This window comes from Pelophylax lessonae, assembly GCF_965119305.1.
Source record: "Pelophylax lessonae genome assembly, chromosome: 2".
Lineage (NCBI taxonomy): Eukaryota > Metazoa > Chordata > Amphibia > Anura > Ranidae > Pelophylax > Pelophylax lessonae.
The window spans coordinates 99,752,632-99,896,810 of record NC_138769.1 but is presented as its reverse complement, the minus strand read 5'-3'; the positions used below and the strand labels follow the sequence as shown (position 1 = coordinate 99,896,810).

Genomic DNA, 144,179 nt, shown 5'->3' with positions numbered 1-144,179 from the left:
ACCTCCTGACACCCTGCTACCCCCCCCTCACCTGACACCCTGCTACCCCCCCTCACCTGACACCCTGCTACCCCCCTCACCTGACACCCTGCTACCACCCCCACCTCACACACCCTGACACCCTGCTATCCCCCCCCTCATCTGACACCCTGCTACCCCCCTCACTGACACCCTGCTACCCCCCCTCACCTCACACCCTGCTACCCCCCCCACCTCACACCCCCTGCCACCCTGCTACCCCCCCTCACCTGACACCCTGCTACCCCCCTCACCTGTCACCCGCCTACATGTCTGAGCCGCCCGCCAACTGTCTTAACCACCTGCCGCCAGTCCGCCTGCCTGCGCCGGCCACCCACTGCAACTCAGAGGGAGATGTTGATGACCAGGAGCTGAGGTAAGCTTAACTGACAGAGTACTAAGAGAATGGGACTGGAGAGCAGGCTGGAAGTGAGGAGGGGAGGAGGTTGATATTGCCATGTCCACCGATGCAGGTGGGGGCTGGGGGGAGTAAGTGTCAGTGAAAGTTAACCCCCACCTTGCATTGTCCTCATGGCATTGACATTTTACCCACCTCCCCTTCTGCATTTGTGGTAATGCAAGTATTAATAACCCCCTCCCCTCACATTGGTGGTCATGGGGGGTTACATTTCAATGCCACATATCACCAATGTGGGGGAGGGGGTTAATAATGCTGACACCTGTGCTGGGAATTATTAGTGCGTTCACTGACCTCAGTTGGGGATTTTTAATTCATCCACTGATACCTGTGCTGGGGGTTATTATTGTGTCCACTGATACCTGTGTTGGGGGATAATATTGTGTCCACTGATAACTGTATTGGGGTTATTAATGCATCCACTAACATCAATGCTGGGAATTATAATATAGTCTAATGACAGTTTATGCATTCAGGAAGGGGGAGCAAATTGGAATCTCTGCCACTGAGATCCATATCTCCCCTGTCCAGGCTGGCAGATGGTGGATCCAGCATCCCAGTTAATGGCAACTGAGTGAAGGGTATCGGTAACAGCTGATGATCTGCCGCAGAGGATCCCCAGTGATGCATGTACAGGTCCCAGCCTCCCCTACCCCCCCCCCCCCCCCACACACACACACACACACACACACCTCCAAGCCCCACACCGACTGCAGGGGGCGCTTAACAGCTGGGAGTGTCTACATGAGACCCCCCCCCCCCCCAGTGGGGAGGGCTAGCACTGACACACATGGATAGTAGACCCCTGCCTGCATTGCAGTCTCTTGTCTTGGACTGATCCCTGTCTATATACTACCCTAGCCTGTCCATATACCTGTGGACCATGGCTGGCATGAGGAAGTGAGCCGGTGCCGCTACTATTTGTGTTCAGGCCCGGTCCAGAGGCACAGGTGCAAGCCCGAGGATCACGGCTGAAAAAATAGGTGGAGAGGCACCGTAAAAATATCCACCCCGCCACCTCCACCATATACATAGGCAGGGGCAAAGGGGGCGCAGTCAGGTGCGGGGGGGGGGGGGGGGGAGGCGGCAAAATGAGGTTTCGCCTAGGGTGTCAAAAATCCTTGCACCGGCCCTGTAAGGAGAGATCACCAGCGTGTTATCTGTCAATTTACCATGTCATAGAAAATACTTAAATAATGTGCTAAAATCACCTTTTCTGCTGTTAGTGAACTGAAAACTCAATTTTTGAAAAGAGAAAATAATGCAAAGGGAAAATAATGCATGTTAATGATGATAATGCAGCATTTTGCTTTTGTAACAGTTTTTAGGGGCCAGTTCACACCATAGAAACGCAGTCCAGATGCATTCCAGATGCTTTTCTGCATGCGTGTTTTTGACATGATTTTTTAAGCGTTCCAGTGCGTTTTTGGTGCATTTTTTTTAAGCATTCCAGTGCATTTTCCTCCCTCTTTTTCTCTTAACCTTAAAAAGATACATGTGTGTTCCAGTGCGTTTTAGGTGCCTTTTACAGCGTTCCAGTATAGTCCAGTGCAGGAAAAATGCAGCATGTTCTACTTTTTTCTTTTTCTGGAACTGGAATGCCCCTGAACTGCAAGCACTGGTGTGAACTATGCCATTGGAAATCATATAACCTACTTTCCATGCATTTTTCGACGCAGAAAAAAAACACACTGGACTGTATGTGGTGTGAACTGGCCCCTAAACTGTATTTACCGTGTGTGCGTGTATGTGTGTGTGTGTAGATATACATATATATATGTATGTGTGTGTGCGTGTGTGTGTGTATATATATATATATATATATATATATATATATTGTGTGTGTATATATATATATATATATATATATATATATATATAATAATGTTATGTATGTATAGCACTGCCCCCTAGAGGACTGCTGAGAATTGCACTTTCTGGATTCACCTGGGTTACCCATAGCAACAGTCTGTGGAAACTTGTCACTTTAGATACTTGGCTTAGACAATGAACAGTCCAGGGGATTTGGTTTTTGTGTTTTATCTATAACTGGGATGGGAGAAGGGATGAGTGGGATACTCCCAAGTATGAACCATGCACGAATCCGAGGACAACTGACTGTAGTGTGCTTGTCACTGAAGTGAATATAGAGAATATGATCCTGATTTAGTTTCTCTTCAGGATCCTAACTTGGCACCCCCTTTCTCACTTGCTGTGTGTGCTAGCTCCCATCCACTGACTGCCCTTCCTGGGCAGACCCCTGGCAAGCTTCCCGGTACTCACGGACACTGGTGTTCCCAAGGTTGCTCTGCCTTCAGCTCCACTTGTCAGCATCCACTGGACCTCCTGGCTCAGCACCACACGTTTGGCTCACTAGGCCGACTGCCTGTGACCACCTTCCATACAGACAGGAGAAGAGACAGCCATCATCCTCCTCCTGGGACCTGGCTACCCATTCAAAGACACCCTGCCACATGTGCCCATGGCTTTTATAACATATCCCAGGATGCACCACTGCTTGTGCCAACCCACTGGGTTAGTTACAAAGCCTGTGTGTCACTGGCTGGGTTTCCTCCACTGTCCAACAGGCTCCCCTATTGGATACAGATGAATCGCAAATGGATACATGCAACAGGCCTAACTACTGATCAGGCTTCCCTGATAAGCAGATGGAGATGCTAGCTTTTACCTTACCTAGCACCTACCTAGGAGGGTGCTACATCTATAAAGGTGTATGTGTGTGTATACAGTATCTCACAAAAGTGAGTACACCCCTCACATTTTTGTAAATATTTTATTATATCTTTTAATGTGACAACACTGAAGAAATTACACTTTGCTAGAATGTAAAGTAGTGAGTGTACAGCTTGTATAACAGTGTAAATTTGCTGTCCCCCTCAAAATAACTCCACATATATCCATTAATGTCTAAACCGCTGGTAACAAAAGTGAGTACACCCCTAATTGAAAATGTCCAAATTGGGCCCAATTAGCCATCTTCCCTCCCCGGTGTCATGTGACTCGTTAGTGTTACAAGGTCTCAGGTGTGAATGGGGAGCTGGTGTGTTAAATTTGGTGTTATCGCTCTCACTCTCTCATACTGGTCACTGGAAGTTCAACATGGCACCTCATGGCAAAAAACTCTCTGAGGATCTGAAAAAAAGTATTGTTGCTCTACATAAAGTTGGCTGAGGCTAAAAGAAGATTGCCAAGACCCTGAAACTGAGCTGCAGCACGGTGGCCAAGACCATACAGCACATAGCACATGCGCAGTATTTTTTGGTCGGAACGTCACTTCCGTTACACGATCTGATGGGCAGCGGTAATCTGATTCATGATCTAATTCCAGGCAGAGGGCCGATCCGGTCACGTGCTCACCACGTGTTTATGCCATGTGACCCCCCGCTTTACTTTCTGGGAGAGCGGGAGACTTCCAAAGGACTGGTTAGTGCAGTTATGTGAGTGGACAGAGGGGTTTGACAACTATCCGACCACTCAGGAGTGAATAAAAGTCTGATAAACACATTGGAATGATAGTCCCCGCCCCCGGTGTGATCAGCGGTGGGGCGAAACTATTCCATAACATCCAGATCCTCCCCTCCGCATTTCCCCAAGGGTTCAGGACCCTTGTGTATAATTTCTTTATTATGCTTTTTTTTTTAAATGTGACCCTATATGGGAAATGTAACAGCAGATGTAATGGACTTTTTTTAGTTGTGGGTGGAGTAACCTAAAATTATTATCAATCCGTTCCCTATTAGCAGGGATTTTACATTTTTGAATGAGACCCATAAACATTTTTAGTTTTGGGTGGAGGGAATCAAAACGACTCTTACACACAGGAATTCGGCACGTAGGTTGTTCCAACATCTTGGAGAACTAACCACAGATCTTCTGTGAATGTCGGCTGTCTCAAATCCGTCTGTCTCTTCATGTAATCCCAGGCAGACTCCATGATGAAAAAATAATGTTCTTTTGAAAGGAACATACATTTCACATTAATAATTCCCAAATTGGTGTGTGCTGTAAATTGCATCCAGCATTGTTCCTGTTTCTTCTCGCTAGAGGCTGCCATTTTGCTGAAGCCCAGATCATCTGAACAGCAGTAAGGCCGCTTTCACACGGGTGAACCGATCCGATCCGCCTGTCAGTTTTTCAGGCGGACCTGATCGAATGCTCCATGCGTCCCCACGGGGCAGTGGATGTCAGCAATGACATCTCCGCTGACACCCACTGCTCTCCGATCTGATCCTGTCTGTGAAATCCGGACGGATGGAAACCCTATTTTCCATCCGTCCGGAGGATGGGATCGGATGAGAACGGACAGGCGGTCCATTCTCATCCGATCTCCCCATAGAGGACAGCGAGGATGTGACAGCTCCCTCTCTGCACACAAAGTGGAGACGGAGCTGTCATCTGCTTGCTCAGCGGGATCGGCGGATCGATTCCCCTCTGAGCAGAACGGACCTCCGTGTGAAAGGACCCTAAGGCTGGGTTCACACATATGCGCATTGGATACAGGTTTCCCCGCATTAAATTCACATGACAGGCAAGTGTGACTGGCACTCAAAGGAGCCTGTTCACACGTGTCCGGGACAGCTGCGGTCCGGATTAAAAAAGGGTCCGGTCCAGGTACGAATTCAGGCATAAATTTGGACCTGTATCGCACCTGAACCGGTGAACAGACACGCACCGGACCCCAGGCATGAACCCACCGCCACACATATGTAAACCCGGCTTAAATCTTTAACCTATTAAAGCCGGCACCTCCCAGCCCTTTAAGTGGTTTATGACGTGGGGGAAGCAACAATCAGGAGCTTTAGGTTAGGCACCGGTAACTGTGTTGGGAGCATGCACTCATGCCACAGCTGTATGAACAGCAATTTACGCAAATATGTGGCCCCTCTTTGCCAAAGACCAGGCGGCAAGAGGCCACATATTTACACGCCTAAGGGTTAAATCTTTGGACAGCAGATCGGCCCCTACAAACTCAGCAGTGCCTAAAATTGGAGACCAACTGAGCATGTGCAGAGCAGGGTGAGACAGTATTACTTGATTGTAAACAGTATAGACACTTATTTTTAATGTATTACATAGCTAAACCTGCAAAAGGGGCCAGCCTGAAGAGATCTATTGGGATTTAACTTTCTGACTAAAGTTCCACTTTAATGCAGCAAATGAAAAATACATCATGGAAAAGATTTACAAACACTGGGGAGTGCAAAATCTGGTGCAGTTTTTCAGAGAAACCAATCAGCTTCCAGGTTTTAGACCCACTTCACACTGGTGGAGTCTGCCAGCAGATCCGTCCACTCAGCAGGGTATCTCTCAGCTGATCCCCGCTGAGCAGGTGGATGACCGGTGTAACAATCCTATAGGCTCACCTGAGTCAGAGGACTGCTGGCCGGAGGTAGGAGTGGAGCCCAGTGGCAAAGACCGCAGGCAGTTAGTAGGTGCTGGATACCAGATGGACACAGCGTAGTACTCTGATGAGGACACGGGTTCACCTGAGGTGCGGAAACTAAGTGCTAGCTGGTTTTCACTAGTGCCCCTGATGGTGGGGATAGACTGCGCTGCAAGCTAACACCAGGACGCGGTCCTCAGGATCACCCAGCCAGGCAGAGGGCTGGTTCGGTCCGAAGGCGGAGGAGCAGACAAGGGATAACCAGAGAGAAGTCAGACGAGCCAAAGGTCGGGGCGGGCAGCAGTAAGCGTGGTCAGACAATCCGGATCGGCAACAGAGGTAGCAGTTCAGTAGGTAGGGACAAAGCAGAAGAGTAGTCGGTAGTCAATTCCTGGTCAGCGTTGGATTTGTGGTAGTAGATAAGAGCAGCAGGTGAGGAGTAGCTTGATCAAGGTTCAGGAGCTCAATAATCAGCAATCTGGAGTGCAAGGGGCTGGACTTATATAGGGAAGTACCAGGTGTGGGGAATCAAGGGTGATGAGCAAGGCTTGGCAAGACTAAGGTTGAATTAATAGGCTTCAGGGAAAAATGTTCAGGGAAGAATGTCCAGAGAGGACGGTAGCCTAGTAAGCAGGGCTACCGCCTGGGATGTGGCTGGTCACAGGTTCGAATCCCGACAGTACTCCCCCCCTTCCGAGGTGACCTCTGGGCACCGCAGGGGCAGGCTTATTGGGGTGCCGTTGGTGGAACTCTTTTACCAGTCTGGGGGCGTGGACGTTTCCTTCTGGTTCCCAGGAGTTATCCTCGGGAGGGTAGCCCTCCCACCCAATTAGGTATTGTAGTCTTCCCCGGTGGATCCTGGAGTCGAGGATCTTTGCGACAGCGTATTCTTCTTCACCCTGTACCCTCACGGGTGGTGGAGGGGGTGAGTGGCGACCTGTGAAGGTGTTCTCCACGTATGGCTTGAGGAGGGAGCAATGGAAAACAGGGTGCACCCTAATGGAGTCTGGAAGATCGAGCCGGAACGTGACCTCGTTAATTTGCGCGGAGATCTGGAATGGACCCATGTATTTTTGGGCCAACTTTTTGGAGGGGACCTTCAATCTGAGGTTCCTGGTGGACAGCCACACCTTGTCTCCCACATGGAAGCCCGGGGTGGGTCTGCGGCATCTGTCTGCTCCCTGTTTAAAGCGCCTCTGGGCGAGCTGGAGGTTGTTTACAATGTTCTTTTGTGCCTCCTGTAGGGTTGTTAGGCGTTCGGCCACTGCTGGGAGGGTGGAGGCGACGGGTAGGTGGGGAATGAATACTGGGTGCAAGCCTGTGTTAGCAAAGAAGGGGCTGTGCTTGGTTGAGCTGTGCTCCGCATTGTTGTAGGCAAACTCGGCTGTGGAGAGATGGTCAAGCCAGTCATCCTGCAGGTGGGAGCTAAAACAGCGTAGGTACTGCTCTAGAGTCTGGTTAGTTCTCTCCGTCTGCCCGTTTGACTGAGGGTGGAAGGCGGAGGACAGGTTCACTTTAACCCCGAGCGCCAGGCAAAATTTCTTCCAGAACTTAGAGGCAAATTGTACACCTCGGTCGGAGACCACGTCGTCCGGGATCCCATGCAGCCTAAAGACCTCTCTGAAAATAAGATCGGCCGTCTGTTTGGCGGTGGGTAGGCCTTTGTAGGGGATGAAATGGGCCATCTTGGTGAGGCGGTCGACTACGACCAGGATGGTGTTCATCCCTTTTGAAGGAGGAAGGTCTACCACAAAGTCCATGGAGATCGAGCCCCAGGGGCGGGAGGGAATCGGGAGAGGTTGTAACAGACCCACGGGAGAGGAACGAGGAGTCTTATTGCGGGCACAGACTGTGCACGAGGAGATGTACCTCTTGATGTCCTCCTTGTATGTTGGCCACCAGAAGGAGCGGGAGAGAAGCTCCTGGGTCTTTCTTGTGCCTAGATGGCCGGCCAGCTTGGAGTCATGGTTGAGTCTGAGTACTTCGAGCCGTGCGATTTCTGGTACATATAACTGTAGGTCCTGATGAAACCAATGACCGTTCTTAAACGTAAGGCTGACATTCCTTGTGGGATGGGCAAGGAAGGGGTCATTTTCATATCCTTCTTTGATTGTGCCCAGGAGTTCTTTAGAGTAGGTGACCCCTACGACCCTTCTCTCGGGTAGGATGTTGTTTTGGCCCTTGTTACTCTGCGAGGGCTCGGAAAACATTCTGGAGAGGGCGTCAGCCTTACCATTCTTTGATCCGGGGCGATAGGTGATGAGAAAGTTAAAGCGGGAAAAGAATAGGCTCCATCTGGCCTGTCTGGCTGAGAGTCTCTTAGCGCTGCGGATGAACTCGAGGTTCTTGTGATCAGTTAGTACGATTATGGGGTTGGTGGCTCCCTCCAGCAGGTGTCTCCACTCAGAGAAGGCATCCTTGATCGCCAGTAGTTCCTTGTTCCCGATGTCATAATTCTTCTCGGAGGGGGACATCTGGCGGGAGAAATATGCGCACGGGTGTAGTAGCATCTTCTCCCCTGTCCGTTGTGACAGAACAGCCCCCACCGCGGAGTCAGATGCATCCACTTCGACTGTAAATGGCAGCTCGGGGTTTGGGTGGATTAGGATTGGAGCAGAAGTGAAGAGGAGTTTCAACTTGGTGAAGGCCTCCTGTGCCTCTGGCATCCAGGAGAAGGGGACTGATTTCTTGGTGAGTTGGGTAATTGGTGCTATGATCTTGGAGAAGTTCCGGATAAACTTCCGATAGAAGTTGGCGAAGCCAATGAATCTTTGTATCTCCTTCTCGTTTCTCGGAATGGGCCAGTTCATCACGGCTTGGACCTTCCCCGGGTCCATACTTAGGCCCTCTGGGGAGATGATGTATCCGAGGAACTGAGTGGTGGTTCGCTCAAACTCACATTTCTCTAGCTTGATATAGAGAGAGTTCTGTCGGAGTCTCTGCAGTACCCTGCGGACGTGTTCGCGGTGCTGCTCGAGGTCTTCGGAGAAGATCAAGATGTCGTCCAGGTAAACGACTACAAACAGATCGAGCATGTCCCTGAGGACGTCGTTAATGAAGTGCTGGAAGGTGGCGGGAGCATTGCAGAGTCCGAAAGGCATGACTAGGTACTCGAAGTGACCATAACGTGTCCGAAAGGCGGTCTTCCATTCATCCCCAGGGCGGATTCAGACGAGGTTGTAGGCCCCTCGAAGGTCAAGTTTGGTGAAAATCTTCGCTGCCCGGAGTCTCTCGAGGAGTTCTGAAATCAGTGGGAGTGGATACCGGTTCTTTACGGTAATGTCGTTAAGCTTCCTGTAGTCAATGCAGGGACGCAGGGAGGAGTCTTTTTTCTCTACAAAGAAAAAGGGGGCTCCCGCAGGGGAGGTAGAGGGCCGGATGAACCCCTTCCTTTGGTCCTCGTCCAGGTACTCTTTCAAGGCCTTGAGTTCTGGCTCCGAGAGGGGGTAGATACTGCCAAAGGGTATTTCAGCCCCGGGCAACAGTTCTATAGGGCAATCGTAGGGTCGGTGTGGTGGCAGCTTGTCTGCGTTTTTCTTGTCGCAGACATCCTGGAACTCGCGGTATTGAGGGGGTAACAGATCCTTGACAGATAGTTCAGAGATGGTGGTGTCTTCGGGTGGAAGGACGGGTTTGTGGGAGCAATTTAGTGAGCAGAACTCGGACGGGAACAGTATGCAGCGGGTTTCCCAGTCCACCGAGGGGTTGTGGGTGGCCAACCATGGGATGCCCAAGATCACTGGGAACTTCGGGGAGGCGATCAGCGAGAAGTGGATCTTCTCGTGGTGATCGGGTTCTATAAGGAGTTGTAGCTCGATGGTCTCGTGAGTCGCCGGCCCCGAGGAGAGTGGGGATCCGTCCACGGTTTCCAGGTCAACAGGGGCTGCCTTGATTGTCAGTGGAATGTTCTTTTCGCGGGCGAAGGTTAGGTCCATGAAGTTGCCTCCTGCCCCGGAGTCTAACATCGCAGAACAGGGGAGTTGTCGCCCCTCGATGTCGATGAGGATGGGGATGATGAAGTGGGATCCATGAGCCGCTGTTTTGTTATCTTCAGTGGCTGCTGGCGGGGTTGGAGTCTGTGATTGCTCCTTTAGCTCCGTGACGGCAATAGTTCTTCGAATCTTATTGGGACATTTGATGGCAAAATGACCCGGCTCTCCACAGTAGAGGCAGAGGTTTTCAGCCAGCCGTCTCTCCTTCTCAGCTGTGGATAGAGACCTCCGTAGTGCGTCGACCTGCATAGGTTCAGGTGCTGACTGGGGGTCGCGCTGGGCGGTAGAGGAGAAGGAGTAAGTGGGTCTGTGGTCCGAGGACCAGAATCTTTCCCTCTTCCTCTCGGAGAGTCTTTGATCTATCCGGATGCATACTTGAATAAAGTCATCCAGATCGTCCGGGGCTTCAACTCTGGCGAGTTCGTCTTTTATTGCTTCGGACAGGCCTCGCCGGAATTGGCTCCTCTGTGCTGCTGGGTTCCAGGTGGTGTCCGTGACCCAACGGCGAAATTCGGCGGTATATTCGGCGACGGAGCGTCTCCCTTGTCGCAGACTATGTAGTCGCGCCTCGGCCGTCGCACAGCGGTTGGAGTCATCAAAGACTAGGCTCATGGCGGTGATGAAGTTGGTTAGGTTGTCCAGGAGCTGATTGTTAGACTCCACGTATGGCGACGCCCATGCTAATGCTTCATCCGACAAGAGATTGATCATGAATAGCACCTTCTTTTTATCGGTGGTGAAGGGGGCCGGGTTCATCTGAAAATAGATGCGACATTGGTTCAGAAATCCCCGATACTGGCGTCTGTCACCGCCGAATTTTGATGGGAGTGGCATGCGGGTGTCTGCGGCCGCGCCGCGGACGTCTAGGAGTTGCCTCTGTAGTTCAATAATCTCCTGCTGTTGGCTTTTGACTACTTCTTGGAGCTGGGCAAATTTCTCCTGATACGTAGTACCAAATTCTTGAAGTTCAGTGACCTGTCTACACAGAGTGGTCATTGCGGACTCCATAGTGTTGGCTGATTATTCTGTAACAATCCTATAGGCTCACCTGAGTCAGAGGACTGCTGGCCGGAGGTAGGAGTGGAGCCCAGTGGCAAAGACCGCAGGCAGTTAGTAGGTGCTGGATACCAGATGGACACAGCGTAGTACTCTGATGAGGACACGGGTTCACCTGAGGTGCGGAAACTAAGTGCTAGCTGGTTTTCACTAGAGCCCCTGATGGTGGGGATAGACTGCGCTGCAAGCTAACACCAGGACGCGGTCCTCAGGATCACCCAGCCAGGCAGAGGGCTGGTTCGGTCCGAAGGCGGAGGAGCAGACAAGGGATAACCAGAGAGAAGTCAGACGAGCCAAAGGTCGGGGCGGGCAGCAGTAAGCGTGGTCAGACAATCCGGATCGGCAACAGAGGTAGCAGTTCAGTAGGTAGGGACAAAGCAGAAGAGTAGTCGGTAGTCAATTCCTGGTCAGCGTTGGATTTGTGGTAGTAGATAAGAGCAGCAGGTGAGGAGTAGCTTGATCAAGGTTCAGGAGCTCAATAATCAGCAATCTGGAGTGCAAGGGGCTGGACTTATATAGGGAAGTACCAGGTGTGGGGAATCAAGGGTGATGAGCAAGGCTTGGCAAGACTAAGGTTGAATTAATAGGCTTCAGGGAAAAATGTTCAGGGAAGAATGTCCAGAGAGGACGGTAGCCTAGTAAGCAGGGCTACCGCCTGGGATGTGGCTGGTCACAGGTTCGAATCCCGACAACCGGTTCGTGTCTGCTCAGCTGATGTGGAGCAGACTCGGACACAGCCTGCTATTCTCTATGGGACTGTGTCCATTTCCTTTCAATTGTCATCTGATCCACTGGACAGATGGGAAATGGATCCCTATCTGTCTGTATTTAGCGGACAGGCTCTGATTGGATGCCGGTGAATGTCAGCTCCATAGAGAGCAATAGATGGTCTGATTGGGTCTGCCTGAAAAACTAACAGGGAGACTCGATCGGTCTGTTAGTGTGAAAGTGGCCTAATTATCAAAGCTTAAAGTGATTGTAAAGTCTCATTTTTTTTTTTTTTTGCTAGTTAAAAATACCAAACTTAATATACTTACCTGCTCTGTGTAATGGTTATGCACAGAGTAGCCCAGATCCTCCTCTTCTCGGGTCCCTCTTCGGTGCCCCTGGTCCCTCCCTCCTTTTGAATGCAAACAGCTTGCTATGGGGGCATCTGAGCCGAGTCACAGCTCCACGTGTCCATTTAGACATGGAGCCATGGCCTGGCCCTGCCCCCTTTCTCTCCTCATTGGCTGGCTGACTGACTTTGACAGCAGTGGGAGCCAATGGCGCTGCACTGTTGTCTCAGCCAATGAGGAGGGAAGTCCCAGGCAGCTGAGACATTCCTGCAACATTGCTGGATTTAGAGAGACCTCGGGTAAGTATTAGGGGGGCTGAGGGGAGCTGCTGCACACAGAAGGCTTTTTATCTTAAGGCAATAAGATAAAAAACCTTCTGCCTTTACAATCACTTCAATTGAACAAGCTGAAGTTAGAAGCTGATTGGCTACCATACACAGCTGCACAAGTTTCTGAGTGCACCAGTTTTAGTAAATCTCCCCCATGCTTACTTCCCTTCAACATCGGAAGATGTCCAGCACTACTATCAGCACAGAACTGGCAGGCACCAGTGGGAGTCTTACCTTCCTCTGAGAATGTAAATGCCATCCAATAGAACCAGGTTTTCTTTGATTTTACATAGCCTCACTGAGATTGAGGGGGATGATGGTCTTTCCATTATAAAGGAATACAGGCTTTAGCCTCATTCAGGAGATGACGTAGCATGGACCTCTTATACACTATATTACCAAATGTATTGGGACACTTGTCTTTACACACACAGGAACTTTAGTGGCATTCCAGTCTTAAGGCCCGTACACACGTACCGATCGTCGGCGAACGATCGGCCGTCTTTTGTCCCCGGGCTGTCGGTGTCTGTTGAAAAGTGCAAAGACAGCACAAGAATTTTGTCCGCCGACTACAGCCGACTGCAGAAGTGATGTCATGTAATGGTTAACTTTCCCTGTGTTTTTTCTTTTCTGAGCATGCCCAGTCTTGCAAATCTGCGGTCTGTCGGCCGAATTCTGTACTGACTGGCGAACAATCGGCCGTTCTGGTGTCGGCATACAAAAATTTTAATGCTTGCATGACAGACTCTTGTCGGCAGAATGTGCGCTGACGGCTGTCGGAGGCATCATACTAACAAGCGTACAATCGGCAAATCGTTCGTCGGCCGACGCTTGTCTGCCGACGATCGGTACGTGTGTACGGGCCTTAAGTCTGTAGGGTTCAACATTGAGTTAGCCCACCCTTTACAGCTATAACAGCTTCAACTCTTCTGGGAAGACTGTCCACAAGGTTTAGGAGTGTGTCTATGGGAATGTTTGACCATTCTTCAAGAAGCCCATTTGTGAGGTCAAGTACTGATGAAATAACGAGAAGGCCTGGCTCGCAGTCTCCGCTCTAATTCATCCCAAAGGTGTTCTATCGGGTTGAGGTCAGGACTCTGTGCAGGTCAGTCAAGTTCCGCCCACTCCAAACACACTCATCCATGTCTTTATGGACCTTGCTTTGTGCTCTGGAAGAGATTGGAAATCTGGAAAGTAGTAGTTGTAGGTGTTCTGTACCACCTGTATAAAATCTTGCAATTTTCTTTTTGGGTGCTGTGTGCAGGTTAAAGACTTTGGAGCTAGATGCAGTATTTTTCAGGATTGTGGTGGGGAGAAGGGACATCCTATGGGGGTGTTAAAGATACAAGAGCAAATAATGGAGAGAGTGTGTCTAATGGGGCTATGATTGAAACAAAGCAAATATTCAGATTCTAACGTGTGTACAAAAATTAAAAAAGTGCTCTGGACTTCAAGTGGTTAAAGCGTAACTCCACTTTTGTTGAGAAAAAAACATTCCCCTCTGGATGATCTCTGTACTTTACAAGGATTTTACCAATCTTTGTTGTAGAATCCTACCTTTTGTTATTTTGAAGAAATCATTGTTTGTTTCTCTGTGCTGAGCAGTGGCGGCCGGTTCATAGGGCCGCCCCCCCCCCCCCAATCTGTGGCAAGAAAAAAAAAAAAAATTACCATTTTCAGCCCACTAGGGGCGCCGGACCTACTGCTGGCTATGGGGGGGGCTTGCACCCCACGTGCGCCAGGCAGAGGCGCCGATTGGCAGCCTTCTGGGGGTCATCGGGGCGCAGAGCAATGGGGTGCAGCCGCTGCCTCAGACTCAGTGCCTCTCTCTTCTCTCTCCTCCGGCGGTGGTGGGGGGGCACACCGTGGTCACGCTACATTGATGGGGGCATGCTGTGGTCACTCTACATTGAAGGGGGCATGCTGTGGTCACTCTACATTGAAGGGGCATGCTGTGGTCACTCTACATTGAAGGGGGCACGCTGTGGTCACTCTACATTGAAGGGGGCAGGCTGTGGTCACTCTACATTGATGGGGGCACGCTGTGGTCACTCTACATTGATGGGGGCATGCTGTGGTCACTCTACATTGATGGGGGCATGCTGTGGTCACTCTACATTGAAGGGGGCATGCTGTGGTCACTCTACATTGAAGGGGCATGCTGTGGTCACTCTACATTGAAGGGGGCACGCTGTGGTCACTCTACATTGAAGGGGGCATGCTGTGGTCACTCTACATTGAAGGGGGCACGCTGTGGTCACTCTACATTGAAGGGGGCAGGCTGTGGTCACTCTACATTGATGGGGGCACGCTGTGGTCACTCTACATTGATGGGGGCACGCTGTGGTCACTCTACATTGAAGGGGGCATGCTGTGGTCACTCTACATTGAAGGGGCATGCTGTGGTCACTCTACATTGAAGGGGGCATGCTGTGGTCACTCTACATTGAAGGGGGCACGCTGTGGTCACTCTACATTGATGGGGGAAAGCTGTGGTCAATCTACATTGAAGGGGGCATGCTGTGGTCACTCTACATTGAAGGGGCATGCTGTGGTCACTCTACATTGAAGGGGGCATGCTGTGGTCACTCTACATTGAAGGGGGCACGCTGTGGTCACTCTACATTGATGGGGGCAAGCTGTGGTCAATCTACATTGATGGGGGCATGCTGTGGTCACTCTACATTGAAGGGGGCAGGCTGTGGTCACTCTACATTGATGGGGGCACGCTGTGGTCACTCTACATTGAAGGGGGCATGCTGTGGTCACTCTACATTAAAGGGGGCACGCTGTGGTCACTCTACATTGAAGGGGGCATGCTGTGGTCACTCTACATTGGGGGCACGCTGTGGTCACTCTACATTGATGGGGGCACACTGTGGTCACTCTACATTAAAGGGGGCACGCTATGGTCACTCTACATTGATGGGGGTACGCTGTGGTCACTCTACATTGAAGGGGGCATGCTGTGGTCACTCTACATTGATAGGGGCACGCTGTGGTCACTCTACATTGATGGGGACACGCTGTGGGCACTCTACATTAAAGGGGGCACGCTGTGGTCACTCTATATTAAAGGGGGCATGCTGTGGTCACTCTACATTGATGGGAACACACTGTTGTCACTCTACATTGATGGGGGCATGCTGTGGTCACTCTACATTGATGGGGGCATGCTGTGGTCACTCTACATTGATGGGAGCACTGCTCACTGGTCACTCTGCATTGATGGGGGCACACTGTACCTTGATTACTGAAGGCCCCTTTCTCACTTGTGTGACCTCAAAGTGACGCTATTTTTTACTGCGTTTTTTGCCATGAAGCAATGCCTATTAAATGTTTCTGTTTGCGCCCCCCAAAAATTTTGAGCACCAGCCACCACTGGTGCTGAGTGGATCAAATGGGAGTGGTTTCATAATTATCTATCAGCTGTCACAGCTGCAGGGCTCTAATGAGGAAATCTGCTGGGCCTGCATTCCTTTAGATGTGTTCCTATTGGGAGCATCTCACCAAAAATGACATTTTTGTTGCAGGGGATGCCTGAAATCTGACTTGTATCTTAGGCAGACTTCTGGGAAAATCGGTGAGCCAATCACACAAGCAGGAAATTATGTTTCTGGGGTGTGGTCAGTACACATTCTGTGTACAGAACTCCTCCAGGTAGCCATATTGCATTGCAATTTCAGAAAATTACAGAGCTGCAGATTGAAAAAGAAAGATAATTTTTAATAACATTCAATTACAATAAGATTTGTGTCACAATTGTATACGCTGTATTGTTTTTTCTTTATTTGCTATTTTTTTTTCTCCCCCACAAAAGTGGAGTTACCCTTTAAGGTACCTGAAGTGGAACATTGGGTTTCTTACAATTGCACTACCTTTGTTCTGCAGAGACTTGCAGGATGCACACAACAATTCCCAGCATTACCTCAGGGGGAACCAAGATGCCACAGACAACAAAAGCATGTTTTTTCTTATAATAATATTAAAATAAACTTGCCCTGCCAGGAAATATACTGCCAGTCAGCAAATACCAGCCTTTGCATTATGTAGCTGATCTTTTCATGCTGCAACAGGAGTGTTCCAATATCTGGGCTTGGCTCCAATCTAAATAACATCATGTAATAAAATGGTGAGGCGGAAGTGTTATGAAATACCTTTTTCGGGAACATATGATTAACTCCAATTAGAACATATAGATTATTTCCAGGCAATAGATTAGATTATTTCCAGGCAATAGATAAGATTATTAGTAAACTGTTGATATATACCTGGAAACACCTGGCAACTGAATCTACCGAGCAACCTAATCGCCATTTAAACACTGAGGTGCTTTTCTAACACTTTGGCGGAAAACAGAGCAGCTGAAAAGCGTCTGAAAACATATTCCTATTAAAATCAATGAATGCTTTCACACTGGGGTGGTGCACTGGTGGGGTGGCAAAAAAAAAAAAATCCTGTAAGCCTCAAAATGTTTCTTGAAGCAGTTTTTGAGTCACGAGTCCTTAACCACTTGCCGACTGCCCACCGCAGTTTTACTGCGGCAGCGTGGCTCGGCTGCACAAAACAACGTAGGGGTACCTCGGTCGCAGGAGTGGTGCTGGGAGGCGAGCGCATGCTGCGCTCCCGCCCCCACTAGACAGCGGGATGCCGATCCACGGGACCAGCGGCCGTGATTGCTGCTGGGCGCCCTCGATCGCTTCCCGCTGATAGAGAAAGACGGTCAGCTGTTGTAAACACAGCTGACCATTCTTCTCTCTGAAATGATCACAGAGCGCCTGTGATCCTTCTATATAGGATCACAGGTCTTAATGGTCATTTCACAAGTTGCTTCTCCCACAGTTAGTAAACACGCCCTAGGCTCACACTTAACCCTTTGATCACCCCTAGGTTAACCCTTCCCTGCCAGTGTCATTATTACAGTAACAGTGCATATTTTTAGCACAGATTACTGTAGTAATGTCACTGGTCCCCCCAAAAATGTCAGGGGTTCGATCTGTCCGCCGCAATGTCGCAGTTCCGCTAAAAATCTCAGATCACCGCCATTACCAGTAAGAAAAAAATCTGGTCCAGAACTGGTTAAAAGAGCACCGCTAATGCCGCAAAAGCACTACAACATCGTTGCAAAAGCGCTCAGCATTTTACGTGTGAAAGGGCTCTTACTCTGTCTGGAGGATTTAAAAAAAGGCCCTTACCCCTTCCAAAAACACAGAGGCTCATAAATGCATTGATGTGTACGTATTATATAGGAACCCGTTAAAAAAAAAAAAAAAAAATTCTCCTGCATTTCTGCAAAAAGCATAAAAAAAAAAACACATTGGTGTGAATGGAGCCTTAATCAATGCTTTACTTAGAAGAAAATAAAAAAATATATAGCAGGAAACAGACCTATTGCATCTGCTTTTTTGTGGATATACTCTTGCCAACGGACACAATGCAATCCTTTACAGCTATGGCACTTTTCTTCATCCACCCTGTGCCATCATTGGAAAATGTTTGGAATTTATATAAATCATTCACTTCTGCAGCTCGCTATGTAACATTTGTGAGTACACATCATTTTGTAAAGAGTATCATTACCCCTACATCATACGAGTACATTTTGGACAATTGTGGGCTTCCAAACTTGTGGTTCCAACATGACTGTGCCTCAGTGCATAAATCCAGCTTCATAAAGATATGCTTTAATGGGTTTCTTCCCTCAGTCTCTTGTCAGGAGTATCCCTTACGGCCAGTACCTTCGCTTATGAAGGAACTGTGCCAGGAAAGCTGATTTTGAAACAGAGGCTAGGGCCCTCAGGGACAGGTTAAGATGTAGAGGATATAGCAAGAACGTCCTGCGTAAGGCCTATAACAAAGCTAAGTCAAAATCTAGGGATGAATTGATCTTTTAATTTCAACAACAAAAAATCCACGAATGACATGACAACCAAACTAGTTACCACCTACCATAGCCACCATGCTGCAATAAGGGCGATCATTTCACATAATTGGCATACAGAGGATAGAACTATTTCTAAATACCTACGTGATCGTCCGGAAATAGTATATAGGAAATCCAAGTCCTTGAAGGACTCTATGGTCCATAGCCATTATTATCAGACACAGAGTGGGAATGAACCTCATCGTCGAGGCACCTACTCCTGTGGTCGCTGTGATGTGTGCCCATGGATTTTGGAGGGACCTACTTGTAGACTCCCGAATGGGTCTATTCATAGGCCCAAGAGCTTCGCAGATTGTGGCACTGAAGGAGTTGTATATATAGCCTTCTGTATATGTGGTTCCTTCTATGTGGGGAAGACGAAGCGTCCTTTGTCTTCCGTCATTGGAGACCATCTTTACTACTTAGAGGTAGGACTAGTTTACACTCCAATTTGTAAACATGTGGGGGTTTACCATAATTTCGATCCTGATGTGATCAAATTTTATGTCCTCGAAGTAATTAAACCCAATGTCCGTGGTGGGAATCTTGATCAGAAGGTCCTCCAACAGGAGGCAAGGTGGATCTATAACCTATGGGCGACTTATCCACCAGGATTGAATTCCTCTATTTCTTATCAGCCCTTTCTTGTCTAACCAGCCCCTTTCCTGTCCCTTTTTCTTCCCTCCTTGCCAAAGAATATGTTATATTTACAGATATTGATAATTTACTTTATAAATTTGGGCATAAGGTTACCTGGTTCATATGTAGGTATGAACTTCACACCACTAGGGGATCAGTCCCCCGGGTCATCTAGAAAATGCAGCGTAGGTTATGTATATATTCAGGCTATATGATTATTATTGTTTCCTTGATGACAATAAGGTTGAACTGTTTTATGTACAGTTTTTATATTGTTATATATATTAAATGTTGTGACTTATTATTCTCAATGTTTGCTTACATAGTGATGGGATGGAGCACCGTGGAGTTCCGGTTGGGCTGTGCGTATGCCTCCTGTATGCCACGGTCGAGTGTTGGATAAATGGGAGCTCCCCGTTTTTCGGTGGGGATGTTCGGGCGCAAAGCCCGGAGAGTGGGAGGTGGCTTCGGCCCCGGACACTTCCGGACCGGCTTTTTGCCGGTTTAAGATGGCGGCACGCCGGGCGTGATGACGTCACGCTTGCCGCGCCTTGCCATCAATCAGCGACTGCACCGGAAGTGGTTGTTACCGCTTCCGGTGGAGTCCGGTATATATATAGGGGAAGAGGTGCACGGCCGTATCAGTGGCTGTTGGCCTCTGCTCCTGTAGCTGGTGGCAATTTTGGAGTCCTGACTCAGCGGTAACGGCAAGGTAGGATACATGATGGTGATATATTTTTGCTCCTATCGTTCTTTTTTCTTTATGGGTGGCCATGGCTTCTCTCAACCTGGGATTGCTTCATCGCTATGCCAGTTCCCCTCTCTGCTTTTGAATTAATGGGCTCTTTTGACTAATATCCATCTTGGACAGCAAATATATTTCTCTGCTTTTAATAGTTGGAAGGCATGATGTAGCAGCATGATTGTGGGACTGGGATGAGGTGACCCTCAGTATGAAGAGAAGCGTTTTTTAAGCCTTTGGGATTTGACTTAATATTGCCCCTTTGTTTATTTTCAGAACCCCACATTTATACCTGCACATATTTTATGTGTGTGGGGGGTATATATCGGGTCCCTTTTTGGCTCCATTTATGTTTAAACTGGTGGTGACCCTGGGAAAGTACCAGACTCGACATCTCACCCTTTTGGGACAGCCCTGGTCTCCTTCTTTTGGGCTATGAGCCCCTCTGCTCTGACCCCCCGTGGATATTCATGGCGCCATGAGCATGATCAGTGACCGGATCTCTTGGTTCTCCATCGCCATCATTCAACATTATCTATAATGTGGTGAGCATAATTCAACTTTTGGAAATCTCATACCCTAATATGAATAGTTATTTATAAGAGAGTTGGAAATGTTGTTGAATATGAAAATGAAAATGTATGCATTATTGTAACCTAATGACTTATCTTTTCTTTTGTAATAGTCTACCTGGTACAGAACGTGGTCTTTGAAAAAGCCCGCCTAAGGGCGAAACGCGTCAGTCCCGTCCCCCTTTGGTTGAGACTACCATGGATATGTTGTATATTCTATTTTGAGATTCTTTTCTCTTTTTAATCTTTTTTTAACTACTCAATAAAGTTATATGTATTTTGTTAATATGTGGTTGGTTATTTAATTCATGCTCACCTGTCAGGAGCCCTCCTCAACAAATCCATTTTCCTTTACCAAGAGGAGCCAGTGTCTTGCCACCCCTTGGTGTCCAGACCTGTGCCCTCTATTTTTATTCATTATTTAATTAGGATTGGAGGTCTCCTGATTGTATTGAATACATCCAATAAGGCATCCTCCCGTGTTTGCTATATTATGCTTTAATGGGTTTGACATGGAGGAACTCAATGGGCATGCACCAAGCCTTGACCTCAACCCTAATGAACACCTTTGGAAAGGATTGAAATGCCAACTACAAGACAGGTCTTCTCATCCAACTTCAGTATGTGACTTCACAAACTTCTTTGACTGAAAAAGCACATTCTCACAGACAAAATCTTGTGGAAAGCCTTCCTAAAAAAGTTTCTTAAGCCAGCTAGGGATAATTCGAATCTCAGATGGTTCAGCAGAGACTGTCCGAAATTCAAACCATGTATGGGCAGGCTGATTGTACCCAAGTTGATCTATCAATAAACGTAGTTATATAACCAGCCTGTTAGATTTTCCATGCAATTATTCCCTGTGGCTATAGCTGCTAGCAATAATCACTGTGTGTTCTCCTGGTGGCAGGGACGAGTCCCTGCTCTCCCCCTTCACCGGGAGTACACAATAACTCTGCTGGATGGATCCTTCATCAACACTGACTGTGTTGAAAGGGGAATCCAGCAATTTTGCAGGAATAAAAATCACACCATCTGTGGCCAGTTTTAGCTGCACTGAAAGGGGTTGTGCAACTCCATAAAGATGCCAATGGTTTTGAAATGGGATTTCCAACAAGCCCATGGTGGTATGATGGTCAGGTGTTCACAAATATTTAGTAATATAATGTACTGTAATGTAGTATATACAGTGCATCCGAAAAGTTTTCACAGCACTTCACTTTTTCAACATTTTGTTATGTTACAGCCTTATTCCAAAATGGAATAAATTCAATATTTTCCTCAAAATTGTACAAACAGTACTCTATAATAACATGAAAGAAGTTTGTTTGAAATTGTTGCAAATTTATTCAAAATAAAAACAAAAAAAATCACATGTACAAACTGTAAGCATTCACAGCTTTTTCTCAATACTTTGTTGAGGTACCTTTCCCACCAATTACAGCCTCAAGTCTTTTGGAGTGTGATGCTAAAAGCTTGGGTAGTTAGTTTCTCCCATTCTTATTTAGGACCTCTCAAGCTCCACCAGGTTAGATGGGGAGCGTCGGTGCACAGCCATTTTCAGATCTGTCCAGAAATGTTCAATCAGGTTCAGGTCTGGGCTCTGGCTGGGCCACTCAAGGACATTCACAGAGTTGTCCCGTAGCCACTCCTATGTTAGCTTAGGCTGTGTGCTTAGGGTCGTTGTCATGTTGGAAGATGAACCTTCACCCCAGTATGAGGTCCAGAGCACTCCGGAGCAGGTTTTTATCAAAGATGTCTTTGTACATTGCTGCATTCATCTTTCCATCGATCCTGACTAGTCTCCCAGTCTGAAAAACATCCCCACAGCATGATGCTGCCTCCACCATGCTTCACTGTAGGCATGGTATTGGCCAGGTAATGAGCGGTGGCTGGTTTCCTCCAGACATGACGCTTGCCATTCAGGTCAAAGAGTTCAATCTTTGTTTTATCAGACCAGAAAATTTTTGTTTCTCATGGTCTGGGAGTTCTTCAGGTGCCTTTTGGCAAACTCCAGATGGACTGTCATGTGCCTTTTACTGAGAAGTGGCTTCTGTCTGGGCACTCTGCCATACAGGCCTTATTGGTGAAGTGCTGCAGAGATGGTTGTTCTTCTGGAAGGTTCTCCTCTCTCCACAGAGAAATGCTGAAGCTCTGTCTGAGTGACCATAGGACTCTTGGTCACCTCCCTGACTAAGGCCCTTCTCCACGATTGCTCAGTTTGGCCGGGCGACCTGCACTAGGAAGAATCCTGGTGGTTCCAAACTTCTTCCGTTTAAGGATGATGGAGGCCACTGTGCTCATTGGGACCTTCAATGCTGCAGAAATTTTTCTGTACCCTTCCCCAGATCTGTGCCTCGAGACAATCCATCTAGGAGGTCTACAAACAATTCCTTGTACTTCATTGCTTGGCTTTATGCTCTGAGTGTGGGACCCTATATAGACAGGTGTGTGTCTTTCCAATCAATTGAATTTACCACAGGTGGTCTCAAATCAAGTTGTAGAAACATCTCAAGGCTGATCAGTGGAAACAGGATGCACCGGAGCTCAATTTTGAGTGTCATGGCAAAGGCTGTGAATACTCATGTACATGTGATTTTTTTGTTTTTTATTTTTAATTAACTTGCAAAGATTTCAAACAAACTTCTTTTACGTTGTCATTATGGGGTATTGTTTGTAGAATTATGAATAAAATTATGAAATTATGAATTTTTTTTAAATAAGGCTGTAACATAAGAAAATGTGGAAAAAGTGAAACACTGTGAATACTTTCCGGATGCACTGTAGCTAAAAATATTTATTTCACGCATAAGACAGTCATGTTTCTTTTGGAAAAAAAAATATATTTATTTATTTAAAAAAAAAATCATTGTTAATCGCACACACCATAGAAAGTCTTTAGAACAAATAAAAAAACCATAGAAAGTCTTTAGAACAAATAAAAAAAACAACATATTATATAACTGAGTCAATGTAATAATGGGCAATCAATCAGATTCTGCATTGTCTTAGAGATACAGAGCTGGAATCTGCTTGCTTTTGGCCATTAGGAAGAAAAGCTTTTCATTGCTGTGCAAAGGTAAAATGTACAGAACAAAATAGTGTAATTACTTGTATGCACATACATTTTAAAGATATTTTCATAATTTAACATTTGAAAAAAAAACTTAAGACAGGTAAAGTAAAAGTCAGAGCTGAACATACTTTTGGCCTTATTCAATAGAGTCCCTATTGCTAAAGTGAACCTGTGCTTTTATCATGCAGGGCAAGGCAACTGAATAGTTTTAATTCTCCTTATCCCCAAAAGCATTTACCTTAACTGTGCTACCTCACCACTCTGTTCAACCATGGGGTGCAAGTAAGAACAGCCTGCGCAAGCTGGCCATACACAACTCGGATTAGGGACGATTCCTTTGAATTGCCGTAAAATAGATCTGTGGATAGCCCTGTCAACACCACCCAAGTCAACAAAATTTAGTTGGAATACCAAAGGAGGCAAGAGGAAAAAAGTCAGCCAAACAGTGACTACAGCCAATCAACTTTAGTCATTGGTCGTGTTTTCTGACAGCTGGGGTGTCAGCTGTCAGAATACTATAGCTAGCAGCAGGAGATTTGTCCATCACATGGATGGTAAAGTCTAATAATTCCTCTTGTTCAGCCCAACAGAAAGCCTTAAATATGTGGCTAGCTTTACATAGGGCGTACTATCTCCCTCCATGTGACAACCTTGGAAAATCACCAAGAACTTCCACATAGGTTTTGGAAGTAGCAGGCAATTCCCATGCGTAAGACAGGCTGAATAGAGCACAGGAAAATTGAACATGTGCTGCTGGGAGACCAAGCTTTAAAGAGAACCTGTGCTGTACAGAAAGCCCAAAATGTCACTTTCTTCCAATCCCTAAAGCATTGTCCTATCTTAAGGAGATCTCCTGTGGTCATCATCGCCCATTTGCCAAACCACGTTGAAATACCAGCAGATGACGCCATATTTATACTAGTGAGCATCACATTGTTCACCAACTTTTTTGCAAAAGCAAAAATTGCAAAAGCAAGTGGGCAATGTGCGGGAGTAGCATTCACAAGACCTGGCTACACAGACAGAGCCTCCTTGTTTGAGGTCTGGGAAGTGCTATGGGTGAGCAGTATTATAAATGCAGAAAAAGATGAAGTTGTGTTGGTAACTATTGATTTGGAACTCCGAGTTGATATTTGCATAGAAAAGATGACGCTGCTCATTGCAAGTACCAAGGGCGGTAAATAAGTAATTTTAATTCTCGTTGAGCCCTATTTTTGCCCTCCTTGAGTTTGCCACAAGTACACTTTAGGTCATGGGTATCCAACGTTTTGGCTTCTCTGGGCCACATTGAGTGTAGAGAAATGTTCTCGGGCCGCATATAAAATATATACTATAGTATATAGCACTTCCAGCGCCCCCTGCACTAATTTAACACAACTAGAGGATGAGCAGATGAAATGTAATCAGTACACAAAGGTTTACTTCTTCTGAGAGATAATAAAGGAAGACTCTAACCACCATGACCACTTCAGTGATTTGAAGTGGTCATGGTGGTAGGAGTCAGAATCACTGCGCATGCTCGCCTCTCACCCCCCCCCCCCCCTCCGAGGCAGCCTCTGCCTACCATTAGTTGGAAGCTGCTGTGGCCGTGCCCCCAACCTGACTTCCTTCCTCTCGTGCAAAATAATATATATATTGTCAGGGGGGCAGTGGGCCGCATTGCCTGCAGTTCCGGGCCGCATGCGGCCCTCGGGCCACAGGTTGGACATGCCTGCTTTAGGTGCTAACAATAGAAACAATTAGGAATCTACTGTATATTGCATTGATCTGACTTTGGGAGAAAGACCTCAAATTGCTTGCGAAGGGCTACTGCCCTTAGGAGTTAGCACCTAAATTGTAATGGCAGATTTTGAGTAAATACACCTATAATGTAGGTTGCCCAGCCTCCCTCTTCCCCTGGAAGTCCTTTACTCAACTGTTCCCCATCCAGAGAGTTATTGTTCATGAAGATGCAGATCCAGTGAGATAGAAGTATGGAACTGAAGACCCCCAAATCCTCATAGCTGTCCCTGCACACTTGCTGTGCATTCCCAATTCAGTATGATGAAAATGTAGTATTCCAGGGAATGCCAGCACAGAAGATTTCGATAAGGTGCACTGCAGCTTTGTTGGTGATCTCTCATTGGATCGGAGACAGGTAACTATAAGACCTGGGGGAGGGAGAGCAGCCTGCAATATAAGGATAATTGCACCAAAGGTCCCCCCCATCACATCAGAGGTCCCCCCCATCATAACAGATGTCTCACCATCACATCAGAGGTCCCCCCATCATAACAGATGTCTCACCATCGCATCAGAGGTCCCCCATCATAACAGATGTCTCACCATCACATCAGAGGTCCCCCCATCATAACAGATGTCTCACCATCACATCAGAGGTCCCCCCCCCCATCATAACAGATGTCTCACCATCACATCAGAGGTCCCCCTTCACAGATTTCCCTCTTCACATCAGAGTTCCCCCTTTAAACCTGAGTCCCTTGGTCTCCAGCAGCATGGCAGAGGGTAGGAGGTGGAGCAGGTCTGGACGGAGGTACACTTGTGTCCTCTCCTAAATGTTGATGGACACCCGCCCTGGATTTGCAACATGCATTGCCCTATCCTGGAGTGTCATTGGCTGTTACAGTATGAGCGGCCAGCCAGCCCGAACCATAGCAACCTATTATGCACTGCATAAATAGGGGACAAACTACTCCCTATATTTATGGCACCCTGGATAAACCTGAGAAAGATTTACCCCTCTATGCACCTGCCATCTAAAAATGAATGGACAAAGCACAGGTTCACTATAGAACAGCTAATAATTACAAAGTTTGGACTGTCTTTTTTCAACCAAACTTTTAGTTCAGCCAATAATGAAGATGGATTGGCTGATTTTATAAGGTAAAGTGCAAGGTAGATATTGCAGTAAACCAAAGCATCTAATTAAAGTTAAAATATTTTACTGATGTGACTTCAGTAAGCTGAAATCCAAAGGGTTGATAGAGTTACTGCCTTCATACTTGTCTTTATTAAATAATCAAAATATCATTCCAACTACCAGTATGTTACACAGCCATTGTATTAGCTCAAGAGGTACAATTAAACTACAAAAGAACAGTAAAAAATAAAAATTAACTTTAAAAAAACTTACATCTTCTAAGAGACTTGAGTTAGTCCTGCTAACTCTGTTTTTTTTTTTTTTTGCACAACGATTCTACTTTGACTTAAAGTGGATTTCTACTTTTGCAGTCAAATTTAAGAAATTCCCACAATATGTTTGTTATGTGTTCCCATTCATAAAAATGTATTTTTTAAAAATATATTTCTTACCTTTTCTAGTTGTTTTTTTTTTTTTGAGCCGTATTATATTTAGAAAGTAATAGGGATCCGGCACATATTGAACTAGTATAATTATTAAATATGAATTAAAAATGGTTTCTGATTGTGTTGGACCTACTGTTTAAATTTGTAGTACAATACACAGGCCTGCAAGGTATTTTGAACAATTTAAAAGTATAATTAGAGAGACAAATTGAGTGAAATTGTTTTAACATACAATGGACCACCAAAATGCTTGAGATCTTTTGTTAGGACAGAAAGAGAGCATATTTGGTTTGCAGCTGATAATGCAATCTTCCAGCACAGTACACACAGGATTATTATAGTAAACATTAGCTACCCAGTCCCCTCCTTATAATTACATAGCAGGGGAAAGCAAGGTAGGAGCTTTAGGTAAGTAAAAAGGTACTCAGCAGTTTTGAAATATTTTTTGATGTTATGCTACGTGAATGGGAACATATAACAAATATAAAATAATTGTTATTCTAGTTTGGCTGCAAAAGTCTAAATACATATTAAAGTAAATCTGGATAATTCAAACTGAGCATCTGATGAAAAATGCATCAGCAGGGGTTACCTTCAGTGTCAAAACTATAGCAAATATAAAGATATAGAAAACTGTAAAGGTTGCACTTTGCTTCACCCTTTCTACCTTCTGAGCTTTGCAGTTGGTTAATGAGGCAACCAATCACATGAAAGGACCAATAGAAAGAAGAAAAAGTGAGGGGCCAAGCACAACTATCAAAAAAAAAGAAAGTAAGTTCAACCAAACTATGATGCCTCCTATACCGTGAAGGGGTAATTCTCACTATAGGTTTGCTAGTTTGTTTTCAGTGATACAGTCTGGATTTCTGCACCGGTTCCAGACTGTGATTCCAGACTATCCACTGTGCCTTAGCCACACCCCCAAGATTCCAAAGGAACCTTGGGGGTGTGGCTAAGGCACAGGGGATTGTAGCCTGCCAGTAGAAATGAAGGCTGTGGCCACATTACCTTTCAATATTAATGTATACAATTTTTCTCAATATAAAGTGCCTTGTAATAATAGGAGTGCATTGATAACCCTGAGTACATATTAGCGATAAATAAGAATAAGTTTACATTCGGGCCAAACTCAAGTTGTCCCAAACTGACTCGAAACTGTCATATAAATGCAGGATGTGGGCGATCGGCTGCAGCCATGGAATTCTCTGCCCCGCAGCCATGTATAACAAAAGGGTGAGGATGCTTGTGACATCATTGACCAGATCATAGTCACACATGAGTTGATTTAATTAAACTGGAGAGTGAAGAATCTGGTGCAGCTGTGTATGGAAGCCAATCAGCTTCTAACTTCAGCTCGTTCAATTAAGATTTGAAAAAAAAAATAACTGAAAGCTGATTGGTTTCTATGCATAGATGCACCAAATTTTGAACTCTCCAATTTTAGTAAACCAACCCCACAGTCATATTTGGTCAAGGACATTGGCGATGTATAGCCACGTGCACGTGGCCATTTTAGTTTGGCTAGTGATAAATAAAGCACTATTAATCTGTACTTTAAATGTGTTCCTTAAATTGGGAAAAAAAATTGCGAACAGGCGGGATTTTTAAAGTGGACCTTCACTCTAAAGGTCATGCTGTGCTTACAAAAATAAATTTCCATGTTTCACCCCTAAACAAGAATTATGCTTGGCTCTCCCCACCTCATGAGCTTTAGTGAATATGCCACAGGGCTTTATGTCCTAAAACAGCAGGGCCAGGGCAAGGGGTGGGCAGGAGGGGCAGCTTCCCTGGCAGTATTGTATCATGGGAGGTGGGGTGGGGGGGCGCTGCAAGGAGATTGAGGGGTAGGGCATTTGTGTTAGGAGGGGGTAGCAGGGGGTAAGGATTGTTCTAGGAGGGGAAATTTGGTGTGTGTGCTCGGACTGGTGATTTAGTGGGATTTGTGTTGGGATTGGGGATGGGAGAAGAGATTTTGTGCTAGGATGGGAGAGGGGGATTTGGAGGGGTTTGTGCTAGAAGAGGTGATATGGTAGAGGGCGGAGGGGAATTGTGCTATGGGAGTACATTTCTTTTTTTTTTAGGTTTTTTTTTTTTGGGGGGGGGGGGATTTGTGAAATTAGGAATGATTGAGGGGTACTTGTGTTAGGAGGAGACATTTTTTTATTTTTGGACTGCCAGGGGGATTTAGAGTGGAGGGGAGAGGATGTGTACTGGGAGGGGAAATTTGAAGGGTAGAGGATTTGTGCTAGTAGTGGTGATTTTGTTTTGAGGGGCGGGGGGTGATTGTGCAAGTAGGAATGATTGAGGGGCATTTGCTTTAGGAGGAGACATTTTTTGAGGACGGATGTGTGCTAGGAGAGGGGTAGGCCTCTGTGCTGGCAGGGGGATTTGGAGTGTAAGGGAGAGGATGTATACTCGGAGGGGAAATTTGATGGGTAGAGGATTTGTGCTAGTAGCAGTAATTTTTTTATTGTGGTGGGGGGGGGGGCATTTTTGCTGGGGGGTTTGTTCTGGGAGAGAAGATTTTAACAGATTAGTGCTCAATTATTTTATTTTTTTTTGGGGGGGGGGGGGATTTTTGCTGAGACATAATGCTCCTACATCTTGGCTTGGAGGGGCAAAGTTTGGCATTTTTGCCCTGGGCTCTAGATGACCTTTTCCTGGCACTGTGAGAGAGCCCTGTGGCACATCTGCGCATGCACCTGCTTTCCCGGCCAGGTGCACACAGGTGGGGTTTCACGCGCATGTGCAAAACTGCTGACAGTGAAGTCCGATAACACATGAAAACTCACCTGCACCTACGTAAATGGGCTGCCAGGCTCTGCCAGGACCTGAAGGCCATACTATGTCTCTTACCTGCCTGTTCATATACACTGAGCTGCGTATTACCGAAATCTTGGTCTGATGAAAACAGCCGGAGATCGGTACCTAGAAGCAGACTGGCTGAACATGTCAGCAGCCAGCAGGAAGCTCCGGAGAGAAGGTGCGTATAGTTCCGATTTAATTTATTTTATTTCCTGTTTCTAATAATTTTCTTCATTTGTTCTCTCCGAGCTGCAAAAATGCTTATTAATAGCTGGGCGTCTTCTATTATTCATAGTAATAAACAGATAGGCTTTCTAAAGGGCGCGTTCGCACTTATAGCACGCTAAAACGATCTGTTGACCTTTTCCTTCTTTTTTTTTTACCTTTATTGAAATGTCAAAGTATCATTTCACTCACGCCTATGTGTCACAATGGATCTGCGAGGCAAAAATGGACACCAAATTCAGGTAAGCTCCAGTGCAACGCACTGCAACCCACCCAGAGGCAGCATTGCAATGTGAACAACAGACAACTGTTTTCTGTGTGCCCTTCAAGTGCCAGTCGCTGCATATAGTTTGAAATTATTTTTAATTGTAGTGAGTAAACCATGTGACTACGCTTCACCTGACCCCCTTTTTTCATTCCTAGCTCTGATTTTTTTACTAAAAAAAAAATCACATCTGTGAGCTGCGGGAACATGTGTTTTATTATAGGTGTGTTGCGGTGCCATTCATTCCCAATAGCACCAAAACACACGTGTGTTGCAGTGCACCACAATGCATAGTAATCTATTAACATGCATTGGGGTCTGCTGCATTTTACAAAAAACGTATGTTGGGCAGCCAATTTAGATTAATAGGCTGCCCCAAAACAACGCACAGTAACGCACACAAGAATGTGTATCAACATACATGTGCTGTTACATTGCAAAGATATGACCCCAGCCTTACTGTCAATGAGCATACAAACACTCGACAGTTACTGCCCGAGGGGACCTAACTCAATATTGTACTGAGAGTAATATTTGCGCACCATTGTTAACCTGTTTAGACATCAATAGAGTACTTATTCCAGGCAACGGCTTGCTACGTAATACATTTAGGGGAGGGACAGCCAGGAAATGAACAACTTCCTTGAACAATTTCTAGGAACTTGTCAATGGCCTCATTGGTTTTTCTCTTATGACAGGTAAACTGCAGAGGAGGATAGAAAAATAGTGTTCTGTGTGGAGTTTTTCTTTAGGCAGTTTCATTGGTCTCTTCCTTTGTCTCTTCATTCTCCTCTGATAGAAATGTCAGTGGTTCACAGGACTCTCCACATTCCTCTGAAGGCTGTGGCGGCAGCGTTGGGGTGTAATTAAATGGATTGCTTAAAAACTGCAAGAAAAAACAAATATTTCACTTTATCCACAAAAACTGATAACATCATACACACTGCAAAGGACCTGTCACACCACTGCACAGATAGATAGATAGATAGATAGATAGATAGATAGATAGATAGATAGATAGATAGATAGATAGATAGATAGATAGATAGATAGATAGATAGATAGATAGATAGATAGATAGATAGATAGATAGATAGATAGATAGATAGATAGATAGATAGATAGATAGATAGATAGATAGATAGATAGATAGATAGATAGATTCCACAATTCTACAGGTTTAGAAAGAACAAGACATAAAAGAGAAAGAGAGACCGAATGCGAAGAGATAGTTTAGATTAGGCTAGATAGATTTGATTAGATTAAATTAGGATAGATAGCTTAGATTAAATCCAGATAGATAGATAGATAGATAGATAGATAGATAGATAGATAGATAGATAGATAGATAGATAGATAGATAGATAGATAGATAGATAGATAGATAGATAGATAGATAGATAGATAGATAGATAGATAGATAGATAGATAGATTCCACAATTCTACAGGTTTAGAAAGAACAAGACAAAAAAGAGAAAGAGAGACTGAATGCGAAGAGATAGATTAGTTTAGATTCGATTAGATTAGGATAGATAGAATAGATTAGATTAGGATAGATACATTAAATTAGGATAGATAGATTAGATTTGATTAGATTAGGATAGATAGATAGATTAGATTAGAATAGATACATTAAATTAGGATAGATAGATTTGATTAGATTAGATAGATAGATAGATAGATAGATAGATAGATAGATAGATAGATAGATAGATAGATAGATAGATAGATAGATAGATAGATAGATAGATAGATAGATAGATAGATAGATAGATAGATAGATAGATAGATAGATAGATACATTTTCACTGGTTATTTGGAAGGTGGCTGGTAACTTGCACACGAATTGAAATACTGACCTCTTTCATATGTTCAGGGATGGAATATGACGGGAACGATCTCCATCTCATGTATGCTGTGAAACCGAAGTAGCAAACTCCAAGGACTGCAGTCATTGTGAATAACATCGCTATGAGGAACACGCCAGCGATCTGCCACCACGGTATCCTCCCTGTAATTCATATGCAGTATAAGCATACGTGATATCCAGCAGAATCATTTCACTTAGGGTACTGAGTTTTTAAAACTGCCAGAAATGCTCTATGCCTGAGACAATATTTCAATCAAAATCATTCTGATTGGATATTTTAGCAGCAGCTTTGCACTACCTTCAGTAACCCTTGCTCCAGATCCACAGAAAGACTAAAGCAGAAGCAGGGAGATACGTGCAGTGCTAGTCCACAGGTACAGCTTTATCACCAGCATATTTGGTGAGACTAGCAGTCAGAGGCAGCAGTGCCTTAGATCTCACACTGCAGATATACAGCTATGAGGCTACAGAACATCCAACCAGACGGTAAACCTGGCTAGTCCATGCAGCAGGCTTAGGCTAAAATTTGCACTGGTACTAAGCTGCCTATAATGGGGCGTAAAAAAAAAAAATAATAAATACATCACATACTACCAGTTATGGTTTAAAGCATAAATAAATCCCAACAATGAACTTCTTTTATTTGCTCCTATTAGTCTGTTAAATATACAGTTTGAAGTATTTCTGGTTCCTGCTGACTAAGTGCAAAAAAACACCCATTAAGAGACGGTTCACACTACTGCGACCAGAAAGTCGCCTCATGAAGGAGCGACTTTTTAGCGTGACTTTAGTGTGACTTTGAAGAGACCTTGAAGAGACTTAAATGATAGGGGACTTTGTCTGTGGGGAATTCCTGGGTAATCTTTTTCTTCTTCCTGGAAAGTCTGATCACAGTCGCTTGAAAATAGATAAGGATCCGACTTAGAGGCGACTCCCATTGAAGTCTATGTGCACAAGTCGGAAAGAGGTCGCCTTGACGTGGTACAGGAACCTTTTCTGAAATCAGAGCGACTTCAGTAGTGCATATTAACCACTCTACTACCGCTCACGGTAATACTACTGCGGCAGAGTGGCTCGTTCCCGTCCAGTCACGTAGTATTAACGTGACTGGACTCCTCCCCTTCTGGGCGGCGCTTGCGCGCCGCCGGAGGCTCGCTCCCGCTGTTTTCATTCACAGCGGGAGTCGGGCCAGGGGAGGAGCAGCGGCGATCGCCGCTGCTCTTACCCGATCGTCGGGGATCGAGTCTGGAGATCCGCCCGCTGTGTGTAAACACAGCGGGCGGATCTCCATAGTGACAGGGAGTGACAGATCGGACTGTTCAGCATAGCTGGACATCCGATCTGTCCATGAATCACATAGTCACCTCCCCCCCTACACGTCAGTAAGCACCAGGCATACATTAACCCCTCCCTCTCCAATAAAATTAACCCCTTCCCTGCCAGTGTCATTTTTACAGTAACAGTGCATATATATAGCACTGATTACTGCAGTAATGTCACTGGTACCCCCAAAAGTGTCAAAAATGTCAGTCAGGGGTCCGGTCTGTCCGCCGCAATGTCGCAGTCCCGCAAAAAAAATCGCAGATCGCCGCCATTACGCGTTAAAAAAAAAACACCAAAAATGACAGAAATCTTTCCCTTTGTTAGTAAACGCAATAACTTTTGCGCAAACCAATCAAAATACGCTTATTGCGATTTTTTTTACCAAACATATGTAGCATAAAACAAATTGGCCAAAAACTTTTAAAAAAATTGGTTTTTACATCTTTTTTGGGGGGAATTTCATATAAAAAAATGTGAAAAATATTGTTATTTTTTCAAAATAAACGCTCTTTTTTTGTTTATAGCGCAAAAAGTAAAAATCGCACAGGTGATCAAATACCACCAAAAGAAAGCTCTGTTTGTGGGAGAAAAAGGACGTAAATTTCGTTTGGGTACGGCGTCGCACGACCGCGCAATTGTCAGTTGAAGTCGCACAGCGCCGAATCGCAAAAAGTGGCCTGGACGGAAGACAGCAAAATCCTCCGGTTGTAAAGTGGTTAAGATGGCTCTCATTCATTTACATTGAATTTGTAATGACAAGCGACTTGGGGCGACTTGAGGTCGCACAAGTCGCGTCCCAAGTCGGAGTAGTGTGAACCGGGTCTAAGCCTGCCAGATATTCATTTCTCCAGAACAACATACTCATAAAGGTTAAAACTTGGATGGACGTTGTTGTTTTCTCCGAGCCCATCCAAGTATTATCCTGTGTTCAGCCCTGGTGAAGGGGGGGTGTGGTGTTGCCCCCTGAAACATGCTTTTTATATTTTTTTATTTTTTTATTACAGATACTTATATAACGCCGTCAATTTACACAGGACTTTACATATATATATATATATATATATATATATATATATATATATATATATATATATATATATATATATATATTGCAAATATTCAGTCCCTTCCTTCAAGGAGCTTACAATCGAAGGTCCCTAACTCACATTCATACATACACATACTAGGGGCGATTTAGACAGGAGCCAATTAACCTACCAGCATGTCTTTGAAGTGTGGGAGGAAATTACTTTTACCAACAACTAAAGTTAAACTGGGCTCTTTCATCCAGTTTTGGTCTGAAACTCCTTTCTGTATTTCTGTAGTTTGAAAAACCCATTTCTGACCTGCTCACAATATTAGCGTCCCAGCTCACATGTCTGTGGACTACAGAACATTTCACCCTATGTTATGGAAATGAGAAAAGGACAAGGTGTTCTGTAGTCCTAACATATATCCTGTCCAAGGGTGACAACTCTACTCCACCATAGATACAGTGAGTGAGCATTGTCACCCTAGGAAAGGAAGTGTGCTAATGGCAGGATCACAAGGTGAAAAGCTTGAAGATGGAAAATCAATGAAGCCATCATTGAAGTACTGGTAGGCTGCAATATATAAAATTTTTGTTATATTATATTATTGTTTGAGATAACACAGTAAGTTCACTCTGCAGCATTAGCTCAAACAATATTAGCATCCCTGCTTAGGTGTCTGTGGACTACAGAACCTTACATTATCGAAACGTGGAAAGGTCAAGGTGTTCTGTTGTCACACTTCCTGTCCTAGGGTGACAACTCTCTCCACCGCAGGTACAGTGGGGGAGATTTACAAAAACTGCAGCACCCAGAATCAGGTACAGCTGTGCATGGTAGCCAGTCAGCTTCTAACTTCAGCTTGTTCAATAGGCTTCGACAACAGAACCTGGAAGCTGATTGGTTTCTTTGCAGAGCTGCACCAGATTTTGCAGTTTTAGTAAATAAACCCCAGTGAGTGAGCTTTGTCACCCTAGGACAGGAAGTGTGCTACTGGCAGGATCACAAGGTGAAAAGCTTAAAGAGGGAAAACTAATGAACCTGCCTCCTTGAAGGACAGGTAGGCTGCAAAATATAACATTTTTGTTCTTGGGTTTGGAAACTTTAAAGCAGAATGAAACCTCCTTGGAGCTTTTTCCCATAATGTAGCAAATATTGATATCTCCCGCGCTATCTTGGGTATCTTTAGGGCTCTTTCACACGGGCGTTCCGTATGTCCGTAAATCACCCCATCCGTTTGCGGGTGATATACGGACATAATGAATGTCTATTGGATTGCGGATGTCAGCGGATGACCATCCGCTGACATCCGATTTTCGTCCTTTCAGTTCTATTCCATTTTTTTGGAAAGAAACAGAACCCTATTTTTGTTCCGTTTAAAAAACGGAACGGACGCAAAATCGGATGTCAGCGGTGTCATCCGCTGACATCCGCAATCCCATAGACATACATTATGTCCGTATATCATCCGCAAACGGTTGGGATGATATGCGGACATACGGAGCGGAGGACACAAGTGTCATCCGTGTCCGTGAAAAAAAAAAAAAAGTGCCGGAGCGGATCGCAATACGGTCCGCTCCGTGTGAAAGAGCCCAAAGTGTAGTAAAAATGTGTGTCCGTGAGGTAGGGGGCTGCTGCTGGCACTTAAAAGCTTATCCTTAACTTGTGAATGGTTTAGGGATAAATAATATAGTGCTGCGCTGCCTCTCTGGAAAGTGCAATATGCCTTACATATCTATTTATGAAATGCGGTAATGTAAACTCTTAATAATAATAATAATAATAATAATAATAATATGCTTGCAATAAAAACATGAATAGATGTAGTAATTCAATGTGCAAAAAACTGCAATAATGTAATGAACAATAAATATGCAATACCCGGTGATATGTGAAATAATGTGCAAAATTACAAGATGTTGTAAACAGATGGGATGAGGTAGTCGGATATGGAAATTATTATAAAGTGCTTGGTGCTGAAAAACGTGTGATATCAGTGATACTAAACATGACTTTCAAGCAAATAATAAATAATCACATATATCCATGCGATCAATAGAGGTCCTTGGTAGAGTGAAAAAAATAAATAAATAAATCTGAAGGTGAGAAAATAAAAAATAATGGCATATATCTGTACAATCAAATAGAAGTCCTTGATGGAGTGAAAAAATAAATAAATGAAGTATGGAAAATTTTCCACGGTGTTACCAAAAGTCCATCAACTAGGTGTGACAAATATTAGCTATAAACAGACTTCCACAATGGTGCAAGCTGAAAATTATAAATGTACTTTGGGGGTGCAGGAAGATAATAATGGGGTGAATCCTTCACTCATGGGTGTTTTAGTAGAAGTGATGGTGTTTTTCTGTGCAGTGCCACCAAATAGTGTGCCTGGCCGCTCACCTCTCACTTTCTTGCAAAACAGCCTGTTATTATATAAGTATCTCCTGGGGGTCCTGGATGGATGGAGCCCGCTCGATATCCTCCGGGTGGCCACCTCTTATGGATGGGGTTATATAAAAGAGCCTCTCATAGTGTAATAAATTCCATTTTATTTGCTATTTTAAACGCGAGTCTGTTTATTGTCATTTTCCCAAAGTTCGGCGCTCTGAATGGATGTGGGCGTCACTTACGGGTTTACTCCGTCTATGCCCTACGCGTTACGTCACGTGCGTCGTGACTTCTTCTGTGACTTATTATATAATAACAGGCTGTTTTGCCAGAAAGTGAGAGGTGAGCGGCCAGGCACACTATTTGGTGGCACTGCACAGAGGAACACCATCACTTCCGTTAAAAAAACACCCACGAGTGAAGGATTCACCCCATTATTATCTTCCTGCACACCCAAAGGACATTTCTAATTTTCAGCTTGCACCATTGTGGAAGTCTGTTTATATCTGGTCCAGAAGTGGTTAAGTTATAACAGTAATAATAAGAGTAATATTTACCATCAGAAGTCGTTTTCTCACAGACATTTGGGGTGAATTGTCCTTCCTTTTGACTTCCAGGCATATAAGCTTGTACTTTCAGGCAGTAGTTGGTCCATGTCTCCAGCTTAGTCAATGTTTTTGTACTTTGTGAAGTGTTCACAGCCAGAACCTGGAAGAGATGACAATTTTACAAGTAAGCTCCTTCCAACATGGAAAAGGACATACACTGGGAACTGAGTGCTGCGGGGTTAATCTACAGTACATTAACCAAGGTACTGGGCGCTGGGAGGATAACATGACAAGACACAAAAAAATTCCAAGCTCTCCTTACCGACCAGTCTGCGACCAACTGAATGGACCTGTCCAACAGTATGCGTTAAAAACAGGGGTTTAGTTGCACACATTTGCAAATACGTGCGTAAGCCACAGAGCCCCGACAAGCAGAGTTGTATAAAGTACTCGAAACCCATACTTGAGTAAAAGTACAAGTGCTCGATCAAAAAGGCACCCCATTATCTGTGGTCCTAACTCTAAATTCTGTGAGTCTCCACCAATGGAAGCACATGCATTTAAATGGACAGGGGTGGGGCAGATAAACCTGAAGGGAGCCCACCCCTTCCTAAAGGCACAGGGGCACACTGAACACCCAGCATATAGCACCATGGGAGCAAAGGTGTCAGTGCATTGCCTGGCCAATATAATCCATAGCACAAACAAGTGGTTACTACCCACACCTGTAACTGGTCTCTGCAGCAAGAAGCATTGGAAAGGCAACGCATACTGTTTGTGCTATGGGGTAATGTTTTTAATGCCACTTACTGTATAGTGAGCTTTTACATCCACTTTTTTTTTTAAGCTACTTTTATTAATTTTAAAAAAGTACAACAAAACAAGTTATTGAACACAGTACATACTGACGGGTCAGCAATATAACCACCATCAGAGGTTCATATTCCAGAACAAACAATTATCAGGTGTTGATACAACTCATATTTAAATTAGACATGGGCCGAACACCCCCCAGTTCGATTGGCAGCAGAACTCCCAAACAAGGGAAATGTTCTAACCCGAACAGCGAACCCCTTTGAAGTCTATTGGAGCCGAACAGGAAAAATCAAAAGTCCCCATTTTGTGGGCTTGTATGCAAGTAATTGGCCATAAAAAGGGTATGGGGGTCTGGGTACTGCCCTGGGGGACATGTATCAATAAAACGTTTTTTTTTTTTTTTTAAACAATTGTTTTTTTCAGGAGCAGCGATTTTAATTATGCTTAAAGTGTAAAAAAAAAAAAAATTCCTTTAAATATAGTGCCTGGGGGGGGGGGGGGTCCCCTTAATGTGCCTGTAAAGTGGCATATCTGTAGCATGCATAAAACATGCTGCAGCAAAAATGAAATTTCTAGAGAACAAAACAAGTAAAATCCCATTTAAAATGACTCACAGTTACAATTGCCAGCACACGGCTATTGAAAAAAATAAATAAAAAAACACACACACGTCTTTCCCTTATATCCCTCCTTCAGTGAACACTCATTGGTCTTTCTACTGTATCCTCCCCCAGCACACACACTCATTGGTCCTTCTCCAGTATCCCTCCTCCAGCACATAATCATTGGTCCTTCTCCTGTATTCCTCCGCCAGCACACACTCATTGGTCCTTCTCTTGTATCCCTCCTCCAGCACACACTCATTGGTCCTTCTCTTGTATCCCTCCTCCAGCACACACTCATTGGTCCTTCTCTTGTATCCCTCCTCCAGCACACACTCATTGGTCTTTCTACTGTATCCTCCCCCAGCACACACACTCATTGGTCCTTCTCCGGTATCCCTCCTTCAGCACACACTCATTGGTCTTTCCCCTGTATCCCTCCTCCAGCACATAATCATTGGTCTTTCCCCTGTATCCCTCCTCCAGCACATAATCATTGGTCCTTCTCCTGTATTCCTCCTCCAGCACACACTCATTGGTCTTTCTCTTGTATCCCTCCTCCAGCACACACTCATTGGTATTTCTACTGTATCCTCCCCCAGCACACACACTCATTGGTCTTTCTACTGTATCCTCCCCCAGCACACACACTCATTGGTCCTTCTCCGGTATCCCTCCTTCAGCACACACTCATTGGTCTTTCCCCTGTATCCCTCCTCCAGCACATAATCATTGGTCCTTCTCCTGTATTCCTCCGCCAGCACACACTCATTGGTCTTTCCCCTGTATCCCTCCTCCAGCACATAATCATTGGTCCTTCTCCTGTATTCCTCCGCCAGCACACACTCATTGGTCTTTCTACTGCATCCTCCTCCAGCACACACACTCATTGGTCTTTCTCCTATATTATTCCTCCAGCACATACTCATTGGTCTTTCTCCTGTTTCCCTCCTCCAGCACACACATACATTGTTTTTTCTCCTGTTTCCCCCCTTCAGTGCACACACATACATTGGTTTTTCTCCTGTTCCCCTCCTCCAGCACACGCATACATTGGTCTTTCTACTGTATCCCTCCACCAGCACATACTCATGGCCTTTCCCCCATACACCTCCTCCTGCACACACACATTGGTCTTCCCCCGTATCAGTTTAAGATCAGTTAGTGGTTTGCTTTTATAATTCCATTTCATTCAATGTGAATAGGTGGCAAATACATGGTAAATGCATCTCAAATGCATAGCAAATGACCTTGCAAGCTAGAATAAAGTGATTAAAGATAAAACTCCCATAAGAGCAATTAAAAAAATGAAGCGCCAGCTCAGTTCCTGAGTGAAGTCATTGAAACTAAAAATCCCTTAAACACTAAGTGCCCGTTCACGCTATAGCGATGTCAGACATCGCATGTGATTCGCACCGCACTGCTCTGCAAATCACATGCGATGTCTGTGCGATGCAAATTCAGCACTACAGATTGTATGGCTGAATTTGCATCTCAATCGGACCAAAGTTGTGCAGGACCCTTTTTTAGTCTGCACCAGAATCGGATTACATGGGTGATCGCACCTATGCGATCCTATGCGAACTAATCTGGGGGTGTCATTAACTTTGCATTGACACTCCCAGGGGTTCGCATATGGCAGTGTGAACTGTCTGCGAGTCAGGTGCGATGCGGCAACCCGCAGTGGATTTGCAGGGTTCCCGCATCACACCAGTGTGAACCGGCACTAAGTCAGATAAAGGCATAGACCCCTAAATCACCTAGACACACCTAGATCTAAGACATCTTGTACAGTAGCCCTTGGTCAGTTATACAAAGGGTTCTTTCAAGCATGCAGTTGCCCTTCTGTGATATTTATAAAAAAATCTTACATGGGAAGGGTCTTCTTCCTTCCAGTACAATATTTTGTAATGGAGTTCACCATATTTTGTCTTTATGGTTTCCTTTTTACTATCCGACTCGAGAAAAGGACCAAACATACTGACGTCCAGGTGGCCAGACCTGGAGGAAACCACCACTTCTGGTGGACCAATCACCGCTGGAGAAGAAAAAAGAACAAACATTATACATTAAAGTTGTACAATTTAGGATAGACTCCTTTATTTACAAAAACATAAATACACAGCCGATCTGGGTGCCCGAAGCCAGTGTTCCTAGTTTTGGGTCATCTAATCTCAAGTACCCGCCGACAGTTCGTACTACTTAAAGTGTATCTAATGCACATACAGTATTTTGTGTTTTTAGTTTTGGATGGACTGTGGAAGGGATAGGATATCTGGCTTATTATTACTGTCTGTGTCCCCTCTTTTTGATCATGACTACCATTGTTTGCAATTCAGAATTTGATATAAAAACCACAATTTTAGAGTTGTCACAGGACAAGGAGATGAAGGAAAACCATCCAAGGAGAAAACCATCCAACTAACAAACTGAAAAAAAAAAAAAAAAGAACACTTTACATATATATTAACTGTATAAATGGACAGGTATGATAGATATATGAAACCACCAGGTGCTTGTAGAAGTTTCTGCATTTCTGGTTATCAACTAGCCAGAGTCTGGTCATCGGATTTAGGAGCGATCCCTGGTGCAGGGGGTAAGTGTTTGGAAAGAATACAGTACCTTGAAATAGTATTCACACCCCTTGAAATTTTCCACATTTTGTCATGTTACAACCACAAACGTAAATGTATTTTACTGGGATTGTATGTGATAGACCAACACAAAGTGGCACATGTTTGTGTTAATTGGAAGGAAAATGATAAATGGTTTCCAAATTCAAAAAGTGTGGTGTGCATTTGTATTCAGCCCCCCCCCCCCCCCCCCCGAGTCAATGCTCTGTAGAACCACCTTTCACTACAATTACAGCTGCAAGTCTTTTTTGGGGATGTCTCTACCAGCTTTGCACATTTAGAGAGTGACATTTTTGCCCATTCTTCTTTGCAAAAAAGCTCAAGCTCTGTCAGATTGGATGGAGAGCGTCTGTGAACAGCAATTTTCAAGTATTGCCACAGATTCTTAATTGGATTTAGGTCTGGATTTTGGGCCTTTCTAGCACATGAATATGCGTTGATCTAAACAATTCCATTGTAGTATGTTTAAAATTTCCTTCATCCATCTTCTCACCAATTCCGACTAGCTTCCCTGTCCCTGCTGAAGAAAAGTATTCCCACAACATGATGCTGCCTCCATCATGTTTCACGGTGGGGATGGTGTATTCAGGGTGATGTGCAGTGTTAGTTTTCCACCACACATTGCGCTTTGCTTTTAGGACATAAAGTTCAATTTTGATCTCAACTGATCAGAGCACCTTCTTCCACGTGTTTTCTCTGTCCCCCTTATCGCAAACTGCAAACAGGACTTCTTATGGCTTTCTTTCAACCACGGCTTTTTTCTTGCCATTCTTCCATAAAGGGCAGATTTGTGGAGTGCACCACTAATAGTTGTCCTGTGGACAGATTCTCCCACCTGAGCTGTGGATCTCTGCAGCTCCTCCAGAGTTACCATGGGCCTCTTGGCTGCTTCTCTGATCAATGCTCTCCTTGCCCGGCCTGTCAGTTTAGGTGGACGACCATGTCTTGGTAGGTTTGCAGTTGTGTCATACTCTTTACATTTTCGGATGATGGATTGAACAGTGCTCCGTGGGATGTTCAAAGCTTGGGATATTTTTGTATAACCTAACCCTGCTTTAAACTTCTCCATAACTTTATCCCTGACCTGTCTGGTATGTTCCTTGTCCTTCACCATGCTGTTTGTTCACTAAGGTTCTCTAACAAACCTCTGGGAGCTTCACAGAGTAGCTGTATTTATACTGAGATTAAATCACACACAGGTGGACTCTACTTACTAATTAGGTGACTTCTAAAGGCAATTGGTTCCACTAGATTTTAGTTAGGGGTATCAGAGTAAAGGGGGCTGAATACAAATGCATTCCACACTTTTTAGATATTTATGTGTGAAGAATTTGGAAAACAATTTATCATTTTCCTTCCAATTCACAATTATGTGCCACTCTGTGGTGGTCTATCACGTAAAATCCCAATAAAATACATTTACGTTTTTGGTTGTAACATGACAAAATGTGGAAAATTTCAAGGTGTATAAATACTTTTTCAAGGCACAGTACTTGGCAGTCATTGGAGCAATGAATATGCTGACTTCATGTTAAAGAAGAGAGTGTGGAACCCTAGATAAAGTATTAGAGGCATGGCTGGGAAGTTTTTCCTGTTCATTTCCATTCATCCAAAGAGAGCATGTGAGCCCTTGCAAGAAGAGAGATGGAGTCCTGTGGACTTTGGTTAACATTTACAAGGGGCAAAAGAGGTTGGCTAACACTTTTAAAGTGTGAGCATGGGACATCCAGTGCTCTCTGTTGTGCAAAGAATAGACAATATGCGCAGCAACTTTTGTGATCGGTCTCTTAGCAGGGGCATTGAGGTGGAGATACTATGTAAGTAATTGTGTAGGACTGATAAAAGAACCAAGCTAACTGATTCCCTTTCAGCCTGGAAATACCTCTTACATGATTATCTGCAAATAGGCACAGAATCGTTTTGGGGGAGGGAAGGATTCATACTATTGTGCCATTATTGAGTGGTTGTTATCTTGTTCGTTAAAAGAGACAAGTCTCTCAAGGTTACCCTACAAACAGGGCCATCTTACCGAATGGGCAAGCTGGGCAGTTGCCTGGGGGCCCTACTTGCCCGGAGGGCCCCACCTGCCCAGCGATTCCCATGTGCGTCCCGCCGCCAAACTTAGCAGGTGACAAGCGCCTGTCAGTCCTGCGCTGCTGTCAGGCCACTTGGCCCGTGGAAGGGGAGCCCACAACTGCAGGAATGCCTGTCTGCCTCCACAGGAACAGGCACACACAGGACAGTCGAGTCTGACTCCCGTCCGTATGTGTGTTCACCGGACCCAGCCGCCAAACTTGGAAGCTGTCATTAGCCTGGCACTGCTGTAATTCAGCCTTATAAATAATTTGCATTTTTATTCTCGTGGGTGATTGTGTAGGCAGGGCCCCAGGGCACTGCTTTGCCCAGGGCCCTTTAATGCTCTTATGATGGCACTTCCTACAAAGATTCTATTACATAGTTACATAGTTAGTCTGGCTGAAAAAAAGACACAAGCCTAACTATTTCAACCAATAGAAGGAAAAATAATAATAATAATATACACACATATACATATATATATATATACATACATATATACATATACATATATATATATATATATATATATATATATATACTACACACATACTGCATACACACATACACATATATATTATATATATATATATATATATACACATAAGAATATACATACACACACATACATACATACATACACAATCCTATGCCCACAGTTGATCCAGAGGAAGGCAAAAAAAAAAACAATAAAACATTGCTTTTCTTCTATTCAGGATAACAGATCCTATTCTCAGACTAATGCAATCTGCATGTCCTGGGCTGTATTTACCATAATGACACTTGTGGGGCCCATGCCTAGGCAGCAGATGACACTTGTGGGGCCCATGCCTAGGCAGCAGGGTAGGAGGGCAGTACCAAGTCTTAACAGATTGTTCCTATTTTATCTCTTTTAGTAACCTTCTTAAGAAAAATAATAAATAGCAGGAACCTTCGTTGTGAAGAAACCATTCATAGTACTGGTGGGCAGTGGCGTCGGGAGGGGGGGGGGGGCCACAAAGCCCCGGGTCTCTTGTGGATTGTTTATAATTATTAGCCCAGAGTGTCAAATATGATCCTCCTCTCCGTTGGGCCTCTACTGCCTGGCCTGCTGTTGCCTCCACACTGGTTGCTAGTATCGCCTGCCGCTTGGCGTCTAGCAACCAGTAATGTCACTCGTCGTCACGTGACAGCAGCAGCAGGAGAGGCTCCCAGCGTTCAGAGTGGAGGAGGATTTCAAATTCCTCCTCTGCGCCTAGAACTGGCTCCGCCTCCACCCAGCTCCCTCTTCTCCGTGCGGCAGTGCGGCTCATCTCAGAGCCGAGGGCAGCGACAGGCCGCTGGGTGTCCACTCCACTGACTCCACCTGCCAGCACCTGGCCTGCTGCACCTCACCATAAGGTATGTAATGTCCGAGTCAGGAATGCAGGAGGGTTGGGTGCTGGGAGGCAGGAAGGTTTAATGTGTCAGTCAGGAGTGCCAATGGGTTTAGTGGTAGTGGCACTGGGTGGCAGGGAGATGCAATGTCAGGGTGCAAAAGGCTATGGGGTGCAACCACTAATATCTTCCCTCTCCCCAATAAAGGCTATAGCCGGGGGGTTCAAGCTACAATATCTTCCCTCAGTATGGGGGTTGCAACAACTAATATTTTTCCTCTCCCCGATAAAGAATATAGCCAGGGGGTTTAACAAAGTCCTCCCAAAGGACATGCCAATTTAAAGACTATGTGCACAAACCAAGAGCCAGTTCTGGGAAAGGGTTTGCCTGATGCATGTGGCAATTTAAATACAGGATTTGCTTGGTGCATGCATCAATTTGAAGACAGAGTTTGCTCAGTGTTTATGCCAGTTCGAGAACAGGGTATGCTCAATGCATGTGCCGTTTCAGAAACAAGGTCTACGCGAAAAGCGTCAACGTCAGACGTCAATGCTCCACCAGCCCAGCAGCACGTTTCCTGTCTGTGTTTGGACCTAACAGGACACTGTAGCCGAGTACGCTACGGAGAGACGGAGAGATTCACTTCCGGGTTTCGGAATGGCAACCCTGTTAGCGATTGCTACGAGATGCCACGAGACGGGAGACCTTGCCTGAAGTTAATCTGAGGGACATCCAGTTTACCTACAAATCGACATCTTCACACGGGGTTACTAGCCACAGTACCTGCCGAGAGAGCGACTGCAAACGGGATCAGCGATACCGGAGTGGACTGCCTGGAGACTACAAGGAGGAGCTACTGGTAAGATACTGTTTACTTACCTTATCACGCGACAGAAATTTGGCCACAACGGACGGGTGGCTTTGTCCATTAGTAGCCCCCTCACTCTCCTCAAATAACCACCGGAGCCACGATTAATCTTGCTAAGCAGGACAATTGGCACGCCACATATTGAAATTTTGTTGACTATACTGCTGGAACTTTCTCCTGGTCTCCCATTCCGATACCCTCCCCCTCTCTCCGTTCCTGATAAACCGCTGCCCGACCTGCAAGTTGTTTTTACCATTAAATCTCTGTGAAATTGAGCCATCCATCATTTCCGCGCTGGATACAACATGATATATGTAGATTGATCTAGGAAGATACATTGAGCTCCCACGTACTGGTCATTAAGTGCACCAACTATTTCAACCTTTATGACTTGGACATTTTGCACTTACACACAGTGATGCCAACAGCAATTACTATTCATCTAGAGTTAATTGAGTGGCAGTGTGTCCACACAGTTTAATGCCCCAGGTTGTTCACATAGCAACAGCTTTTTGATATCACTCTAACTAGCTATTCATGATTTAGGTCACACCTTAGGCATAATGAGACACCTTGACCCCCGGGGATAGATGGAGTGACCGCACGTTCACAGTAACAGATCACTCTCTACCTTTGGAGTCGGTACTGACAGGGTTCCTGGGGGAGGTGGAGCCTTGGTCAGGGTAGTGCTCCACACAGCACATTTTACCCACACAGGTACCAGGGGTCTACACCACATTACGTACACTACATGATAGCGTGTGTAGTCTTTTAAAACCTTTCTGTATTTTTTGTTTTTGCATTGCACCACCTAATAAAGCATTTGTGCACTTTATACCTTGTGAGCCCGGTCTATGCAACCTTTCTGAGAGGGTCTCTTCCCTCTCATATCTTTGTTTCAATACATTGTTTCTGGTTGCCTGTGGTTCCCAGCTAAATTAACCGTCTAGGTACTAGAGAACTGTCTTTTGTTCCACCGACTCCATTGGATCGGTCGATCCCACTCACCGTGCAGGTTTTACCTCAATTTTGTGTCTACTTGATACATGCCCCCTTTTAGAGGACAGGGCCTGCTTGCTGCATGCACTAATTTGAGGACAGGATATGCTTGATGCCAGGGCCGGTGCTTCCACTAGGCAAATTAGGCAGCCGCCTAGGGCGCATTGCCACCTAGGGGCGCAGCCAGGAGTCAGCACTCTCTATCCATCATGAATGATTATTGTGAGCTGAGGGGAGAGGTGGCGGTAGGGGAGGAAGAAGGGATAGAGAAAGATGCCAGGTGTCTTGGGCAGTGGCAGAGTTATCAGGCCCTGGCTTTTCACAACTGTTGGAGGGGCCCCAAGAGGCAGGAATGGAGCCCACCAGAGTGCTACCTGCATGATGATCCTCTTCAGCTGGAGCTGAACGGCCTTAACCCCAGGCAGGAAGGGACTCTCTGCACTGAGCTGGTAGGCAGCCGTTCATTTCCCTGGGTTGGTATTAAGCAGGGAGCGGAGGAGAGCTGAACCTGAGCCGGAGCTGGGCACTGGAGGGTGGAACCTTTACTGGGGCAGAAGCGACGAGGCACCGGAATGGTCTGAGGAGGTTGGTGATGAAGGACATGTGGAGCTCTCTGACTCCTGCTTTTCCCTCCACCAGGAGTCGGTTGGAGCTGTGGTGAGCACTGTGGTCCAGGAGAGGAGTGTCCTGGGAGAAGGAATCAGCAGGATCACTGTGAAGGAGGGCAGAGTGGGGGCCACTCTCTTCATTCCGCCCAGTTAGTGTCCCCAGAACAGGGGATCGGGACAGTTGTTACATGGAGCATCACTGGTATGAAAGGGAATCGGGGTCACCAGGTGTGCCATGGGGAATCAGAGTCACCAGGTGTGACATGGAGGATAGGGGTCACCGGGTGTAACAGGAGTTCGGGGTCACCAGGTGTGCCATGAGGAATTGGGGTCCCTGGGTGTGCCATGGGGGATTGGGGTCCCCAAGTGTGACACGGAGGAACATCAGGGTCCCCAGGTGTAACATGGAGGAACATCAGGGTCCCCAACTGTGACATGGAAAAACATCAGGGTCTGACATAGAGGAACATTGGGGTCACTGAGTATGACAGCATGACATGGAGGAACACGGGGGTCCCTGGGTGTGACATGGAGAAACATCAGGGTCAGTGGGCATGACAGCATGACATGGAGGAATATTGGGGTCCAAGGGTGTGACATGGAAAAACATCAAGGTCCCTGGGTGTGACACGGAGGGACATTAGGGTCCCCGAGTGTGACATGGAGGAATATGGGGGGTCACTGGGTATGAAAGCATAACATGGAGGAACCACCGGATTAGGGTCACTGGGTATGACATAGAGGAGTTTTTAACCCCTTCCCTTTTTTGGGGGGGGGGGGTGCAAGTAGCTGGTCTTGCCTAGAGCGTAAAATAGACTAGCACCGGCCCTGCTTGATGCATGTATCCATTTGAGGACAGCTTCTTCTATATGCATGTGCCAATTCAAAAACAGGGTCTGCATAATGCATGTGTGAATTAAAGGAAAGGATCTGTTTGATGTATGTGCCATAAAAAGACAGAGTGTGTGTGTACTGTTTTAAGGACATGGTTAGGTCAATACTTGTGCCAGGGTCTGTCTGACAAATGTGCCAATTTGTTGAAAGGGTCTGCGCACTAAGAACATTGTAAAGTCTACAGAAATCCTGTCCTTAGCTCTGCTCTTGCACCACTTGTGGAGCAGAAGAATAGTTGTGCTAAAAGAAAACCAAGAAATTAAAACCAAGCCCCAAGAGATGGGGTTCAACAAATGGTCTTTGCTGTCGAAATAACAGGCCAGCACTGATGGGCACCAAGCTCTTCACCACTGATGGGTCTGTAGAAGTTGCATCATTGGTGGGGCCTGTGCAATGGGTTAGTAAAGGAACCTGTAGGACTACCTTATGTTTTTAGTATGATGTTAGTAAAGTGTTGCTACAAAGTCTCCTTAGTGCTCCTCATGTCGATTAGAGCCCATTCACATAGGGGCGACGCTACTTGCCGGGGCGACCTGTGAGGTCGCGGTGCGCAGCGCGCACCACGACCTCAGAGCGGCTTGCACGGACTTCATATCATTGAAGTCTATGCAGGTCGCTCCAGGTCGCCCCAAAGTAGCACAGGATCCTTTTTCCAAGTCGGAGCGACTTGTGTCGCTCCTATTAGAACGGGTCCTGTGCTAATCTATGGGCAGGCGACCCACGGCGACCTGTCAGGTGACCAGGTCGCCTGACAGGTCGCCCCAGTGTGAACGGGGTCTTAACCAATCAGAATGTAGGCAAAGACATTTGGACTTTCTCCAAATATTTACAGATGAGCTCCTGTTGAAATCATGCCCTTGGTAACATTCAAGGAAGTTGTCATCCATATACTTACAAAAACCATTAGCTGCTTTACAGAGTAAATATACGTACTTTCACTGTAAGGCTCAAAGTGTATTTTCATCCAGTCCGACTGGTTGTCACCCACTGCTGCACTCACTCTTGCATAAAATTGATATGTAATATTTGTTAAATCACACTTCAGGTCCTTAGTCATACAGACATTAAAGTATGTCATCTTTTTACTGAGAACATCACTGCCAAAAAAACAAAAAACAGATTATTGTATCTAAATGGCAAATTACCAAATGCATTTCTTGACAAAGTAAATACACACAATGAAAGCAAGTCTTTACCACTCATTAAAGCTAAACTCCAGGCAGATAAAAAGAACACAAATTATTACAGCTCTGTATTAATTTATATTTATATTTAATATATGTAAGCAGTGTAAGTTTCTGAGTTTGACTCAGAGGCAGAAGCAGCACAAGGAACCAATCAGCTGTGCTGCAGTACTTGTACAAACAAGGAGCATGCTGATAGAAATAGAGAGCAGAGTTACAGAGAAATGGATTTATCAGTCTACTGCTTCTCTTTTCATTTACTGGTCACGGGTTGGCAGAGCGACAAGACCGTGTTACTGAAATAAAACAGAAAAGAATCAGGTCTCATGCCTCCCAAGACAGGGCTGTGCTGTGTGGCAGAGCTGTGCAAATCTCAGAAGATGGATAGAAAAACAATACAGATATCAGTTAGGGGTGATAACATTATCCCTCTTCCCTGACAACATTATTGACTTATATAGGTGCATACTGATTTTAGTACCTACAAGGGGCTCCATTGGGAACAACTAATTAGACATACTCAGATATGACTTTTTGAATTTGCTTATTTTTTCAGATTAGTTATATTTCCTGGGCCTTTTGAAATTAAATTAAAATTATCATGACATTTGCTTATTCTTACAGATTAGCAACATTTTGGAAACATGTGGAAAGTGGGGTCCCCCCAAGGTTCTGTCCAGGGACCAATCCTGTTTAATTTATTCATAAATGATCTAGAAGAGGGGATATCGAGTACAATCTCAGTATTTGCGGATGATACTAAACTAAGCATGCCAATATCTTCTATGCAGGATGTGGAAACCTTACAAGCGGACCTGAACAAAATTACATGGCAGATGAGGTTTAATGTTGAAAAATGTAAAGTAATGCACTTGGGTGCCAGAAACCAGAAAGCAAGCTACTCACTAGGGGGGGAACCTCTGGGTGAGTCTAGGATTGAAAAGGACCTGGGGGTCCTAGTGGACAACAGGCTTGGCAGTGGCATGCAATGCCAAGCCTCTGCAAGCAAAGCCAACAGAATATTGGCATGTATAAAAAAGGTGATTCACTCCAGAAATAAAGAGATTATTCTCCCGCTCTACAAGACTCTGGTCCGGCCACATCTGGAGTATTCCGTCCAGTTCTGGGCACCGGTCTTCAGGAAGGATGTGCTGGAACTGGAGAAAGTCCAGAGAAGGGCAACAAAAATAATTAGGGGAATGGAGGACATCAGCTATGAGGAAAGGCTACAAGCACTGAACTTATTCTCTCTATAGAAGAGACGACTGAGAGGGGATATGATATCAATGTACAAATACTGTACTGGCGACCCTAGCATAAGGAACAAACTATTCAGAGAAAGGGAATACAATAAGACACGTGGCCACTCACTAAAACTAGAGGAAAAACGGTTTAACCTTAAAATACTTAAGGGGTTGTTTACTGTAAGAGCGGTAAGGATGTGGAATTCGCTTCCACAAGCAGTCGTATCAGCAGGGAGCATTGATAGTTTCAAAAAACTATTAGATGGGCACCTTAAAGACCACAACATACAGGGGTATACAATGTACGGTTAAGAGCAAACACACGCACACGTCATAGGTTGAACTAGATGGACTGATGTCTTTTTTCAACCTCACAAACTATGTAACTATTTCCTGGGTCCTTTCTTGGGTTCCTGTGGTTCTGCGGCTCAGTCTGTGGTCATTAAGTTTCCTCAAACAAAAAAGGAAACCAACGAATGATCTGTTTTTATCGTTGGCTGGTCATGCTACTACAATATCAGTAAGTCCTAACAGCTGAATCACACCTAGAATGTTAGTCGTTATCAATGGTAACAAATTATATAAAAACACAATTATCCATATATTTGTAGATTTAGACTACAAAACGAAACATGTCCAGCTCAAGCCCGTCACCAAGCAATATTGAAAGTGTTATACCTTTGCATAAAAAATTCCATTGGTGTTAAATGATGATGGAGGGAAGTACGCAACAAGATGTTGCTTGTAAGACAATGTCAGACTTTTATTTTTATGGTTGTAAGAAATATCATGGTTTTAAAAAATAATAAGATTTTATTTGATAGATGTTTGAATTATATATTGTACCTTTAAAATCCTAAGTAATTGAATTTTTGCTGTTTGTGTATGTCGGATACAAATTCAAATTCTTTGTCATATATAACAACTTGTGTAATTGTATTTCACTTTTGAATTTTTTATTAAAAATACAAAAACTTGTAACTACCCCTGAGGACCATTGGTTGAGAAAATTTTGTTTATATTTTTTTGAGCACTGCAATTTTTTTGTTATTTTAGTTTTGTGGAGGATTGTATACTTCTCTTGCTGCTGGCAGCTCCTTTCACTTTGTACTTAGTTTGGGTGTAGCACTGATTTTATTTATATGTAGTTTCCATGTATTTTTTTGTAGTTTGCCTGGAGTTCAACTTTATTCAGAGTTAGAGCAGTCTCAATTTTTTTTTGTAAATGTCAATAAAAAGCATTTCTGTATAGTAAATTCATATATGAGCAAGAAAACTGTAGAATTGTTTTTCTTTTTCTAACAAAAAAAAAATATTCATGATTTTTTTTTCTTCTTTACTTCCTGTAGAAAGCATTCCCATATTTTGTTGGCCGGCCATAGACAACATTCTGCCATAGTAAGTTTGGTATGTGCTTAGTGACTTTAACCATATATTAAATTAAGGTTCACACAGTTTCCTTGGTTTGTATTACAACTAAAAGGATCTGGGATTGAAGTGCCAATCCACAAGTTATTAGTCTAGATATAAATTAATTCCAATATAAAGTCATATAGATAATTTTATAAAGGAGCCAATGCATTTTTGGAAACCATAACATTTTATCAGGGTTTTACCAACTGAATGATGAAGAACAGTGTTCATCAGCAATAGGTTTGAGAGCGAGTTCTGGCCCCCCAAAACACATTGGGTCTTTTATAAAGTCTACTACCTGATATTACATTGGAATGAATTTGTATCTTGACATTGGAATGAATTTGTATCTTGACATTGGACTAATTATGTCCTGAGAAGACAGGAACTGAGGGAAATTAGCTACAGACAACAACGTTTAGTAGTCCAATATCCCACCTAAAATTGGGTTTCACCCCTATACACTACTTAGCCCAACACTACAGACCTGACTAGTAAGTACTATGAAAATATGTACCGTATATGGAAAATGAAAAACGACTCTCCAAAACATCTTATAACTATCCATACCATACATTATATACCCTAACAGCAGGGTCCCCTTAAATCTTATGTGGCTTAAAGGATCTGAAGCAAGGCCCAGGAGCGAAATATTTCACACCATTTAAACAAGTATGTATGTTATTATGGGACCAAAGGGAAACTACATCCCATTGGATCAACATAATATATACTCAAATATTACCTATTATAATTTCAGACGTGGTTGACATACCTTCCTTGACAAAGGCTTTATCGCCGAAACGCGTAGGAAACCTGAATACCCTCTCTATGGATCTGACGCCCCACTAAGAAGCGTAGAACAATAGAGAGATATTTGTTGTCACTATTTCACCATGTCACCTTCTCCTTACTTTTTTTTCTTCTCACCAACACCAATGGGTCTATAACCCACACACTTGATGTATTATTGTCTTTTCAAAATTTTGGAATTACCACAATTCATATATGTCGTACAAACAATTGGAATAAAATCTCGTTTTATATAAAAATCATATCTATCTATGAATGAATATAGCCCATAAAGTCCCAATCCTTGACCTGAGGCAACCAACCCCATTTTCTAAACCCTATACCCTACTAACAACAAATTTAGGGTACATTTATTATTTGATGTTCTCTATCCTTTTTTGAAGGATAGGGTATTTTGCTTGGAGTGATAGTATACACATTGATATTTTGCTCATGGGAGGTGCTTTTTTTTTCAGATTTTAGCAATAGTAGGTGGTGTTTGGGAAGATAAGGACAATTGAACCCACGTTATTTTGAGATATTAGGGAATAATGGCAGGTACTTCTAAATTGTTTCATCGAACAAAATAAATGAATTGACTGAAACTTACAGTTTATACTGCACTGTATAAACTATGTCTTCATCTTCTGTGAAGCCAGATGGGGGGTTCCACCTTAGAATGTTCTTGAAGTTTACAGAATCCATCCTGACATTGGTGGGTTGAAGTAGCTTCCAAAAACCTGCAATACAGGACAAAATAAACATTTTGAAAAGGCTTAATCTAACACAGTAATTATAATGTAATAAACCAATGCCTCATTTGTTTAAAGTTCTAATTCATTCTGGTTATGTATAACTAGTAGTAGTTAGTCACATTCAACTTGATGTGTTCTGTATTGTTGAAGACATAATCAAATCTTTTGCTGTCATGACATCTGCCTCAGTGCCAATTCTTTGATTTATCTAACTGAGGGTGTGAATTATTCTCAAATTGCTGGGGGAGAGATGATGACATGGCATTATATGTGGAGGACAGATAAAAGTTTGCGGCTACCCAGACTGGGCCTTTCATTAAAACATGCACAAGATTAAGAAAAAAGAAGGGACCATTGAACAGAGGGGAGAAGCAGAATACACAGAGCAATATGGTCCTCCTGTATGTACCTGGAGTGTCAAAAACTCATAAGAATATTTATCAAATATTGCCTTCTTGTGTCTTCAAGCTGGGCAATACACTAGGACATAAGCTTGCATACCTAAAGACCCAACACCCAAACACAAGTGAAGGAACTTGGTATATGATGAAGTAGGAATGTAAAGAACGGTACATTGGGGAGCCAATCAGAATGTAGGCAAAGAAGTTTGGAATTTCTCCAAATATTTGCAGATGAGCTCCTGTTGAAATCATGCCCTTGGTAACATCCAAGGAAGTTGTCATCCACATACATACACAAACCATTAGCTGGTTTGCAGAGTAAATATACGTACCTGCACTGTCGGGGTCAAAGTGTATTGTCATCCAGTCTGACTGGTTGTCACCCACTGCAGCACTCACTCTTGCAGAAAATTTAGAGGTGATATATGTTAAATCACACTTTAGGTCCCTAGTCATACAGACATCGGTGTATTTCATCTGTTTATTGACATCACTGCAAAAAAAAAAAAAAGATTTTTGTAACTAAATGGCAAATTGTTATTTTTACAAATGCGTTTTCTTTACAATGTACATACACACAATAAAAGTAAGTATTTACCACACATTAAAGCTAAACTCCAAGGAGATAAAAAGAACACAAATTAATACAGCTCTATATTAATTGATATTCATAGCTCTTATATTTAAGCAGTGTATGTTTTGGCGTTTGATTCACATAGTTACATAGTAGGTGAGGTTGAATAAAGACAATAATCCATCCAGTTCAACCTGTGTAGGTGTGTGTGTGCCAGTGTTGATAACCATTTCCCATATACCTATGTATTGTGTTCACTAAGATGCACATCCAAGAGTCTTTTAGAAATATCAATACTCCCGGCTGACACCACCAGTTGTGGAAGAGGGTTCCACATCCTTATCATCCTGACAGTGAAGAACCCCCTACGCAGCTTTAGGTTAAACAGCTTCTCCTCCAATCTCATTGTGTGGCCCCATGTCCTCTTACACTCCCTGAGACTGAATAGTTTTTTCCTATGCTGGGATCACCATTCCCCTCTCAAGCATCTCTTCTCCAGCGAGAATAAGTTTAGTGCTTGTAGTCGTTCCTCGCAATTGAGGTCCTCCAGTCCCCGTATTCATTTTGTTGCCCTTCTTTGGACTCTCTCCAGCTCCAGCACATCCCTTCTGAGGATTGGTGACCATAACTGGACAGAATACTCCAGATGTGGCCTTACCAGAGTTTTATAAAGTGGCAGGATTATAGTTTTGTCCCTGGAGTATTTCCCCTTTTCTATGCTTAATAATATTCTGACGGCTTTGGTAGCTGCAGCTTGACATTGCATGCTATAGAGCTCAGTCTGTCTTTTACTAGGACCCCCCAGATCTTTCTCTATCCTTGATTCCCCCAGATGTTCTCCCCCTAGTGAGTAGTTTGCATTTGGGTGCTTTTAGCCCCCAAGTGCATTACCTTACATTTCTCCACATTAAACCTAATTTGCCATGTACTTTTTTTTTGTGTTGTCTGCAAAAACTGGGATTGAGCAATGTATCCCATCCACTATATATATATATATATATATATATATATATATATATACAGTAAATATATATATATATATATATATATATATATATATACAGTAAATATATATATATATATATGCATTTATGAATAAATTAAACAGAACTGGTCCCAAGACAGAGCCTTGGGGTACCCCACTTACCACTCCAGACCAGTCTGAGTACACATTATTTATCACCACCCTTTGGACATGCCCATGTAACCAGGTTTCTATCCAAGAACAAACCATTTGGCTAATGCCAACTCAGGTTGTAGATTACGTGTTCCCAAAGGAATGTTTATATATATGAGCAAGAAAAACGTTGGATTTTTTTCTTTTGTTACAAACGAATGTAGCAAGGTTTCGGGTCTGCCATTAGTACCGGTACTCTCTCCAGCCCATGTGAGCTGTGACCCCGGGTGTGATAACTGAAGCAGCGACAACTCCGACATCTTTGTTTGTGGTTTTTCTTTAGTTTAAGGGGATGGGAGAAGGGAATGAGTGGGATACTCCTTGAGGCTTGAACTAATTACACTTGGGACTTTACTTCTGGAAAAATGCCCGTTGGCGCTTTCTTGACGCCAGCCGGGGCCAGCCAACGCTCACTAACGCTGAGAATACTTTGTAGAACAGAAGAAGTGCTGAATCCTCGACTTATAGTCCAGAAGATCCAGGACTGAGAACTGTAGAACTCCTGACCAGTGCTGTATTTTGGCCTAGGCCAACAAGGCCCAGGCCTAGGGCGGCACTTGGCAGGGGGGCAGCAAAAAATCCTGAGAGTCTATTGGCCACTGGTTGCTAGAGCCACCTCTCTCACCCCCCTCTCTCTCACTCACGCCCTTTCTCTTTCTCTCTCTCCCTCTCACCCCTCCTCTCTCTCTCTCCCTCTCTCTCACCTCCCTCTCTCTGTCTCACCCCCTCTCTTTCTCTATCATCCCCCTCTCATCCCCTCTCTCTCCTCCCCCCTCTCATGCCCTCCCTCTCTCTCTCATCCCCCATCTCATCCCCCCCTCTCTCTCATGCCCCCTCTCTCTCTATCATCCCCCTCTCATCCCCTCTCTCTCATCCCCCCTCTCTCATCCCCCCTCTCATGCCCTCTCTCTCTCTCATCCCCCATCTCATCCCCCCCTCTCTCTCATGCCCCCTCTCTGTCTCTATCATCCCCCCTCTCTCTCTCCTCCCTCTCTCTCTCTCACCCCTCTCTCTCTCTCTATCATCCCCCTCTCATCCCCCCTCTCATGCCCTCTCTCTCTCTCTCATCCCCCCTCTCATCCCCGCTCTCTCTCATCCCCCCTCTCATCCCCCCCTCTCTCTATCATCCCCCCTCTCTCTCTCATCCCCCCACTTTCTCATCCCCCCTCGCCCCCTCTCTCTCTCATCCCCCCTCGCCCCCTCTCTCTCTCATCCCCCCTCTCTCTCATCCCCCCTCTCTCTCTCTCTCATCCCCCCCTCTCTCTCTCTCTCATTCCCCCCTCTCTCTCTCTCTCATCCCCCCTCTCTCTCTCTCTCATCCCCCCTCTCTCTCTCTCATCCCCCCCTCTCTCTCTCATCCCCCCCTCTCCCTCTCTCATCCCCCCCTCTCTCTCTCTCTCATCCCCCCTCTCTCTCTCTCATCCCCCCTCTCTCTCTCTCTCATCCCCCCTCTCTCTCTCTCACCCCCCTCTCTCTCTCTCATCCCCCCTCTCTCTCTCACCACCCCCCTCTCTCTCTCTCTCTCTCTCTAACTCCCTCCCTAACCCACCCCCCCTCTCTCTCTCTCTCTCCCTCACCCACCCCCTCTCAACCCCCCCCTCGTGAGATCTCAGGGGTTTATGCTAGGACTTGTAGTCCTTATATTTTGGAGGGAGTCACATCCGTTAAAAAAGGAGTGGGGCAAATTTACATGGGGGGGTGCCCAATTTTAGTCTTGCCTAGGGCAGCACAAAACTCAAATACACCCCTGCTCCTGACACTGTTGTGCTGTGTAAAACTCTGGATACTGTCCTCCGCTTAGCCCAGCTTGTGGTAGTATGTAGTAGAACTCTGTATAGCTGTGTTTGCAACTGACGCACTCTGTATAAATTAGGGCCCAACTGCGGGTGCCCCCTTTGGCTTTGTACTCTTCAGGGTCCACTGACTATGTACCCCCCTCTGTAACTTCAGGGTCCTCAACCTAGGTACCCCCTTTACAGCTAGCTGACACTGGATCCCAGAACCTCTTCCGGAGTGGTCCCCTTCTGACCAGGGGCAATCCTCAGTACTCACGACCTGTGTAGGCCTTCCTAGGACTGGACCCCTCTCTCTCTCCACAGGCTCACGGCACACCGGATCCCCTCAGCTCACTCAGCACTCTCTGGACACTCAGGCAACACCCTGAGACATCCACCTTCCTCAGACAGGAGGAGAGACAGCCGCACTCTCCTTCCTGGGACTCTGCTCCCGCCAAAGACACCTTGCCACGCACTTCCCCCAAACTTATACCCACTCCCAGAATCCTTTGCAGCATAATCTGCCTTCTGGGTAGTTACATACTTGGATGTGCCCCCTGATTGGGCTTCCTCCACTGCTCTATGAGAAGCCTCTCACATGAGCCAGTGAGGAGACTTCCCTCTCAGCAGGCACATCTGGAAACCATGACCAGACTTGTATAAAGTACTCGAAATTTCTACTTGAGTAAAAGTACAAGTGCTCGATCAAAAAATTACTTGAGTAGAAGTGGAAGTGCTCGCAGAAAAAGTTACTTAAGTAGAAGTACTAAAGTATTCAACATTTTTTTTACTTAAGTATTGCAAGTAGTTTATTCAAAAAATTTGCTACTTAAGTACTAAAAGTAAAAAGTACCAGTAGTTTTGAAAAAAAAAATTCTACTCAAGTACTGAAAGTAGAAGTACAAGTACTGTGTTATGCAGATATTAAAGAAATAAGTCAAAAGTTTGAACATCATATTGTTTTTATTATTTCAAATGATTTATTCAAATGATTAACCTGTGTTTGTTAGTAGTTTCTTGATGCACTTTAAGCGCTGTAGCACCATTTATTTGTTTGTTTCATATTTTCTTTTTATTGGAAAGTTTTGGTATAGCAGCTTTTATTATACACAGCCTTTATTTTCGTATGCGCTGATTTACAAATGACATTATACACATTTTTTTGAGCTTTATGCAACCTGCCATCTACTGTTCTGGCACTGGTAATTTTTTTAAAAGTAACGAGTAACTATGCAGCACAAAAAAAAAATACTTGAGTAGAAGTATCGAAATCATCAAAAAAATGTAGTGAAGTAAAAGTAGAAGTAGGAGAAAAAAATTCTACTCTAGGAAAGTACAGATACCGCATTTCGGTACTTAAGTACAGTACTTAAGTAGTTCTACTTCGTTACTATACATCTCTGACCATGACACCATAACTAAATAAATCACAGCCCTGCTGCTAGGCAGGCAAGGCCCATATACATTTACCTAGCACCTATCTGTAGGGTGCTACACTAAAAAAACATATTTAGTAAATTTTTTCTTCTTTACTTCCTGTAGAGAGCATTCCCATTATTTTGTTGACTTGTTATGGACAACATTCGCTGGCATAGTACATTTGGTATGTGCTGACTGTGGAAATCATCACTGACTGTGGAAACTTCACACTGGACCTCATGCAACTTGGATTATTTGCCTCTCCACTCTTCCTCCAGACTCTGGGATCTTGATTTCCAAATGAAATGCAAAATTTTCCACAGTCCGTGATGATATGGGGAGCCATGTCATCTGCTGGTGTCCACTGTGTTTTATCAAATCCAAATTCAGCACAGCCCTCTACCAGGAAATTCTAGAGCACTTCATGCTTCCCTCTACTGATCAGCTTTATGGATATTCTGATTTCATTTTCCAGCAGGACTTGGCACCTGCCCACACTGCAAGAATATCAATACCTGGTCACATGATCATGGTATACACACCAAAGGATCTCACAGTTTCCTTGGTTTGTATTACAACTAAATGAATCTGCGATTGAAGAGCCACTGCACATGTTAATAATCCAGGTACAAATTTAAAAAGAAAAGTGTTTTTGGGCGTATATTGGGACTTTTGTATATAGGGGTGCTTGATATAGATATGGTATTAGAAAAAGAGAAAATGTGTAATAGAAATCAAAATTTTATTATAGAAAAAATATAAAATTGTATACTGATAACAGCAGGATACAAACAACAATATGATGTAATATTGTAATTAAAAACATATGCAGTAGACAGATATATTGACATATATGACAATTTACAAGTGATTTACAGCTCCTACATAGGGGTGATTGTCAAATACCCAAAACTCATCCGAAAAGAGGTATCTATGCAGGATAGCGGTGAATATGTTGATATATTCACCAAGTGATACCCCATAGAGAAAGTACCCCTGAGGAAGCGGCTTAAGGCCGAGAAACATGTTGGGTTGATACTCTGGGTTTTACCGCTATCCTGCATAGATACCTCTTTTCGGATGAGTTTTGGGTATTTGACAATCACCCCTATGTAGGAGCTGTAAATCACTTGTAAATTGTCATATATGTCAATATATCTGTCTACTGCATATGTTTTTAATTACAATATTACATCATATTGTTGTTTGTATCCTGCTGTTATCAGTATACAATTTTATATTTTTTCTATAATAAAATTTTGATTTCTATTACACATTTTCTCTTTTTCTAATACCATATCTATATCAAGCACCCCTATATACAAAAGTCCCAATATACGCCCAAAAACACTTTTCTCTTTGACATTCAGATGGGGACGTGGTGCTTCCATATTTATTTATAATTTGTATGAGCTTGTCTACCCCTTATGTTCAGGTACAAATTTATTTCAAAATAAGGTCAAGTAGATAATCTTATAAAGGAGCCAATGCATTTTAGAACCCAGAACTTGCTCATTTTATTATGGTTTTACCAACTGAATGATGAAAAACAGTGTTCATCAGCGGCAGGATTGAGAACGAGTTATGCACCCACCAAACGTGTTGGTTCTTTTACAAGGTCTACTACCTGATCTTACATTGGAATGAATTTGTATCTTGACATTGGAATCAAATTTTATATTGACTGTTAACTCATGTCTTCAGGACATGACGAGAAGTGAAGGAAATTGGCTACAGAAAGCAACGTTAAAGACAGAGGGTCTAATGCACCCCCAATTCTTCCTACTTCGAATCTGGTTGACTTCACAAGAAGGAAAGGAAGATCCCCCCCAAATAGGGGGTCACAGATAGATAGAAAAAGCTGATGTAAATTCTAATCCTTACCTGTATAATCCAAGATAAAAAAAAATCCTACCTTACAATTGGGCTTTAACCTTAATTACTGCTAACAACAAATTTAGGGTACATTTATTATTTGATGTTCTGTATCTTTTTCTGCAGGTTATATTATTTTGCTTTGAGTGATAGTATACACATTTATATTTTGCTCATAGGAGGTACACTATTGCTATTACCGGATTTAGCAATTTTGGGTGGTGTTTGTGATATAAGAACGATTGGACCCACATTATTTTGAGATATAAGGAAATAATGGCAGGTACTTCTAACGCGTTTCACCGAACAAAATAAATGAATTGACTGATGCTTACAGTTTATACTGCACTTTATAAACTATATCTTCATCTTCCGTGAAGCCAGGTGGGGGATTCCACCTTAGAATGTTCTTGAAGTTTACAGAATCCATCCTGACATTGGTGGGTTTAAGCAGCTTCCCAAAACCTGCAAAACAGCACAAAATAAACATGAAAAAGCTTAATCTAATAAAAAAAAAAAAAAAGGCATTGGTTTAATATATTATAATTATTGTGTTAAAGTTCTAATTAATTCTGGTTATGTATAACTAGTAGTATTTAGTCACATTCAACTTGACTTGTTCTGTAATGTTAAAGACATAATCCAATCTTTTGCTTTTATGATGCCTGCATACAGTAGGTGTTAATCCTTTGATTTATTTGGCCAAGAGTGTAAATAGTTGTCAAATTGCTGGGGTATAGATGACATGGCATTATATGTGGAGGACAGATGAAAGTGTGTGGCTACCCAGACTGGGCCTTTCATTAAAATATCCAAACGATCAAGCAAAAAATAAGGGACCATTGAACAGAGGGGAGAAGCAGAATACACAGAATAATATGGTCATCCTGTATGTACCTTGAGTGTTTAAAAACTCAGAAGAATCTTCATCAAACATTGCATCCTTGCATCTCCAAGCTGGGCAATACACTAGGACATAAGCTTGTTTTTCCAAAGACCCAACACCCAAACACAAGTGAAGTAACTGAAGTATATGATGAAGTGGGAATGTAAAGACCTATCAAACCTGCATGGTCCAGCATAGGTGGCTCATTCTACAAATCAAGGCTCATCAGTTTTCCTACACTTAAAAGAAAAGGGACATTCTTTGGAGCAGAGGGCTTGAAGCTGGGCCGCACAAGCTACACTGAATGAAGTGAGCGGCAGAGGTGAGCAGAGACCAGAGCATCTTTGCTCGCTTTACCGCTTTCGGGTCTGCCTCCATGAGATTTTCAGATCACATAAGAACAGAACCCTGCAATCAACTGCTCATGTGCTGGTTTCCCGCTCTGAATGGATTCCTTGGGAGGTTGTAGCGCTGGGGAGAAGCTGAACTATGAATAGTAAGTTCTTTCACTGCACAAAACCCTTACAAAGTGATAAACTACATCTGGTGGCTGCGGTGACAAGCTAGTAACAAGCTGCATCTAGTGGCTGCGGTGGTAGGCTAGTGACAAGCTGCATGTAAAGGCTGTGGTGGCAGGCTAGTGACAAGCTGCAACTGGTGACTGCGGTGGCAGGCTAGTGACAAGCTTCATGTAAAGGCTGTGGTGGCAGGCTAGTGACAAGCTGCAACTGATGACTGCGGTGGCAGGCTAGTGACAAGCTTCATGTAAAGGCTGTGGTGGCAGGCTAGTGACAAACTGCATCTAGTGGCTGCGGTGGCAAGCGAGTGACAAACTGCATCTAGTGGCTGCGGTGGCAGGCTAGTAACAAACTGCATCTAGTGGCTGCGGTGGCAGGCTAGTGACAAACTGCATGTATTTGCCGTGGTGGCAAGCGAATGACAAACTGCATCTAGTGGCTGCGGTGGCAAGCGAGTGACAAACTGCATCTAGTGGCTGCGGTGGCAGGCTAGTGACAAACTGCATGTATTGGCCGTGGTGGCAAGCGATTGACAAACTGCATCTATTAGCTGTGGTGGCAAGCCAGTGACAAACTGCATCTAGTGGCTGTGGTGGCAGACAAGTGACAAACTGCATGTATTGGCCGTGGTGGCAAGCGAGTGACAAACTGCATCTAGTGGCTGCGGTGGCAAGCCAGTGACAAACTGCATCTGGTGGCTGTGGTGACAGGCTAGTGACAAACTGCATCTAGTGGCTGCGGTGGCAAGCGAGTGACAAACTGCATCTAGTGGCTGCGGTGGCAGGCTAGTGACAAACTGCATGTATTGGCCGTGGTGGCAAGCGAGTGACAAATTCCATCTAGTGGCTGCGGTGGCAGGCTAGTGACAAACTGCATGTATTGGCCGTGGTGGCAAGCGAGTGACAAACTGCATCTAGTGGCTGCGGTGGCAGGCTAGTGACAAACTGCATCTGGTGGCTGCGGTGAGTTGAATTACTTCAGTATATATTACAATGTAATAGTAGAAATAAAGTGTTTCAAGCATCCTGACACCATAGCAACCATGATGTCAGGATGACTGAAGTATTAACACCCACCCCCAGTCGCCAAATCCCCAACCGTATCCTCCCCCCCCCCCTTCAACGTAAGCTGTCCCTGGTGCCAAAAAGGTACACATCTGGACAGAAAGGAGAACTGATTCACAAAAAGGTCTGAAAGGGACCATCTACATCAAACTGGAACAATTCTCCCTGAACAGGAGTGTGGTCTTCGACACTTAATGCTGTTATACCGTGATGATTTGACAACAGTTTACAATTTCAGCCATGTAAATCAAAAGATTAACACCCATGCAGACTTCCTAAAACCAAAGTATGGTGGTTATATAACTAGAAGAAGGTGGTTCCACACTTTTTACACCTCCCATCCTGTTCTTGGACAATCAATATCTACCTTGACCCATTCCAAGGTGATTGGTGACTGTGATACATGTGGGGATATGAATGCTGGGTTATGTTTCTCACATTCATTAAAACGGAAGAAGTGGCTTTGATAAGCACCGAAATGTCTTCAACATTATAGACCATATCCAGCTGAATGTGACTAACACTAACTCATGTTAAAGTACACTGCTCAAAAAAATTAAAGGGACACTTTGAAAACACATCAGATCTCAATAGGGCAAAATATCATGCTGGATATCTATACTGGTATGGACTGGGTAATGTGTTAGGAATGAAAGGATGCCACATCATTTGATGGAACTGAAAATGATCAACCTACAGAGGGCTGAATTCATAGACACCCCAAAAATCAAAATGAAAAAATTATGCAGCAGGGTAGTCCATTTTGCTGCAATTTCATTGCAGGAACTCAAAATGGTGCTCAGTAGTTTTTTGGCCCCCATGTGCTTATATGCATGCCTGAAAACGTCGGGGCATGCTCCTAATGAGACAACGGATGGTGTCATGGAGTATTTCCTTCCAGGTCTGGACCAGAGCATCACTGCACTCCTGAATAGACTGAGGTGCAATCTGGCGGCGTGGGATGGACCGAAATATAATGTCCCAGAGGTGTTCTATTGGATTTAGGTCAGGTGAGCGTGGGGGCCATTCAATGGTATCAATTTCTTTATCTTCCAGGATCTGGCTGCACTTTCGCCACATGAGGCCGGGCATTGTCAAGCACCAGGAGGAACCCAGGGCCCACTGCACCAGCATAGGGTCTGCAATGGGTCCAAGGATTTCATCCCAATACCTAATGGCAGCAGTGCTCATCCTGTTCCTCCTTGCACAAAGGAGCAGATACCGGTCCTGCTGACGGGTTAAGGACCTTCTATGGCCCTGTCCAGATCTCCTAGAGTAACTGCCTGTCTCCTAGAATCTTCTCCATTCTCTCTTCTAGCAATAGCACATATTGATGTGCCATCCTGGAGGAGTTGGACTGCCTGTGCAACCTCTATAGGGTCCAGGTATCGCCTCATGCTACCAGTAGTGACACTGACCCTAGCCAAATGCAAAACTAGTGAAAAACTGTCAGAAAAGTTGCGTATGGAAAAAAATGTCAGTAGCCTGCACCTGCAAAACCATTCCTGTTTTGGAGGTTGTCTCATTGTTGCCCATCTAGTGTACCTGTTGTTAATTTCATTAACACCAAAGCAGCTGAAACTGATTAACAACCCCCCTCTGCTACCTAACTGACCTGATCAATATCCCAGACCAATATCCAAGGAGTTTAATTGACTTGATGCTGTAGTCTGATTTTAAAAATGTTCCTTTAATTTTTTTGAGCAGTGTATATACAGTATAAACCCAATTACTAAAACCTCATATAAGCTTTAACTTATCATTCTAAAAGTAATTAAACATTTTTTTAAACCTGCAGCTTTTATCAAAAATTATACCTTGCCACGAAAGTCCTTGTTCAAGAATTTTAAACTGCCTCTACTATACCCATAATTAACCACTTGCCGACCGCCCCACGTAGATTTACTGTGGCAGGGCGGCTCGGCTGCGCATAATCATGTAGATCTATGTGATTATGTGCACACGGTTTTGATGGCGTAGGCACACTGCCGGAGTCGTGCTACAGTTGTGATTAGACACAGCGGGAGGCAGACCGTGGGAGGAGCAGGCTTAATCGCTGCGGCCTTCCGCGATCTTCGGCAAAACTGACAGGAGAGCCGCCTGGAATGTAAACAATGTAAGATGGCTCTCCTGTCAGAGAGGTAGGGAAAGATCGTGTGATTCAGCTAAGCTGAATCACCGATCCCTCTCTGCTTCTGTTCAATCGATCCCCCTACACAGTTAGAAAGCACATCTAGGGAACACATTTAACCCCTTGATCACCCCCAGTGTTAACCCCTTCTCTGCCAGTGTCATTTATACAGTAACAGTGCATATTTTTTTAGCACTGATTACTGTAGTAATGTCACTGGTCCCCCCAAGAGTGTCTAAAAGGTCAGTTGGGTGTCCGATCTGTCCGCCGCAATAACCTAGTCCCGCTAAAAATCACTGATCGCCACCATTACAAATAAAACAAAAGTCCATAAATCTATCCCGTAGTTTGTAAACGCTATAACTTTCATGCAAACCAATTATTATAAGCTTTTTGTGATTTTTTTTTAACCAAAAATATGTAGCAGAATACAAATTGGCCTGAACTGATAAAAAAAATTAGATTTCTTCAATTTTTTTATTTTTTTGTTTATAGCGCAAAAACGAAAAAACAAAAAAAAAAAACCACAGAGGTGATCAAATACCCCCAAAAGAAAGCTCTATTTGTGGGGAAAAAAAGAACATCAATTTTGTTTTTGGGTACGGCGTTGCACGACTTCACAATTGTCAGCTAAAACAATCGCAAAAAATGGCCTGGTGATTGGGGGGGGGGGGGGGATAAAACCTTCCGGGGCTGGAGTGGTTAAAAAAAAAAAATGTTGGGGCTTTAGATAGATTTGAAAAGTATTTGTACAGCTTAGTGAGGTAACACCAATTAGTAAAAGGGCTACTAAGCTCCGTCATAACTTCAGGTGGAATCTTCCGTATTTTCTGTTTTCTCTGAACTGTACTTTTTGCTGGAATTACCCGGCAAATAAAAACATGGACTTTAGCTGAAAGAATTTCTGATGTCACAGATTAGAAACTGGTTTGCTGTGTCAAGTGACAATAACTATCTGTTTTTTTTCCACCCACACAGGGGAACAAAGGTGACCGGTGAGTGGTGTGTGACAACAAAGATTTCAAAGACTAACACCAGCTCTTATAGCATAACTCCAGACAAAATGTTTTTATTCAGTTTTGGATAGAGCGATAAAGGGGTAGATCACTTGTTAGGCTTTCATTTCTGTCTAGGGCCCCATTGAGGGAGATTTTCCATCATGTACTTTGTTGATGACAATGTTGTCACTGGGACAGGAAGCGAGGGGACAGCTTCAAACAGGTACACAGGCAGACCTTTGACGCATTTGGGCCCTAGCAGCCAGAAGCAAGAGCACTACTTCATAAAGGGGCTGTAATAGCAGTGATCTGTAACAGTCTCAAGTAACATGTCCCTAGTCTATAACCTTTTCTCCAGTCAGACCTGTAGCATATCCTCAGTCCCTGACTATTTCTTGTACTATGCCAACCATCCCTTACATACTTATGTGGCATTAGGCTACATGCACCCTAGGTGTTTGGCCCATGTTCTGCTCCTCATTTTCGTCTCCCTCTCTCTATTGGTAGCGCATAGGTTTAGCTCTCATTTATTATATTTTTTCATGTGGCAACACTGAAGAAATGACACTTTGCTACAATGTAGTAGTGAGTGTACAGCTTGTATAACAGTGAAAATTTGCTGTTCCCTCAAAATAACTCAACACACGCCATTAATGTCTAAACCACTGGCAACAAAAGTGAGTACACCCCCTAAGTGAAAATGTCCAAATTGGGCCCAATTCCCAATTTTCCCTCCCCGGTGTCATGTGACTTGTTAGTGTTACAAGGTCTCAGGGGTAAATGGGGAGAAGGTGTGTTCAATTTGGTGTTATCGCTCTCACTCTCTCATACTGGTCACTGAATAATCAACATGGCACCTCATGGCAAAGAACTCACTGAGGATCTGAAAAAAAAAAAATAATTGTTGCTCTACATAAAGATGGCCCAGGCTATAAGAAGATTGCCAAGACACTAAAGCCGAGCTGCAGCACGGTGGCCAAGACCACACAGTGGTTTAACAGGACAGGTTCCACTTAGAACAGGCCTAGCCATGGTCTACCAAAGAAGTTGAGTGCACATGCTCAGCGTCATATTCAGAGGTTTTCTTTGGGAAATAGACATATGAGTGTTGCCAGCATTGCTGCAGAGGTTGAAGAGGTGGGGGGTCAATCTCTCAGTGCTCAGACCATACGCTGCACACTGCATCACATTGGTCTACATGGCTGTCATCCCAGATGGAAACCTCTTCTAAAGATGATGCACAAGAAAGCCCACAAACAGTTTGCTGAAGACAAGCAGACTAAGGACATGGATTACTGGAACCATGTCCCGTGGTCTGATGAGACCAAGATAAACTAATTTGGTTCAGATGGTGTCAAGGGTGTGTGGCGGCGACCACTTAAGGAGTACAAAGACAAGTGTGTATTGCCTACAGTCAAGCATGGTGACGGGAGTGTCATGTTCTGGGGCTGCATGAGTGCTGCTAGCACTAGGGAGATACAGTTCATTGAGGGAACCATGAATGCCAACATGTACTGTGACAAACTGAAGCAGAGCATAATCCTCTACCTGCGGAGACTGGGCCGCAGGGCAGTATTCCAACATAACGACCCCAAAACACACCTCCAAGATGACCACTGCCTTGCTAAAGAAGCTGAGGGTAAAGGTGATGGACTGGCCAAGCATGTCTCCAGACCTAAACCCTATTGAGCATCTGTGGGGCATTCTCAAACGGAAGGTGGAGGAGCGCAAGGTCTCTAACATCCACCAGCTCTGTGATGTCCTCATGGTGGAGTGAAAGAGAACTCCAGTGGCAACCTGTGAAGCTCTGGTGAACTCCATGCCCAAGAGGGTTAAGGCAGAGCTCGAAAATAATGGTGGCCACACAAAATATTGACACTTTGAGCCCAATTTGGACATGTTCACTTAGGGAAGTACTCACTTTTGCTGCCAGCGGTTTAGACATTAATGGCTGTGTGTTGAGTTATTTTAAGGGGACAGCAAATTTACACTGTTATACAAGCTGTACACTCACTACTTTACATTGTAGCAAAGTGTCATTTCTTCAGTGTTGTCACATGAAAAAATTAGGGTTAGACCGATTATCGGCAAGGCCGATATATACCAGGGGCCGATATACACTTTCCCCGATAGATCGGTATCGGCCCCAATAGTGGCCGATATTTTTGTGATGTCATTCTGCCTTCTTAGGCCACCTCCCTCACCTTGGACAGCCTCGTCTGGAATCGGGACTAGTCTCACGGGAGTGTATTACAGCCATACACCCACCCACAGAAGCCCAGTGCCAGCCAGCCACCCACATCCACAGGCCCTGTACCAGCCAGCCAGCCACAGGCACTGTACCAGCGAGCCAGCCACCCATAGGCCCTGTACCAGCCAGCCACAGGCACTGTACCAGCCAGTCACCCACAGGCCCCGTACCAGCCAGCCACCCACAAGCCCTGTGCCAGCCAGCCACCCACCACAGAAAATAATAATTTTTTTTCATGTTATATAAAATTAAAAAAAAAACCCTCGGTGGCGATCAAATACCACCAAAAGAAAGCTTAATTTGTGTGTTTGTGTGAAAAAAATGATATAAATTTAATTTGGGTACAGTGTTGCATGACCGCGCAACTACCAGTTAAAGTAGCACAGTGCTGAATAGCAAAAAAATGGTCTGGTCTCGAAAGGGGTTAAAAACCTTCCAGAGGTCAAGTGGTTAAAGTATCATTTGTGTCTCCGCCACTGCCTAGTAAACCCAGGGGCAAGATGTAAACCAACAATGTGTAATCAGAGACACAGCCACACAATGATCCTGAGATCAGACATTTTAAATACCACCACAGACCACACACTGTTGATGTTTCTACCTCTCCCTGAATGAGTCATTCATATGACGATGGCGCAGGCACAAAATGAACTTGCCTTTCGGTCATTCAAAATGACTCATGACTAAGTCTGCATGGTGTGGATGTCTGTATATTAGGTAATCTAAAAAGTCAGCTGTCAGCGCTTAAAGCGTAAAAAACATTCCCCTCTGGGTGATCCATGTACATTACAAGGTCTTTAACAAACTTTGTTGCAGATTCCTTCCTTTTCATTATTCTAAAGGAATCACTGTTAGCTCCTCTGTGCTGAGTGGGTCTAATGGGAGTGGTTTCATAATTATCTATCAGCTGTGGCAGCTGCAGGGCTCTAATGAGGAAAGCTGCTGGGCCTGCATCCCTTTAGATGTGTTCCTATTAGGAGTATCTCACCAAAAATGACATTTCTGTTGCAGGGGATGCCAGAAATCTGACTTGTATCTTAGTGCAGACTTCTGGGAAAAGTGGTGAGCCAATCACACAAGCAGGAATTGATGTTTCTGGGGTGTGGTCAGTATACATTCTGTGTACAGAACAGCTCCAAGCAGCCATATTGTATTGCACTTTCAGAAAATTACAGCCGCTGCAGATTGAAAAGGAAAGGTAATTTTTAATAACATTCAATTACAATATGATTTGTGTCACAATTGTATAAGCTGTATTGTTTTTTCTCTATTTGCTATTTTGTTTTCCCACGAAAGTGGAGTTACACTTTAAATGTTCTGGAAAAATCAGCATGCAATATGTGTAAATATACAAACACAAAAAGTACATAAAAAATAAAAAATCACTTTATGAGTAATAGTGATACTCTTCAACAAGTATACAAATGTGCAAAAACCAAACTGAGTTTTAATTCAAATAGAATAGGTCCCAAAGTGAATAAAAGTCCTTAAATGTAAATGAAATGGTTCCAGTGTCATTACTCCACAATCTCAATCTGTGTTGCCTCCACCAAATTTAAGAAGTGCACACTCACCAGAACCAGTTGCTGTCGCAGTTATAGAACAGCAAAAGCGCATTCAGTATTCAATGGTCTTCCTTATGAAGATACATCTGATACTCTATGGATGTGGTAGATCTTCCAACCTCACAGGGAAAATCATCTGGGAAATTGCTCAATCTCATCAAGCAGACACAGAGGGATTACTGACACCATAAAAAATTGCTCATAGTGTAGTATTTATTAAAATATGTAAAAAAAACTGATTAAAAACACCACCAAACCACAAACAGCAGGGACTGGTGTTTGGACTCTTCAAGTTAGGCCAGCCATACATGGGATGAATTTCTAAAGAATTTTCTTTCGAAAATCTTATCTAAGAAATTTTGTTTGAATTTCGCACCATTAGTGGGCTGCAGCAATGACCGATTTTCGTGTGGCCATCGATTTTGAGTGATCGGGCATGTTAAATTTTTTGAAAAACTAACGGTTTTCTAATCAATGATGGGAGAATCATATGAGAAATATAATAAAAAATAAATGCTCATGAGCACAAGAAAAGAAAATTCCTGGAAAGAAAAGAAAATTCCCAGAAATAAAAGAAAATTCCCAGAAATAAAAGAGGATTCCAGGCCCCAAAGATTATTTTCTGTAGCAGCATGGGGTGAAATTAAAGGCTTAGTTGGTCCAATTTCTAAATCAATGATGGCATCATCAGATCAAAAAGTGCAACAAATTTCAGATTTTCTAAAGGAAATTTGTTTGGAAATTCGACCCATGTATGGCATGCACAAGGGTGCAAGCAGTCCATATAAAGTGCATAAAAAACATAAGGCACATTAACTTACATAGTAGAGTATGCCGCCAAACTGAGCTCAGAATGGCAGCAGGACCTCTGGCATATAAGTCAAGCTCTACGGCCGTTTCACGCCACGCGCATCATCAGGATCATTTGTTTTCTACATATTTTAATAAATACTACACTATGAGCAATTTTTTCTAGAGTTGGTGATCCTTCTGTCTGGCTTGATGAGATTGAGCGGTTTTACTGATGACTTCACCTGTGAGGTTGGAAGACCTACCCCATCCATAGAGTATCAGACGTACTTTCATAAGGCCCCTTTCATACGGGCTTTCCAATCAAGTCCGCCTGTCAGTTTTATCAGTTTTGTGGCTTTGAGAATGTGGTTGGCCCAGGTTTACTTCTGACCCATGTGGTCCTTCTGTTCCTGCTCTGGTCCTAGGGTCGCCTGGCCGATGCCTGTAAGCTGCTTCCCTGTGCACCCTCAGCAGGCCTTCTATCCGTATACTGCCCCAGCCTGTCTGTATACTGCTCCAGCTTGTCCATATACTGCCCATATACCTGTGGACCACGGCTGGCATGAGAAAGCAAGTCGGTGCTGCTACTATTTGTCTTCAGGCTGGGTCCAGAGGTTCAGGTGCAGGCCTGTGGACCACGACTGAAGAAATAGATGGAGAGGCGCCGCAAAAATCTCCGCCTCCGCGACCTCCACCGTATGCATGGCCAAAGGGCGGCGCCAAGGGGCAGCAAGACAAGTGTAGTAACAGAAAAAAGCCGCTCAGGTGAGGCAAAGCACTCCGGTGCAGGTCAGATCCGCCATCCAGTCATCAAGTAATCAAAGAGAAAGTTTGACCGCACTCAGGAGTAGATGAAATGGAAGTGTTTTATTCCCCATAAAACTTGAATACATTCAGTGCATCACACAGACATGGGACAGGTTTCATGATTCTACAGATCGCTTACTCATAACCAATTAAAGGGCGGCGCCAAGGGGCAGCAAGGTTTCGTCTGGGGCTTCAAACTATGGCCCTCCAGTTGTTCAGGAACTACAATTCCCATCATGCCTAGTCATGTCTGTGTCAGAGTTTTACAATGCCTCATGGGATGTGTAGTTCCACAACAGCTGGAGTGCCGTAGTTTGAGGATCCCCGTTCTAGGGTGCAAAAAATCCTCGCACCAGCCCTGATAAATTTGTATATGTCTGAATGCATGGGGCCTTACAGGTAAGAGACACAGCCACTCACAAAATGTTATGTCTGCCTGCCATACTAACCTTCTTGTAATAACTGACCATTAGACAAAGCCATAACAAGACGCAGTTTAAGATAGAATAATGCATTGTGTCATGAGAGGAAATGCCAGAGAGCGGAGCTTCCTGTGACTCACACAGGCCATAACCTGCACACAGCTGACTGAAAAAAGAACCATGATTACTACTATGACTAACATTTTCTTCTTATTTTCTGCTCTACATCGCATTAAAGGGAGAATCTGATTGGTTGATAACGGTAACGCCATTTTTTTTTTCCAGAAACATTTACACAAGTAACCACTTCAAATATTGTTGTGAAAAGTGAAAGACGGGAGAGATAGAGAGCAAGCGAAAGGTTTAATGTAAAGAAAAAAATAATAATTGAAACTTCCTGTCTGCTTGAAGGGTGTCAGACACAACAGGAAGTAATGCTGGCCATAGACGGCTCAATCTTCAGCTATTGATGTCCCTGCAAACACTACACGGCTCTGTAAAAGACAATTTAAAATTGACTGAGACAGGATGAAAATAATTACCAAACAGTGACTACGTCCTATCACATATTGCCACTGTTCGGGTATTCGGACAGCCGCTGGTACTGTGCCTGCCGTTTACATTAGCCAGAAGTGGAGCTGTTTACGATGTGAATGAGAGAAAATCTAGCCATGTATGTACGGGGAGGTGCAGCGTGATACGGCGGCAGAAAACACACCAGGAGCAATTTCAAGAATATATTATGTATTATACTATTATATTATAACAAAGTACAGCAAAAAGCTTAACTGGTTGCCGACCGCCCGCAGCAGTTATACTGCGGCAGGCAGGTGCTCCCAGGCAAAGCGCCACACATGTAACTTTTGCGCAAACCAATCAAAATACGCTTATTGTGTTTTTTTTTTTTACTTAGAGAATTTTTATTTTTTAATTTTTTTTTTATTGAGAATGTCATATAGCAGAATGTGAAAAAAATATATATATTTTTTTCAAAATTGTCGCTTTTTCTGTTTATAGCGCAAAAAAGAAACATTGCACAGGTGATCAAATACCTCCAAAAGAAAGCTCTATTTGTGGGGAAAAAAATTGTGGAAGAGAGTTCCACATTCTCACTGCCCTTACAGTGAAAAACCCCTTACGCAGTTTAAGCTTAAACTTAAACTGCCTCACCTCTAATCTAGATCTAATACTAGAAGGACTAGTAGTTTTAAATACACTAGCAAATCAAAGCCAAACTTCAGCTAACACTTTATAAGCAGTTGCAGCAGTTTCTTTTTCCTTTTGGGATACAGGTTATATACAAATAAATAAAAGCTGATAATTTAAGCACCTCTGTGAGTGGTAAATGGTTTGTCTTATCCCTGTAAACTGATACAACTGCAGGACAGCTTGTTCTTTTGAAAAGCAAAAGACTTACTGGCTGGATCACAGGAGAAAATAAAGTAAAGAAAGGCTAAAAAGAAAACAAATGCAGCCACCACATCTAATAAATGGTAAGCTGCCATATAATAGATGTTTGCTTTTGGGTTTAATAATGCTTTAAGGCAAAATCTCCCAAAAAGTGAAATGGCAATAAACAATTTTTAATGTACGATATAGAAACCTCTGTCCGCCAAACCTAAAATGAAAAAAAAAACTAAAAAAAGTTTTGGAATGGAGTTGGGTGTTGAACTCTTACCATCCACAAGATGCATATGTACAGTGGGTGGCTTTAACGCCCAGAAGCTGTACATACGTGTCCATGGACGGCCAAGTTATTGCTAATTGCGTGCTCCCAGCACATTAACTGAGCTGTCATGTGACCACTATGACAGCCAATCACAGCCCCTGGGTGTACAGACCCACTTAAAAGGATGCCAGGACTGGATAAGAAGCGGTTAACATAAAGTAATATTCAGCTTGCAAGGTAAACTATACTATACCTAAGAATAACTTTAAGGCCTCATGCACACTGGACGTTTTTACAGCGGCTGTTTTTGGTGTCTTTTTTCTGCAGCCAGTAAACTCCCCAGCATGTTATCCTATGTGTCCATGCACACATAAGCTATTAGCAGTTTTTGGCAGGGGCGTTTTCTGGGTGGAAAAAACCCAGAACTAGTGGGTTTTAGAAGGCATTTTTCAGCTGTAAAAAAACGTTTTAACTCTTTTGTGGGAGTATAGTTTTGCTAAAAAAAAAAAAAAAAAGCTAAAAAATGGTACAGCTGAAAAAAGCTAAAAAACACTGAAAAACACTTCTGCAAAAAACTGAAAAACTCCTTCAGGATCCCTGATGACGTCATACGTTTGATGACGAAACGCGTCGGGTTACGCACTACGCCCACCTCACTTCCGGCTACTGGAACGCAGCCGGAACACATACTGGCCACCGCATTGTTTCCGGGTTTGAGCCGAACTTTCTGAGTTTAAATGTAAGTGACTATTACTTTTTGATTAAACAATGTTTATACATACTACACCATAAGTCTCCCTACTTCCTTGTGCCCCATTTGAGACCACCACATCCACAAAAGAGGACATACAGTGGACGTACCATCCGGCTCCTTCAGGATAGTGGAACGGATCCTGAAATATATCCTAGTGGGATTCACATAGGGAACGGCTGTGGGAAGAATAGGAACCATTGCAAAGACCATTTACCCGCGCTAGACCCCAAGGGGTCGTCTGGTAAGTGGGTGCATTACTCGGTGACGAATTCCCCCCAGTGTTGGATCCTGCATGTGGACATTCCTTTTGCACTGAGCACACAGCACTTTGGAACTAATATCTTGATTTATTGCATATTTGCACCAGCACCTTATATTTTAACTATTTATTACCAAGCACGGACACTTTAAGTTTTAGCACTTTGAAGAACCAGTTGGGGGTTCACTCTTTATAGGATATGATTTAAGTGCATTGGTATAACTTATGTGAATTTATAATTTGAAGTTGATGGTGTATATTAAGACACATATATATATATATAAATATCTTTGAGCGCTGTCTCCCCTCCCCAATTTCACTACGCACACAACTCCCTGTTGTTTTGACTAGCAGCTCAAGAGGAATTAATAATTATTTATTTTGGTTACACATTTACGCAATACTTACATTTTTTTCACTAGAATCCTAGGCGCGGTCACCTGAGGACATACACTCACAACCCTTTGTTTCCAGTTTGATTTCTTTGCTACGTTAACATATTACTGTGGATCCGGAAAGTATTCACAGTACTTCACTTTTTCCACACTTTGTTATGTTACAGCCTTTTTCCAAAATGGATTAAATTGATTATTTTCCTTTAAAATTGTACAAACAATACCCCATAATGACAACGCGAAAGACGTTTGTTTGAAATCTTTGCAAATTTATTAAAAATAAAATACAAAAAAAAAAATCACATGTACATAAGTATTCACAGCCTTTGCCATGATGCTAAAAAATTAAGCTCCGGTGCATCCTGTTTCTAATGATTATCCTTGAGATGTTTTTACAACTTGATTGGAGTCCACTTGTGGTAAATTTAGTTGACTAGACATAATTTGGAAAGGCACATACCTGTCTATATAAGGCCCCACAGTTAACAGTGCATGTCAGAGCACAAATCAAGCCATGAAGTCCTAAGAATTGTCTGTAGACCTCCCAGACAGGATTGCATTGAGGTACAGATCTGGGGAAGGGTACAGAAACATTTTTGCAGCATTGAAGGTCCCAATGAGCACAGTGGCCTCCATCATCCATGAATGGAAGAAGTTTGGAACCAACAGAACTATTCCTAAAGCAGGCTGGCCAGCCAAACTGAGGGGAGAAGGGCCTCAAGCCCCGTACACACGCAACGATTATCGGCCGACCGATCGTCCGTCTTTTGTCCAGAGTGGTGTTTTGTTGGTTGGAATGTGCCTAGACTGCCCACAAATTTTCTCGCCCAACAAAAATCTACTTCAGAAGTGATGTCATGTGCTGGTTTGCTTTTTTGTGTTCTTTCTTCTCTGAGTATGCCCAGTCTTGCTCATAGGATTTTTCCCTGTCAAAATCTGTACTGACTGCATGAAAATCGGACGTGTTTTGACGGCGGACAAAAATTTTATAGCCTGCACACCAGATTTTTTCCGGAAAAGTCGGAGTCGGTTGTCGGAAGCATCATACTAACAAGCCGAAAATCGGCAGATCGGTCGTCGGACGAAAATTCCCTTCCGATTTTCGACACGTGTGTACAAGGCTTTAGTCAGGGAGATGACCAACAACCTGATGGTCACTCTGACAGAGCTCCAGCATTTCTCTGTGGAGAGAGGAGAACCTTCAAGAAGAACAATCATCTCTGCAGCACTCCACCAATCAGGCCTGTATGGTAGAGTGGCCAGATGGAAGCACATGACAGCCCACTTGGAGTTTGCCCAAATGCACCTGAAGAACTCTCAGACTATGAGAAACAAAATTCTCTGGTCTGATGAAACAATGATAAAACTCTTTTGCGTGAATGGAAAGCGTCATGTCTGGAGGAAACCAGGCACCGCTCATCACCTGGACAATACCATCCCTAAAGTTAAGCATCGTGGTGGCAGCATCATACTGTGGAGATGTTTTTCAGCGGCAGGAATTGGGAGACTAGTCAGGATCGAGGGAAAGATGAATGCCGAAATGTACAGAGTGATCCTTGATGAAAACCTGCTCAAGAGCGCTCTGGACCTGGACTGGAGCAAAGGTTCATCTTCCAACAGGACAACGACCCCAAGCACACAGCAAGATAACAAAGGAGTGGCTACAGGACAACTCTGTGAATGTCCTTGAGTGGCCCACCCAAAACCCAGATTTGAAGCTGATTGAACATCTCTGTAGAGATCTGAAAATGGCTGTGCCCGACGCACTCTATCCAACCTGATGGAGCTTGAGAGGTCCTGCAAAGAAAAATGGGAGGAACTGCCATAAAATAGGTGTTCCAAGCTTGTAACGTCATACTCAAAAAGATTTGAGGCTGTAATTGGTGCCAAAGGAGCTTCAACAAAGTATTGACCAAAGGCTGTGAATATTTATGTACATGGGATTTGTTTCATTTTTTATTTTTAATAAATTTGCAAAGATTTCAAACAAACTTCTTTCACGTTGTCATTATAGGGTAATGTTTGTAGAATTTTGAGGAAAATAATGAGTTTAATCCATTTTGGAAAAAGGCTGTAACATAACAAAATGTGGAAAAAGTGAAGCGCTGTGAATACTTTCCGGATGCACTGTATGTACTAAGAATTTCTATTGCCCATTACTCACATCAGAGTGGAGCTGGAATGTGCTCCCTCAGTCAGACACTCCAAGTCAGCGCACCCAACCTGCAGCATGCAACATATCGCTCTTGAAAAAACAGGTTTGGGTAACACAAAGAATTTTAAAAGTGCCATTCAGTTGGGTTGCATCACAAAAGTGAGCAAACTACATGCATACCAACTCAAGATAATGAACACTAAAGAAGGACAGTGCACTTAGCAAACCAACCCTATAAAAACTGGCATCTGCTACTGGAACGCTATTATCGCTGTTTCTCATTGCACCTAATGATCCAAAAAATTAAAAAAAAAACCTACAAAAAGTACATTGTGATCCAAGCTGCAGACATAATAGGCAACCCAACAACCAAATAAAGGAGTGCATGTAGCAGGCATGCTATATCACATTTACCTTCCCACTCACAGTACTCTATTGAATGTACAATAAGTTGCACACATGCACATTCAGTGTGCATTGCCAGCACACTCCAGCAGTGCCAAGAATGATTGACTCCGTGCGCACACATGGAATCACATCATTTCTCACTGACCAATCAAGAGGCTGAAAACCGAGAAGTAGCCCAGGAAGAAGATAACAGCAGCCGGTAAGAGATGTAGCCGTCACATTGCTGGAAGGTGAAGGTGAGTATTTTCAGGAGTTTAGTTCTGCTTTAAGACAACTATATACAGGGCTTTATTTCAGCTGGAACTTGGTGGAACTTAAGCCCTGTACACACGTAGCGATCGTCAGCTGAACGATCGGCCGTCTTTTGTCCAGGGCTGTCGTGTCTGTTGAAAACTGCAAAAGACTGCACACAAATTTTGTCGGCCAACAACAGCCGACTGCAGAAGAGATGTCATGTGATGGTTAACTTTCCTTGTCTTTTTTCTTTTCTGAGCATGCCCAGTCTTGCAAATCGGCTGTCTGTCGGCCGAAATCTGTACTGACTGGCGAACAATCGGCCGTTCTGGTGTTGGCCAACAAAAATTTTAATGCCTGCACGGCAGATTCTGTTTGGCCGAAAATGCGCTGTCGGCTGTCAGAAGCATCATACTAACAGGCCTACAATCGGCCGATCGGTCGTCGGCCGAATATTTACGGCCGACAATCGGTACGTGTGTACGGGGCTTAAGTTCCACCGCATCTTGCTCAGGCCCTGTGCTCCCTGCTCACCACTATTTTTTTTTTTAAAGGTATTTTTATTAATAAACATAAAACACAGACAACGGTCCGATATAAATCAGGAAGTACAATCAAGAAGGAAATAATGCATATCCAAGAATCATACAGACAGAAGTACAGGGCAGTAAGGCAAATAACATCAACCACAGTAGCGCAAACATAGCAACCTTAATTGACTGCCCCCACCCCGCCTCTCCCGCTCCAACCAGAAACTTCGTAGGATGATATTTAAAAAGTTTCCCCCCCCCCCAACAACTTAAAACATATAACCTTCCAAATAGTATAAGGAGAAAGTACAAACCTTACAAAACCCTTCACGGAATGCAGTCCTATCATATGAGCAAGTATGCAACCCACCATAGGGAAGAAGCACCACCCCCTCCCAGCCCCGGGCACCCAATAGGTAAAAAAAAAACAAAAACGTCCCCGAGGAGGAGCGATAAATTTGACAAATAGTCACACATCATCTCAGAAGTTTAGACCTCTCTGGACCCTAGAACCGAGTCCATCCATGAGGACCATACCTTAGCAAATTTTTCTTGGAACCCCTAGCCAGATATGTCAATTTATACATAGGAAGAGCATTGTTGACCAGTTCCACCCAGGCTGCTACCGTAGGTGGAGCGTCCTGTTTCCATCTCAGGGCAATCAGTTTCTTGGCATAGAAAAAAAGTATACACAACAGAGTCCTCTGGGACTGCCGAATACCCTCCTCCCCCAGATTGCCAAGTAGGCATCTGTCCGGTGCGAGAATATTCGGCAGTGCCAATTTATCCGCGATAAAGGTACATACCCCCTTCCAGAAGGACTGAATCAGCGGACATAACCAGACCATGTGAAAGAAGTCCCCTCTAACTTCCTGGCAGCGGAAACACAATGGGGAGGCAAGCCTTCCCATCGCAAAAAGACGACAGGGAGTATAGTAAATTCTATGTAAATAATTCAGTTGAATAACCCTGTCCCCCGCAGCTATCAATCCATGGAACTGGGCACTGAGCAAATCATCCCAGTCCGCCAGTTCCAATTGAGGTATATCAGCCTGCCACTTTGCCCGAAGGGACCCCATCCTCCCCTCACCCTGGTCAAGAGTCAACCCATATAGTCGAGAGATGAGTTTAGTGTGGTCGGGAGTCATCAATTCCTTTTCCAACCGAGTCGGAGCCAGGTGGACCCCCCTAAGACCAAATTGGGCCGCCACTGCGTGTCGAAGTTGCTGATACAGAAACCAGCACGTCGAGGGAATCCCCAGCTCCGTCCTCAGCTCAGCAAAGGTCTGGTTCACAAACAATTGATGGGCATATTTTAAGTCAAATCCCGCCCACCTCCTAGAGGAATCCAACTTATGTAAATCTGGCAGTCCCGGGTTAAACCATATAGGAGCATTAGGGGATCTATTGAAGGAAGAACCCCCCGTTCTAGCGTTACAAATATGCACAATTTTGCAGGATAATCTAAGGATAGCGGCACCCTCCTTCGGGTAAGGACCATTCCTATATAGTGAATTAAGGAGTGCCTCATAGGAGCCCATCACCGCTGCCGACGTGGTAACTGCCGCGTTCGGCAGGTCCGGGAAGAACCACGCATGGACATGTGTCAATTGAGCAGCCAAGTAGTAAGCCTGCAGATCTGGAGCCGCCAGACCCCCAGCGTGAGCAGGGAGTTTTAGCGTGCTGAACGAGATCCGCGCCGGCTTCATACCCCATAGAAAAGAAATCAGTATGGATTCAATGCTTGCAAAGAACCGTTTGGGAAGGTACACCGGCGCCTGCCAAAAGAGATAGAGGAAGCGGGGCAGATAGATCATTTTAAATATATTGATTCTACCCATCAAGTTAAGTGGCAATTTGCTCCAGGTGACCAAGGTTTGTTTCAACCGTTGTATCAGTGGAGCAATATTGTTGTCAACGTACATGCCCACCGGTTGCTGAATGACCACACCCAGGTATCGAAATTTAGTCACTACCCGAAGGCTACGCGGAAGCACCAGGTCAGGTGCCCGACTTGGGTCAAGGGGAAACGCCACCGACTTATCCCAGTTAACCTGGAATCCCGAGAACCGCCCGAAGGATTCTATCACCTCCAGGGCAGCATCCAGGGACCCCCGGGAGTCATCCAAATAAAGCAGCATGTCATCGGCATATAGAGATGTTTTCTCTTCCAGCTCCCCCACCCTGCAACCACGTATCCTCTCATCACGCCTGAGCAAGTTGGCCAGTGGTTCCAGAGCCAGGGCAAACAGCAGGGGGGACAATGGGCACCCCTGCCTAGTGCCACGGGACACTGGAAATTGTTCAGTAACCCTGTTGTTGACACGTAAGCGCGCCACTGGCGAGTCATAGAGTAATCGCACCCACCTGATAAACTTTGGACCAAATCCCATCCTGCCCAGCACTGCGAATAAATAGGGCCACTCCACAGAGTCAAATGCTTTATGAGCATCTAAGGATAATATCAGTCTGGTGTCCACTCCAGAGGGTGGAGCCTGCAGGTTGATAAAGAGACGACGCAGGTTTATCGCCGTAGAGCGGCCTGGAATGAATCCAGTTTGGTCAGAGTGAATAATCTTAGAGACAACGTTATTCACCCTACGGGACAAAACCTTTGCCATAATTTTGACGTCAGCATTAATCAGGGATATAGGCCTATAAGATTCGCAGTACATCGGGTCCTTGCCTGGCTTGGGTATCAACACTATCAGGGCCTCCCGAAGGGAGGGTGGGAGCTTCCCAGTCTCAAAAGCTTCAGCATAAACCTTAGATAGTCGGGGGACTAAAGTCCCCGAGTAGGCTCTGTACCACTCAATCGGAAACCCGTCCATCCCCGGTGTCTTATTAGCCGCAAAAGAGGAAATCGCAGCCGCGATCTCCTCAGCAGTAATAGGGCCCTCAAGCGACACACTATCCTCCACCTCAAGTGTCTCCATCGGGATATCCCGTAGGTAGGAGTCCAGTTCCTCTTGAGAGTAGGTGGCTCTTGAGGAGTACAAGGACTTAAAAAAATCTAGAAAGGCTCCCACTATCTCTGTGCTCTCTGTGCACCGCCGATGCTGAGCATCATAAACACCGGCAATAGCCGTGACCGGGTGCTCAGAGCGAGAGAGATACGCCAGAATCTTACTATTTTTATCGCCATATTCAAACACTCGCTGCTTTTGATAGAGTAATTTTTTCTGAGTCTTTTCTGTTAAAATGAGATCCAACTGCCGAGCACTGTCCCGCCACACGGAATAGTTCTCAGATGAGGGGTTTTTAATATATTCCAATTCAGCCTTAGTCGCCTCCGACTGGAGAGATTCCACCCTCCAGGCCCTATCCTCCCTGAGTTGTTTATTCACCCCGGACACCAAGCCCCGCATGGTAGCCTTGAAGGCATCCCACACCATAGCGCCAGAGGCTGTCTCCTGATTGACCAGCCAGAAATGAGCCATCTCCTTCTCAGTGAAATTGAAAAAGATTTCCTCGTTGAGCCACTGAGGGCTCAACCTCCACAGTTTGTAACCAATTGAGGAGGAGAGGCCAATTGTAATAAGCAAAGGAGAGTGGTCCGAGACGGCCCTGGGCAAGTAGGAGACGGAAATTAGTCTCGGGAGCAAGTCCGGGGAGACCAAACACATATCCAACCTGGAGAGAGTTTTATAAGAGGCCGAGTAACAGGAATATTCTCTAGCGGTCGGGTTCCTCCACCTCCAGCAGTCCACCAACTGGTACTTGTCGACTGAAGCCGCAAGAGAGGAAGAAGCCGACACATCCCCCGGATACCTATCCACCGCAGGGGACATCACTGCATTAAAATCACCCACAATCAGCAAAGGCCCTTCGGCCACCTGTAACAATTGGGCCATTACCTTGTCCCAGAAGGCTAGAGTAAATGGGGGCGGGATATAAACAGATAAGAAAGTATACACCACATTCTCAATTTGCAATAAAACGATAACATATCGCCCATAAATATCGGTAACAACCTGTTTCACCAGGCACTGAAGTGAACGAGTCACCAGGATTGATACCCCCCTGGCGTGTGTGGAAAACATGGAGTGAAAGCCATGCGCCACAAACGCCCGCTTAAGGGCAAGAACCTTAGACCCAGTCAAATGTGTTTCCTGTAAAAATACAATCTGAGGGGAATATTTCCGTAAATAATTAAAAACCAGGGCCCGTTTCACTTTATCGTTAAGCCCCCTGACGTTCCAGGAGAGCACAGTTAACTTGTCCACAGCCATGGTAAGAAAAAAGAGGACAGTCCCATGCTGATGAGGTCCCCCAGAAACCGGGCAACAGGGGGCAGCGCATCAACCGCCGTAGGAAGCGTCTGTATACAGGAGGTAAGGAGCGCAGGAAGCATCCGTGAAGGGTAAAAACCAGTCCCGAAGAAACAAAAAAAACAAAAAGTCCCCAACCCCCCACCCTGCCCGTAGCCCCAACATGCCCGAGCCTGAACCCCAAACCAAACCAAGTCAGTGGAACTAGTGGAGAACCGAACCTAAGTAACGTTCCTAGAATGCCACCATACAGTCACACCACATAGAAGTTACCATCCGGGAAGGGGAATCAGGAGTACACCTCCCACAGGTGAAGAAGAGGAGACGGGCAATAATCCAAGGCACAAAAAGGGTATCCCCAACCTTGCGACAGGCTCAGCATCCGGAAAGATATCAGGAGGAAGGATACCCCACTCAGCAATGTCCTCAGCCCCTGCCCAAGGAGTCCAGCCATTGAGCAGCGTCCGCAGGATCCAGGAAGAATTGCGTCTTGCCTCCACACACCACACGTAATTTAGCAGGATACAACATACTGTAAGGTAACTGCCGCTCCCTGAGACGTTTCTTGACATGCACAAATGCTGCTCTCTGTTTTTGCGTGCCCGCTGAGAAATCCGGAAAGATGGTAATGACAGCATTGTCAAAGCGGAGATCCGGTAGTTCCCTGGCCTTCCTCAAAGCTGCATCTCTGTCCCTGTAGTGAAGGATCCTTGCCAGCAAGGGTCGAGGCCTAGCTCCCGGTGCAGGGGCCTTAAAGGGGACCCTATGAGCCCGCTCAACAGCAAATAATGGGGAGAAGGAATCAGGGCCCAGCGCCTGTTTCAGCCAGGATTCTACAAAGGCCTCAGGATGTCTGCCTTCAGCTCCCTCCGGGAAGCCCAGGAATCGCAGATTATTGCGACGCAGGCGGTCCTCCATATCCCCTAACTTAGCCGCCTGGGCCTTCTGCTCCGCCTGTATGCCTCTAAGTGCTGCAGGGAGAGGGAATACATCATCCTCTACGGAGCTTATACGTTGTTCTGCAGTGGTGACCCTCTGCCTGAGCTTGTGGACATCATCTTTGAGGAGGGAGAAGTCCACCCTAAGAGCATCAATCTGGGATGTAAGGGAGGTCTGACACATTTTTATTGCATCCATGATCTGCGACAGGGTGGGTTCAGGTACCTGGGATATTCGCGGTCCCGCAGGTTCTGTGGCGGTATGGGCACTCGGTGACAGTGCAGGCCATTCCGGACTGTCTCCCATCCAGGATGCGTGAGCAGCTGCAGCAGAGGCCCCGACAGCGTGAGAGGAGCGGGCGCCATCTTGGGCCTGTGCCGAGGGATCCGGATCGCGATCCTCCGGGGACACCGGCCTGTCCCTGCCGTACTTCACCATATCTGTCGGGTGCAGGAGTGATCAGGGAGCCGAGGGAGGTAAGTAGCCAGCGAATTAGAGCCCGGATGGCAAAGGATTAGATGCAGGAGAATCGATCGGCAGCGGAGCTAGGAGAAAAAGCTCCTCACATCCCGGAAGTCAGCCACGCCCCCCCCTGCTCACCACTATTACTTGTAAACCCAGAAGTCCAGCTTCTGGGTTTACAAGTGACAGCTTGTCTCCCAATGGCTCCCACAGATACCATCTGCTGAGCAGCCCTTACTGAGTGCAGGATGGGGACAAGGGGGATGCAGGTGCCGTGCGGATGCCGACAACCCCACTGGATAATCTCCCTGCAAGTGATAGAATCAGAGCCACCTACAGTGTGGTCGTGGTTGAGTTCCTGCACCTATTTTCTGAGAAAAAAAAGCCCTGACTATATACAATGGGGGATGATGCCAAAGATACTGAAAAATTGAATTGGGATTCACATGCATTTTTAAAATCTTAATTTTTCATCTGAAAAAGATGAACGTCATTTTGCAAATGATCCATTCTACGAGAGGCAACACTATTTCATCTGATTTTCTGTCTTGTGTTGCCACTCTCATTGTGTCCCAGTTCTTCCCCTGAATAAAACAGTTCAAGTCCTTTTTTCTGCTCCTGAGGCCGCTCCATGAGACACTCCTTATTGCCTGCAGATCCAATATTGTGGGCATCGGCGGTCACCACACGACCATTCTTAAGCTGGTCATAGAAGGATAAAAATGTGGCTGGTTTAGCAGAGACTGGCCAAATTTCTATCCAAGTGTGGGCATCCGTATTCCACAGAAGTCCATTGCTAGATTGACTTTTGTCACATGGGAATGTTGGAAAACTTTGGTTGATCAGCAGTAGAGATTGGCTCGGGCATGTTTGGGATTCCACCTGCCTGATCCAGGTAGGAAGCCGACACTGCACACGGCTAATCACAGGCAGTGAGACATTTGCTGATCTGTGCAGCTGTGGACCGGGAAATGTCTCACTGCCTGTGATTAGCTGTGTGCAGTGTTGGCTTCCTGGCGGGATCAGGCAGGTGGGATCCCGAACACCCCGGAGCCCATTCCTAATCAGCAGCAGCAGTCAATCAGCTGCAGCTGCTAATTTGTGTATTCTGACTGTGGAGATGTCTCAGCAGGCAACATCCTTCATCCACCTCACTTTTGTGATTGGAGGAACACATTTGTTTCTTTTTTTTCGTGCTGAAAAAAAAAAAAAAAAAACGACCCATCTGTGGCCAGCTTTATTCTAACTGCCGATTTGTGCCCTTAGGCCACAAGGCCAAGGGAGGGAACAACCTACTGTGATGTCTGCAGGACATGTCATATGCTGCAAGTACACAGTATATATGAAGCCAATCAGTTGGGAGGAGGTCTGATGAGACAAAGGTTTGGGATTTGAACTGTACATTTTGAGAGCAGGTGGCAACCAAATAGACCGGTTCTTAAAAAATATAAAGCGTCAGTGCACACTCCTGTGCATGCTACCAAAAGGAATACAAAGGAGTCTTGATGCACCATAACTGGTGAAAAAGCCTGAGTAGCTACAAAAATGTGTTGAAAGTGTTTTATGCTTACCAAATTAGGTTCCTTTTGATTTAAAAGACATCGTATCACCCCCAAATTGTCCACTTCCCAAAACACACGATGATAGGAGCACCTTGGCAAAGGGTTTGGGTAAAGAAGGAAACAAAGCTCTCTGTTTAACTAAAGTGGGGTACACACTAGTAGAAAATCTGCCGAAAATTCCCATACGAGGTAAAATCGTACGATTTTCGGCTAGTGTGTACACAACTTTCGGCAGCCGATGCTGACATTTTCAACGAAAAAAAAAACGGAGGGACAAACACAAAGATTTTTATTGTCCGTCCCCAGCACGACCAATTTCCGTTTGATGTGTATGCAGTACGTCCGCGAAAAATCAGACACAAAAGGACGTGCATGATCTGAAGTTGCTGACGACCCGGAAGTCTAGAAACAAACGTCCCAAAAAAAAACTGCGGCGGGCAGTGCGGAAGTAGTTAAGTGGAATAGATTAGTGCTCAATAAATGCTGTCATTCACACCATGCCTTATTATTTTGATTCAAGTGTTCCACCTTGTGATAAGACTCATAAATCTGCTCACCAGAAGTCCCAGAGACCATAGAGCCTTATCAGCAATCAGAACACCTGGATGGGTCTGCACCTCTCTATTCCCTCTCGCATGGCCGATGTTGATTATATGGAGGTAAGACAGAGACACCCATATTAGTGCAACACTGTTTTATTAAATATTAAAATGCTACCACACACACACATCAATAGTTAGGCTTACATAGAAAGTGCCCTGACCGGCATCAGCTCAGATCGCATACCAATTGCATCCCCTTTCCTCAACCATGTAATGGGCTCACCCCTCTCTAAACGCTCCGAGAAGCCGGCCGCGTGTGTTCCACGGAGTCGCCGGAAGTGTATTGTTGTGTTCACACAATTGCCACATTTGTATGTTATTTTCCATTATATCTACATTAGCCATCACTTAACAGCACCTGCTTTATATGTAATACGATATAAGCTTAAAGCTGCTCCCACCCTCATTCTAAGCCCTATGGCTGCTCCCACCCTCATTCTAAGCCCTATGGAAAGATGCTTATACTTACCTAATCTAAGGGCTCTCTAGTCATGTGATCGGCTCCCATCAGCTTCAGGGACAGAGGACAATGGATGTGCCATAATAAGACTATGGGTGAGGTCACTGCCCAGGCCTTGCAGCCATTATCTCAATTCTCTCCCCTAAAGCTGACCGCTGAGGAGATCACGTGTCCAGACCGGAGCACCCTTAGATAAGGTAAGTATACACATCTGTCCTTCACAGGATAGTTTAGGGCTTAAAATGAGGGTGGGAGCAGGTTTAGGCTTAGGTAGTCTGGATGCCACTTTAACATTGGATGCTGACCAGCATGGCTTTTGAGAAACCATACATTACCATACAACCATATTCATCTGATATCAGCTGTTTGAAACAAAAATGCTACACTTTAGTTCTGTTCCTCCTTTATTTTAACTCCCTGTAACCTCCCTTCCTTTTTTAGTTGACCTCAAAATAATTTTGGTTCCTCAGAGACACTCACAGCGTCTATGTGCAAAATTGCTATTTGTAGTCTATGCTGACGTGTACATTTTTATATATGAGGGAGCTAATCAGGGCCGGCCCTAGCATGGATCCTGCTGGGTCCATTGGACCCAGGAAGAACTTGGAGAGGGGCAGCAAATTGACTCCCAAGATTTTTTTCCAGTAGTTTTGTATGCCATTCATTTGCGGCGCTTTACAGGCGGCATTTCCCCATCTCAAAATGTCGCCCGTAGTGCAAACTAATGAGTATGGGGAGGTGGAGCATCTCCTCCGGGCAACGTCCCCCACGTGATTGTGGTGTGGGCAATGACGTCAGACATCAGTGCACTCCATCTCATGCTGGGCAGGTTGGATCTTCTAGGGTGGTGGGCACCGCAGACACAGGAGTGACAGGAGGACTAAGGACTGGCAATGGGTGTTTGGTGGACCCGTCCGGTGGTGAGTTATGGAAGAAGATAAGGGTATATATTCATTCTAAATTTTATATTTATATAAAATAATGGATGTGGGGGCCTTTTGTTGGGCGTGATTTTTTTCTTTGGGGGGGCGGGGGCAGCTTTTCATTCTTGGGCCCAGGCAGCCCAATGTCTTGAGCCAGTCCTGGAGCTGATGATGGGTCTGGAGAGACCTTCAGTTTTGGTATTGTAGAAATCAGATGGAAGGTCCCATAATTTGTCAGGAGGGGACAATACCAGGAAATGTGAACCAGAATGTCCACACCTCCACAGCCCCTCCGACATAGTGGTTAGGAGTGTGGAAACATTATGGATAGGCTGCAGGAAGAATAATACAATTGTAAGAGAACTTTTCCAATAGTTTAGGTAATAGGTGGAAGATTTATATTATGAGATGGGTGTTTTTTATTGTAAAATTTTGATTTTAGGTTTATATAGATCTGAAGTAGGCTGCCATCACAATGTAGAGCAGTAGTTGTTAGCTTTCTTGATATGGGGTTGGGGTGCCTCAAGTGCGGCCCCTGACATCACCAAAGGGCCACACGTAATATACAGTGAAAGTAATGCTAGAGATAGCTATTAGATACAGCTGACATACAACAGGAGATAATCTAAAAATAACAGGTGTGTTACAAGAGATAGTCAGAGATTGGAGACATGCTACAAGAGATGGAAAAAGACTGCAGACATGTTACAAGAGATGGAAAGAGACTGCAGACATGTTACAAGAAATGGAAAGAGACTGCAGACATGTTACAAGAGATGGAAAGAGACCGCAGACATGTTACAAGAGATGGAAAGAGACTGCAGACATGTTACAAGAAATGGAAAGAGACTGCAGACATGTTACAAGAGATGGAAAGAGACTGCAGACATGTTACAAGAGATGGAAAGAGACTGCAGACATGTTACAAGAAATGGTCAGAGGTTGCAGACATGTTACAAGAGATGGAAAGAGACCGCAGACATGTTACAAGAGATGGAAAGAGACTGCAGACATGTTACAAGAAATGGTCAGAGGTTGCAGACATGCTAAAAGAGATGGAAAGAGACTGCAGACATGTTACAAGAGATGGAAAGAGGTTGCAGACATGTTACAAGAGATGGAAAGAGACTGCAGACATGTTACAAGAGATGGAAAGAGACTGCAGACATGTTACAAGAAATGGAAAGAGACTGCAGACATGTTACAAGAAATGGAAAGAGACTGCAGACATGTTACAAGAGATGGAAAGAGACTGCAGACATGTTACAAGAAATGGAAAGAGACTGCAGACATGTTACAAGAGATGGAAAGAGACTGCAGACATGTTACAAGAAATGGAAAGAGACTGCAGACATGTTACAAGAGATGGAAAGAGACCGCAGACATGTTACAAGAGATGGAAAGAGACTGCAGACATGTTACAAGAAATGGAAAGAGACTGCAGACATGTTACAAGAGATGGAAAGAGACTGCAGACATGTTACAAGAGATGGAAAGAGACTGCAGACATGTTACAAGAAATGGTCAGAGGTTGCAGACATGCTAAAAGAGATGGAAAGAGACTGCAGACATGTTAGAAGAGATGGAAAGAGACTGCAGACATGTTACAAGAAATGGTCAGAGGTTGCAGACATGCTAAAAGAGATGGAAAGAGACTGCAGACATGTTACAAGAGATGGAAAGAGACTGCAGACATGTTACAAGAAATGGTCAGAGGTTGCAGACATGCTAAAAGAGATGGAAAGAGACTGCAGACATGTTACAAGAAATGGAAAGAGACTGCAGACATGTTACAAGAGATGGAAAGAGACTGCAGACATGTTACAAGAGATGGAAAGAGACTGCAGACATGTTACAAGAAATGGTCAGAGGTTGCAGACATGCTAAAAGAGATGGAAAGAGACTGCAGACATGTTACAAGAAATGGAAAGAGACTGCAGACATGCTAAAAGAGATGGAAAGAGACTGCAGACATGTTACAAGAAATGGAAAGAGACTGCAGACATGTTACAAGAAATGGAAAGAGACTGCAGACATGTTACAAGAAATGGAAAGAGACTGCAGACATGTTACAAGAAATGGAAAGAGACTGCAGACATGTTACAAGAGATGGAAAGAGACCGCAGACATGTTACAAGAGATGGAAAGAGACTGCAGACATGTTACAAGAAATGGAAAGAGACTGCAGACATGTTACAAGAGATGGAAAGAGACTGCAGACATGTTACAAGAAATGGTCAGAGGTTGCAGACATGCTAAAAGAGATGGAAAGAGACTGCAGACATGTTACAAGAGATGGGAAGAGACTGCAGACATGTTACAAGAAATGGTCAGAGGTTGCAAACATGCTAAAAGAGATGGAAAGAGACTGCAGACATGTTACAAGAGATGGAAAGAGACTGCAGACATGTTACAAGAAATGGTCAGAGGTTGCAGACATGCTAAAAGAGATGGAAAGAGACTGCAGACATGTTACAAGAAATGGAAAGAGACTGCAGACATGTTACAAGAGATGGAAAGAGACTGCAGACATGTTACAAGAGATGGAAAGAGACTGCAGACATGTTACAAGAAATGGTCAGAGGTTGCAGACATGCTAAAAGAGATGGAAAGAGACTGCAGACATGTTACAAGAGATGGAAAGAGACTGCAGACATGCTAAAAGAGATGGAAAGAGACTGCAGACATGTTACAAGAAATGGAAAGAGACTGCAGACATGTTACAAGAGATGGAAAGAGACTGCAGACATGTTACGAGAGATGGAAAGAGACTGCAGACATGTTACAAGAAATGGTCAGAGGTTGCAGACACGGTAAAAGAAATGGAAAGAGACTGCAGACATGTTACAAGAAATGGAAAGAGACTGCAGACATGTTACAAGAGATGGAAAGAGACTGCAGACATGTTACAAGAAATGGAAAGAGACTGCAGACATGTTACAAGAGATGGAAAGTGACTGCAGACATGTTACAAGAGATGGAAAGAGACTGCAGACATGTTACAAGAGATGGAAAGAGACTGCAGACATGTTACAAGAGATGGAAAGAGACTGCAGACATGTTACAAGAAATAGTCAGAGGTTGCAGACATGCTAAAAGAGATGGAAAGAGACTGCAGGCATGCTATAGGAGACTGTCAAAGACTGCAATAATGCTAGAAGATAAACTGCAGATATGCTACAAGAGATGGTCAGAGAATGCAGACCTGCCAAAAGAGATGGTCAAAGACAGTAGAAAGGTCTGAGACTGTAGAAATGCTACAAGAGATGATTAGAGACCATCTCCTGTAGAGAGAGGAGAGAGAGAGGTTTGATAGAAGAAATGATCAGAGACTGCAGACCTACAAAAAGAGATGGTCACAGACAGTACACATGCTATAGGAGATGGTCAGAGACATGATACAAAAAATGATCAGAGACTGCAGACATGCTAACGGAGATAGTCAGGGACTAAAAATGTGATACAGGAGTTGTTGGAAACTGGGGAGATGCTTCAAAAGACATAGACTGAAGACACATTACATGAGACTGCTAGAGAATACATCAAAGCTCTTTAAACATTAATGCTTCCATAATTTTGGTTCCTATCGCTCTCCTCATAAAATGACTTGTGCCACATTTGATATTTCTCAGCAAGAACCATTATAACAGATCAGAGGGGGGAAAAAAAGTAGACCAGCGATGAACAGCACAGAAGACTAAAATATTGAATAAAATAAAAAAGCAAAAGCCATTTAACTACTAGAACCAAGCCTAAAGAACAGTTTTCTTTCAGGAGTTGTGCAAGCACCTAGCCAGGGATAACAGTCCACTGTCAGCAAGGCCCCTAAGGGCCGCACAACTATGTGCCCCCCCCCCCAGCCATAGATTTGACACTAGGGCAATAAAGAGCTGTGTAATAGGCTTCTCCAGTGTTTCATATGCTATTCTGATTGGCCGAGGGTTCAAAAATCAGGAAAAAAAAAGAAACAATGTGTTTTTCTCATACTTTGTGATAACCCCATTCAGTGTGGGGACAAGGTCATTTAGGACTCAGGGTAAAAATGCCAAATGCCCCCCCCCCCCCAAGATGTATGAGCATTATGTGTCAAAAAAAATCCACTCCCCCAAACAAAAAAAAAAAAATTGAGCACTAAAATGCATGCTTACCCCTAAGCATAAATTACCCCTCCTCCCAGTACAAATCCACCCCCCTACTGAAATCCCCTCTCCCAGCACAAATCATTTCCCCCATCTCAAATCCTCTCATTCCGCATTATCTCCCAACACAATTCCTCACCCCCCTCCAAAAAAATACCCCTTTCCTAGCACAAATCCTATACCCCTCAAATTCCCCCTCCAATCACAAATTCTTTTTCCCCTAATCCTCCAACATAGCACAAATCCCCCCCCCCCCCCCCCACAAACACACACAAATGTCCCCATCCTAGCACAAATGCCCCTAAACATCCATACTATCACAAGCCCCCCTGCCAAAAAAAAATCCTCTCTTAGCACAACTCCCCCCACCCCCCTTACCATATTACCTTTTCTAGCGCAAACCTACAAAATCCCCCCTCCTAACACAAATCCTCTTCCCCCATACCCACCTTTTAACACAAATCCTCTTCCCCATACCCACCTCTCAACACAAATCCCCCCCCCCCCCCAAATCAGCTCTCTTAGCACACCTCCCTATATTTCCCCTCCTAGAACAATTCTTACCTCCTGACACTCCCAAAATCCCTCCCCAACACAAATCTCTTCCCCTAATCTGCCTGTGGTGCCCCCACACCTCACATGATGCCAGAGTGCTCAGGGCAGCTGCCCCTCCTGCCCACTGCTTTTCCCCGTCCTGACCCCATTACTTGTCCTTACATTTCTGAACAGTTCACAATTCTACCCCTACTGAGAATCTCAACACCATGAACCCGGTGCTCTGTACAGCACTTCCTGGGAAAAGTTTCCCCGGGCAAATTCTGAGCTCTCGTGTTACTTTAAAGATAAATCTAAAATTGGTTCACCATGCTAACACTCTAAATATACATATTTATATATATATATATATAAATGTTCAAACAACACAAACCTGGGATGGCGAGGCAGAGGAAGACGAGGATTGTATACGGATACATTGTGAGCCCCTTTGTGTCCTCCGATAATATGTCGTTTTTTTATTATCACATACAACGACAACGACACTGTCACTTCCTCATTTTTACAGGGAAAGTACAGGGGAGGAAAATACTACAGAGCTGGAGGGAGGGGACAGCTGGCAGATCACAAGCTCCTGTATTACCCTTATACCACCACAAGGTGTCAGAGCAGGCTGCCTCCTCAATGGTGTATACAGGATAAGGTTAACTATTACAGAGCACTTCCTTCCAGAATATGACTACATGTAAATATATATATATATATATACACGGTATCTCACAAAAGTGATTACACCCTCACATTTTTGTAAATATTTTATTATATCTTTTTATGTGACAACACTGAAGAAATGACACTTTGCTACAATGTAAAGTAGTGAGTGTACAGCTTGTATAACAGGGTAAATTTGCTGTCCCCTCAAAAAAACTCAGCACACAGCCATTAATGTCTAAACCGCTGGCAACAAAAGTGAGTACACCCCTAAGTGAAAATGTCGTGTTGAGTTATTTTTAGGGGACAGCAAATTTACACTGTTATACAAGCTGTACACTCACTACTTTACATTGTAGCAAAGTGTCATTTCTTCAGTGTTGTCACATGAAAAGATATAATAAATAATTTACAGAAATCTGAGGGGTGTACTCACTTCTGTACTGTATGTTCCAGGAACTGACAGGACCAGTTCCTTGTGTACTTTCACAAAAAAAAAAAAAAACCTGTGTGATCTTAATGTTTATAAATGTCAACAGAAATCCCCATAGTGCAGCTGCTACATTTAATTTCAACAAGTAAAAAAAAAAAAAAAAAAAAACTTGTTACAAAATGTATAGTAACCCTTTAGCTGCCTCTGACATAAAGCTTGCATTGGTAGCAAAAGTTGTATTTTCACACATTTGTATGCATGTACACTTGTCAAGCTGACTATTGGCTTTCTGATGGAAGTAAATCCACAATTACTGGAAAGTGCAAGACCCCCATTCATAGGCATGCGCAGGGAGTGTGCCAGGCTTAACTATAGGTACTGTAAATATCTCCCAAACATGCACCTTTTAGGAGATATCTACATTGAATGCAGCCATGATATCATCGGCGGATGCGCTCTGAAGGAACGGCCACCAGTGCTGTTCCTTCAGATATCTGTGCTGTGAATGATGGCTCCCTCGTGCATGCACGGGAGTGACACCATCGCAGCTCTGGCCAATCACAGCGCCGAAGCCCGCAAACCTGGAAGGAAGACAGGGAGAAGATAGACGCTGCCTCCAGCAACTACATCGCATTGCTGAAGGGCTTCTTTTTTAGGTAAGTTTCACATAATGTGCTAGTATGCGATGCATACTAGCACATTATGCCTTTACCTTGCATGCCCAGAAAAAAAAAAAAAGCAGCAACCGATTTAAGTAAAAAAAAAGTTTAAAAATCCAAGTATCAGAATCATTTAAAAAAAAAAAAAAGCCCCTCCCCACGTACACCCACATATGAACAAAAAAAGGAAAGTATCAGATGCAGCTACGTACAAAAAAAACAAATGCACTACACATATTAGACAGCACTGCGCAGTGAGAGCAGAAAACCTGGGGCCATCATTCTGGCTAAAAGAAGTATGGCCAATACTTTTTTGCCCATACATCTCTTATGTTTGCAGGAGTGCACTAACTTTTGCTCACCTGTGACCCGAAATGTAACCACTTGAGCTCCAAAAGATTTACCCCCCTTCATGACCAGGCCATTTTTTGCGATGCTGCACTGCGTTATTTTAACTGACAATTGCGCGGTACCCAAATAAAATTTTTATCCTTTTTTCCCTCACAAATAGAGCTTTTTTTTTTTATTTCCTGCCCTGCCTGTTATACCTGTTATGTATATGTGGGGATGTAGGCCAGAAAATGCCTAGTTCACAAATGATTGGCCCATTACAGATGACAGCTTGACTCCAGTGACGGAGCTAGACTTTTAAAACAGGGGTGGCAAAGGGGTGGCAAGATATTATTTTGTCATTTAGTGTCAGATTTGTCCACCGCAATGTCGCAGTTCCTCTAATAATTGCTGATCGCTGCCATTACTAGTAAAAACAATTAAAAATAAAAAGTTCCATAGTTTGTAGATGTAATAACTTTTTGAAAACCAATCAAAATACACTTAGGATTTTTTACAAAAAATATGTGGCAGAGTAAATACATACAGGTGGCGGACAGGATACAGCTGGCGGACAGGATACAGCATGCGGACAGGATACAGCTGGCGGACAGGATACAGCATGCGGACAGGATACAGCTGGCGGACAGGATACAGCTGGCGGACAGGATACAGCTGGCGGACAGGATACAGCATGCGGACAGGATACAGCATGCGGACAGGATACAGCTGGCGGACAGGATACAGCATGCGGACAGGATGCAGTGGCAAACTGCCCCCCCCCCCCCCCCAGGTGTAAAGAAATATTTAGTGTAATTTCAAAACAAGAAAATACTTAAAACAGCAGCCAATTTACGCAATAATAATCCACAGCATTCGCATCAGTTTCTGCAACAATGATCCCCAGCAATGGTGCTAGCTTATTTAATAACCCCCAGCATTGATGGCAGTGACTGCGATCCCCATGTGAACTGGCTGCAGTGGTTAACTCTCTGGGAGGTTAATTAACCACTTGAGCTCTAGAAGATTTTACCCCCATCATGCAACGCTGTACCCAAATAAAATGTATGTAATTTTTTTACACAAAAAAAAAAAGCTTTCTTTTGAGGGTATTTGCATACCACTGGTGTGTGTTCACTTTTATTATGTGAATGAAAAAAGAAAAAAACAATTTTGAAAAAAAAAATATTTTTTACTTTCTGCTATAAAACATCCAATTAAAAAAAAAATTCTTCCATAATTTAGACCAAAATGAAATCTGCTGTCTTTAGTAAAAAAATAAGTGTATATTAATGTGTTTGTGTGAAAGCTAAAATGCCTACAAATGAGATATATAATGGAATTTTTTATTTTTTTATATATACTAGAAATGGTGGTGATCAGCAACTTAGGGTCCTTTCACATGGTCCGTATCCGCTGACGGAGTCTGTTCTACTCAGTGGGGAACGATCTGCCGATCCCCGCTGAGCAGGCGGATGACCGCTCCGTCTCCGCTCTGTGTGTGGAGACAGAGGTGTCAGATTCCCGCTGTCCTTTATGGGGGAATCGGATGAGAATGGACCGTCTGTCCATTCTCATCCAATCCCATCCGATCCGCTGGATGGATGGAAAATAGGGTTTCCATCCGTCCGGATTTCATGGATAGGATCGGAAGCCGATAGCAGCGGGTGTCATCCGCTGCCCCTTAGGGATGCATGGAGCATCCAATCAGATCCACCTGAAAAACGTACAGGCGGATCTGATCAGATCTTTCTTGTGAAAGGACCCTAATAGTGGGACTGTGATCGTGACACGGGGCTGACACTTTGTGGGAACTAACTAACTGCCACATCACCAGTGACACTTATACAGTGATCAGTGATAATACTATACACTGTCACTGTACTAATGACACCGGCTAAAAAGGGGTTAACATCTAGGGGCAATCAAGTGGCTAATTGTGTGCCTAACAATGTGTAACGTGTGCTGCTTTTTACTACAGATCGATTTCTTTATTTTCTCTGCTTTGCAGGGAAAAGAAAGAAAAAGCGATCATTCCCTCTGTAAAGAGCCCTGTATTGATTGTCAACACAGAGCTCTGGGCTGTGATTTGACACAGCCGATCAGCAGGTCTCGGCTGTGAATCATTGGCTGAGATCTGCTGACAGTCTCTTGCTGTGTCAAATCACAGGGGAGTAGGGGGACGGGGGCATGTGCCAGAAACCTTGAAACAGGCAGGGACGCACGCCTGTAGCTGACACCCCATCACAGTACATATACTGCAACGGGTCAGCAAGTGGTTAATTGCCAATGATATTTGTAATATGCAGCATGAGGAGGTAATTCATTTCCACTGGTCATTGATGCATTAGTGACCGACCAGTGGCTGTAAATTAACCCCTATGTGCTGCATTAGTGGCACCAATGTTAGTGTTAACACTGACACTGGTGCCACTAATGCAGCAAATAGGGGTTAATTAGCAGCCACTGGTCGGTCACTAATGCATCAATGACCAGTGAAAATGAATTACCTCCTCATGCTGCATATTACAAATATCATTGGCAATGAACCTCCCCACAGCCTTAGTCTCTCTCTCCCCAAGCCCCCCCCCCAATCCTAAGTATTGCTTACTTGTGCCTTACTAACTTGGTTCCTCCTCTGGCAGCCCTGGCAGCACACTCTTCTCCTCTGACTGTGAGTCCTCCTCTCTCTCTCATCCCGCCGGCGCCGGCATCTCAGTGACGTCACGTCAGGGGGGAGTGTCTTTGCTGACAGGGAAGGGGAAGGGCTCTGCTGTTCTAGGCTTGTGCCGAGTGCAGGAGCGCACTCGGCACATCGTTGCAGGCTGCAGCTACATAGAGCGGATGGTGTGTAGTAGTCATCCACACACACACAGTGTACTCTGCGGACTGCGAGCACTTCACCTGCGCCCCCTCCTCTAGTAAATGGTATCGCCCAGGGCGCTCCCCTGTGATTCCTCCGCTCCGCCTCCCTCCCACTGCCTACCAGCTCTCCATCCGAATCCGATCCACCTCCCTCCTCCCTCCGCAGCTCCCGCCTCCCGTACGGCGATCCTCATCCCCTGTGATTCCTCCGCTGCGGCGCTGTCATCCACCCACCCAGGATTGGGGTGGCAACAGGGGTGGCAAGGATTTCTTCTGGGGTGTCAATTGCCACCCCAGCTAACCCTCTGGCTCCGCCACTGCTTGACTCGGCTACATTTGTTCAGGAGAGCATCTGAACACACCTGAGCTCATCTCTAATCAGGAGTAGTAGATCTAGCTGTATGAGAGCAAAACTCTAAAGCCCAGTACACATGCTACGAATTTCGGCCGACGATCTTCCGTCTTTTGTCGAGAGTGCGTGTCCATGATGTTGGAATGTGTTCTAGACTGGCAGAAATTTTGTCGTCCGACAAAAGATTACATAGCTACGTACTACACTACAAAAGAGGAAGTGAGTTTGTGGACGTGACCCCTCTGGGCATCTCCCGCTAATTTCTGTAGCATTATTTTGGGCAACGACATTTCGCTATAATACGAGACCTCGTTCGAGGACCAAATATGATGACCGATGATGCTACTTGCTGTTGTTGGGCTGGGAGTAATAGCTCTAAGCCAAATTCTTTGCAAGAAAAAACAAAAGAGGAGCTCCTGGTCCAAAAAGTGGTGGCCTGCATCGTTCTCAAAACCTGAGTCTCCACTGGCTGGTTTTTGTGATCCGGTCTTCAGTTCTCTGCTTACACCTATTTCCAATATCTGCCCTACATATACCATCATCTGGTAAGGATATTTAGTGTGGGTGTTTTGGATACGGCTTCAGCATGTTGGGGATCTTTTGTGGATTTTCTATATGAGCGTTTACATTACTCCTTTCTGGTAAGCTGCATTCCTATCGGTGGAGGTGCCTGGATCTATCCTTTAGTCTGTCATTTTTTCCACTTGGTAAGGAGTACCTTATTGGATTGTTTTGGTGTGGGACGTTTCACTTACCCTTTGCCTTAACTCTCGGACTTCATGCTTATCACTTACATTTTTTGAGCACTTTATTATCACAGTAGTTTTGGTGCTACACTAATTTAGAGTATTTTTTCCCATCTGTTATTTTGGTTTTACGCTATAGCGCTATAATTTTTTTCCACATACAATATCGTCACCGAGGGGATCGTTCGAGATTGTGAGATCTAAGGTGTACAGTTGTTGCCGAACTTCTGGAATCGACGTTATCATTGGCACGTCTTTTACTGATATCTGGTAAGCCTTTCATTTACACGGACATCCCCAGTCACGTCTATTGTATTTGGTTCTTCACGGACTTTATGGACTATTTATATTTTTGATACATTTTTTCACTTAAATGTTTGATCATTTTCTCAGCGCGACTTTTATTTATTATTGGTCTTTGGGGTGTTAGTCACACTTGAAGTCGCTGCTTCAGTTAATTTGGTTGGATTAGCGCAGTTGTCCTTTTCCATACATCATATTACATATTTTATTATTTGGTCATTGCCCTCTGGCCTCATACACATTGTTCTAATGCTCTTTTTTGCTCTAAGCATTTTTACAATTAGTCAGTAACCACCCCAGCATCCTCTCCTATGTGTCCATCAACGCATAGCCTGTTAACAGTATTTTTTATATGTGTCATTTTCTGTCTTTACCAGAATCCATTAAACAATTTTTGTTTTCAGTTTATTTTCTGCTGTAAAAACGCCCAGTGTGCACAAGGCCTTAATAATGTGTAAAAGCATAGTTCTACCCACCCATGCTAAATATAAAAGTCAGCATATACAAATACTGTAGCTGGTGACATTGAATATTATGACATTAGGAGGCGAGTATTAAATGTATGTAGATGTTCTACCAAAAAATGCTACAAATTCCCTTCATTTTGTTCTTATCTTTATGTTGCATAAGCATTTGATGGGAAACATGTCCGCATTGTCCCACCACCTAACTCCGGCTCTTATTATTTCAATTACAAGGGTTTTTTCAGCATTGTATTGCTTGCCATTGTCAATGCAAACTATGAATTTATTTTTCTTGACATTGGCAAGAATGGGCTAAACTCAGATGGAGGAGTCATTGATCAAACAGAGTTTGCTCGGCGTCTTCAAAATGGCACTCTAAACTTGCCTTCCTGTGACCAAAATATTGAGGACCTAAAAAAGATGAGGCATTTGCTCTTGGGGAACATCTGCTAAAGCCATTTCCTCTGCGCAACCTCACCCCTGAGCAAAGGATCTTTAATTATCGTCTCTCCCGTGCCAGAAGAGTGGTTGAAAATGCTTTTGGAATTATGTCCAATCGTTTTAGACTCTTTCTGACCTCCATTAATCTTGCTTTATATAAGATTAATAACATTGTCCTCTGCTGCTGCATCCTCCATAATTTTTTACGCAGGCATGCAGAAAGATATGTGAGCTCACTGCCAATTGACAGTGACCCTGCCATGCCAGGGCCTAGTGTAGAGGCTGAAGGACGTGGGGCTATTGATCCTATGATGCCCATTGAAGTTGCCCGTTCTGGCTAAAATTATATTTTTCAACATGTGTGTTTGGTTTCCCACTTGCTCCAATAGTGAAATTAGACCTTCATTGATCCATGAGGTCACTATATCTTCTTGACTTTTACACACCACATATTTCAGTAAAGCTAATCTAAATTTTATAAGATACGCATGCATTTGGTTACATATGTCAACTATTTTGATTCATATTTTTATCCTCACATATAATATGCTAAATATTATGAAATAGCCAAGCTCAGGGGCGTTGCTAGGTCGCCCAAGGTCCACCCAATGTCTTCTTACATTGGTGGTCAGTGGGAAGAATTCCCCCATACATTGGTGGTCTTTTTTTTTATTAAACCATTCAGCTAATAAAAACTTAGTTCCACCCGTTATGTTGTGTTAATTTATGACATCCTTCTCACTGACCACCAATGTAAGGAGATGTCAGTATTATGTGAAAAGTGCTCAGTGTAGAGATATAAGTGTTATATATAGGTAATATAAAGGTAATTGAACAAACAAAGCTGCGATTCACTATATATAACACTGATCTCTGTACACTGTGTGTTACTCTGTACACTGAGTGCTAGTACCTATATGTAATGTTCTGGTACCTTTGGGTACCCTAATTACTCCTTCATAAGTGTATGCGCCCCACCATTCTCTTTTGGTAAGGTGCGCATACACCTTTAAGACTGATGCTGTCATCACTGAGCGCCGGACTGGATGGCTATTTAGATCGCCGGCTCTCACTCACATGTGTTCGTTCAAACTGCTTTGTGCCTTGATGCTAACCTGTCTTGAAGCTCTCATGCTTGCAAGCATACCTCGCTGTCGGAACCACGCTGCACTGATCCCTGTATCCCGCTACCGGATCAACCGCTCTTGCCGAACCTCTCCTCTGCTACATTGCTATTAGTGATAAGTACCCCACAGGGGAAACCTCTATAACTTTCATACTAAAGCTTACACTATCTAGCTCTGCATACTAAGGACTATTACTACATCTGCATTATCTAAGATTGCTAGCTCTTGAGCCTACTACCACCTGTTCTTGCACTGGGTTGATCTCTCTTGTATGTCCACCTGCTACTCTGTCATCTGCTACCATACATGATTGCTAAACCTATCTGCATCCCATCTGCTACTATCTTACTTTCAAGAACATTTCCTTTCAAGTGTCTGTCATCTACCATCTCTACCCAACCTGTCTCTTCAGCCTATCATCACTGTGTTACTATATACATAAGTCACTCTAGGAAACATCTTATTGAGTGTGTGTATTTACTTGCTGAATTGAGATCCTCCAGACATGATGAGTCATTGAGAGTTGGGATTGGTGTCTCAGCGTTTCTCTACATGACTACTGAAGTGGAATATTTCTGCAGCTGAAAATCCACATCATACATAAAACGCAGGAGCGTTAGAGATTGAACGAACCACAAATGGATTCAGCAGAAATAACCACTCAGATGACACAATTAAAACAGCAAGTACCTGCGTTAATACACGCACTTGCTGAATTAAAAGAAGACAATCAGGCTCTGTCGCAGCAGGTAATTAGACTGACACAACTTACCACTGCTCAGTCCCCTGAACCCAAAATAAATCCTCCTTTGGTATTTACAGGCGATCGCAAAAAATTTTGCGAATTTAAAAACGCATGTGAGTTACTTTTCTTGCTAAAACCCCGTACCTACCTTACTGATCACATTAAGGTTTGTACTATTATTTCTTACCTAACAGGCGATCCTCGGGCCTGGGCAGACTCTCTTTTTGAGAAAAGCGACCAGCTTCTCAACTCCTATGCCTTGTTCCTAGCAGAACTCACTAGCCTATATGATGATCCCAATAGGCAGAGTACTGCCGATCTTCAATTAAGATCCTTGAAACAAGGTGGGAGACCTGTAGAAGACTTTGTCGCAGAATTCAAGAGATGGACCCTTGATTCAGAATGGAATGATGCATCTCTGAAATCCCAATTTAGGCTTGGCCTATCAGAGGCCGTTAAAGACGAGCTCGCCCGAGCGGATCTGCCAAAAACCCTGGATGCATTGATACAACTCAGTATCACCATAGATAGAAGACTACGAGAAAGAAAGGCTGAGAAAATGGGAATGCCATTATCCAGTTCTTCTCGGATTTCGGCCGTTGACCCCGTTCCTATGGAGGTAGGAACCATACGCCCACCTCTATCAACTATGGAAAGAGCCAGAAGACGATCTGGTAATCTCTGCTTGTACTGTGCATCCCCGGATCACAAGATAAACGTCTGTCCCCTAGTCTACAAAAAGAAGGGTGAGTGTTCACATGTCCTCCTAGGGGGATTGACAACTTCAATCACTAACCCTTACCTTTCTGTTTGCTTAACATTACAGTGGGACCAGAACAGGATTACTACTAAGGCCATGATTGACACAGGATCTTGTGGAAATTATATTGACATACGTTTTGCTGCTTTAAATAAAGTTCCTATTATTTCTAAACTTAAACCTGTCTCAGTAAGTCTTATTAACGGTGTTCCTTTATCCTCTGGTCCGATCACTGATCAGACACAGGCACTCCTAGTCACTACTAACGGGTCTCATATGGAGACCACTACCTTCGATCTAATACCTTCACCCCACTTTCCCATTGTTTTGGGACTTCCCTGGTTGCACACACATCAACCAACCATAGATTGGAAGGAACGGACCCTGACCTTCCTCTCTTGCTATTGCGAGGGTACGTGTAACCTCCCGTCTTTCGGGAAGATCCTGTCTGTGGTGACAGATGAGATAGCACCACTATGTTATCAGGATCTCTCTGAGGTTTTTCTTGAGAAAAATGCTCAAGCACTACCTCCCCATCGAGACTATGATTGTAGCATTGATCTACTCCCAAATAGCAGATTGCCGTTCGGTCATGTTTATCCTCTTTCGCAGGATGAACTTTCCCATCTCAAAGACTATTTGGATGAGAATTTGGAAAAAGGTTTTATTAGACCTTCCACTTCTTCCACAGCAGCAGGACTCTTTTTTGTCCGCAATAAGGACTCAAGTCTCAGGCCTATCATCGACTATAGGCAATTGAATGCTATTACAATAAAAGATCGCTATCCTCTACCGCTTATCCCTGAGCTCATTGAGCAGGTGCGTGGAGCTACCTATTTTTCAAAATTGGACCTGAAAGGAGCATACAATCTCATTCGAATCCGTGAGGAACATGAGTAAGATATCCTGCATTCAGGATTGGCCTACACCAACCACATGCAAGGCGCTACAGCGATTCCTTGGATTTTCTAATTTCTACAGGAAGTTCATTAGAAACTTCTCTGCCATTGTGAGACCCCTCACACAGCTCACTAGCATTAAAAAAACATTTAAATGGTCAGATGAAGCAAATAAAGCTTTTCACCTGTTAAAGACAAGGTTTACTTCTGCTCCCATACTACGCCATCCAGACCCATCCCTCCAATACATTCTGGAAGTAGATGCGTCAAACATGGCAGTAGGAGCAATACTCTCCCAACGACCAACTCACACTTCACCACTTCATCCAGTCGCCTTTTTTTCTAAATCCCTAAGCAGTCCAGAGATAAATTACCCCGTGGGTGAAAAGGAACTGCTTGCTATAAAATTGGCTCTGGAGAATTGGCGACATCTACTCGAAGGCACCCAATTACCAATACTTATATACACGGACCATAAAAATCTCCAATATCTTCAGACTAACAAAACTCTCTCGCACCGACAGGTACGATGGTCACTATTCTTTCTAAGGTTTAACTTCCTAGTGACCTACACACCTGCAGATAAGAACAAAAAGGCGGATGCACTATCACGACTAACTGAAGAAAACTACTTCGAAATCCCTTCCGTTCCTATAATACCTCACAAACGCATTATTGGAGTTGTCTGTTCCTTGAAGGAAGAGGTTTTGCATGGTATAAGTTTGGATTCACCCCCACCACAACTAAATACTGATGCAGAAGGCTTCCTCTACTACAACGACAAACTTTACATACCACCTACCATACGCACCAAGATCTTGGAATTATCGCATGATGTGCCTATGGCAGGACATATGGGTATGACAAAGACTCTTAATCTGATTACCAGGCAATTCTGGTGGCCTGACATGAAAACATCTATACAAAAATTTGTCTCTTCATGCAATGTCTGTGCCAGGTCCAAAATTGACACTACGAGACCATCCGGTCTACTATGCAGTCTACCAATACCCCAAACTCCATGGGAAGTTGTGTCCTTGGACTTTATAGTGGAATTGCCTCCTTCCAAAGGATTTAATACCATCTTAGTGTCAGTGGACCATCTGACAAAAATGGCACATTTCATTGCTATTCGCAGACTACCTTCGTCCAAACAAACGGCAGAACTCCTGATGAAACATGTCTTTAAGTTACATGGTATCCCAAAAACTCTTCTGTCTGAACGTGGATCACAATTTATTTCCAAGTTCTGGCAAGAACTATGTCACATACTACGGATCGAGCGGAAGCTCACTTCTCCTTACCATCCGCAGACCAACGGACAGACTGAAAGAGTCAACCAATGCATCGAGCAATATTTACGTTGTTACACTTCTTACCAACAGGATGATTGGGTGGATCTTCTCCCTCTGGCAGAATTTACCTACAACAACGCAACCCACAGTACGACCAAGCAGAGTCCGTTCTACTTGAACTATGGGTTTCATCCCTCTATTCTTCCACCACGCATCCTTCCTTCAAATAACCCAGTAGCTTCAGACTATCTTACCCAAATAAAGGACTCTCTGGGTTTGCTTAATACTACCATTGCACACGCTCATAGTCAACAAAAGAAGTACTATGATCTTCGCAGAAAACCTTCTCCTCAGTACGCTATCGGGGACCTCGTTTGGCTCTCAACAAAAAATTTAAGACTGAAAATCCCTAGCAAAAAGCTTGGACCTCTGTTCTTGGGACCTTTCCCAATCAAGAAACTTATTGGAAAAGCTGCAGTACAGCTTACATTGCCAATAGACCTCAAAATACATCCCATTTTCCATGTGTCGCTACTGAAGCCCCATGTTCCTGACCAAGGAATAAGGCCTACTATCCCACCTCCTCCTCCTGTACAAGTTGAAGGTGGAGAAGAATATGAGATAAAAGAGATTCTGGATTCTCGTATCCACAGAGGAAGACTTCAGTACTTGGTTCGATGGAAGAACTATGGGCCCCAAGACGACACCTGGCTAAACACCTCTGACATACATGCCTCTAGATTAATCCGCAATTTTCATGCGAAGTACCCAGACAAACCAGCTCCAGAGGCCTTCAGGAGCCGGCCTTAAGGGGGGGGGGGGTGCTGTAATGTTCTGGTACCTTTGGGTACCCTAATTACTCCTTCATAAGTGTATGCGCCCCACCATTCTCTTTTGGTAAGGTGCGCATACACCTTTAAGACTGATGCTGTCATCACTGAGCGCCGGACTGGATGGCTATTTAGATCGCCGGCTCTCACTCACATGTGTTCGTTCAAACTGCTTTGTGCCTTGATGCTAACCTGTCTTGAAGCTCTCATGCTTGCAAGCATACCTTGCTGTCGGAACCACGCTGCGCTGATCCCTGTATCCCGCTACCGGATCATCCGCTCTTGCCGAACCTCTCCTCTGCTACATTGCTATTAGTGATAAGTACCCCACAGGGGAAACCTCTATAACTTTCATACTAAAGCTTACACTATCTAGCTCTGCATACTAAGGACTATTACTACATCTGCATTATCTAAGATTGCTAGCTCTTGAGCCTACTACCACCTGTTCTTGCACTGGGTTGATCTCTCTTGTATGTCCACCTGCTACTCTGTCATCTGCTACCATACATGATTGCTAAACCTATCTGCATCCCATCTGCTACTATCTTACTTTCAAGAACATTTCCTTTCAAGTGTCTGTCATCTACCATCTTTACCCACTGAAAAAAAGGGGGGTGGACCTGGCGCACAACTAGGGAGGTGTGTGTCCAAAAAACTTCTACAAGCTCCAATGACAAACATGTACTAGTCCACTGAGCACAATAGCTTTATGATATAAATAGAAAAAGTCCATAAGAAAAGTCCATCTACATACGTCTCCGTGTACCACACTCCGCAGGCTGCTCTGCAAGCAAGTAGAAGGGACTTGTGATGAGCTGCAGGGAGAAAACAGGCGCCACACTGAGTGCAGTATATCAGGATCATACGTTTAATAGACACAGTGAACAGGTACTCACAAGCGGTGTAATAAAAACAACATGGCAGTATTGCAAAGTGGAATGATGATCCCAATGTCCGGATTCAGGATGGCACAAGCGGTCTCGAAGCCCTGGGCAGTAGCGAATGGAAGATCGATACTTCCCATACACTAGGGACACAGCACCGGCCGTTCTGACGTCACTTCCGGGATGCGTACTGGCGCCGGCGACGCGTTGTCGGAGTATGCGCTCCTTCCTCAGGCCGATAAAGCGCCATTTTGGACAAGGGCTTAAATGGGCAGAGCGGCAGAGCCAGCTGGGTCCTAAAGGTGCCATAATTCTTGCTCAAAAGAAACCCTCTATAACACTGGACTGGGGCTAGGTGCATTAGGAACATACAACCAAAGCAGTAGTCAACAAAAATGCAATGATCAACATTGGTCAAATTACACTTACATAAGAATATATTTAAATTCATTCAGAAAAAAATTCAGAAAAAAATTAATTCAGAAAAAAAAAAAAAAATTAAAAAAAAATTAAAAAAATAATTCAGAAAAAAATTAAAAAAAAATTATTAATTCAGAAAAAAATTAAAAAAAAAAAAAAAAACATATTGTAAGGGATTAGCTCGGTGGTAGGCGTATGGGTGACCCCTTTGGGGGTGCGTTTTCACAGAGAGATAGCCGAGCAGAGGTTGAAAACAAGACTGATTTATTCATGCAATTTACTTCACATAATTGCAAGCGTCAAAACAGCCAAAATAAAATAAAAGACAAAATAAATCCTTGCCTCTGTGGGCGGCTACCTTCTCACGCTGGAACCTACCTAAGAAGTCTTCCCAACCTACTGTTGGGCCGACACTGCTGATCCTACAGCAGACACTCAAATGTCCATTTGTTTGCTTTTCACACAGCACAAACATTGTCCATTGAACATGTCCCTTTGTTTTCTTTCACACAGCACATGTTCATTTATAACAGGATCCTTTACTCTTCAGATTCTTCACATTGAACACAGTTCATTTAACAGGTCCCTTTACTCTTCACACTCTTCACATGGAACACTTTGTCTTCTCACCTTTGAGACGTCTTCACTCGTGGTTACCCTCCTTAGCTTCACATCGCTGTAGGGGGTCTTCTCCCATGCTCACCAGCTTGTCGGGAGGCACACATCCGACTGTCCCCCTCTCCCAGCCCACACGGCGACAGGAGGCAGCAGTCCTTCTCCCATGCCCACACGGCGTCGGGAGGTACACGTATGTCTGCCTTCCTCTCCCAGCCCACACGGCGACAGGAGGCAGCGTTCAATAGATTTTCTCTGGACAAATTATAGAGGCCTTGATCTCCTCATTCTGAACAGCTGAATGGTTTTCAACTTCCTGCTGGCTCTTTTTGCAGCCAACACCCTATAGTATCAGTGAACTTTTCAAAGCAGGTGGGAATGTGTCTCCTCTCAGTGACTACATTCCCAGATTTACCTGACTTCCTGTCACATACCCCCCCCCTCTTGTTTCAACCCTAGGGTTGGGACACATATTTCCAGGCACGCATGTGTCAGGCACTGCTGACTCACTGATAAGCCTCCTATTATCCTCAAGCTTCCGGATGAAACTGTTTCTGTCATCTTCACTGACAGATTTCTCATAAATGCCACACAGTTTGTCTCTCATCTCATATACACATTCTTCAACTGCATTTTTGGCATAATTTTGCTCCTTCTCGTTTCTGTCATCTTCATTGACAGCTTTCTCATAAATGTCAGACAGCTTGTCCCTCATAACCGTCTGTCCAATCCACCATGGAGGACCGTGATCCATAGGCAACTCAATTGGGCTAGTCTTAATGTCTTCAACATTCTTAAGACGCCTCTCTCTGCAATCCATAAATGTTTTCCACAAAACTTTGAGAACCTTTGCTTCACTAAGCTTTGTTCCAAGTAGGGACTCTTGACATCCCTCTGTGACTTGAGTTGCCTCTCCATACAGCTGTACACAATCATTGACTTTTTGTTGTAAAAGGGAATGATCTTCCTTCTTGAGCTTTGCTTGCTCTAAGATGCTGTGCAGAGGATTTTCCAATTGAGACAACAGGCTGTCACACATTTCTTCAAAGTGACCCCTGTTCCTTTTCCCAGAGATATCAATATCATTCAAACATTTCATATTCATAGGCAGATCTGAAGCATTTGCACTCATCAACTTCTTAAACTTTTCGCCCTCCTGAGCGAGTCGCAGTAAAGGCCTACTATTTGATTTGATATTCAGTTTATATTTCTTGCCAAACTCTTCACAGAAGTAGCCAACCAGAACATCATCAACTTTCCTTCCACCAACATAGGGGTTAAAGGCAACAACACAGTTGAACCCAGCGATCTGGGTGGTATCCATTATAGACCTCCTCTCTGCATCAGTGAAGAAGCATGGAACTGCAACACATTCTTTTACAGGTTTCTTCAATGCACTTTCTGCTGAACTATTTGACCGCTCAAGGTCACCTAGTTCCTTTTCTCTATCTGAATTCCACATGGAATGTATCTCAAGATCACGATCAAATTTCTGTAACCTGTCTTTCACCAGTTCCATTTTGGAAATATTCCCTGAAAGGCACTTGAACTTAATTTGCTTCACGTTTTCATCAACAGCCTTAGTTTTCTCCACTAGGTGGCGTTTGCTTTTTTCTCCCAGATTTATATCACTTGCTTTAGTTTTCTCCGCTTTAGTTTTCTCCACTAGGTTTCCAGCCTGAACTGAGAAAACATCACATTTCTTACACAGCTCCTTTGTTTGCTGAAGTTTTTGAAGGAACGGTTTATTCCACAGGGGTGATTCAAGCCACATGTCATCACATTTCTGAGGCTCACTCAGGACAGACCCCAAAACACTGATCCTTTTAAAAACTGCATCAGGCACACTATCCCCTCTTTGGGACAGATCCTCTGTTGCCTGGAATTCCTCTTCCAGTTCCTGCAACGGAATCTTCATCTCTTCTACTTGCTGTTCTAAGGCTCGCTTAGACTTTTCTAGCTCCTGAACTCTTTTCACAACATCATCCTTGGAGCGGACCAAATCTTCCATTTGTTTGAGCTTTGTGCTAAAACTCAGCCTTTGACACCTCTCTTCCTGTAAGAGTTCCTGCGTGTCTTGCAGCTGCGATTCCAAGATAGAAAAATCTTCCGCAATTTCTCTAGATTTGCTGTCTGCTTGAGAAAGCTGATTTGTAACATTGTCCAACTCAACCTGCAGTCGGTTTGCCTTCTCTAACAGCTTAGCACACAATCGGTCACCTTCTGACACCTTGACTTGCGATTCCAGAAGCCGTGCCTCTACTTTTTCCCTCTTATGTTCACAATCTCCTTTTCCCTGCATAAGAGCCTTCACCTCATTGGCTAGTTTCTGGGAATGAGACTGTAATTCTGCCACACAGGCTTCTTTCTCCTTTAACTGCTGCTGGAAACGTTGGGCTTCACCTTTCCAACTTTCACAGTCTGCACGTAATTCATCTACCACATTGCTCAAAGTGGTGAGCTCATACACAGTACTCAGTAATTTAGCCTCTCTTTCACTTTTCTCGTTGTCGCTGAGAGACAATGTCGTTTTCAGAGCGACATTCTGTTCCTGCGACTCCTGCAGGTCTATTTTTGTAACTTCCAAACACTGAAGACTTTTTTCCAGCTGATTACGCAACTCCAACATTTCACACATACTTGGCTTCTGCAAAGTCTGAATTTCAATTTCCTTTTCCATGAGGATGGTATCTTTCTCCTTTATAGTGTCTTGACATTTTTGCAACTCGACCAAAAGAAGAGCAGTGGATTCTTCCCACTGTAACACATGAGACTTGAGTAGTTCATTCATTTCCTGCAAGTTTCTATGCTCCATTTTAAGCAATTCCAAGGCTTGTTCCTTTTCTTCCATTTTCCGTTGCAAGGCATCCAACTCAGCCCTGCACACATACTCGGTTTCCTCCAAACCGATGGCCTCCATTGGCTGCTGGCGTCTCTGTTTCCAGCCTGCCATGCTCTCTTGATGAGCCTTTTGTTGAGCTGCAAAGCTCCGTTGTTTCAGCATCTCCCCCATTTTGGGTTTACTTTTCATCTGAGCACACTGCGTCTCCATAGCAGTTTCATCAGTGTTGCTAGGGACAACAACCTTCCTCTTTAGTAGACTCTCTTTAGGCATGGATGGGGCTGCTTCAGACGGTAACATCCCCTCCATCCATAGAATCCGGTCTCTCATTTCATCTATCTTTGCATTTTTCAGGCGTTTGGATCGCCCCATCTTCAATAACTCCACAAATTTTTCACAGTCCAGCAAAAAATTTTCAGACCACTGTCTCTTTAACACATGTAGTTTTTCTCTCTCTTGCAAGATCTCTTTTCCTGCACACACAGTTTGTGCAGTCACTTGCACCAGACACAACAAAGTTCATCAAATAATTTTGAGACCGCTGTCTCTTTAAAACACTTTTTTTTTTTTTTCTGTCAGGATCTTCTCTCCTGCACACATAGATTGTGCAATCTCATGCACCAGATAAAGTTCATCAAACATTTGCACTTCCTTGCAGGGATCTTGCTGCTTCTGCCCACTGCATACCTCCACCATATGTAAGGGATTAGCTCGGTGGTAGGCCTATGGGTGACCCCTTTGGGGGTGCGTTTTCACAGAGAGATAGCCGAGCAGAGGTTGAAAACAAGACTGATTTATTCATGCAATTTACTTCACATAATTGCAAGCGTCAAAACAGCCAAAATAAAATAAAAGACAAAATAAATCCTTGCCTCTGTGGGCGGCTACCTTCTCACGCTGGAACCTACCTAAGAAGTCTTCCCAACCTACTGTTGGGCCGACACTGCTGATCCTACAGCAGACACTCAAATGTCCATTTGTTTGCTTTTCACACAGCACAAACATTGTCCATTGAACATGTCCCTTTGTTTTCTTTCACACAGCACATGTTCATTTATAACAGGATCCTTTACTCTTCAGATTCTTCACATTGAACACAGTTCATTTAACAGGTCCCTTTACTCTTCACACTCTTCACATGGAACACTTTGTCTTCTCACCTTTGAGACGTCTTCACTCGTGGTTACCCTCCTTAGCTTCACATCGCTGTAGGGGGTCTTCTCCCATGCTCACCAGCTTGTCGGGAGGCACACATCCGACTGTCCCCCTCTCCCAGCCCACACGGCGACAGGAGGCAGCAGTCCTTCTCCCATGCCCACACGGCGTCGGGAGGTACACGTATGTCTGCCTTCCTCTCCCAGCCCACACGGCGACAGGAGGCAGCGTTCAATAGATTTTCTCTGGACAAATTATAGAGGCCTTGATCTCCTCATTCTGAACAGCTGAATGGTTTTCAACTTCCTGCTGGCTCTTTTTGCAGCCAACACCCTATAGTATCAGTGAACTTTTCAAAGCAGGTGGGAATGTGTCTCCTCTCAGTGACTACATTCCCAGATTTACCTGACTTCCTGTCACAATATATATAAAATTATATCGCTATTCATTTTATAACGCTATTCATTTTATAAAAACCACCATATTTAAAACCACCGTAAATATCTGAAAATTATCTAAAAAATTGTTTAAAAAATTGTTAAAAAGCCATCAGCCAATATGACCATCCACTGATATATCCCATTAAATTATTCTGACTCCATATGTGACTATTAGGAAAGGGACTATCAAAAAGGAGTGTTATAAATGTTCAAGAGTATTATGGATAAGATGAAGGGGCATATCTTTCAGATGTCTAATCCAAAAAAATATATTTTTATATATTTTTATATATCCAATTGGATAGGGTCAAATGAGAGAATTGGTCTCAACTTCCTCATTCAAACCCCCCGGCACTAAAGTATCCAGGGTATAAATCCAGTAGGCCTCTCTTTGACATAGTCTCTTAAAACGTTCTGCTGACGACAAAGTAGCAGGTATAGACTCAATAATCCACACCCTGAGGCCGACCGACAGGTGTTCATGGTGCAGCAGGAAGTGGCGTGGGACACTGTGCTTGTCATCACCAGCCTCCACAAACCTGCGATGTTCACCGAATCTCTTCCTCAGGGTGCGGATTGTCCTTCCTACAAAAAAGAGCCCACATGGGCATGTAAGGCAATAAACAACAAATTCAGTGGAACAGTTGTAGAACTGTGTCAATGAATACGTTTTTCCCTTTACCTGAAACATTTTTTGTCCATGGGTGACATGTTTACAAGTCAAACACAACTTCTTGCGGCATTGGAACATCCCAATAAGTGGGATCAAGCAAGGTCTCTCTAAAGATGATATAAGAGGATACTTCAACTTGCTGGGTGCCACCATGCTCTTGATGTTCCTGGCTCTTCTATAAGTAACCTTTGGTTTGGGGGGTAAATTCTCCCTCAGATTGGGGTCCTCCAGTAGAATTGGCCAATGTTTGACCAGAATTTTCTCCATTTTTTTAAACTTAGTGTGAAATTGAGTCACAAATCTGGGGATGGCAACCTCTGCGTCAGATTTTTCCTTTTTAATACTTTCATGGCCGGCCAGATAGATGTTATGGGCATGACTGTGTTACATCACTGTGTTACTATATACATAAGTCACTCTAGGAAACATCTTATTGAGTGTGTGTATTTACTTGCTGAATTGAGATCCTCCACACATGATGAGTCATTGAGAGTTGGGATTGGTGTCTCAGCGTTTCTCGACATGACTACTGAAGTGGAATATTTCTGCAGCTGAAAATCCACATCATACATAAAACGCAGGAGCGTTAGACTATAACACTGACACCTGTACTCCAATGAGTGCTATTCCTTATATACAGTATAACATTAATATGTGTAGACTGAGTGGCTCATAAACAATTCGACCTGTTGACACAAACAGTTCCTTACACCTCTTCCTCCCCCATGGTAATGCACTTTATACTATGTACATCAGCACTGTATGGTTTCCCAACTTGCTAATGTAGCAAACAGGTAGTTCCTTTTAAGCTTTAAATCAAACCAACAAAAATGGCAATACACAATAACCAAGATTAGAAGAATACTTACTTGGGCACAAAACAGGCTCCCCAAGACTTGCTTCTGTTTGGATATCTTTTTGGCCCTCACTCCGAGTCATGTCGGGGGATCTTTGAGCAAATAATTCCAGATCTGAGGCAGCTGCAGGTGACAGATCTCATGGCTCCAATGTGTGAACTTCGGGGACATCTTGAATGTCCATTTTCTCTGAAAAACAACAATAGAAGGTTAAAGAATCACCCCAAACTCACATCTCTTTCTGGCTCCCATTTCTTAGCATTATTTGTCTACCAACCTTGAAGTTGCTGTGGTGGTAAGCTTTTTGTTCAACAGTTGACTTCACCATGCTGCACTCTGGACTACATGGCACATTGCTTTCCTCAATAGTGTTCTCACTGGCTTTTGGTTGATCATTTTCTACAGAAATATCATAAAAAAGTGGCATGTCAGAAATTTTACAGGGGGCAAGTTAGCAATGACATGGTGCACTGCTTGACAGCCCTTTTCCCAAAAAATATTATGAAATGCACATGGTTACCTCGAAAAAGTCTGTCCATTAATGATTTAGGGAGCAAAGGGACCAATTACCTGTTTGTTTGGAATGTGTCATGTCATCAGGGACCATGTCATCATATTTTCCTCCAATGTGGATGGAGCAGGCATGCTAGATTCCCTTCTCCTCATCTGTTGTCTTTGTTTGAGCTTCATTTCTTTTTTCCTATTTTAAGGTGAAAAATACAATATCGAAAAAATATGATTTATTAATAACAATTGTAAAAAATAATATGCATATATAGTTTATATTTTGCTTCATGTTTTTTAAGTTTAAATACATGACAAATTTGTAAAATTTCAAGAGTTTTTTTAGAAATTAGTATATATACATTTCTAAATAACATACACCAAATAAACACAATACATATTGTTTAGACACAAATATTGCTTACTTCTTTTTAGGATATGATGGATGTGGCCTAGCTGCTCTTGTTCCCGATGCTTGAGATCTGACCATCTTTTCCTGATTTGGTCCTTGGATCGATCCGCACCATATATATTCTTTAGAGCTGAAATTACCTTCTCTAGAATTCTGTCTTTTCTGGAGTTGGGCCCAGGGCCGGCCCTACAATGGTTCCCGCAGAGTCCATTGGACCCAGGCAGCACTTTAAGAGGGGCGGCATTTCAGTCCCTGAAATGTCAGTTGCCGACATCCTTTCACTGAAAAAATCCAGAGGCTATAGCTGCTCCGCCTCTCCGCTGCCTCCTCAGCCAATGGGAACACAGTGTACACGCCCCCCTTCCCCAGCGCGCCTTGTTTAACATCAGAGCAGGAGATGCCGACAGCTGGAGAAGAGAGTAGAGGAGTGTACACAGCCTGCAGTGTGGGACGGGCTGCAGCCTCATAGAAGAAGGTGAGCTGGGGAAGATAATCTAAATGTGTTCTTGTCAGTGCTTACCCCGCTGAGGAGGGGGGAGGCTGTGTTTTCTCTAGCAGGGCTCCTCATGTTTCTGAGGCTGTTAGATGGATTTCCTATGTGAGTAGCAGTGCAATGCTTCTGGAGGGAGGATATGCTCTAACCTTCTCCCCCCAATCTCTGCTACACCTCCCTATTCATTACCTGCCCACCTCCTCCTCCTCTTCTGCATTACCACATCCAATGTCTGTGAGCTGCTGGAGCACTACAAGTACCAGCATGAAAGGAAATTGGGGCAACAGCAGTGTGTTCAATCAGGCTGATATTTAGATGGAAAGTGCTGGTGTGTGTGTATACTGTGTGTGTATACTGTGTGTGTGTATTCTGTGTGTGTGTGTATATACCGTGTGTGTGTGTATACCGTGTGTGTGTATATACTGTGTGTGTGTATAGTGTGTGTATATAGTGTGTGTGTGTGTGTGTAGTGTGTGTGTGTGTGTGCAGGGCTGGCCCAAGACATTGTGCTGCCTGGGTCCAAGAATTAAATGCTGCTCCACCCCCTCCAAAAAAAATCACGCCCACCAAAATATACAATTTTGAAATAATTATATATACTGTTATCTTCTTCCATAAATCCCCATCGGACTGGTCCACCAAACAACCGATGTCTGTCCTCTGTCCTGTCACTCCTGTGTCTGCCGCGCCCACCGCCCTAGAAGCTCCAGCCTACCCTGTGTTATATGGAGTGCGCTGATGTCTGACGTCATTGCACACACCACAATCACGTGAGGGATGTTCCCCAGGGGAGACGTTCCACCACCTCATACTCATATGTTTGCATTACGGCATTATGAGATGGGGAAATGCCACCCGTAATGTGCCGCAAACTGATGACACACAAAACTGCTGAAAATAAAAATCTTGGGAGTCAATTTGCTGCCCCTCTCCAAGTGCTGCCTGGGTCCAATGGACCAAGTGGGACCCATGGTAGGGCCAGCCCTGTGTGTGTGTATACTTTGTGTATACTGCATGTGTGTGTGTTCCATGTGTCCCCACTGCCGCTCAATGGAAGTCAATCTAGCGATGGACTTCTGTTGAACAGACATGTTGGAAAAAAGCCGCTCAATCTGTGGCTGTGTTGCCAACCGTCCACAGAGAGGAGAAAAATCCACTTGTTGCCATATGGAGGCAGCTGAATGGTGCACTGCTGAGCTCGACCTTGGATCTGGCACCAGGACAGGTCTGGGTGCGTACCTGTGCAGTTACACCATGGCAAACATTAGCCATGACTTTTATTCACGAGACCCACTGCCTGATCTGAGGCCAACCACAATAGCTCACTATTCTGCTGGCTCCACGACTGCATATGCGCAGTTCAGAGGCAGCAGCAAGTGGATTTCTATTTTTTTTTTAAAAAGCCGTTTCCTGCCAGCTGCCTATCACACCAAGCAGTAAGGTGAAAAGGTGTGTGTAAGGGGACACAGATGAAAGGTGCTACACTGGAGGCTCTGCTGTAGGGTGTACCCCAGCCGGACTGTCTGCAGGTCACAGGTGAGTCCCGGTCTGGACACCCTCTCCTCTCCTCCTTCCTGGGGGGAGACTGCATATGGCTATGGAGATAGCTGGGCTGTATGGGGCATTGATTGTAAATTCTAAAGATTGTAAATGTCATGCGCATGTCAAGAGTGGGGGTCTGGGAGGCTCCTTATTATACCTGGTTAATTGAGGGCCGGTTCACACCATCACAAGATCGTTGCGGCTAAGGTGCGCTGTGTGTGCATTTCCCACGCAGCAGGTGAACACACTATCCCTGCAATCTCCTGCATGTGGGTGCCAATGTATTGTTAATGGCACTCCAAACGCAGAGTGCAAATGCAGTGTGTTTAAAGCCACAAAATCGCATGGTATCACAGTACTTTGCGGTTTGGTGCAGTGTGTTTTTAAAAGTAGTGGAACTTTTTCCGGAGTCTGTTACTTTTTGCACTCCATTCAAATGAACGGACTGTCAAAATGCTCCCCACGGGAAAGCGTGTGTTCCCATGTGATCCTGTCCTGGTATGAATTGGCCCTTAATCTAGGTTCCCACTTCTGTGTTTAGTGCAGGCCATGTTTGTGTGGGCAAATATCATGGGCGTGATTTTTCTTTTTTTTTTTGGTGGGGGAGGGGGGCGCAGCATTTTATTCTTGGACCCAGGCAGGCAGCACAATGTCTTGGGCTGGCCCTGAGGACAGTAGATTGTATATACATGGTTCAAGGTGACCAGAACATGTTAGAAGATGTACAATGATTGAGACTAAAAATTCCAGATAAAAATCAAATGATGCTATGGACAAAAACATAGTAAATCATAATCAAAATTTTCAAAGATTGCATCCATGTGTGCTCTACGTGGTTTGTGTTGCTACACTTCTTCAGGAGCTGGTACAATCGATAATCTACAACAAAATATGTATATGTAAAGATAACAATGAATCTCAAAGTATAAATTCCCAATTCAAGCAATATCTGTCACAATTAATAAATTGCTTACAAGTCAGTCCAACCTGTTGTCTTAAGGGACTTGCCAGGGAGGGTCCTCTGGAGCCGTCTATCCCGGGAGCAGTGGCGTGTGCACGTGGGGTTGAGAGACAGAAATGCAGTGTCAAAGCCATTTTTAATTAGAGAGATAACAGTTCTTCAGCTAACCATCCAATGTATTTTCTATAAATAAATAATTGAATTGTATAGTACTATAACAATGTATATGGTGTATATTATAGTAAGATAGCTGAGTAATGTGTGTTAAGAGACTGAGGTAGAAGAGCCAGCCTACCCCAATCTGTTGCATACAATTAAATAAATCAACGTTTTGATTTTATCTTATGTTTGATGTTTATTTTTGTACGCACATTTCTTATGTTTTTGTTATATGGTCATGTTTGGTCACATGCCTCATTCAAAGTCCCAAACCTCCCCTTTTTGCTAAAAAATAAAGTTATACCCAAACCTTTAAAATCCCACCAACCAAAATTTTGAGTTTCCCCCAACCTACACACACACACACACACACATATATATATATATATATATATACACACACACATATGAGTTAGGTGCACCTATGCATGGAAATGTCAATCATGTTATACATGTTATACAGTCAGGTCCATAAATATTGAGACATCGACACAATTCTAATCTTTTTGGCTCTATACACCACCACAATGGATTTGAAATGAAAGAAACAAGATGTGCTTTAACTACAGACATTCAGCTTTAATTTGAGGGTATTTACATTCAAATAAGATGAACGGTGTAGGAATTACAACAGTTTGTATATGTGCCTCCCACTTTTTAAGGGACCAAAAGTAATTGGACAATTGGCTGCTCAGCTGTTCCATGGCCAGGTGTGTGTTATTCCCTCATTATCCCATTTACAAAGAGCAGATAAAAGGTCCAGAGTTCATTTCAAGTGTGCTATTTGCATTTGGAATCTGTTGCTGTCAACTCTCAATATGAGATCCAAAAACCTGTCACTATCAGTGAAGCAAGCCATCATTAGGCTGAAAAAACAAAACAAACCCATCAGAGAGATAGCAAAAACATTAGGTGTGGCCAAATCAACTGTTTGGAACATCCTTAAAAAGAAAGAACGTACCGGTGAGCTCAGCAACACCAAAAGACCCGAAAGACCACGGAAAACAACTGTGGTGGATGACCGAAGAATTCTTTCCCTGGTGAAGAAAACACCCTTCACAACAGTTGGCCAGATAAGAACACTCTCCAGGAGGTAGGTGTATATGTGTCAAAGTCAACAATCAAGAGAAGACTACACCAGAGTGAATACAGAGGGTTCACCACAAGATGTAAACTACTGGTGAGCCTCAAAAACAGGAAGGCCAGATTAGAGTTTGCCAAACAACATCTAAAAAAGCCTTCACAGTTCTGGAACAACATCCTATGGACAGATGAGACCAAGATCAACTTGTACGAGAGTGATGGGAAGAGAAGAGTATGGAGAAGGAAAGGAACTGCTCATAATCCAGAGCATACCACCTCATCAGTGAAGCATGGTGGTGGTAGTGTCATGGTGTGGGCATGTATGGCTGCCAATGGAACTGGTTCTCTTGTATTTATTGATGATGTGACTGCTGACAAAAGCAACAGGATGAATTCTGAAGTGTTTCGGACAATATTATCTGCTCATATTCAGCCAAATGCTTCAGAACTCATTGGAGGGCGCTTCACAGTGCATATGGACAATGACCCAAAGCATACTGCGAAAGCAACCAAAGAGTTTTTTAAGGGAAAGAAGTGGAATGTTATGCAATGGCCAAGTCAATGACCTGACCTGAATCCGATTGAGCATGCATTTCACTTGCTAAAGACAAAACTGAAGGGAAAATGCCCCATAAACAAGCAGGAACTGAAGACGGTTGCAGTAGAGGCCTGGCAGAGCATCACCAGGGATGAAACCCAGCATCTGGTCATGTCTATGCGTTCCAGACTTTGGTTGTAAAGGATTTGCAACCAAATATTAAAAAGTGAAAGTTTGATTTATGATTGTTAATCTGTCCCATTACTTTTGGTCCCTTAAAAAGTGAGAGGCACATATACAAACTGTTGTAATTCCTACACCGTTCACCTGATTTGGATGTAAATACCCTCAAATTAAAGCTGAAAGTCTGCAGTTAAATCACATCTTGTTTGTTTCATTTCAAATCCATTGTGGTGGTGTATAGAGCCAAAAAGATTAGAATTGTGTTGATGTCCCAATATTTATGGACCTGACTGTATATCGCTGTGCATGTTAGAGTGAGAGAAGTAATTCTAGACTGATTAATTTTTTATCAGTTAATGCTAAACTGTAGGGACTTCTAAAGCATCACCTATGGAAAATTTCAAATACCAAAGTTGCCTTTTCACAGATATGCAATTTCAAGGCTTGACACGTTGGATATCTATTTACTCAGCACAACCCCATCTTTTATATAGTACCAAAAAATGTAGGTAATATATTGTGTTTGTGTGTCCTAAAATTATAGTGTATTTTTTACTGAGGTTTTGCACCTACATTGTTGTGCTATTATCACGTGACATAAACATTTGCAACATAGGTGTGCGCAGCCTATTGCATTAGGGTGCGCACCCCTATGTTCAAGCACACGTGCTTGCGTATATATATATATATATATATATATAGTAACCAAAAGTTTGGACACACCTTCTCATTCAAAGAGTTTTCTTTATTTTCATGACTATGAAAATTGTAGAGTCACACTTCAAGAGGTAGTCACCTGAAATGGTTTTCACTTCACAGGTGTGCCCTGTCAGGTTTAATAAGTGTGATTTCTTGCCTTATAAATTGGGTTGGGACCATCAGTTGTGTTGTGCAGAAGTCAGGTGGATACACAGCTGATAGTCCTACTGAATAGACTGTTAGAATTTGTACAGGAAAACGAGTGGCCATCATTACTTTAAGAAATGAAGGTCAGTCAGTCCGAAAAATTGGGAAAACTTTGAAAGTGTCCCCAAGTGCAGTCACAAAAACCATCAAGCGCTACAAAGAAACTGGCTGACATGCGGACCGCCCCAAGAAAGGAAGACCAAGAGTCACCTCTGCTGCGGAGGATAAGTTCATCCGAGTCACCAGCCTCAGAAATGGCAGGTTAACAGCAGCTCAGATTAGGGACCAGGTCAATGGCACACGGAGTTCTAGCAGCAGACACATCTCTAGAACAACTGTTAAGAGGAGACTGTGTGAATCAGGCCATTATGGTAGAATATCTGCTAGGAAACTACTGCTAAAAGGCAACAAGCAGAAGAGACTTGTTTGGGCTAAAGAACACAAGGAATGGACATTAGACCAGTGAAAATCTGTGCTTTGGTCTGACGAGTCCAAATTTGAGATCTTTGGTTCCAACCACCGTGTCTTTGTGCGACGCAGAAAAGGTGAAGGGATGGACTCTACATGCCTGGTTCCCACCGTGTCTTTGTGCGACGCAGAAAAGGTGAACGGATGGACTCTACATGCCTGGTTCCCACCGTGAAGCATGGAGGAGGAGGTGTGATGGTGTGGGGTGTAATGTTCTGGTACCTTTGGGTACCCTAATTACTCTTTCATAAGTGTATGCGCCCCACCATTCTCTTTTGGTAAGGTGCGCATACACCTTTAAGACTGATGCTGTCATCACTGAGCGCCGAACTGGATGGCTATTTAGATCGCCGGCTCTCACTCACATGTGTTCGTTCAAACTGCTTTGTGCCTTGATGCTAACCTGTCTTGAAGCTCTCATGCTTGCAAGCATACCTCGCTGTCGGAACCACGCTGCGCTGATCCCTGTATCCCGCTACCGGATCATCCGCTCTTGCCGAACCTCTCCTCTGCTACATTGCTATTAGTGATAAGTACCCCACAGGGGAACCCTCTATAACCTTTATACTAAAGCTTACACTATCTAGCTCTGCATACTAAGGACTATTACTACATCTGCATTATCTAAGATTGCTAGCTCTTGAGCCTACTACCACCTGTTCTTGCACTGGGTTGATCTCTCTTGTATGTCCACCTGCTACTCTGTCATCTGCTACCATACATGATTGCTAAACCTATCTGCATCCCATCTGCTACTATCTTACTTTCAAGAACATTTCCTTTCAAGTGTCTGTCATCTACCATCTCTACCCAACCTGTCTCTTCAGCCTATCATCACTGTGTTACTATATACATAAGTCACTCTAGGAAACATCTTATTGAGTGTGTGTATTTACTTGCTGAATTGAGATCCTCCACACATGATGAGTCATTGGGAGTTGGGATTGGTGTCTCAGCGTTTCTCTACATGACTACTGAAGTGGAATATTTCTGCAGCTGAAAATCCACATCATACGTAAAACGCAGGAGCGTTACAGATTGAACGAACCACAAATGGATTCAGCAGAAATAACCACTCAGATGACACAATTAAAACAGCAAGTAACTGCGTTAATACACGCACTTGCTGAATTAAAAGAAGACAATCAGGCTCTGTCGCAGCAGGTAATTAGACTGACACAACTTACCACTGCTCAGTCCCCTGAACCCAAAATAAATCCTCCTTTGGTATTTACAGGCGATCGCAAAAAATTTCGCGAATTTAAAAACGCATGTGAGTTACTTTTCTTGCTAAAACCCCGTACCTACCTTACTGATCACATTAAGGTTTGTACTATTATTTCTTACCTAACAGGCGATCCTCGGGCCTGGGCTTTTTGAGAAAAACGACCAGCTTCTCAACTCCTATGCCTTGTTCCTAGCAGAACTCACTAGCCTATATGATGATCCCAATAGGCAGAGTACTGCCGATCTTCAATTAAGATCCTTGAAACAAGGTGGGAGACCTGTAGAAGACTTTGTCGCAGAATTCAAGAGATGGACCCTTGATTCAGAATGGAATGATGCATCTCTGAAATCCCAATTTAGGCTTGGCCTATCAGAGGCCGTTAAAGACGAGCTCGCCCGAGCGGATCTGCCAAAAACCCTGGACGCATTGATACAACTCAGTATCACCATAGATAGAAGACTACGAGAAAGAAAGGCTGAGAAAATGGGAATGCCATTATCCAGTTCTTCTCGGATCTCGGCCGTTGACCCCGTTCCTATGGAGGTAGGAACCATACGCCCACCTCTATCAACTATGGAAAGAGCCAGAAGACGATCTGGTAATCTCTGCTTGTACTGTGCATCCCCGGATCACAAGATAAACGTCTGTCCCCTAGTCTACAAAAAGAAGGGTGAGTGTTCACATGTCCTCCTAGGGGGATTGACAACTTCAATCACTAACCCTTATCTTTCTGTTTGCTTAACATTACAGTGGGACCAGAACAGGATTACTACTAAGGCCATGGTTGACACAGGATCTTGTGGAAATTATATTGACATACGTTTTGCTGCTTTAAATAAAGTTCCTATTATTTCTAAACTTAAACCTGTCTCAGTAAGTCTTATTAACCACTTTAATACAGGGCACTTCCCTCCCTTCCTGCCCAGGCCAATTTTCCCCTTTTAGCGCTGTTGCATTTTGAATGACAATTGCGCGGTCATGCAACACTGTACTTACACCAAATTTATATCATTTTCCCCCCACAAACAGAGCTTTCTTTTGGTGGTATTTGATTGCCTGTGCGATTTTTACTTTTTGCTAAACAAATAAAAAAAGACAGAAAAGTTTGAAAAAAAAAAGTTTTTTTGTTTATGTTATACAATTTTGTAAATAAATACGTTTTTTCCTGCACTGATGAGCACTGATGAGACTGCACTGACAGGCACTGATGAGGAGGCAATGATGGGGTGGCACTGATGGGGTGGCACTGATGGGGTGGCACTGATAGGCGGCACTGATAGGCGGCACTGATAGGCACTGATATGTGGCACTGATAGGTAGCACTGATATGCAGCATTGGTGGGCACTGATAGGCGGCACTGCTGGGCACTGATAGGCGGCATTGATGGGCACTGATAGGCGGCACTGACGGGCACTGATAGGTGGCACTGACGGGCACTAATGGGCACTGATAGGCAGCACTGGTGGGCACTGATGGGCACTGATGGGCGGCACTGATCGCAACTGACGGGCGGCACTGATGGGCACTAATGGGCACTGATAGGCGGCACTGGTGGGCAATAATGGGCACTGGTGGGCGACACTAAAGGATGGCAATGATGGGCACTTGTGGGCAGCACTGATAGGGAGGACACTGGTGGGCATCACTGATGGGGAGGGCAATGGGGGGCTCTCTGAGCCCTGATTGCCATCCCTGGTGGCCATAGTGGGCATCCCTGGGGTCATAGTGGGCATCCCTGGGGTCATAGTGGGCATCCCTGGTGGTTCTAGTGGCATCCCCCCCCCCCGAGGGTCAGCACTGGTAATCAATGATCTGATTACCAGTGCCGACCCCCCCCTGTCAGGGGAGCCGCCGATCGGCACTCCTTTACTCGTGCCTGTCAGGCACGAACTAAGGAAAGCCGATCAACGGCTGTTCCTGTTTTACTATGTGACCAGCCGTGATTGGACACGGCTGATCACATGGTAAAGAGCCTCCGTCAGAGGCTCTTTACCGAGATCGGAGGTGCAGGGTGTCAGACTGACACCTCGCATCACCGATCGCCGCTCTGCGCGCCCCCGGGGGGCGCCCAGAGCGGTGTTATCCTGCCGCCGTCATATGACGTCCGGTCAGGATAACTCAACCACATTCCCGCCGTCATTTTGTAATAGGGCGGGCGGGAAGTGGTTAACGGTGTTCCTTTATCCTCTGGTCCGATCACTGATCAGACACAGGCACTCCTAGTCACTACTAACGGGTCTCATATGGAGACCACTACCTTCGATCTAATACCTTCACCCCACTTTCCCATTGTTTTGGGACTTCCCTGGTTGCACACACATCAACCAACCATAGATTGGAAGGAACGGACCCTGACCTTCCTCTCTTGCTATTGCGAGGGTACGTGTAACCTCCCGTCTTTCGGGAAGATCCTGTCTGTGGTGATGATGAGGATGATGAGATTGCACCACTATGTTATCAGGATCTCTCTGAGGTTTTTCTTGAGAAAAATGCTAAAGCACTACCTCCCCATCGAGACTATGATTGTAGCATTGATCTACTCCCAAATAGCAAATTGCCGTTCGGTCATGTTTATCCTCTTTCACAGGATGAACTTTCCCATCTCAAGGACTATTTGGATGAGAATTTGGAAAAAGGTTTTATTAGACCTTCCACTTCTTCCACAGCAGCAGGACTCTTTTTTGTCCGCAATAAGGACTCAAGTCTCAGGCCTATCATCGACTATAGGCAATTGAATGCTATTACAATAAAAGATCGCTATCCTCTACCGCTTATCCCTGAGCTCATTGAGCAGGTGCATGGAGCTACCTATTTTTCAAAATTGGACCTGAAAGGAGCATACAATCTCATTCGAATCCGTGATGGACACGAGTGGAAGACTGCATTCAGAACCAGATACGGATTGTTCGAATATCTTGTAATGCCATTCGGGCTATGCAACGCCCCTGCAGTTTTTCAATGATTTATAAACAATATTTTCAGAGACTTACTAGATGTCTGTGTTGTGGTATATCTGGACGATATACTTATATATTCACGATCCCTGTCTGAACACATAAGACATGTAAGACTAGTATTATCGAGATTGCTTGCACACAACCTTTATGTGAAACTGAAAAAATGCTTGTTTCATAAAGAAGAGGTACTGTTTTTAGGCTACATCATATCCAAAACAGGAATTGAGATGGACATGAGTAAGATATCCTGCATTCAGGATTGGCCTACACCAACCACACGCAAGGCGCTACAGCGATTCCTTGGATTTTCGAATTTCTACAGGAAGTTCATTAGAAACTTCTCTGCCATTGTGAGACCCCTCACACAGCTCACTAGCATTAAAAAACCATTCAAATGGTCAGATGAAGCAAATAAAGCTTTTCACCTGTTAAAGACAAGGTTTACTTCTGCTCCCATATTACGCCATCCAGACCCATCCCTCCAATACATTCTGGAAGTAGATGCATCAAACATGGCAGTAGGAGCAATACTCTCCCAACGACCAACTCACACTTCACCACTTCATCCAGTCGCCTTTTTTTCTAAATCCCTAAGCAGTCCAGAGATAAATTACCCCGTGGGTGAAAAGGAACTGCTTGCTATAAAATTGGCTCTGGAGAATTGGCGACATCTACTCGGAGGCACCCAATTACCAATACTTATATACACGGACCATAAAAATCTCCAATATCTTCAGACTAACAAAACTCTCTCGCACCGACAGGTACAATGGTCACTATTCTTTCTAAGGTTTAACTTCCTAGTGACCTACACACCTGCAGATAAGAACAAAAAGGCGGATGCACTATCACGACTAACTGAAGAAAACTACTTCGAAATCCCTTCCGTTCCTATAATACCTCACAAACGCATTATTGGAGTTGTCTGTTCCTTGAAGGAAGAGGTTTTGTATGGTATAAGTTTGGATTCACCCCCACCACAACTAAATACTGATGCAGAAGGCTTCCTCTACTACAACGACAAACTTTACATACCACCTACCCTACGCACCAAGATCTTGGAATTATCGCATTATGTGCCTATGGCAGGACATATGGGTATGACAAAGACTCTTAATCTGATTACCAGGCAATTCTGGTGGCCTGACATGAAAACATCTATACAAAAATTTGTGTCTTCATGCAATGTCTGTGCCAGGTCCAAAATTGACACTACGAGACCATCCGGTCTACTATGCAGTCTACCAATACCCCAAACTCCATGGGAAGTTGTGTCCTTGGACTTTATAGTGGAATTGCCTCCTTCCAAAGGATTTAATACCATCTTAGTGTCAGTGGACCATCTGACAAAAATGGCACATTTCATTGCTATTCGCAGACTACCTTCGTCCAAACAAACGGCAGAACTCCTGATGAAACATGTCTTTAAGTTACATGGTATCCCAAAAACTCTTCTGTCTGATCGTGGATCACAATTTATTTCCAAGTTCTGGCAAGAACTATGTCACATACTACGGATCGAGCGGAAGCTCACTTCTCCTTACCATCCGCAGACCAACGGACAGACTGAAAGAGTCAACCAATGCATCGAGCAATATTTACGTTGTTACACTTCTTACCAACAGGATGATTGGGTGGATCTTCTCCCTCTGGCAGAATTTGCCTACAACAACGCAACCCACAGTACGACCAAGCAGAGTCCGTTCTACTTGAACTATGGGTTTCATCCCTCTATTCTTCCACCACGCATCCTTCCTTCAAATAACCCAGTAGCTTCAGACTATCTTACCCAAATAAAGGACTCTCTGGGTTTGCTTAACCTCCCTGGCGGTATGATTCTTTTGGATTTTAGGTGCTGAAAGCGGTACCATTATTTTGCATGTAATTCTTGTGAATGAGCAGCCCAAACCAACTGTATACATTTATTATATATATTATATATATATATATATATATATATATATATATATATATATGTATACATATATTATGTATACATATATTATACATTTTATATATATATATATATATATATATATATATATATACGTATATATATATATATATATATATATATATATATATATATATATATATATATAATGTATACAGTTGGTTTGGGCTGTATTCACAAGAATTACGTATATATATATATATATATATATATATATATATGTGTGTGTATATATATATATATATATATATATATATATATATACATATATTTACATAAAAAGTACAGTAAAACTGCAGGAAAGGGCACTGGGGGGGGCAATGTAATGTGATTTTATTTTATTTTGAACGGTATCAGTGTGTTTGGTGCATTTTACATTTGAATTTGCCGCCGGTTCCACCCCCCAGCGGACGTCACGTCGCCGGAGACGGAAGCCGGGGCTCGCAGACGATCGGGAGAGAGCTCCGCCGCCGCATATCACTCGCAGTCTTCGCTGGATCCCGGAGAAAAGGTAAGTAAAACCTCTTCCAGCATCCAGCGATCTTCTTAGCGCTACCCCGAGTGTGACTCGGGGTTACCGCTTTTGGCTCTAAAATCTTACCCCGAGTCACGCTCGGGAATACCGCTAGGAAGGTTAATACTACCATTGCACACGCTCATAGTCAACAAAAGAAGTACTATGATCTTCGCAGAAGACCTTCTCCTCAGTACGCTATCGGGGACCTCGTTTGGCTCTCAACAAAAAATTTAAGACTGAAAATCCCTAGCAAAAAGCTTGGACCTCTGTTCTTGGGACCTTTCCCAATCAAGAAACTTATTGGAAAAGCTGCAGTACAGCTTACATTGCCAATAGACCTCAAAATACATCCCATTTTCCATGTGTCGCTACTGAAGCCCCATGTTCCTGACCAAGGAATAAGGCCTACTATCCCACCTCCTCCTCCTGTACAAGTTGAAGGTGGAGAAGAATACGAGATAAAAGAGATTCTGGATTCTCGTATCCACAGAGGAAGACTTCAGTACTTGGTTCGATGGAAGAACTATGGGCCCCAAGACGACACCTGGCTAAACACCTCTGACATACATGCCTCTAGATTAATCCGCAATTTTCATGCGAAGTACCCAGACAAACCAGCTCCAGAGGCCTTCAGGAGCCGGCCTTAAGGGGGGGTACTGTAATGTTCTGGTACCTTTGGGTACCCTAATTACTCTTTCATAAGTGTATGCGCCCCACCATTCTCTTTTGGTAAGGTGCGCATACACCTTTAAGACTGATGCTGTCATCACTGAGCGCCGGACTGGATGGCTATTTAGATCGCCGGCTCTCACTCACATGTGTTCGTTCAAACTGCTTTGTGCCTTGATGCTAACCTGTCTTGAAGCTCTCATGCTTGCAAGCATACCTCGCTGTCGGAACCACGCTGCGCTGATCCCTGTATCCCGCTACCGGATCATCCGCTCTTGCCGAACCTCTCCTCTGCTATATTGCTATTAGTGATAAGTACCCCACAGGGGAACCCTCTATAACCTTTATACTAAAGCTTACACTATCTAGCTCTGCATACTAAGGACTATTACTACATCTGCATTATCTAAGATTGCTAGCTCTTGAGCCTATTACCACCTGTTCTTGCACTGGGTTGATCTCTCTTGTATGTCCACCTGCTACTCTGTCATCTGCTACCATACATGATTGCTAAACCTATCTGCATCCCATCTGCTACTATCTTACTTTCAAGAACATTTCCTTTCAAGTGTCTGTCATCTACCATCTCTATCCAACCTGTCCTCTGTCAGCCAATCATCACTGTGTTACTATATACATAAGTCACTCTAGGAAACATCTTATTGAGTGTGTGTATTTACTTGCTGAATTGAGATCCTCCACACATGATGAGTCATTGGGAGTTGGGATTGGTGTCTCAGCGTTTCTCTACATGACTACTGAAGTGGAATATTTCTGCAGCTGAAAATCCACATCATACGTAAAACGCAGGAGCGTTACATGGGGGTGCTTTGCTGGTGACACTGTTGGGGATTTATTCAAAATTGAAGGCATACCGAACCAGCATGGCTACCACAGCATCTTGCGGCGGCATGCTATTCCTTCCGGTTTGCGTTTAGTTGGACCATCATTTATTTTTCAACAGGACAATGACCCCAAACTCACCTCCAGGCTGTGTAAGGGCTATTTGACCAAGAAGGAGAGTGATGGGGTGCTGCGCCAGATGACCTGGCCTCCACAGTCACCGGACCTGAAACCAATCGAGATGGTTTGGGGTGAGCTGGACCGCAGAGTGAAGGCAAAAGGGCCAACAAGTGCTAAGCATCTCTGGGAACTCCTTCAAGACTGTTGGAAGACCATTTCAGGTGACTACCTCTTGAAGTGTGACTCTACAATTTTCATAGTCATGACAATGAAGAAAACTCTTTGAATGAGAAGGTGTGTCCAAACTTTTGGTCTGTGTATATATATATATATATATATATATACAGTATATATATATATATATATATATATATACACACACTTTTATAAATATATGTAAACAAACATTTTAAATCATATTAAAACATTTCTTAAAAACTTTTGAGCAAGTCAAAGGCAGACCTTGCCGACCCGGTGACAGAGATGGTCGCAGAGATGGGGGTGAACCCAGAACCCCCCCGGAGCTGCCCATGGATTAGGGTGTGCCCAGGCACACCCGGCACACCCCCTGTGCACGCCTATGATTTGCAACTATCACCATTTTATTTTCCTGGGTTTTGGTTGTTTTCTTCAGTAGTCTTCAGGCCTAAAATAATTTTTTAAACATGTGCACAAAACACAAAAAATGGCTTAAGGGTCAGGTGTAAATTTTCCAGGTAGTTATCTCCGTACTATTCCTGACAATGGGGTTTATTTACTAAAGGCAAATCCACTGTGCATTGCAAGTGCACTTGGAAGTGCAGTCGCTGTAGATCCGAGAGAAACATGCAAGGAAAATAGAAAAAACATTTTTGATTGCACATGATTGGATGATAGAAATCAGCAGAGCTTCTCTTCAGATCTACAGCGACTACACTCCCAAGTGCAGTGCACAGTGGATTTCCCTTTAGCCGCCTACCGACTGCCCGCCGCATATATATACTGCAGCAGGCTGGCTTGGCTGTGTGAATCGCTGTACCTGTACGGACGTACGCGCACCCCCATTCACCAGCGTGGAAGCTGATTCACCGGGCCGGCGGCCGCGATTGCCGCCGGGCATCCGTGATCGCTCCCCGTGGAGAGAGAACTGTGGTCTGCTGTTGTAAACACAGCAGCTCGTTGTTCTCTCAGGACTCAATACAGAGCTACTGTGATCCTCCTATTTAGGATAACAGGTCTCTGTGTTGATATCACAAGCCCATCCCCCATACAGTTAGAAAACACCCCCTAGGCTCACATTTAACCCTTTGATCGCCCCTGGTGTTAACCCCTTCCCTGCCAGTGTCATTATTACAGTAACAGTGCATATTTTTAGCAATGATTACTGTAATAATGTCACTGGTACCCCCAAAAATGTCAGTTGTGGTCTGTCTGCCACAATGTCACAGTCCCGCTAAAAATCACTGATCGCCGCCATTACTAGTAATAAATAAATACAAATGACATAAATATTTTGTAGATGTGATAACTTTTGTGCACACCAATCAAAATATACTTATTGAGATTTTTTTTTTTACCAAAATGTTTTACCAAAATTTGTAGTAGAGTACAAATTGGCCTAAAATGATGAAAAAATTTGATTTTTACATTTTTTTTTATTGGGAATGTTTTATAGCAGAATGTGAAAAATATTGTTTTTTTTTATCAGAATTGTCGCTCTTTTTTTTTTATAGCGCAAAAAATAAAAATCGCACAGGTAATCAAATACCACCAAAAGAAAGCTCTATTTGTGGGAAAAAAAGGACATCCATTTTATTCAGGTACAGTGTCGCACGACCACGCAATTGCCCGTTAAAGTAATGCAGTGCCGTATCGCAAAAAATGGCCTGGTCATTAAGGGGGTAAATCCTTCCGGTCCAGTAAATTGTTGTTAGTAAATCAACCCCATTGCCTTCCTTTTCTTTCTCTCAAGAAGGGAGGCGCCATGATGGGGATGAGGAGATTCGTTTACAGAAGAAAGACAACATTGTTTTATTGTTCCAGTTCCAATGCAGGAACTTTGGGCCTCAATGTTTGAGGCTGGGTTTACACTGGTGCGATCACAGACATTGCATGTAATTCAAACCGCATTGCTGTGCAGATCACATGCGATGTCTGCGTGATGCAAATTGAGCCATACAAACTGTATGGCTGAAATGGCATCGCATTCACACCAAAATGAGGCAGGACCCTTTTTTTGGTCTGCCCTGGAATCGGATCGCATGGATGTTCACACCTATGTGATCCAATTCCTGCACCATTTTGCAGTTCACACTGCAATCTGGTTTGGGGGTGTCATTAATGCCCCGTACACACGTGCAGATTATCTGAAGACTTTTGTCTTCAGATTTACCTTTTCTATGTAGTGCAAGGGCCTGCCGGATTGCATACAAATTGAAAGTGTTTAGGTTTGACCTCATATTATATGGTTTTGGTAAGTCTGCAGACAAAAGTCTTCAGATAATCTGCACGTGTGTACGGGGCATAACTCTACATTGACACCTACAGAGGTTTGCAGATGTCAGTGGGAACCGCATGCGATGCGATGCAAGAACCCACACAGGATTAGCGCTGGTTCCCGCATCGCACAAGTGTGAACCTTTCCTAATAGTACACTGGCCAGTGGGAGGGTATTTGAGATATTGAAGAACCTTTTAATTTCTAGTATTGCCCCTTCGGATAGGTCCTCCCTTGATTCTGGGTTAGGGTGTATTCACACCTGGGAATGCACCCTGAATGTGAGAACCCCAGCAATTGGAGGCTGCCGCCTCTTGCAGCTAATTGCGTCTACTGGTAAAAAAGGAAAGCACTGTTCCAAGCGCCAATTTACAACCTAGTGATTTCATTGCTGTTCAGTGCAAGCATCCAGCCGGATTGCCTAGCCCATTAAAACTGGATATGAAAGACTATGAGGAGCCACACACCAATGAACCCAGCCCAGTCACCATGTATAGAGAATCCTACAGTGTGTCTCTTCTCAAAACCATAATCCTGGCGCGTTTAACCCTCCCAGGTGCTGATCTCTATGGCTAAGCCTATGGAAGAGTGAAATGCATAAAACCGATTCTCTATAAATGGGGAATGGGTGGAGTTCGTTGGTGCGTGGCTCCCAGAGGCGTAACTAGATCCTTCAGGGCCCCGGTGCAAGAAACCATGAAGGGCCCCCCGGACCCCTGGCCGGAGCCCTTCCCTTCAAGCCTAGGGCTCTTCCCCCTGATCCTGGGGCCCTTTACTCTCATTTTGGGCCCTTTTTTTACGGTCCTGCAGCGGGACCCTTTCACAGGTTTTGCAGGGGGCCCCTTTCCTGCCATCTTGGGGCCTCCCCACGGTGGTGGAATGCCAGGGCCCGGTTGCAAGTGGGACCTTTGCGATCCTGGAAGTTCACCCACTTGTGTCAGTAGTTTTAATTTTTTGGTATTTTAATTGTATTATTTTTTATCATTTTAATTTATTTTTTTACAATGTCACTGACTATGACTCTGTCCATTCAGAAAAGGAAGGAGCTGGTAAATTACATATTTACCGACCACTTCCTTGTTCTCAATTTGTGACACATCCCTTGCAGCTTCCGGCAGGAGAGGGAGCAGAGTTTGGGGCAGCACAGTGTGGGGGGGGGGGGGACCGGGGGAGCGCACAGGGGCCCAGTGACAGCAGAACAACACAAGTAAACTGAATAGGAGGGGCGGCGGGGGCAGCATACAGAGGAACCAATCTCCTCCATTTTCCTCCTGCAGCTACAGGAGGAAAAAGGAGGACAGTCATTTCTCTACATGCTGCCCCCGCCGCCCTCCTATCCAAGTGTACAGGGGAGCCGCACAGGTCCCCTGGAGCTTGGGGCCCGGTTGCAATTGCAACCCCTGTAGTTACGCCCCTGGTGGCTCCCTTACAGCCACTCACATGTAATCTCTCAAGCAGTGAATGGACCTGGACGGAGGCATTCTGTGTCCAGGACCAGTCACTCGTATGTGATCACTGCATGAGCGAATAAATATGAGTGGGTGCGAATAGCTGCGGGAGCCAGCACCCTTCTATTGCTTTTAATAGTGCAACCTACTTGCACATAAATACTGGAGCCCCCCGCTGGAGTTTTCAATTCTAATCACAGGCAGGGTGCATTCGCAGATATGAATGCACCCTTCAGGTACAAAGGTCCTCTCCAGTGGAGTCACTAGGGCTGGTGTCACCTGGTGCGGTAAAACATGGTGTTACCCATGCTCCTTCCCCATTGGGCTTTCTCCTGTAGTTTCAGGCCGGTGTTCTGCCGAAAAGCTCCAACTCGCCAAATCTCCAACCGCGTCACTTCGGGTGACTCTACAGCAGCAGTAACTGGAGAGTGACGAGTTGCTGTTTTCACAGAACACCGTCAGTCTTTACACTATGGTACACAACGAGTAGAGTGTTTTGACAGAACACCAGGTAAGTAGAAAAAAGTTGTCGCAGCCTTGGAGGTGGCCATGTTTTGGGTTAGTAGCGGGTGGACTAACCATGTCCACTCATTTCATTGTGTACCGGAGTGTATAGGCTGCCGGTGTTCTGTGAAAACAGCAACTCGTGGAAATTTCCAATTATTCCGGTACAGTCACCGGAAGTGACGTGGTTGGAGATTTTGGCAAGTTGGATTTTTCGGCAGAACACCGGCATGGATAGGGGGTGACACCATCACGGTCTGATATCACTTCCTACTTGATGGTGTCACCCCTCTGGCAGGTGACACCCAGGTGCGATCCGCACCACCATAGAGACAGCATTGGACCTCTCGTTGTTTGTGGTGTTGTACAAAATTTTATCTGCAATTGCTTTTGACATTTTGTATGTTGCTATGTTGTAAGGAGAATTTCCCAAAATAAAAAACTCGTTCTTTAGCCTTGGTGCGTCAGAGGGTGTGGTATTGCCAGAAGGGTCATTGTCATCCCTTCGGGTGTAAACGCTACATCAAGAATGTATGTAAAAAAAATATATATATATATACAGTATATATATATAATTGAAAGGATCGTTTGGCCTGAAGGTGTGTCATTTGTTGCTTAGGCGTGGACAGCTGGTTAAAAACATCTGGGTAAAAGAAGCAGACACAACCTTGCAAAGTAGATCTTGTTTAGCTGCTTTTTTAATTTTTTTTTTTTTCTTGAAAAATTTAATAAAGATGATTTTATGTCCTATTTTTTTTTTTTTTCTTGAAAATTGAAAAAGATGATTTTATATTTTATACAGAATTTATTACTTTTTCTGGTTATGGAGAAACTGACAATAAAGAACATAAAGTGAAGAACTCAGCTAAAGTCAATCAGATACAATCTAACTGTAGTCAGTTTAAAGTTTTAAAGTTGACATTCAATCTGCTTATATTTTGCCTTCCCTGGTTCCTCATTTGCCCCTTCATCAACATGCTAATAAAATTATAATTTTTTGCATTTTTATTATATATCTTATTTTAGAACCAGTGACATCATCACAGGCTCTCTGTGCTTCTCTATGCAATACAGGCAGATAATGACTAGTGGGAGGGGCTGGCAAGGCACCATAAAGTGTGTGTATATTCTAACAATAAATTTCCCTCAATTGCTTTTTTTTCTTTTAAATATAAAAAGTAACATTTTTTTTTCCCTCTATATAACAAGTGCAAAAAAAACAAAAAAAAAACAGTGCTTTCTGTATCTGGACTGTTATGAGTTAGCATTGTTCCCTCACTCTCCATGAACTACAAAACACCTCCTGCTGTTATAGAGCAGAGAGGGAGTTGCTATGAAGTACTAACACACTCCTTATCCTAGGGTGACAACGCTGCTCAGTACGGTTGTCATCCTAGGACATGAAGTGTGCTGAAAGACAGGATTACCAGGTTATATAAAAGAGAAGTGTGGAAAAAAAGGAAAATAATGCATTCACCACCTCTAAGGACAGATAAACTGCAATATTATAACTTTTTGTTCTTGAGTTTAGGTTTTAACCTCTTCTGGACTGGAAGGTTTTACCCCCTTAATGACCAGGCCATTTTATGCAATTCGGCACTGTGTTACTTTAACTGACAATTGTGCGGTCGTGCGACGCTGTACCCAATCAAAATTGATGTACTTTTTTTCCCCCACAAATAGAGCTTTCTTTTGGTGGTATTTGATCACCTGTGCAGTTTTTATTTTTTGCGCTATAAACAAAAAAAAAGAGCGACAATTTTGAAAAAAAAAAAAATATATATACATATATTTTTACTTTCTGCTATATAACATTCCCAATAAAGAAAATCTAACAATATGGATTCTGACAGTGCCACCCAATCTGTCAGAATACACTGATCAGCCATGCATTTACATGCATCATCTAGCTCTTTCCTCCCCAGCCTTACTGGCCCTGCTCCTCCTCTTTCAATCATTGGTTTTCAGCAATCATGTAGACTCACATGTGAGCATTACCTAATGCAGTATGCACAAATACAACCCGCCAAGGAACACCCACACCTCCAGACTGACTTCCACCCATCAGAGTATTTTGATATTTGCATAACTCCTCCCAAAAGCCAGCCCACTGCCTGCATCAGAAATGAGGGTGTTCAGCCAAAATCGCAAACGTCACTTCCGGTGACTCTACAGCAGGAATAAATGGAGATTTAGGCAAGTTGCTGTTTTCACAGAACTCCGGCAGTGGTACACGACCAGTTGCCTCTTTTTACAGAACACTGGGTAAGGAGTAAAAAAAGTTGTCGCTGCCTAGGAGGCGGCCATGTTGTTGGTTAGTAGCAGCTGTTACTAATAATGTCCACGCATTATAGTGTGTACCGGAGTGTATTGGCTGCCGGTGTTTAGAAATTGAAATCTCCAATTATTCCTGCTGTAAAGTCACTGGAAGTGACGTGGTTAGAGATTTTGGTGGGTTGGAGTTTTTGGCAGAACAGGGGCTTTTGGGAGAAGTACTGAGGCAGGAAGCTCTGTACTGCACCCTGCTGTCCCCTCCCACCAGCCATGATCTTCCTGCATTGCATAGAGAAGCACAAACCAGGCCAGGACTAGGAGGGGGCTGAGCAGGCACCTGCCCTGGGCACTGTGTTGAGGGGGGCGCTGCCAAGTTGGCCATTCATCCCGCTACTTACTGACAGAAGTGACTGTCAAAAGGAGTAGTAGCCGATAACTGCTCCTGGAGGAAGGATTCGGCTTTCTCCTCCCACCAGCCTGCATGAGGCATAAAAGAGACGGCACTGAGACAGAACTGTCCTAGCGCTGTACTGCTGAGGAAGGAGGGCGGATTGTGTCCCTCCTCTTCTCTACCTGTCATGTGACTTGTCATATTACCAAAGAGAGGAAGGAGACACTGTGACAATCACCCAGTACAAGAGGGAAAGGGAGGGCAACAACTTGGGAGCATGGGGACACCTGATGTATAGGGGGAATCTATTGGGGACACCTGATGTAAGGGGGTACCCTATTGTGGACAACTGATGTAAAGGGGGACTCTATTGGGGACACCTGATGTAAAGGAGGACTCTATTGGGGACACTTGATGTAAAGGAGGGCTCTACTGGGGACACCTGTTGTAAAGGGGGACTCTACTGGGGACACCTGATGTAAAGGGGTACTCTATTGGGGACATCTGATGTAAAGGGGGTACTCTATTGGGACACCTGATGTAAAAGGAGACTCTATTGGGGACACCTGATGTAAGGGGGAACTCTATTGGGGACACCTGGTGTAAAGGGGGTACTCTATTGGGGACACCTGATGTAAAGGGGGACTCTATTGGGGACACCTGATGTAAAAGGGGAATTTTTTGGAGACACCTGATGTAAAGGGGGACTCTACTGGGGACACCTGATGTAAAAGAGGATTCTACTGGGGACACCTGACGTAAAGGAGGACTCTACTGGTGACACCTGATGTAAAGAAGGACTCTACTGGGGACACCTGATGTAAAGGAGGACTCTACTGGGGACACCTGATGTATAGGAGGACTCTACTGGTGACACCTGATGTAAATGAGGACTCTACTGGGGACACCTGATGTATAGGAGGACCCTACTGGGGACACCTGATGTAAAGGAGGATTCTACTGTGGACACCTGACGTAAAGGAGGACTCTATTGGGGACACCTTATGTATAGGAGGACTCTACTGGGGACACCTGATGTATAGGACTCTACTGGGGACACCTGATGTATAGGAGGACTCTACTGGGGACACCTGATGTATAGGACTCTACTGTGGACACCTGATGTAAAGGAGGACTCTATTGGGGACACCTGATGTATAGGAGGACTCTACTGGGGACACCTGATGTATAGGAGGACTCTACTGGGGACACCTGATGTATAGGACTCTACTGTGGACACCTGATGTAAAGGAGGACTCTACTGGGGACACTTGATGTATAGGAGGACTCTACTGGGGACACCTGATGTATAGGACTCTACCGGGGACACCTGATGTATAGGAGGACTCTACTGGGGACACCTGATGTATAAGACTCTACCGAGGACACCTGATGTATAGGAGGACTCTACTGGGGACACCTGATGTAAAGTAGAAAGAAAAAAGGGAGCACCCAAATGTTAAACTGTACAGGCCAAAAACCAGGAGTTTGATTTCAATAAAATTTACAATTTTATTAAATAAATCACATTAAAACAATAACAAAACTTAAATAAAATCAATAGTACTGTGAGTTTATACACTTAAGCCAGGCGAGATAAAGTGCTGTTGAAGCAGTCCTCACGCGCCAACGTGTTCCGCCATATTGCTTCGTCAGGGTTTATGAGGAATACACAGCATATATCTATCTATAAAGAGGCAACATCATTTTTAAAGCATCCATGTAGGTTACATGAGGCTATCACCATTCATAGTAATCTGTTTGTTCCACCAGACCCACCTTCATGCAAGGCAGTACCGACTAGATCATTCCCTGGGTGGGCGCCGGAGCAACAAGAGTAGCCACTTGGGGACCATCTAGACTTGGCTTAAGTGTATAAAGTCCCAGTATTATTGATTTCATTGACATTTTGTTATTGTTTGTGATTTATTTAATAAAATTGTACATTTTATTGAAAATAAACACCTGGTTTCTGGCCTGTACAGTCCAACATTTGGGTGCTCTCTTTTTTCTTTCTACATATACAATACTGATGATGGCCTAAAAACGTCTCAAAATGTACCATATACCTGATGTAAAGGTGGATTCTACTGAGGTCTCCACCTGGCGGGAGGGAGGGGGGCTGGAGGTCCAATTTGACACTTTGCCCTATGCGCTGGATGACCTTGTCCTGGCACTAAGCACAAAGACCCAGTGATGAAATCACTGGATTTAAAATAAGATATATAAAGAAAATGGAAACGTTTATTTTCTCAATTGTATTAGCCTGTTGATGAGGGGGAGAAAGGAGGAATTGGGGTAGGCAGATTAAACTTCAGCTTTGACTGATATACAGTAATAACAATAAAATCTGATTCTAGGGGTTACTGCTACTGAAATTCAACTCTTCTGTTCCTCTTATCTACCTACAAAACATACTGTGTAAAAAACGTAAAAAAAAAAAAACCTATATTCAAATATGGGCTGGGGATTTACATAAAGGCAATTTTATCGCTCCAACCAAACAAAGCTTGGGTAGGGAAATATTATTGTTCCCTATGGCTATATTCTCACATACTGTATTTGCATGTGTCTCAATGCTCTTCCTTGTAATGCATGCATTGCACATCTATATCCTGCTCAGCAAGACACATATTATCTTAATTAGCATTAGAGTACAAAAGCAAATGATGTGCAACCAGATTTTACCCGTCAGCGCACAACGACTTCTAGTCCCTACACACCCACTGAAAGATAACTCAGTCCAACAATGGCTCCCTGCCATCCTCCAGCATGTTGCTCATGTCAGATGTCTTAGGAACGGATGTAATAGGGAATGTTTTGTCTTCTTTTCCAGTATGCAGATTTGTAGATGTGATCTGATGATCAGATAAAGTCAATTAACATTTTCTACTGTAATATATAGACACATAAAAATGAAACAGAGACTGAAGAAATAGAAAATGTATGCAGTATGATCTAAGGAAAATGAGAAAATATTATTTTATTGTATTCACATTTAATTTATAATTAACAGCTGGGTCTTATCTTCCAAAAAAGATCCAGAAATGTGGAAACAATATTAACCACTTCAATTTCTGGGTACTTTTACCCCCTTCCTGCCCGGGCCAATTTTCAGATTTCAGCGCTGTCGCACTTTGAAAGATAATTGCGCAGTCATGCAAAACTGTACCATTATGAAATTTGTATCTTTTTTTGAGACAGATAGGACTTTCTTTGGTGGTATTTAATCACCACTGAGGTTTTTATTTTTTTGCTAAACAAACAAAAACAAAATTTTGAAAAAAATTGGATTTTTGACTTAACGTAAAATCCATTTCTCTGATGTTCATTGACGGATACAGCTTCAGATCTTCATAACCGTTGGGTTATACTACCCCCTACAGGAGTAGGACACTAGGCAGAAAAAAAGTCTGGCTACGCCTATGGGCAGTCCCGGGGGGTATACACCCTCTCTCTGCTATAGTCACTCCGTTTTGGTAAAAGCAGTGTCAGGAGAATTTTACCTCCACAGAGGGGTGGGTGCTGTGTCCGTCAATGAACATCGGAGAAATGGATTTTACGGTAAAGTAAAAAATCCCATTTTCTCTTTTGTTCACTGACGGACACAGCTTCAGATCTTCATAACCGTTGGGACGTCCCAATGCAGTGTTAAACATACAGTAAGGGGTGGGAACAGCAAAAAAATTCCCAAGGCTAAACAGTAGCCAACCAAGCAACAGGAGCTCAACCAAAACAACTGGAGCCCACCTGAAAGAAACAATACACTCTCAAAGAGGATCAGGACATCTCAACAGCAGCCTGCAAAACCTTGCGGCCAAAAGAAGCACCCACAGATGCCAACACATCCACTTTATAATGTGAAAGCGTGCGCCAACTACCAAGTGGCCGCCTTGCAAACCTGCGTCACTGACGCCCGATGAAGGAAAGCCCAGGAGGCACTAAGCGCCCAAGTAGAGTGCGCATTAACAGGGAAAGGAGGAACCTGACCCCTGATGGAATAGGCCCAAATCACTGTCTGTCAAATGGTCGCAGAGAAAGCAGACAACCCCTTACGAGGCCCATCCATGAGCACAAAGAGAGAGTTTGACTTCCTGAAAGACTCCGTAGCTGCCAGGTACACGCTAGTAGCTTGGACCACATCCAAGGCATGCAAAGCAAGTTCCTTTGGATGTTTAGGCCTGGGACACAGGGAAGGTAACACAATGTCTTTATTCAAATGGAAAGCAAAAACAACCTTTGGAAGGAACGACGGACAGGGGCGAAGAACCACCTTATCTCTGTGAATCACCAGGTAAGGTAAATGACAGGATAACGCTGCACAGAGGTAATAGCCACCAAAAAAGGCCACCTTCTGGGACAGCGTAAGCAGGGGAATCTCCCGAAGATTCTCAAAGGGAGGCTTCTGGAGGACCGAAAGCACCAAATTGAGGTCCCAAGGCAGCAACAGAGCCCACACTGAAGGAACCAAATGTCAGACACCCTGAAGAAAAGATACAAACCATGGAGTGAGTGGCCAAAGGTCGTTGGAAGGAGACTGCCAAAGCCGACAACTGGCCCTTGATGGTACTTAAGGCAAATTTCTATTTAACCCCCCGTTGAAGGAAGGTCAAGATCCAAGCCACCAAGAAGGAGCGAGGATGAATCCCAAGAGACTCCATGCAATGTACGTCTTCCATGTACGATGGTAGATCCTCCTAGAAGTAGATTTCCTAGCTTTTACCAGCGTAGGAATCACCTACTCAGATAAACCTCTATCCTTCAGCACCTGACGTTCAACAGCCAAGCTGTCAAATCCAGCAACTGTAAAGCAGGTTGGAAGATCGGTCCTTGGGACAGCAGATCCTCCCTGAGAGGAAGCTTCAGAGGACCAAGCCCGGTGAGGCCAGTCCGGAGCCACTAAGATGACCAGAATCCTCTCCGCCTTGATCCTGTGTAGAAGTCTGGGCAGAAGCTTGAGGGGAGGGAAGGAGTAAATCAGACAATACTGACCACACGGGGCCACCAGGTAATCCGCCTGCCAGTTTTCCACCCTGGGAATGTGTATGGCAGAGAGGGCTAGAAGGAACTGTTCTGCCCACTTTAGAATGCCGGCTACCTCCAGGACACTTCTTGTGCCCCCTTGGTGATTGACATAAGCCACGGCCATGACATTGTCCGATTAAATGCACACTGGACAACCATGAAGAAGATCCATTCAATGGTCTGATCGCTCTGAGTTCCAAGACATTGATCGTTAGTCTGGACTCTTCCAGCATCCAGATCCCCCTAGCAGAATGCTTGCCGAGGACTCCTACCTAGTCAGACAGGCTGGCAACTGTGGTGACCACTGTTCAATACAAGGGGAGGAAGAATTTGCCCAGCCAAAGCGCCGGAGAACGCAGCCACTATATCAGGGACTCCTCCGTTCCCTGATTCAGCCGGATCTGATTGTCCAGAGACTGTGGAGTCTTAAAATCACTGCAATTGCATTGATACATGTCCCCCAGGGCAGTACCAGGGCCCCTATACCTTTTTTATAGCCAATAGCATTCAAATAAGCCTTCAAAATGGGGACTTTTATTTTTCAAGTTCGGGACCTAAGGAGTTTAATAGGGTTCAGGATTTGGGTCTGAACTTTTGCTGAGTTCTGTAGCGAACCAAACTGGGGGGTGTTCGGTCCAACTCCAGCTGATCACATGGTAAAAGGCTACTGTCATTGGCCCTTTACTGCGATCTGTGACACATTTGTCACAGAGCACGCCTGCTGTGCCCCCCAGGGGGCTCACACATTGGAGGACGTCCAATGAAGAAAAATTGTCACATGCCGTCACAAGGGGCAGGTTCTCTGGGTGACATCACCGGATGGCCACATCCCATGGTTATATAAGAAATGACAGACAGCGGGAGCCGACACAATATAGAAAACCAGCGCGTCATCCCTCCACAGCTTCTGGGCATGCCCAGAAGCTGTTTAGCAGGAAATGACGTGCCCGCACCGGAACTGACAAGCGGGGACGGTGCAGGCGCATTGATTCCTGGGAGCGATGGCGTTCAGCTCCCAGGAATCAATGCAAAGAGGAAGTGACGGCCCGGGCCGCGGCCGCAGAGGGAGGAAGTGGAAGAAAGGTGAGTATATTTTTCTTCAATAACAAAGTAAACAAAAAAAAAAAATCGTAACTATCCATTTCTTTTTCAGGTGACCAAAAGCAAGCGGATGGCCCAAAATCGACTATGTCGGTTTTGTGGCCGGAACTCCGCTTTAACTTATCATTGGAAGATCTAAGGGAAAGGTCAAACTCCTTTGGAGGTACAGTCGGGTAATCCCAACCTATCCCATGGTGATACAGTCAAGTAATACTTTTTTTTCACTCTTCTATACAGGATATAGTGTACCTATATCCCATAGAAGCACTTTTATTAGGACCTGACAGTCCTGATCATGCCTTTTTGTCATATGCACTGGGGGTATCCTGAAATTGGAAACCACAATTTTTCCTGGTTATTTGGATAAATGGGCAAAGGATCACTGCATTATTCTAATTTAAAAAAAAAGTTAAAGATAAAATTTTTTATCTATAAGTGCAAATTTTGAGGAGTTGAATTTCAAGTATTGGAGAGGAAGGATGTGATACATTGTATATGTGTGGTGCTTTGTCCAAATATTTAAATATAATGGTCCAGAGCGATGCGTTTAATATGTAAGACTTTTAGGTTGGATGGATTATCATACTCATATGGATACAAAGTGCGTTTGCATGATAGATCAGTCATTGATTTACCTATATGCTAGATATTTACTTATTTGAGAAACATAAGAGAACTTACCAATTGCACGATATTTCTTAGGGTACATTCACACATGTGGATAAAAAACACAATTAAAAAAATGGAGCTGGAGGAGACCAATGAGGCAGGCAGGTGATAAAGCTCTGCATCAGCACACATAAAAGCAAAGCAAGAACTCTGCAGGCATATAAAGGAAACACAAGAGGGGCGCCAGACTAAGGCCTAGTTCATGCTGGCATTGAAAGCAAGCGTTTTAAACACCCCTAAAACGCCTATGCAAATGATACTATGGACAGCACAGTGCTGTTCACATTATCAAAACATGAAGTGTTAGACCGCATTCACATTGACCCTACTTGGACGGCGACTTGTCAGCCTGACAAGTCGCAGTCCGTCACACTCCCATTGTGTAGTACAGGAGCCGTTCTAATAGGAGCAACACAAGTCACTCCGACTTAGAAAAAGGGTCCTGTACTACTTCGGGGCGACCTGGAGGTGACTTGCATAGACATTCATTTTATGAAGTCCGTGCAAGTCGCGCTGCACGCGACTTCACAGATCGCCCCCTAAGTCGGAGCGACCTAGTGTGAACCGGCACTTAGCGTCGCTTTCCTTCAAAATTGAAGCCTCGTGTTGGATTTGAAAGGACTCCTTCCACTTTTATTTACAAATATGAGTTGCCAATTTGTTGTGCTTTTAATAAACTAAGGTGATCTAACTGCTGCACTTAGTGTTGCGCCCCTCTAGTGTTTCCCTTTACATGTGGATAACGTAACTGCTCCTTTGAAAAGGGAGATGCCTTCAGAGGGCATTTGATGGGTGGTGAGGAGGCGTCATTTTTTCACTGCCTATTTTACCCTAAAAAATGCCACATCTGCACCTGCAGTTGTAGGGTGGCACTGCTAGCTCTAAGTCACAAGTTGTAATTCTTTTTTTTGTGACTATGAAGCAAGCTTTGTGACGTGTTCAGGTCTGAGCAGCCCTTGTTCAGGCGGGCAGTAAAAACAGCAGCTCAACAAGAAATAACATGTATCGCAAACTGCGTTTTCATGCGTAGGCCCCCCCGACGTGTGTTTAGGGTCATACATGCGTATACGTGGGGGTGAGGAGGGTCTCAAAAAACTTTTTATTTTATTTTTTGGGGGGGGGGGGGGGGGCAGATTTTATGTCCTTGGGTGTAACTCATTTATTTATTTTTTTTCTTCATCCCATTAAAAAAACCCTATGTGATGATTTTTTGGTGACATCCAGGGTCACAAACCGGAGTGTGTGGAAGCAACAGGTGGCAGCGCAGCTGCCCAAATGCTTCCAACAGGCAGGAGTCTGCTTGTCACATTTACGCAATTCCAATGGTTGCAGCCACGAGGAATGTGTGTAACACCCTGGGCTGTATGACGTACGGACCTGGCAGCAAGCGAGTTAGAGTGTATTTCCACTTTTGCAGCCAAATTGGAGTAACACCCATTTTATATATTTGTTGCATTTTATCATACATAAAGTATAACATTAAAATTATTGGGGAAAAAAATGCAGTTTACCCATTTTGGAAGCTCTATTCTAGATCCTCCAGCCCTGTAAAATTCCACATAGCTCTCGCTTTATGAGGTGGTTGAGCAGCTGTGTGTGCCATAATTAGCTTTGTCTGTACTGTGCAGGCAGATGTTTATTATCAGTAGTAACTAGATTTTAACACAGTCTGTCCTAACAAAGGGTTAAAGGTGTAAAGGCTGGGCTTCAGTGGGACAGCCAGCGTGCGGGCCTGACCACCAACATTCCCCAGGGCCCACACAC

General features: G+C 44.2%; 1 protein-coding gene across 1 annotated transcript; it reads right to left on the bottom strand.

The window, feature by feature from the left end:
- Positions 1-30,442: 30,442 nt before the first annotated feature.
- Positions 30,443-92,737, bottom strand: LOC309546875 (interleukin-10 receptor subunit beta-like). The gene is made up of 9 exons (XM_082246571.1): positions 92,575-92,737; positions 60,786-60,915; positions 53,963-54,123; positions 53,085-53,214; positions 48,775-48,938; positions 40,279-40,445; positions 36,999-37,149; positions 31,686-31,837; positions 30,443-30,711 (listed from the first exon to the last, which is right to left on the bottom strand). Exons 1-9 carry the CDS (start codon positions 92,618-92,620, stop codon positions 30,574-30,576), a joined length of 1,239 nt encoding a protein of 412 aa, XP_082102697.1. The 5' UTR covers positions 92,621-92,737; the 3' UTR covers positions 30,443-30,573.
- Between the last annotated feature and the right edge of the window lie 51,442 nt (positions 92,738-144,179).

What these genes read in the sequence shown, in the direction of transcription:
- LOC309546875 (XM_082246571.1), bottom strand. Translation starts at nt 92,620, where the DNA reads ATGTATCCGTATACAATCCTCGTCTTCCTCTGCCTCGCCATCCCAG. An exon ending in CCTCTGCCTCGCCATCCCAG is followed by an intron (nt 60,916 to 92,574) that starts GTTTGTGTTGTT and finishes GCTGTTTTGCAG; the next exon opens with GTTTTGGGAAGCTGCTTAAA. An exon ending in CTTTGACCCCGACAGTGCAG is followed by an intron (nt 53,215 to 53,962) that starts GTACGTATATTT and finishes CCTGTATTGCAG; the next exon opens with GTTTTTGGAAGCTACTTCAA.